Here is a 144179-nt window from a genome sequence, read left to right as displayed (position 1 = left end):
TCACAAGAATTTTGAGGACAAAAATTGAGAAATCTCAAAAGACTACAAAGTGCAGTAAATAATAAAAGAGATAATAGGTTTTCGATTTAGGTTGAAGTAATGATATACATAGATAGTTCTTAATAAATGGAAACCTAATTAAATCAATTATAAACTTTTAACCTAAAAATAAATATTGAAGACTATCATTTTTGGAAGCATATTTCACAGACTTTGTTATACCCTTTGAAATAGTTGTAACTTTACTAAAGCATTAGTTTTTATTATACCCTACACCACTTTAGTGGGGAGGGTATATTGGGTTTGTGCTGATGTTTGTAATGCACAATAATATTGGTGCTATACCCACCTTAAAGTATCGGCTTAGAATCATTTTCTGAGTCGATTTAACTATGTCCGTCTGTCCGTCCATGTAAATCTTGTAATCAAACTACAGGTCGCAATTTTGAAGATAATTCAATGAAATTTGGAACATGATCTTCTATTATCCCAGGGACGAAACCTATTGAAAATGGTTAAGATCGGTTCATTATTTCGCCTAGCCTCCATACAACTGAGTCCCTGAATAGGGCTTTTAAAACTTGTAATCAAATTTCAGGTCGCAATTTTGATGATAATTCAATGAAATTTCGCACATAATCTTCTATGGTACCGGAGACGAAGCCTGTTGAAAATGGTTAAGATCGGTCCATTATTTCACCTAGCCCCCATACAACTGAACCCCTGAATAGGCCTTGTAAACCTTGTAATCCAACTACAGGTCGCAATTTGAAAAAAACTTCAATGAAATTTGGCACATGATCTTCTATGTTACCGGAGACGAAGCCTATTTAAAATGGTTAATATCGGTCCATTATTTCACCTAGCGCCCATACAACTGAACCCGACGAATAGGGATTTCAAGCTCATAATTATGTTTAATATAATCGTATCTCGACAAAAAGCTGCAAAACCAAGTTCTATACTAGCCTTGATGACTCTCATGAATTTTATTATTATAGGGTCTCATTTGACCAAATCCGTTATACAAAGCCCACTTCAAAATTTGACTTAAATGTCCACAATTTTATTCAACAATAAATGGCTAAGTATATCTGAGACAAGGTACAATTCAACTGGTGTAGGGTATTATCGCCCTGGTGTAGGGTATTATCGCCCGACTATAATTTCTTACTTGTTATATATAACAACGTTGTTACTTTTAAAGTGCCATTTTATCATGCTGAAGGGTACCAATATAAACATAAAGTTCGCTCATAAATCTTTAAGAAAAAATACGCGAAATGAAAATACACTAAAATGTTGGAAGTGGAAATAGAACTAAAATTAGAAAAATTGTATATGTATTTTTTTATGTAATTTTATAGCATAAGTAAACATAAACATTTTGCACTACACAAAACAACTTTCAACAAAAACTCAAAAATACTAGTTAAAATATATTTTACATATAAATGGTTGCACAAAAGGAAAAGCGACATTACAAACCTTTTGCCGCACCAACATACATATACAACTAGGTATACTATACTTACATTTTGGTATCCTACATTATTTGGAGCAATGTCACTTCACATCTTTACCAACAGTTTTATACAAAGTCAATGTATCCAGCCAGTAATTCCACTAAATACTTATTCGTCTCGAATCTGTAAGTGTTTTGGATCATTTGGCAATCTTCAAATGCAGAAAGAAGTGATTGATATTCCCAAATATTTCACTACTTGGTTGGACAAATGTTTTTCTATGTTGCACTTTAGATAGTTAATTATTTTACTTACCAGAAAAAAAGCATATTTTTTGTTGTAGTGAAGTGTTGTTGTAGGGACTACAATTAATTGACATTCTTGTTTAACGAATAATGGTAATGGTTATAAAAATTATTAATTCAGGACTATCTCTCCAAACTGCTGGGTAATGTAAATATTTTGGCATGTGTGTGTACATATAGTATTTATAAATATTCAAGCATTGCATATATACCAAAACTATACGACTGCATAAATTTGTACTATTTTAAGCGCATTATAGGGAAATTTCAATGAAACCATAACTGTCAAATGCAATTTGTTTAATAGGTTCTGTTGATTTTTTAAGTTGTTCCATAAATTTTTTAAAATCTTTTAGTTTATTTTTTTATACCCACCATCAAAAAAGCTGGAGGTATGCTGTTTTTGTCACTCCGTTTGTAACACATCGAAATATTAGTCGTAGATACATAAAAATATTCTGGGTCCTTATTAAATTCCAAGACGATCTAGCCATGTCCATCCTTATGGCTGTTGTAGACACGATAGGGCCTAAACGAGAAAATATAGAGAGCTGAATATATTCTTAATTAACTGTTTGGAATTGTAAATTGGAACGTTCTCGCATAGCCCCCATATAATTGGGTCCCCAGAATACAACTTAAATAATCATAAATATGCTGCAATTGTAATGCAATTTTGCTAAAGCTAGTTTTATGTACCGACAAATCATTTTGAAAAGTTTGGCGGATATATTTCATATTTGGTCCTACCGCCTCATTTCTGACTTAAAAATACTATGATATAAAACAAAATTCGACCTAAACAAGTGCTATGATAACAGAAATCATTTTATATAATTTGATGAGGGTCGATCCATAATTAAACCTATTTCCCATATAAAGCCCCTTAGGAAAATTACATAAACGTTCACTACTGACTTAAAAATAAGAGTACAAAGACAAAATTCGACAGAAATAAATTTCATATGCAGCGAAATCTCTTTACAACATTTTACGATGATCGGTCCATAATTGACCCTAGCCCCCATTTAAAGTCCCCTTCAGAAAACGACTTTGTCACTCACTAATGGCATACATATATTAGTACAGCGACGAAATTCAACATGAACTAGTTTTATAAGAACATAAATGTCTTATCGAATTTCTTGAGGATCGGTCTATAACTGATCTTACCCCAATATAATGTTCCCTTAAAAAAATTACTCTCACCTTCATAACTGAGTTAAAGTAAGCTCTGAAATATGACATAATCGAGTTTTATATCAACCAAAATAACTCTACTAAATTTAGGTCCTCTTCAGAAGATGAAGGTTTATATTAACCGAAATCTCTCTACTAAGTTCTATAAGGAACGGCCCATAATTGACGATAACCCAGATATAAGATCACCTTGAGAAAATATTTTAACGCTTTTTACTGATTTAATAATACAGGTATAGCAAAATAGTTCTTTAATAACGGAAACCTATATTTGGGAAACCTAATTTTATGAGGATGGGTTTCTTATATAAAAGTCTCTTACAGAAAATCGGTTTATCAATTTATAGCTAAAAAATCATTCCCAAAGTTTAACATTATGATAGAAATTTGGTAGAATTCAAAAATAATAATTACATCTTAAAATTCGGGGGAACTTGGTCCATACTTGAACCAATACTTCTCATTGAAGGTCCTAATCCGACAATCACACTGATATTTGTATTTATCAAATGATCAAATCGATGTATATTGCCAACTTCCGAAATTAAATTTATGTGAACATATAGAAAAAATATATAAGAAAGTAGTCAACAGACTATATATGACCCTACAGTAACAAATAAATACCATCAATTACAGCCTAACTCGACTTACGTTCGAGAAATAGTTGTTTTATTAGAACAGAGTTGTTTATATTTAAACTTATATGTATATCTGGGGTCAGAAGCAAAATTGGTCTAACTCGAAATATTTTTTAAGAAAACGCCAGGAAACTAAAAACTGGATCCTTGTAAAATTCTAAGAAGATCGGGTATGTTCGATGTTAGATGTGTTTAGTACTGAAAACCAATAAATGCAGAAAATTACCAACAGTCTGACTTTCATTTGTCTAACTTTTATACGTTATCCAAAAAATATATTTGTAAAATTGTTTAGCATCTGGTTTGGTCTATTTATGACCCTTATAATGCACGAAAAGTTGTTTTATTGACCAGAAATACTCTAATGTAAATTTTAATTATTTTTCACGCGATAAGCTCAAAATTACGGAATTTTTAAGATCCGTTTCGAAAAGATTGCAAAATTTTTTTAACATATTGAGATCAAGATTTTGAACCGCTGCAGCGCACTGCCTTTAAAAAGGCATATATTCTTATTGTTCCTGTTATTATTACAATAAAACGCATCGTTTATTTGTATTCCTACAAAAAAATGGTCCACGGGACACCCTAATGTATGTACATACATATGTAAATATGAATTATGATATAGTGAGTTTTTATAAAAAATAATTGACATAAATCGAGCCATATGCGACTATACCTTCTCAATTGTTTAGAATGTTATAGTAACTTGTATATTTAAATATTAAACTGATTATAGATTTTTTATCAGATTTAATATTTAAATCTTCATAAAAAATACTTTAAACTTAAAAATTTATGAAAAATCGAATATTTAATAAATCATTTTATATTCTATACACACAAATTATTCGGCTAAATCTATTGTAAGTTACATACAGAATGATTAATTCAATATACCCTCCAACCACCAATGTTGCATCCAAATAATTCTGCTGTTCATAATAATAATGATGATGATAATAATATTCCAAGCGGTATTAGTTTGAAATGATGCAGAAAATACGATTTAGTTCTGTTAATTCGATTAGTTGTGCCAAGATGAGGAAAATTTCAAATTCATTTTTTCTACTACTCTTCATAATAATATTGGCCTTGTAAAATTGTTTCTATTGTTGTTGTAGTTGCTGGAGCTATTGTCATTGTTGGTACGTACATATGTATATATCTATGATTGTACTTACTATAATCATAATGTGGTGACAATGTCACGTAATTGTTAAAAGTAAAAGAAATGACAAAGTTATTTAACTAAAAAGTAAAAGATGTTGAAGAAGAACAACAAAAAAATCACAAACTAATAGAGGCTGCAAAAAAAAAATGAAGAAGAAAAAGTAGAAATTTAGAACATAATTTATGGCTTGAAGTTTTATACTTGGTATTCGTTTAAGATGACATTTGCATACTTTAATAGGAAAATCGTAAGTACTTCATGTATTTGTGGCTTAACTGTAAGTCTCCAACTATTATTATTTTTTTATTTTTTCCCTACTTTCTTTAGAATTTATATGAAAAACTTTATAATCTTTTTCTTTGCACATTTGTGTTTACAGTGTGCCAGTATATAAATAAGAATTTTATGTTGGTTTTAATACAAGATAGAGACCATGTTGTATAAATAGTAGGAAGTTAGAAAATATATTAAATATGTATATAAATATTTATAAAGATGTTATTTTCTAAGGTTAATGACAGTTTTATTAGGAAAAAGGTTTAATATTTTATTTTAATCATTTTGAGGAAATGTATGATAAACTATAACTATCTACATAGTTATAACATAAATGTATGTACATATGTTATAAGCAGGAAAACCAAAATTTGCAAATACATGTTTTTTATTGTGAGTCGTATGGATGCATGGACAAGATTTTTATACGTATAACAACAATTCTGTTAAAATCATGATAGGATCCCAACCGCAGCAACTTAGAAAACTAAATACTTATATTCTAATTTCTATTTTAAATAAAATGGCCACCCGGACTATGGTTATTTGACATATGTTACATTGTCTGACTACTTCAGTAAGAGGCTATGAACTTAAAATCACCAACAACAACATTAACAACTTGCATAAATTCATTAAAACAATTATAATTCAAAAAAAAATACTTTATAATATTTTATAAAAATCAAATTATTTCTCAATTTATAGTTTTGCCATTTGCCTACACAACAATGTGAGAGTATGCCCTACTTATCAATTTTTGTAATAGAAACTTATTTCTAAATTATTTCTACTTACAACTTATGTTTAATAAAAAAACTACCTTTACAACTAAATACTACTATTACTATTTCATCTTACTTTAGGGATAATAAATGTAACTCATTAAACAGTTGAAATTGTTTTGAAAAACATAAATTTAAGTTTTATTGTAAATGTTCTTTTTATACTTAGAAACACATAATTATCTGTAGTTACAATCAATAACCAACTAAGTCAAGTTAACTTCCACTTTTTCTAACCAGGCAGGGGGGGTAATGATTACACAAAGTAATTCACTACTTGGTCAATTACAATTACTTGTAATGTGTAATTGAGAAATAACCAATTACAATTATTTGTAATTGTAATTGAAGTTTTTTCAATTACAATTACATGTAATGTGTAATTTACTAATAACCAATTACAATTTCTTGTAATTGTAATTGCAGTTTTGCCAATTACAATTTCTTGTACAATTACTTGTACTTGTACAATTACTTGTTTTCAATTAAAATTACTTGTAATTTAGGTATTACTAATTACAAAATAACATATAATTATAAGGAACAAAATTTTCAATTACAATTAATTGTAACTGGAAATTCTTCAATTATAATTAGAAGTAATTTTAATTGGCAAAACTTCAATTACAATTACAAGTAATTGTAATTGGCGAAACCTCAATTACAATTAAAAGTAATTGTAATTGGATAAACTTCAGTTACAATTACAAGTAATTGTAATTGGCAAAACTTCAATTACAATTACTTCAAATGTAATTGTAATTGAAAATGTAATCATTATCCCCCATGCCTGTTTCTAACAAAGTTTTCCAAAAATAAACTTGCTTGAGGGTAATGATTACATTTTCAAATACAATTCAATTTTAAGTAATTGTAGTTGAAGCTTTACTAATGTATGATTGAGCAATAAACAATTAAAATTACGTGTAATTGTAATTGAAGAATCTCCAGTTGTGAGTTTTTTCCTTTATAATTACATATAATAGTAAAAGGTAATATATAAATTACCAGTTAATGTAATTAGTAAACTTCAATTACCATTTCAAGAAATTGTAATTCGCAGTAAACTATTATAAATAATCACAATCAATTTTAATTGGAATTTAATCAATCAAACATTACCAGTAATTGATCATATAATGAATTTCTTTATGGAATCATTACATCCCAAACCAGATAAAAACATATTAACTTAAACATAAACATTATCATTTCAACAAAAGTTTAACTCGAAATTATATTTTGCTCACTTAGACTGTTATTACTTGTAACCAGAGTTATATTGTATATTTAAGTCGTTTTCTTTTGCACATGTATTTTAAGTTTGTTTTTGTTTTTTGTTCTCATTTTTATAGCAAAAATGAAAAAGAGCATCATCTGCTTCATCACGCACAAGAACAACATCATCATGTAATTTCTAATACTTATATTGTCTTTAACAATATTTGCGCACAATTAGTGAAAAGAAAACTTTTATTTCTTTCCATAGATTATTTCCTTCAAACAAAAAAAAATGAACACCAACTTACAATCATACCCGATGTACAGCTACGCATATACATATGGCAGCAGTATAAATGCGGATAAAAGGGGCCTTTTGAAAGGCCTTATTTTACTCTAGGACTTGGGTTACTTTTTTTGATTGAGCCTCAACAAAATTCAAATTAAAAAGATTATACAGGCACTAAAATTTCTCTGTAATGTTTTATCAGCCAATAATTGACCATATCCCCATATAGATTTATAGTGATGAAATTTGACATAAACAAGTTTTGTGGACGCCAAAATATTTTGGTAAAAGTTTATGAAGATCAGTGCAGCATTGACCCTTTAAGACTCATAACCGGATTCAAAATATCAGTATACCTTTAAAGAGTTTGCATGCACCATCTATTTTTGCAAAATCTAAAACAAACAAGGACTAAAAAGTATGAGCCTTTCATTACCTACCACTCGGATGTTACTCATATGTATGGGAATGTACGTGTAATTCTAAGAACATAGACAATCTCATAAATACTTTTTTACAAGCATACTCACTAATTATGGGTTTCCGTTCAGAAAAGTTAAAGCAAAACGGAAATCCACGTACAAAAAACACACATACTTATACATACTAGATATACCCATACTTTTTCATTGTACAAATGTTTTAACTAAGTACTTTAGGTAGAAAATAAATCTGTAAAGTCTTTTAAATCTATTATTTTGTAAATGTTCCAAATATCGTTAAATTAATTAATGAAAGAATTATATATAAATTATTATTTTGTTTTAATTAATTTAAAAATATATACATATATAAAGTCATAATACATAGTTAGTTCAAATATATGAAAAATTCAGATTTGAAAATCCTAAATCCAAATAAAACTTCTGAAAATAATATTTTTTAAAGAATTTGTAACCTACCTTCGTATATATGGCCAATGTAAGTGTATATAAGTCGGTTTTATGCCATAACTGCAAATCACTTGAGCATGTGTTAGAAAATATAGTTTAAAGTTAATTCTGCTATGTATATGTAGGTTTTTTATTTAAGTATATATGTTCATATTCATATGTGCGTAAGCTCATATTTGTTTTAACAAAGTATAAAAAAAGTTTTGCGGTTCTTTAGCAGCTTTCATAACGGATGTACAGAAATAAATGTAAGCTTCGTGTTCGTTAGATACAATGAAAAACAATAAAAACAAAAATAAATAAGTAATGCTAAGAAACACCTACATACATTATACACAAACATCTAGATTTACTTATAAATTCAACCAAAAATAGAAACTTTTCTTTGTTTTTTTTTTTCTTCTTCAACTTTCATTGCGTATCTTTTTCTTCTTAAACTTTAGTCTCGGTTTAGAATCAAAACTCATATGTACTTATTTTATGTAGCTTTTTTCGAATCATTGTCGCTGTTGGGAGTTTAGTGTTTGTATTACGAAAAACTTTTACTTTATGTTAAAATTTGAAAGTTTTCTTTGGAGCATGTACCCGCATGCATACTCTTACATACGTGTGAGATTGTTTGCTTTTGGTTATTCTAATAAACTACACAGTTTGAAATTTATGTGAATAAATAAATATACAATTGACTTTTTAGACAAAATAACAAAATGTAAAACAGAATAAAATATTGTTTAATTTAGTATACCATAAATTTAGAAAAATTAAAAGAAATAATAAACTTTACATTCTCTTAGTAATGTTAAATTTTCATAGATATACACTTGAAAAGTGTATTTCGGATGGAAGAAATGTATTGCAATATCATGTCAAATGATCCAAATTTTAAAACTAATGGCTACCGATCGGGATGAAGTTGAAAATTAAATATTAGTCCTATTGGATAGTAGTTTAAAGGATATTTAGTTAAGTTAAAGGAGGCCCAATTTCTGTAGGTATTACTGTAAATTTAATAAATTTATGAGCCAGTTGTATGGGGGCTAGGTGAAATAACTAAGCGATTTTTTTTTTAATCGAATGGCTTTATCCCCAATAAATATGTGTTCAAGATTTCAGCGAATTATCATTCAAACTACAACCTGTAGTTTGATTACAGAAGGATGGACTAAAGAATTTTTACACTTTTGCTAACCTTAGGACTTTTTTCAAAAGAATTAACAATATTTAATAAAAAAAATATAATTTAAAATTTCGCTGAAGAAAGTTTATTCGTTTTCACACAGATGAAATATAAATTATAGATGTTTATTGTTTTTTTATATTATTTTTTAATAGTTATTTTATTATGCTAGTAGATTTCATAAGAATTCAACACAAAAATATAATAGTAATTTAATAAATAAATATTAACAATTATAAAATGAAAATCATAAAATTAATTAAACTTTTTTAGTAAAAAGCAAGTTATTCTTAATAACACTGATCTACAAAAAAAAATTTTTTACGCTCCTTTAAATTTTAATAGCTGATTGGAATAGATTTATTGCTCCTGAATTCAGGTGTGGTAACAAAATTTTATCACGTCTACTTTTTTCGCAAAAGTGTTTTTAAAAGTGTTTTTTTTTATTGAAATTTAAAGTAAAATTTTAAAATGTGGATAAAATTGACAAAAAAAAGCAACAACTAAAAATTTACTATAAGGATGTCTGGATGCATATAAGTTATTACTTTGTATTTCTTTTTCTATTCATTGATGTTTCACTGCAAATAGACCAACAGAAATCCGCAAGCGTGCCTGACCATTCTCCGTTGTATCATCTGATACTTTTCAGCTTTTTTTTGTCATAAAATATGACATGCTCATCTTCTACTTCATTAAGCTTTATTCTTAATACTTCACCTCCAAAAGTTCCTGCAGTTGTGGCCCTACCTTTGTAGGGCCTCCTTGTTAAGACTCCTTGCTAATTTTTTTACTTCTAGTAAAGATTTCCTTGATGATATATATCAAACGATATTTACGAGGCTTATTAAATCGTAAGTGTATCCAAACCTCATTGACAATATTGGAAAAATGGTCAATTATTAACCCTATCTCTTATATAAGGTCCTCTTTAGTTAATTTGATGAGTAATAACACCCTGATGATTATAGGGAAGCATTCCTTTTAAGACATTCGGTTTGATGGTGAGTATATGGGATTCGGCACAGCCGAATATAACACTCTCACTTGTTAAAATTTTTGTTTTCATATGTCATTTTTCTACGGTCAAAAGTATTGTATACTTAATATGATAACTAAAATTTGTTACTCATATGCACAGTGAGTGTATTTTAAATTGCATAAAAAAGTGAACAGTAACTCCTCTTAAACCCACTAAAAATAATTTTGTAGACCAAAACCACTGTAATAAAAATTTTAAATATTTTGCCCATAATCAGCACAAAATAACGGAATTTTTGAGATCCGTTAATATGGAAATTAAAAATTTAGTCTATGATTATTGTAAAATTTATAATGAATAGTTTCATAATAAAAGAATTGCTTAAAAAAGGTAATTATAATAATTTTACATGATTTGGTACTTGCTACTACTGATCACAACTTTTCTTAAGATACACCAAATCATCATTACCTTTAAATTATATCAATTTATCTGTTTGTGACAACTTAAATAATTAAAACTCTGTCATTGAAATCTTTGAAAAAATTTTGTTAGCTACATAAGCTCTTGAAAAGCACTTGTCTGCCTTGTAACAAAAATAAAATTGTTTTTTTAAAAAATAAGAAATTTCTGAGCAGAAAAGTACCACCTATAGGTTTCAAAGAAATCAATTAAATAATCTATCATAAATATAGTCAATATTTTTATTAAATCTTCAACTAAAGCATCAAAACACTAACCTCTATGTTTACCTACATATACATATAATAACACTTTAAATAGAACACAATAGAAATGGTTGTACATTACTGATATATAAACTTCAAACTCGAAAAAAAAACTATATTTCAATAGAAACTACGTGTATGTCAAACACTTGGTTACATCGTTCTTAGTTTAAGTGGTTGCAAGGAATTTTTTTTTAAGTACAATACGAACATGAAGTAACAACAAAATCTTGTCTTCCATTGTTTGCTAAAGTTAAAGTGGTTGGTTAAAGTTGTTAGCTTATACATCCAATTTCAATAGAAAATCATTGTATTTTTGTTTATTTTTTACTCATTTAAAGTAAAAAAATGTGGAAAATATATACAGAAAAAGTAGATTGAGAAACCCTTAACTAAAGTTGCCACAAGCAATTTGTGGATGACACTCTGTCACTGTCTGAAGATTTTATTCTTTACAAATTTTGGCCGCAAGCTTTAAGTTAGTATAGAGTCTTCCATATTAGTTACTTGATAATATATGTACATAATATATGCATGTATGTATATCTAAATGATCGCTAGAAAAAAAAATGTTTATTTATAAGAAAATTTATTGTAAAAGCTAAATTTTAAATTTTTGAAAATATGGTGTCTAGTTTTTAGTTTAGTATATAGTCTAGTCTATAGTCTAGTATAGTTAGTCTATAGTCTAGTCTATAGTCTAGTCTCTAGTCTAGTCCTATAGTCTAGTCTATTAGTCTATAGTCTAGTCTATAGTCTAGTCTATAGTCTAGTCTATAGTCTAGTCTATAGTCTAGTCTATGTCTAGTCCTAGTCTAGTCTATAGTCTAGTCTTAGTCTAGTCTATAGTCTAGTCTATAGTCTAGTCTAGTCTATAGTCTAGTCTATAGTCTAGTCTATAGTCTAGTCTATAGTCTAGTCTATAGTCTAGTCTGTAGTCTAGTCTATAGTCTAGTCTATAGTCTAGTCTATAGTCTAGTCTATAGTCTAGTCTATAGTCTAGTCTGTAGTCTAGTCTATAGTCTAGTCTATAGTCTAGTCTATAGTCTAGTCTATAGTCTAGTCTATAGTCTAGTCTATAGTCAAGTCTATAGTCTAGTCTATAGTCTAGTCTATAGTCTAGTCTATAGTCTAGTCTATAGTCTAGTCTATAGTCAAGTCTATAGTCTAGTCTATAGTCTAGTCTATAGTCTAGTCTATAGTCTAGTCTATAGTCTAGTCTATAGTCTAGTCTATAGTCTAGTCTATAGTCTAGTCTATAGTCTAGTCTATAGTCTAGTCTATAGTCTAGTCTATAGTCTAGTCTATAGTCTAGTCTATAGTCTAGTCTATAGTCTAGTCTATAGTCTAGTCTATGTCTAGTCTATAGTCTAGTCTATAGTCTAGTCTATAGTCTAGTCTATAGTCTAGTCTATAGTCTAGTCTATAGTCTAGTCTATAGTCTAGTCTATAGTCTAGTCTATAGTCTAGTCTATAGTCTAGTCTATAGTCTAGTCTATAATCTAGTCTATAGTCTAGTCTATAGTCTAGTCTATAGTCTAGTCTATAGTCTAGTCTATAGTCTAGTCTATAGTCTAGTCTATAGTCTAGTCTATAGTCTAGTCTATAGCCTAGTCTATAGGCTAGTCTATAGTCTAGTCTATAGTCTAGTCTATAGTCTAGTCTATAGTCTAGTCTATAGTCTAGTCTATAGTCTAGTCTATAGTCTAGTCTATAGTCTAGTCTATAGTCTAGTCTATAGTCTAGTCTATAGTCTAGTCTATAGTCTAGTCTATAGTCTTGTCTATAGTCTAGTCTATAGTCTAGTCTATAGTCTATAGTCTAGTCTATAGTCTAGTCTATAGTCTAGTCTCTAGTCTAGTCTAGTCTAGTCGATAGTCTAGTCTATAGTCTAGTCTATAGTCTAGTCTAGTCTAGTCTAGTCTATAGTCTAGTCTATAGTCTAGTCTATAGTCTAGTCTATAGTCTAGTCTATAGTCTAGTCTATAGTCCTAGTCTATAGTCTAGTCTATAGTCTAGTCTATAGTCTAGTCTATAGTCTAGTCTATAGTCTAGTCTATAGTCTAGTCTATAGTCTAGTCTATAGTCTAGTCTATAGTCTAGTCTATAGTCTAGTCTATAGTCTAGTCTATAGTCTAGTCTATAGTCTAGTCTATAGTCTAGTCTATAGTCTAGTCTATAGTCTAGTCTATAGTCTAGTCTATAGTCTAGTCTATAGTCTAGTCTATAGTCTAGTCTATAGTCTAGTCTATAGTCTAGTCTATAGTCTAGTCTATAGTCTAGTCTATAGTCTAGTCTATAGTCTAGTCTATAGTCTAGTCTATAGTCTAGTCTATAGTCTAGTCTATAGTCTAGTCTATAGTCTAGTCTATAGTCTAGTCTATAGTCTAGTCTATAGTCTAGTCTATAGTCTAGTCTATAGTCTAGTCTATAGTCTAGTCTATAGTCTAGTCTATAGTCTAGTCTATAGTCTAGTCTATAGTCTAGTCTATAGTCTAGTCTATAGTCTAGTCTATAGTCTAGTCTATAGTCTAGTCTATAGTCTAGTCTATAGTCTAGTCTATAGTCTAGTCTATAGTCTAGTCTATAGTCTAGTCTATAGTCTAGTCTATAGTCTAGTCTATAGTCTAGTCTATAGTCTAGTCTATAGTCTAGTCTATAGTCTAGTCTATAGTCTAGTCTATAGTCTAGTCTATAGTCTAGTCTATAGTCTAGTCTATAGTCTAGTCTATAGTCTAGTCATAGTCTAGTCTATAGTCTAGTCTATAGTCTAGTCTATAGTCTAGTCTATAGTCTAGTCTATAGTCTAGTCTATAGTCTAGTCTATAGTCTAGTCTATAGTCTAGTCTATAGTCTAGTCTATAGTCTAGTCTATAGTCTAGTCTATAGTCTAGTCTATAGTCTAGTCTATAGTCTAGTCTATAGTCTAGTCTATAGTCTAGTCTATAGTCTAGTCTATAGTCTAGTCTATAGTCTAGTCTATAGTCTAGTCTATAGTCTAGTCTATAGTCTAGTCTATAGTCTAGTCTATAGTCTAGTCTATAGTCTAGTCTAGTCTAGTCTATAGTCTAGTCTATAGTCTAGTCTATAGTCTAGTCTATAGTCTAGTCTATAGTCTAGTCTATAGTCTAGTCTATAGTCTAGTCTATAGTCTAGTCTATAGTCTAGTCTATAGTCTAGTCTATAGTCTAGTCTATAGTCTAGTCTATAGTCTAGTCTATAGTCTAGTCTATAGTCTAGTCTATAGTCTAGTCTATAGTCTAGTCTATAGTCTAGTCTATAGTCTAGTCTATAGTCTAGTCTATAGTCTAGTCTATAGTTTAGTCTATAGTCTAGTCTATAGTCTAGTCTATAGTCTAGCCTATAGTCTAGTCTATATTCTAGTCTATAGTCTAGTCTATAGTCTAGTCTATAGTGTAGTCTATAGTCTAGCCTATATTCTAGTCTATAGTCTAGTCTATAGTCTAGTAGTCTATAGTCTAGCCTATAGTCTAGTCTATAGTCTAGTCTATAGTGTAGTCTATAGTGTAGTCTATAGTGTAGTCTATAGTCTAGTCTATAGTCTAGTCTATAGTGTAGTCTATAGTCTAGTCTATAGTCTAGTCTATAGTGTAGTCTATAGTCTAGTCTATAGTCTAGTCTATAGTCTAGTCTATAGTCTAGTCTATAGTCTAGTCTATAGTCTAGTCTATAGTCTAGTCTATAGTCTAGTCTATAGTCTAGTCTATAGTCTAGTCTATAGTCTAGTCTATAGTCTAGTCTATGGTCTAATCTTTCTGTTGCTGCAACTAACACTATTTTCTTTTCTCTTTATATTATTTGAATGTATATCATACAAATTTAAATAAAAAAGTTTATATTAAATAAATATGTAAATGCAAATGTTAGTACAATTTTTTTTTTAATTTTACTTATTTGTATAAATTTTTTATTATATTTGTATATGTATATACATAGATAAATGTATGATTATTCCATATATAAAATTTACCAGAGGATATTCATTTCTATATATACTTTTCTTTTTATAAAATATAAGATAATACATAGAAATATATGTACATATTCTTATTCTTATGATAAGAAATATAGACGATTTACTACTCTCCATATACATATACTCACCTCCACTCCACATTACTCCAATGTAATAAGGACAAGTATAATTTATAAAAAACAAACTCCTAGAGAAATTTACTACAAAGCACAAAAATATTTTTCACACAAAAATTCCAAAGAACACATTCCAGTTCAGGTTTGTATACCAGCAAACACAAAGACTTACATTTCAAAATAAAAAACAGAAATCTTTAAGAAAGTTGGAGAAGAATATCTTATAATTTTAGAGTAAACTAATTGTTCTAATATCAACAAAGTAGTCTTAAATATTTACTTACATATATACATACATATGTACGAGTAAACTTTACGTTCGCTGGGTTGATTCATTGTACTTGAGTGGGTGTGCATTTTGTGCAAGTACATATGTACATTTGTATGTGTGTATTTGGTTGCGTATGAACGCTTTAACTAAGGGACATTCTTGGTTTGAAATTATGAGTGGACACAAAAGACATTTTTTATTGTCACCAAAAAGAAAAACATATACAGAACAAAGAATATGAATGAACCTACACAATACCACTATTTTTTCATATTTTGGAATTTTTTTCAATGAGGAAAAAAAAACATCTAAGCAGACATGAATGGTTATTTAAGATAGAAATAGATAAATTGAGAAATTAATAATGATTCAATGATTTTAAAATAGTAACCGAAGAAAATAAAACTAGAATATTACTTAAATTCCTAACTCTTTGCTGTAAAAGTCTTAAAGGATTTTTTCTTTGGGAAAGTATTAGAAATAAATTAAATTCTGAAATTCTTTTGTAAAGTTGTGTATATATATGTATGACATATTTTTACATCATCCATTTTAAGTATACCGAGATATACTTAACATAATGATATTCAGCAAGTGTCCTCCACTGTAGGGCCTATTAGATATTATTAACTATAGTAATTATAGTAACTCAACTAACTATAGTAACTCAATTCTGACTTATGTACAACTTATCAGAGTATACTCTATTATATAAATTGTATTTAGTTGGGTTTCCTTACCTAGCTCCTTATTTCATCAAAATTTTATATTTATTACTATTTTGGTATTTTTCTTGCTTTATATTTTATGCTGCAATTCTTTAGATTGTATATCTTGTTCTTTATAACTTTTCCCATGCGGCAATTTGTTAAAATCAATAAAAATTCATTAGTTTTATTGTTAAATTACTGCAATTACTCACATTCAAATCCACCCAAAATAAATAAAACTAAACCATATACTACATACATACATTTTAGCAAACTCAACTCGACCAACATCCAAATCCAAATGGCTGAATTACACAAGAATAAGACGAAATTCTATTTGCAGCTTAAGTAAGAATAAAACAACAGCTACACTAGAGAAAGAAATGATTAATTTTCTGATTCCATGTCAGAAAGACCATCGTCACACTCACTCAATCAAAGTGATTAAAGCTTAAGTTTCGCTTTCTCCCTTTGCATTCTTGTTGTAGTAGTTGCTATTTCCGTTTAAGTGTATGAGTTATTGTTTGAGAAATGTAGAGGTGTGAGTTAGTTAGTATGGCCAAGTATTTATGTGCCAGTATATATTTTACTTTGTTTTACCAATGGCTATATAGCAGCTTCGTATGTTTTTGAGTGCAAAGGTCAGCGACGAAAAATTACAGGTCAAGTTTAGATGTAAATATTGGTTGTATTTTTTTTTTTTCGTATATTTATGGTATTTTTATGACCACCATCCACGTGGATGTTTGGTATACTAACAGTACTTATGTATACAGGTATTTGTTAATTATATTACATTCAAGGAAAATTATAAGCCGTTCTAAACGAATATTAAATGCGCTTTGTTAACAAATTAAATTTTGACATAACTGTATTCCTGCTTACAGTTTTGACTATAGTTTTAACTACAGTCTGAGTCCAACCTATATAGTGCAATCTAGACACTGTCTATAATCTTAGCAACAGCTTATATATACATACAAAATAAATATAAAAAGTCGCATATCTCAAAAAATGCAACAGGTACACTGTGAACATATCTGAGAAAATATAGCACCTTGTGTCCTCAATTTTTTTCGGAGGGCTTTTAGTATCAAATGAATATTTTACACAACAAATGGGCGGACTAACAATAGGAAGCGTGCACCTGAATTAAATACAAATATTCATATATCTGGGAAACTATGTATTAGAGCTAGAATCCTCAAATATTGTAGACTAGCAATAGGGGGACAATTTCCACATGTATATGAACAAAAAGGAGGCGTGACTTCAGAGTCCTTAAATTTTGTAGGACCCGCTTTAGTATCAATTTGAATATTTAAGATAAAATTGGGCAGACAAGCAATAGGGGGTGTTCGTATATCTAAGAAACTATGCTCAAATTTTGCACGAACAACTTGGAAGTCCATATGAAGTTTTAAAAGTTATCGGATGAATTGGCAATAGGAGGCGTGGCACTTCTTATATAAATTATATAAAAATTCGTATATCTGGGAAACCGATAGAGCTGGATTCCTCAATTTTTGCACAAGCAACATTAAAAATCATATAAACAATTGGAAGAAATGGGTTAACTTACAATAGCGGCCATTGCTCCTCTCATACGTATTTATAATAAAGTGAATATAAAATTGTAGTGTTTTTATACTCTACACCACTTTAGTCGGGAGGGTACATTGGATTTGTGCTGATGTTTGTAACGCACAATAATATTGGTCCTATACTAAAGTATACAAATCAGCTTTGAATCTTTTTTGAGGCGATTTAGCTATGTCCGTCCGTCTGTCCATCTGCCCATCTGTCTGTTTGTCTGTCCGTCCATGTAAACTTTGTAATCAAGGTACAGGTCGAAATTTTGTAAATAATTCATTGAAATTTGGCACATGATCTTCTATAGTACAAAGCCTATTGAAAATGGTTAACATTGGTCCATTATTTCACCTAGCCCCCATACAAACGGAACCCGCCGAATAGGGCTTTTAAGTCCATAATTATGTTTAATATACTAGGATAAAAAGTTCTACACTAGCCTTGATGACCCTCATGAATTTTATAACTATAGGGCCTCATTTGACTCTAGCCCCTATACAAAGCCCCCTTCAAAATTTGTTTTAAATGTCCACAATTTTATTCAACAATAAATGGCTTAACTATATCTGAGGCAAGGTACAATTCAACTTTAATGCTTTATTATGAAAACTTAATCACATTTTATTTTTGTAACAGGTGTAGAGTATTATATGGTCGGCCACGGCCAACTATAATATCTTACTTGTTTTTAATTATGTTGTTTTAAGTGTAGCGAAACTCATTGGGTATAGCTAGTGTTACATATCGCACACCCAGTACAAAAGTGACACAACTCAAAAAATTTTTTTAAAGAAAAGGAAACAAATTTTTTACAAATTCTGAAAGATAAAGAAAGACACAACGTTTTTTCTTGAACAGTTAACAACAACAAAATACACTAATATTTTTGTATAGTTAAACAAGTATCTTGTGTATAGTTTAAGGCTTAAACTTAAGGCTTAAAGAATATAAAAACGCAAAAATAAAATTTTGAGTTGTGTCACTTTTGTACTAGGTGTGCGATATATTCTAGTTGTTGCATATAGTCTTGACTATGATTTAATTTGCTGTTTATACTCTACGCCCTTTAAAACATATTGTAGTTTTGACTTTACGTATTATATAGTCTCGGTAGTACATAAACACTTGACTTTAGTCCATAGTCAAAAAATTTTTTCTTAACTGGACTATATATAATCGACTGTGTCTTTGCAGGACTTTGATTTACTTGCGATACAAAGAATATAATAAACAAATAATACTCATTTATTTTAATATATTATAGGTTATAATTATGCTGAAATTTACCCCAGGGCAAATTAAGAAAGACAAACAATGTAATACAAAAAAAAAAAGATGAATAATGAAGATTGCGTTATAGCTAAAATATATACTTTCCCTAATTGTTTTTAGAGTAGATTATTATTTCGTTTATTTTAGGTTTTCCTTTAAGGTTTTTATGTAGAAAAACATAAAATAACAAACTTTAATTGCGAGGATATAATGTGTAACAAGTGTGTTACAAATATAAATTTGGAATATTAAGAAAAACTAAAACAGTACAAAGAAAATTAAGCAATACATAAAATGAAACGAAAATTATGTTTTTAAAAAGGGAAAATTTAATTTAATTTAATTTTGTTATTATAACAGTTTTTTTATTTCTTAAGAACTACAGATATAATTACTGAAAATTAAAAAAAGAAGTAAATATTCTTGTTATAATATTTAAAATTAAAAAATTTAATTTTGGCAATTACAAACTTATAAATTTAATAATTAAAAGGTTTTATAAGTCCATTAAACAATTACAATTATAATCCTGCTGTCCCTATTTATTAAATGTCAAAACACAAAAATATTCAATAATATTAAAAACATGAAACCTATAACATTCTTATTATTATCATATTTTAATAATTTTATGGAAATAAAATCAAGATTTTCCCTACAATAAACATCCTTTTTCCTCACATAATTGTCAATTATTTTCCTACTGCTTCTTTTTCATTTTATAAAAAAATAAAATTCCAATAAAAGAAAGGGACAAATGAAAAAGATTTTCTTTCAACTTGTTGCTGAAAATAAATAATTACTTACAACTCATTTATAAAAACAACTTCAGCAATGATGATGTTTCAAGATAATGACAATCAATATAAATGATTTATAATTGCAGATGAAATAGTAGAAAAATACAACTAAGTTTATTTTCTTTTTCGTAAAATGAATGAAAAACATGAGAATATTATGATCTAAGGATACTTTTATGAATGAAATGCTCTTAATTAACACGAACATAAAATAGAACAATAATTTAATTGTTCGTAAAATAAAATGAAACTATGAAGGGTATGTTATTATGTAAATAGTATAATGGCAAATTTTGTAATATTTAAAAAAATAAAATAGGGTTAAATGTGTAATTAAATTGTGTAAATAATTTGTAACAAAAAATATAGTACATTTTTGACCCAAAATGTGGGCGTATAGTCTAGACTATAATAATCAAAATAGCATTTTTAAATTTGTTTGATGACTTTAAGTTGATAAGGAATTAAAAAGCCAAAGAAAGTCAAAAGAAAAAGCGTGAATAGCTTCCTTAGCTTTACAATGAATATAGGTACGTATCTAAGTAAAAGTATTTTTATTCAATATTATTACAATAATACCATTACCCCTAAAATAAAGTTATTGCTAAATATGACATTTTCATGTCAGCCGTATCAGTAAATAAATAATTTCATATTTATTTAAAAAAATGTGCTGTTAAGCCTACCTTAACTATCTTAACATTTCATCGTTTAGAAAGCAAATTTTGCTTTTAAGTAATAAGGAGGATTAGACTGACCATGATATATGAAATATCTTTATTTTATATAAGAATAGAAGATTTCTTGAATTCAGTGTCGAAAAGCAAAAAACAGAAAATATGTACATTAGACCAACTCACAAAAAATGATGCTTTAGTTACCCCCTTCAAAATATTCGCTCTTATGTAATATGATGTTACCCAAAATACTTTGGGTTAACTGTTGTCCGTTCGTGAGCTGGGCAGTTTTCAATAAAATATCCTATGGAGTACACGATTTTTATACCCTACACCACTATAATGGGAAGGGTATTATGCGTTTCTGCTGATGTTTGTAACGCATTAAAAGATTAGTACTATACCCACCTTAAAGTATACCGATCGACTCAGAATCACTTTCTGTGTCGTCCGTCCGTGTGTCCATGTAAACGTTGTTATCAAAGTACAGGTCGCAATTTTCAAGATAATTTGATGAAATTTGGACGAAGCCTATTAAAAATGGTTAAAATCGGTCCATTATTTCACCTAGCCCCCATACAACTGAACCCCCCGAAAAGGGCTTTTGAGCTCATTATTATGTATAATATAAATGTATCTCGATGAAAGTTCGCACAACTAAGTTTTATACAAGCCTTGATGACATTGTCGAATGAAATGATCGGACTTCATTTGACCCTAGCCCCCATACAAAGCCTCCTTAAGAAATTGACTTCGATATCTGCAATTCTTTATTAGCACTGTTATTGCAATGAAATTTAGCACAGACAAATATTATATAAATACAAATCTATCCAGTCCATTTTATTTGCTCCAATTCCCCATATAAAGCCTCTTTTAGAAAATAAGTTTTTGTCAATAAATTGCTCAAACAAATCGGAATCAAGGTAATATTTAAGATAAATGCTTTATTATGAAAAATAAATCACATTTAATATTCATAACTGGTGTAGGGTATCATATGACCGGTCATGCCCGACTATACTTTCTTACTTATTCATGTTCAATTCAATATTTTAAACACCTTTGTTTTATGGTGGTTCCCAAAATATTTTAGTCTATCGATGGCCATTCGTGATCTGAACCGGTTACAGAAAAGTCCCTTTTTAGTTATTTTAAATTTTATAGTTTTTTCTTAAACAAAATATACAGTATGTGGTATACTTTGAAAGGTTTTTGAAGCCACGTCAAGTGGTATGCAAAATTTGTTAAAATTGTGCATACATTTTATTTATATTAATGAAAAATCTAACAATTTGAAATTTTTTGAAATATGACAATTATGAGCAGACGGTTATTTGTGATGCGGCTTTAAAACCCCTTTCAAATGATACCCCATATTAGATATATTGTTTCAAAATAATAATTTAAAAGAATTACTTAAAAAATACGTTTTTTAATTTGGTCCGAATGGTTATCGCTAGACTTAGAATATATTGGGAATCATCATAAAACAAAAACACGTTTTTATATTTAAATGGCGCTTGGGGTTTTCTTCTTTTCTTCATCTCTGATCAAAAATATAAAGGCTATCAACAATTTATGATTAATCTTGTAATTCTCAAAAAAGAAAATTGTTTTGAATGATCTAAATTTTGGGACATTTTGAAATTTTGGGGTATTTAGTTCACTTTTGGTTATCCAAAAAATGTTTGGATAAAATTGGCTTTGAATGTTTTTTATACCCACCATCAAAAAAGATGGGAGTGTATATTGATTTTTGTCATTCCGTTTGTAATACAACGAAATATCGCTCGTAGAACCCATAAAGTATACATATTCTGGTTTCTTATAAAATTTTAAGACGATGTAGACATGTCCGCACGTCTGTCCGACTGTCTGTCTGTCCGTCCATCTGACCGTCCGTCTGTGTGTCTGTTGAAGGCACGATAGAGACCAGAGAAATGGACGTAGGAAAATAAAATTTTCCCTACATATTCCACATTGAAATATTCGGCATTGAAAATGGGCAATATCGGACCACGTTTTCCTATAGCCCCCATACAATTGGGCCAACGGAATATGGTTTTTATCGTCATAAAAATGTCAATTAAGCAGTAAATGTGATGAAATTTTACAAAAAATAGTTTTAAGTACCCAGAAACTATTCTGTGAAGTATGGCTGCACTAACCTATAATTGACCCTACACGCCCTGAACATTACAGTTTTTTCGTTTAACCATAAATCTAGGCACGAAATATTTAATTCGGCATTTGTATATCTAGAACCAAAAATAAATCAACAAGAATACCAAATTTCTAAGACTAGATAGATCGTCATATCAAACATCCTTCCCACTGTCCATATAAGATCAAACGGTTTGAAATTTCCTCAAACCATAATTTTTTACTATTTAAAATGTGAGAAATTCATCGGACAGAAAAAGAAACCAAACAAAACGAGAAAGTTGTATTACACTAGTAGTAGTTTTTAGGTATAGTATAAAAAATTAAAAGTAGTTTTTATAATATAATCTTTCAGCTCTTATTAGTTTTTATTTAGAAAAATAAAATTTTATTTTTTTTTGTGGAAAACAAAATACATGGTATACAATTTTCCTGAAACGTTATAATTTTCATATTTTTTTCATTTATTGTTTCTCCCATTTGCAAAGGAAATCTCTTTCTTGCTTTTAGCTTCCTTTAACGTTTTATTTTTTCCAGTTTCTTTCTGTCCATTTTCCTATTTTCTGCTAAATTTTTCTCTAGTTATATGACGATGATGATGATTATTATTATTTTTTGTCATTATAATTCATTGTTGTCTATTGTCCTTTTTCCATTTGTTGATATCTGTGTGTGTGTGTGTGTGTGTGTTCATATAAAATTGTTAGTGTTCGTTTATGTGTTTGTATGAAAATTCTTCTTGATCCTGACATAGACTTATTTGTCTTCAGGAAACTCGAGTAAAATTGCTTTTTCCTTACAACAACTTTCATACACATACATACCAATACAATACATACATACATTATTACACAGTATTTATGTACATAGTGTTAGTACATACCTACATATGTATGTACGTAGTACTTGTATAAAAAGTAGAAATGAAAAAATAAACGATATTTAAGAGCAAAAATATTTTTTTCAAATTTTATTTCCTTGCACAGAAAAAAAACGCAAGCTCGTTGCCTTAACAGGATTTACAGGATTTAGATTCTCAAAGTGTTTTTATTTTCGTTCATATTCCCATTTTGTTTTAAGGTTTGGTTTTGTTGTTTTAGTTGTTAAATAAAAATTTGTTGTTTTCTTATACTTTATTAGAGTCCGGGCGTTATTTTTATTTTATTTATTTCAATTCTTCCCTCACTTGAAGTTTTTCCAGTATTTCGGAGTTACAGTAGGCATTTGCAGTAAGAAAAACTTAAATAGTTTCTGATAAAATGGAAGACCATTAATGACCAGTACATACTGCATGCATTACTTTTAAATATAATCTACATATAATCATATATGTATGTAATTACTTATTTTGAGTTTGGACTATAATTTTTTAACTTTAACTATGATTGTGATAACAAGTTTTCAAACATATTTTTTAATCTTTAATATTGAATCTTACAATTTCATTTACTTTAAAAATATTGAAATTTGATTAATTGTGCGGTAAGTACCAAGATTTTTCTATTTCACTGTATACCAACTGTGCAACGACCATCATAGGTAGCCAGCCATTATATATAAGAAGAAAAAGAAACTCGTTCTAATAAAAATTCTATAATATTTTTTAACCATAAGGCAAGGTCGTGTTAATAACAATATTCTGTTGTTTTTTTCGTCGAGCAAGTGCTTCCTTTGTAGTTGTGTTGCTTTTTTTCTTACTGTAGCCGTTTGTGTCCTTGTTCTTAGACATTTACTTCATTTTCCTGTGATTAATGTTGTCATTAACTGCAATTATCTATTTATTATTATTTCTTTTTCTAGTTCTCTCTGACACTTCTTAGCAAGAACTTTTTTTTCGGTGCTGTGTAAAGGACTTAAAGATTTACTTCATTTTTGACTTGGTTCATTATATTTTGATTTGTGCTTTATAATGTCTTCGTTTACTTTTGTTGGTAGTTTTCAGAAAGAAAGCACAATCGAATAAACAAGGACACTTTTGAAATGATAAAAGCGGTTAACCATGGTCAAGTGGTTTAAGACAAAGGAGACATTTATATGTAGATATATTTTGTGAAATATAATAAAGAGTACAGTTTTGAAGATTTTATTATATATTTTTTTTGTTTTTATTTTAATAAATAAAACACAAAAGTTTTAATGCTTGATATTTTTGTATGTGTTGTGCACATTTGTGATTTTATGTTTGTGAAAAGTTTTCTCAAGAATTTTATTTTGCTTTGGGTACTTTTGAAAAGTAAATCAAAAGTACAATGTCATCAATCTGCTTTAATTGTTAAACTTCTTAATATTTGTTGTTACTTAAGTGGACTTGAGTGTATGAATTATAATTTGACTTGAATTTATGGCGTAGACATTGCAGTTAATAGTTTACATATGTGACGTATGATTATTTTTTGTATTTTTTACATTAGATGGTAATCATACGTATAGGTGGCAGCTAGAAAAAAGGTATTTGTAATTATTTCTCATTTTTTACCATTCTATAAACTAGATCGAAATTTAATTTAAGACTAAAAGTTTTGTTTCAATTTAGTTTTGCAATATATTTACTTAAATTTTACTTTATGTTACCTAAGTACTTATGTATGTAAAAAAACCTATATATTTATATTGTAAAAATAATATATTGAATACAAAATGTATGACCATGTATTTATTTATATATATATTGTATAAGTAATACAAGCGAAAAAAAAAACTAACAAACATAAAAACTTTTGTTATATTGTAGATTTTAATGGAACTTAAAGTGACTAACGCACGTAAAGTAAACTTTGTTTTATTTTCAACACAAAAATACAACAACAAAAAACTGTTGGCTTTTTACGTGAATTGTGTTAAGTGCGTACATATACATAAACTAACATATGCATACATATACACATAAATAAATGAAATATATAACAATGGGATGTTAACTTTAGTTTTAGGCTTAAATATATTTTTTTTCATATATTTTTCTAGTGTTACATTTCTCTAATAAAATAGACATAAAAACGACAACAATACCAACTGCAATTCAAGAAAATAATACTAAAACAACAACAATATTAAATGCAAAACAATTGTTTATGTTCATTTTTATTTTGAATACGTAAATACATATACATATGTGTATATTAGGGTGGCCCATTTGTATGGAGGAAAATAAGGTACTAATAATGTTCCCACTGTAAGATAGCATTTCTCAAAAGTATTCTACTGGGGTCAATATTTGGTTAGCTGTGCCAATTGATAAAGAAGTTTAAATTTTTTCATATTTCAGGCAAAGAAAGGATGTTATTGTGTAAAAGTTATTTGAGAAATGTTTATGCTAGTTCAAAAATATTGAACATTTTTTAACTTTTCTGAAAAATAATTTTTTTTTTTTAATTTTACATAGATTTGTTTAAACTGAGCTTTTTTTTCTAATTTTCTTTGTAAAAAATGGAAAAAATCATAAAATCTTCAAAAAGGACCTCTTTTTGTCTCTTGAATCAGTTCAACAATTACTGTCTGGACAAAAATACAATGCGAATTTAATTTTTCGGCGGAACATCAGGAACTTTCATTTTGGAACCACCTAAATGCACATACATACACAAGTTGTAAAATATTAAACAAAAATAAGTAGTAACGAATTGTCGGACATGATCGTTTATATGATAATCTACATCAACTATTAGAATATTTCAGGTAATTCTACAAAGGTATAACAACTCGGTTACACTAATTTTATAAAAATTTATAAAATTTAAGACTATAATTTACTCAAAAAATTTATCTAAGTCGATGAGTATTCTTTCAATTGTAGTATTATTTAATACACACTTTTGGGCGTTACAAACCAAATGCATAATAGTCACGCCACTTTAGTATTGTAGGGTAAAACTAAGTTTTAGCTTTTAGTATCTTTTTTATTATGGACCCATCTGACCAACATGATACTTGTAAAACAACAAATATAAAAGAAACAAAATTAAGTTGCATGAGAATGTATGTGTGTGGTTTCTTTGTCTATTGTCTGTTTATATTTCTGCTCATTTAGGCTCTAGAAAGTTTTATTTTATTAAGGTAATTTAGCGAACATGTAATGAAAGAAATTTAGCAACTAAAACTATTTCGTTGAGAAATAGCAAGAAGTATACATAAGGATATATGTATGTAAGTATATACATTAGGGTTGTTACATTTTGATTTTTGTCACAAAAATGCCATAGAAAAATATTAAGGAACGATTTGAATAAGTTGAAACTTATTTTCTGAACGAGATGTTATATAAGGGATATGGTTCTAAATATTTCAGTTCAATTTGCAATATTTTGGGAAAATTTCATCTTCCTAGGTCTATTCCTCTGATCTCTATCGTGCTTTCAACACACACACGGATAGACATGTCCAGATCATTTTAGGATTTTACAAGGACCCAGAATACAGCAACAATCTCTGAGTGGAGTAGTTTAAATTGAGAAACACACATTTTTCTATTGATATTATAAACCATTAATCTAATATCGAAATATTGTTCGTAGGCCCCATAAAGTATATGGGCAATTTCGTGTCAAGTGACCCAAAATTCCTTTGAAAACTTTGTGGTCACTTAGTGGGATGCAAGGGGTATATCTAAAAATTTGTGTCTGGCCTATTATCCGTGTTCCAAATTTCAGCCAAATCGATTATATAGGAATCGTTCGATACCACATACATATATATCTCTCTTACAGAAAATCAGTTTATTAACAATAAATCATTCCAATATTATTGTATTGTGATAAAATTTAATAAAATATAATTTATTATTTTTTAGGTATTACTTGACCCATAATTGAACTAATCCCTCATTAGCATAATGAGTAAACTATGGTCCATATTTGTGAACATATAATAGATCTTCAATACAGAACTTTTTATAAATTACAGTTTATTTTTCTTGTTAACTCTGAGTCAATTGTTATAATGAACGTTCTTAAATAATCTTAAGAAATTTTGACTAACGATATTGAAATTAATATTATAAAATTAAGGGTATAGATATCTAGTTATGCGAAAACAATTTTCTCTTGAAAATTACTCAAAATTTCATGACCTTACCTCGTATGTTAACAAATTTACACAATCTTAAGATTGCTGGAAAAAGCAACAACTATTCCATATAACATTTAATAACTATATCATGCATTTTCATGTGTGTTCGACAATCTTGAATGAGTATTGCAGTGGTCGAGCGAATATGTATAGTTGAGTGTAAAATTTCTATATACTAACATACAAGTGAATAGCCATCGCCATTGACGTTACTGTTGTCTTTTCTTTTAATATAAAACGGAAGAGGATCATAAAATAACCAGAAGTTTAACATCTTTCTTTTTCCTGTTTACAACTTTCTATTGTTTTCTTTTCGACCGTTTTCACTTCAGTTTTCTACACGTTCATTTTGTTGTTCAACATGTTTTTATTTATTTGCTGAAGGTAGTTTTTTTCCTTTCTCTTGATTTAAAGCCACTTTACAAAAATGAAAAGAAAAAGAATGATTTTCTTTATTTTTCATTTCTTTTTTTAGACTTTACTTTTCTAAATCAAAGAAGAAAAACCTTTAAATGGCTTTTCTTTTGGGCTTATTGTATTAATGTCTGTGACTGTGTGTGTATGTGTTCAGTTGTTTGTATTGCTTTATCCTTAGACTATTTGAAAGCAGAACTGCAAAAGAAAAGAATAAGAATTGTGAAAGCAACAGGATGTAGTGTGTTTAACAACATTTTGAGGTAATTTTTAAATGGCAAAACATATATTTGTTCAGGTGCAATTTTCCTGCTTAATATGTTTATAATGGATTTTAGATGATGGTTTATGTTAAATAGTAGAAAAAAACTTCTTGAAATGAAAAAAACACACTTTTTTATTTTTTATATTGTGTATAGTTATTGGTATTTTAAAATCCACACATATTGTCTCTAAGCTAAACTAAATTTTAAAGGATGAAAGCATGTTTTTTTAATAGTAGTTTTTCTTTTAAGTAATATTTTTAAAATGTATGTGTTAATCGCATCAATAAAGTATTTTAAAGCGGTATTTTTAAATGTTCTGTAAATGGTTGAATATCTTTCTGAATCTAAAATAAAATTTTCGCGAAAAATATGCATTAGCAAATACAAAAGAATGCCGTTTTAGTGAACAACTCACCAAAATTTGGCCTTAATCATTCTTGATTTTGGTTCATACAAAACTTGTATTTCAAGCCAGTAATTAGAATTAAAGTAATTTTCTAAAGGATACCTTATATGGAAGGTAGGATAAGTTACCTTACCTATAAAAAATGTTTTTTCTGTCGGACTCTATTGTGCTTCCAACAGACAGACGAACATGGCTAGATCGTCTTAGAATTTAATAAGGACACAAAATATATATACTTTTTTAGGTCTACGACCACTATTTCTATGAGTTGCAAACATACTGATTATACAGGCCAACGAAATGAAGGATTGGAAAAACTTTGACATGATTTTATGTATTTTTTGGTGCTGAAACCGAATCAGATATCGGTTTAGCTTTATCACAACCACAATCGTATGTACCGCTAATCTGAGAGATATTGACCTATTTATACCCTACACCACTATAATGAGGAGGGTATTATGCGTATATTCTGATGTTTGTAACACTAAGTGAAGTGTACCAATAGAATAACTTTCTGAATCCATTTAGCTATGTTCGTCCGTCTGTCAGTCTGTCTGTCTGTATGTCTGTCCGTCTGAATGTCCATGTAAACCTTGTGCGTACGCTACAGGTCGCAATTTTTAATATAATTTGATGAAATTTGGCACATACTCTTCTTTTGATCCAAGGACTATTGAAAATAATTAAAATCGGTCCACTATTTTTCCTAGCACTCATACGACCGTATCCACCGATGTAGGGTATGGTTGGTCATACCTGATTATACTGTCTTACTTGTTATAACTTAAAATATAAGTCTAGAAATTACTGAATTGGATATTTGGGATACAAGTATACAGTTACGAGAACTAAAGATCGAAATGTGAAAAATTGGTGGGTGATACGAAATCAGCACACCAAATAATACCAGGATTTGTGAAAATATTTCAAAGAACTTTTTCGTCGTTGGCCTGTTAATACACATTAATCAACCTTGAATATACATTAATCCCAAACCTTTCTAACTATTTATGGTAACTCAATAAGAAAAGGTAAAGTCACTATAGTATGACATTTTATTAAATTAACTCTTTTGTAATTTTTCCTTACTTTACTAAGTTAAGCCTTTAGGGAAAAAAAGAAAAACTTTAAATAAATTAATTCATATACGAAAATACTCATATAAAAATGACATTTTTTATTTAAAAGAAATCGAGACCTTTTTAAAGATTTTCTTTCGTTAAACAAATTTTTTATTGACATGTTTGTTATTTGTTTCTAAGTTTTTACTTTTTTTGTTTCCTTTCATGTTTATTTTTTATTAGAAGATTTTGTTGGCCCCTTTTTATAAGTCACGTAGTTACTTGGACAACAAAAAAATACACTCCAAACTCAACATTTTCATAGAAAGATGTCCATATAAAGAGATATATTAGTTTGTTACTGTTTAAACAGGAATGATGAAATAAAAAAAAAAGTTTTTAATATTGATGCTAATGTCTATAAGAAAAATAAACGAACTAAACTAAAACAGGCTGTCAACATTTATGACTAGTTTTTATTTCAGTCTAAGTTTTCTTTTTTTATGCAACTTTTGTATTTGCTATCGAACGTTACTTTCAGTAAATGTAGACATTTAGTCAAAGGCACACTTTGTCACATATTAAAAACTTGTTAGTATATCTAAAGAAACAATCATTTGTACGTCATGTTTCCGCTCGCAATTTTTGAGAATCATTTCGAAAAGAGTGTTCAATTTTGCTGAACATATTGCTCTGAGATCAAGATTTTCAATCACTAATAGAGCGATCGTTTGAGATGTTTTCTTGAAAGAAAGTGGTTCAAGGGACACCCTAATGTAAATAGGTAAATGTTTTTGATGAAATACAGCCATTAAATGTCGTATTGACTAATACAAAATAATATTTTCTAATTTCTTTGCAGGATTTTGTATTTTTTATTTGATTTTCTTTTCACATTCTGCAAAATCATCAAGTCTCAACTTCTATGATCTGTGGGGAATTTTAGTTATTTTATAAAATTTTCGTTGCTGTACAATACGACCAGTGAATTTTACAATAAATTCATGCTTCGTGTTATAGCTACGGTAGTGGTAATAGCAACAACAGCTACTATTAACTACATACTAGTAGCATTATTTTTTATGACTTTTACGCATAATGACTCTGTTTCAACTTTGACATTTGACGCATTGTCAAAAATATAATAATATAAAAGAACTAACCAAAACAGATGAGTTTGTACTATAACTATTTATCTACATGTTACTCATACATGTAGAAGACATCTTTTACATTTTTTTTTTTTTTTTTTTTTTTTTGGTTTGACATGGAAGAAAAAAAGTCTTCTTTTTTTATTATTGTGGTCGACAGAAACAAATTTTATTTAAATAATAGGAAAAATGTCATAAATGAAATTAAAATAAAATAAAGTTTACGCAATATGTGTCATAACCCGAAAATTACACAAAACAAAAATTGTGATGACACTTTTATGGAAAAAAAAAGTATTTTTAACCACATCTTTAAGAACATCTTTTAAATTTCAAAATTCAAGCGAGATTTTTTTTATTATTTGAAAATTTTCCAGAATGTTATATTCTATAAAAATGTCTGCTTTAGACACCTTTTAAGAAATTATTTATTTTTTTACAAGATAAGTATTTTCTTTAAAAAAATGTTTTTTTTAAACATATTTCTACAGAAAATTACAATTACAAAAATTTATTAATTAAAGACATATAAGCATATAGAGTATTTTCATTTTAAATTTAAAATACTTTCCCCATAGCTTACAATGTTTTGTAAGCTCACAGAGAAAGGTCCATGAGCATAAGGAATGTTATATTTACATATTAGCGTTTAAATTTTGAAAACTGTGGCAACCATATATCTTATATAGGGCTGAAAAGGCCTATTCGGGAGTTATGGTTGTATGGGGCTAAGCAAAATAACAGATCGAATTTAAATATTTTCAATAGGCTTCGTCCTTGAGTACCAAATTTCATCAAATTATCTTGAATTACGACCTGCGGCGTGCGCACAAGGTTTACATGGACACACAGACGGAAAGGCAGACGGCCAGGCAGACAGACAGAGAGATAGTCAGACAGACAGACGGACGGATGGACGGATGGAAGAACAGACATATGTAGCTTAATCGACTCAGATTGGTATAATATAAGGTGAGTGTAGGATCAATATTTTTGGGTGTCGACGACCACTGTTTTCCCGTACTCAGCTCAAATTGAGGTAATTTTTGAGACCCATTTCAAAAAAATGGAATTATTTTTTTTACAAATTATACGGAAGTCTGGATTTTAAATGGCTAGCAACGAACTGAGATTTTGAAAAAAAATATTAAAAAAAAAAAATAAAAAAAAAAATTTTTAAAAATTTAAAAAAAAAAAATTGGAAAGAACGAAGAAATAGCTATCTGAAGTCCTTTGAACAATTTTTTCTAGGACCAATAGGTGAAAAGTTAAACTCATTGGAATAAAACCCTGTAACCCAACTTTGTCTGACCTATTATATAATAGTACTAACCTTAGTTGGTTCACTTGACATGAAATTCCCCATATGTAAATACTTAAAATTCCAATGTCTGTTTTTCAAAAATATTTCCATATAATAGACAGAGTTAAGTTATTTAATAATTTTAAATTATTATTTTATTTAATTTAAAAAGAAAAATACATTCGTTTACTACATGGACATACTTTACAAAAAAAATATAACACAAACCACAGAATATTTTCGTTCATACACATCTTTAGATATATTAGTTTAAAGTTCAGCAAACATTCATAAAAAACAAACGCATTAACTAATACACATACTTTTACATATTATCCTGCAGTTCGGAGCGATTATCACAAACTAGCGATTTTAAAAATTATATGTTTTAATCAAAAAAACTACTTTCATATGTTATATTAAAAATTTGCACATACATATTACCTTCTTGTAAAATTCTTGGACTAGAACAGTGAAAACACTAATGTTCAAGTATCTACTCTCTAGTTTATTTTGAGACAGCAAAATGAAGATTTCTTCCTTTACGTATTCATTGACTCTTAGGCGAACTTCTGGGATATTTCTTTGTTTCTTTGCGTATGTGTAAACAAGCACACATAATAATATGTGAGTACGTATTTGTATAGTTTTAGGCTAAAAGGCAGAAATAAAAATATGGTGCTCTTAAAAGGTTATAAAAAGCTTTTAAGCCTTTTTTAATACCACAAGTGTCAACAAATATAAGAAATACTTAGTGAGAGAAGGAGAAGCCTAAGAACAAGTGGCAGAATTAGTAAGTAGTCTTGGGTGTCACACATACAACTAGGCAAAAAAGGAACTTTCACATATAGGAATTAAAGACGTACACATGTATAAATAAATAGAAACATACAAACATAACCGCAAGACACCATCATCACTTTTATTACAACACGCTCCCATTCGTACCTTGCTTCCTCACACACTGCACTCTTTTGCCTACCTTTATGGTCTTAAAGTTTTCTTGTTGTACTTCTTCTTGGTATTTCTTATTTTTTTAAGAGCTCTTCTTTTGTGTCGTTAGTGTTTGCCCAAGAGATTAACTGTAAATATTATAATTCCTCTATTTCTTAAGTTTAAGTCAACTACTATTGCTTGTTTTTATACATGTTTGTGTGTGAGTTTTTGTTTGTTTGCACATACATACATATGTATATAATAAATAGTTTTTTTATTCTCCATATTTTTGTAGTTTTGTGTTTGTTGTACTTCTTTTATACATTTTGTTTGTTTTGGTTCTTTGTTTGCTGGGTATGTGCCTGTGTTTGTTGTTTTACTTTATTTATTTGTATATGTAGTGTGGATTTATAATTTTATTTTGTTTTTCTGCAAATGTATGTATGAAAATATTTGTGTACCTCTATACTGCAGCAACAACAACAATGACTACTTAACTAAGCTCAGGGATGTGTAAGTGTTTAAATCCACCTTATTGCCTTTTTCACTTATGTATTTCACTTTTGTATTGTAAGTTTGTTTGCATGTGTGGTTTATTAATGTTGTGGTAAGGGTTGTCTTGGCCTTAGGGGCGACACGTCCTTTACTTATATAAACAAATATTCATTTTATTATGTATACTTATATATCACACGCACACACACATACATACATATATAGGTACGCATATTTATACATATGATGACATTTATTTAAAATTACAGATTTGCTCCCAATCCTATATATACATAGTTGTGATAGTGTTGTTAGCCTTGTTGTGCATAACTGTTTTATGTGATTAAAATAGACAAATTTAATTAAGTGGAACGGTAAGCCTGTTAGCATTTTTCAATTAACGCATATTTTTCTTTACAATTCTCACTTACTACACCATACAACAAAATGAGAAGAATGCTGCACACCACATAGGTTGGAAAAATATAATATACAGTGAAAAAACGCATTCTAACACATTAATAATAAATGCTTATTGAGGATATTAAAAATAATTATTTTAATTTACAAAATATTTTAACCATTAAAAATGTATACGCCCGTAATTTCGATTAAGTTGATCCCCAGTGTATTCCGCAGAAAATAGATATGACTTAATTTTTATTTTTAATTTTTCCAAAAACTTAATATTGTGGAGAAACTGGCATTCCGTTTCAACTTCATACTTTTATTCGAATTATTTTAGCGAAAAAATTTGAGATTGATTGAGATTATTTAAAACTTAGTAAAAATATTAAGCAAAAGAAAATATGAAATTTTATAGTGTAGTAATCCATTATATGATCTTTATTATGAATAAGTACTTTTATTTGAACAATTTGCAAATTACAATTTATAAGAATATTATTATTATTATATTTTAATTCTTAGAAATAAAACGAAAAATTAAATAGAAGTACTAAAATTGTCCTTTCGTTTGATACACATATTGTCATATGAGGAAGACACAAAATTTAAATTTTTTTTTTTTTAATTGTACGTACATCAAATCAAAGCAGGAAACTAAAAGCTGAGTATGCCGTTATACTACTCTGTGTGCAAATTTTATAAGTCATGGAAATAAAACGGACACCCCTACGTGTTTTGACCAAAGCCATGCACTTTTTTAATGGGACCTGGGTGTAACTTTTGCAAAAAGTAATCTGGTTCTCAGGTTCATATCTTGCAAACCGTTCGGAATTTAGATGTACTCCCTGAGGTAAACTTGTAGCTTTTGTCATAAAGAACAATAATTGTAAGCATGTGAATCAAAATCATCTTCATTTCAAGTGGAAAGTTTTACATTGTGAAATTGCACTGCTGTTATTAACGACACCTATACGTATACGTGTTAATGATTTATTGATATTATAAATAGTAAGTATACGCCTAATTTAAAGAAGTACTTGAGATATTTTTGAGCGCGTAAAAAATAGAATTTTTTACAATTTTTAAAATTTTGATCTTGAAGTTGAAGAATACTAACTAACTAACTAACTAACTAACTAACTAACTAACTAACTAACTAACTAACTAACTAACTAACTAACTAACTAACTAACTAACTAACTACTAACTAACTAACTAACTAACTAACTAACTAACTAACTAACTAACTAACTAACTAACTAACTAACTAACTAACTAACTAACTAACTACTAACTAACTAACTAACTAACTAACTAACTAACTAACTAACTAACTAACTAACTAACTAACTAACTAACTAACTAACTAACTAACTAACTAACTAACTAACTAACTAACTAACTAACTAACTAACTAACTAACTAACTAACTAACTAACTAACTAACTAACTAACTAACTACTAACTAACTAACTAACTAACTAACTAACTAACTAACTAACTAACTAACTACTAACTAACTAACTAACTAACTAACTAACTAACTAACTAACTAACTAACTAACTAACTAACTAACTACTAACTAACTAACTAACTAACTAACTAACTAACTAACTAACTAACTAACTAACTAACTAACTAACTACTAACTAACTAACTAACTAACTAACTAACTAACTAACTAACTAACTAACTACTAACTAACTAACTAACTAACTACTAACTAACTAACTAACTAACTAACTAACTAACTAACTAACTAACTAACTAACTAACTAACTAACTAACTAACTAACTAACTAACTAACTAACTAACTAACTAACTAACTACTACTAACTAACTAACTAACTAACTAACTAACTAACTAACTAACTAACTAACTAACTAACTAATAACTAACTAACTAACTAACTAACTAACTAACTAACTAACTAACTAACTACCTAACTAAATGCCAAAAACCCTCAATAAAATAAGGAAACATATCAATATGTATACATGAACGCACATATCGCTCCGACCATCTCAGTCCTGTGAAAATTTTCTATAAATTTTTATTTATTTGTGTGTAATATATTTATTCATATAGTACAAGTTTTACGAATCAATTATTTGTAATATAAAATGCTAAATGAAAAATATTTTGCTCCAAAATTCTTGAAGCAAAAATTGTTATATACAGCTTTAATTAAATATTTAATTATAGCCTAGATCATTTCAAAATACATACTACATATATGTATTAACGATACTCAAGCAGACAATTTAATTCGCGAAATAAAAAATCAAAACAGTTTTATTGCTCTTCTCAAAAACTTACAAAAAAAACGTAACTTTTTTTTCAAAACAACGACGATATATGAATAAGTTTTAACAGTATCACATACATAAATGCCGAATGTTCGTATTCTTGGAGGTATTACAAATGGAACCACAAACTGTATAAACCATTCTTTACATGGTATAAAAGGAATTTATGTACAGAGCTCGACATAGTGCAACATTCGTAAAAATTGTCTGTATACCCACAGTCGAATAAGAACAAATAAGTAAGTATAGTCGGACTTGGCTGATCTTATGATACACTACATCAGCTATGAGTATATTAATAATGTAATTTATTTAATTTTTAGTTAAATCACATACATATATGTATGTAAAAAAACTTTATATGAACACCAGAGTTACATTAATTTATGTTTATATAAACGTTATTTATGACGAATTTCCTGATGATACTATACCGGTACTTTGTTTGAACGATTGGGTCAAATGAGGCCCTAGCCTGCATATAAAACTCATTTGTTACGATTTTTTTATATTTAACATAATTTTTATATAATAAACTCTTCACTATACTAGTGTAGTAAACTCCCAACTCTACTGGTGTAGTGTATAAAAAGCTAGCAAAAAAACATTCCCATGATAGTGAAAACAACAAAATTTTCTTTGTTTTACAAAAGACACACGTAAAAATACGCTTTGTCGGGGAAAACGTAAAAAATTCAAAAAATAAATGTTTCACCAAAATGAACCACAAAACGTTCACACAAAAGTCTTTTTTTAGTCCCGTTTTTTGTATGTCGTTATTGTGATATATTGTTGTATTCTATATGTAAATTTATATAAAAATTGCAATATTTTTAACGTTGTTGTTTTTATGTACAAAAAAAATCAACTTGCTATATGAAAATACATATGTACATGTATGTTTGTATAAGTTTTTATATATTTGAGAATATAAATATTTTGTTTGTGTGTTTTACTTGAGTGCATATGGTTGCCTTATATACATGCACATATACAATAAGAAGGCACCAAAATGGATGTTACCCTGAGCGGATGATCCCGGCGATTTTTGTTGAAAGAGTCTTTCAAAATTGTATACCATTCCTTTGAGTGAAATATGTAATAAAATAGAAAATATTTGTCCCATCTTACAAAATATAGACTTCAGGAAGCTGAGTCTCATAACTAAACTTTAATTTGCGATAGAAACACCAGTACCTCATTTGTTATCCATACAAACGGGACCACTCTAATGTATGTATGTTTTTTTTATAAATATACTAACACTTACGTACATATTTTTCATGCACAGCTGCATTTACAAAATGATTTTTTTATACATTACCAAATTTTACACAAACACACTTGTATATGCATATGCTCTCGCACATACATATCGACATACATATATGATGAAAGGTTAACACCATGTAGCTAATATTTTTACACATATGAAATGCTAATGCAAATTCAGTTCTTTATACTCCTAAATATGTTTAACATTATTAAATCCTTTTTAACAAAATTATATATTAGTTATATAATGTCTAACTTTCATCATCGATGTTTTCGTATGTATGTAGATATATTTTGACTTTTTTGTTTTCTCTCCACTTGTGGTGCATCTGTCTATATGTGTTTCTTTGTTGTCTTTGTTAGTGTTGACACTACAGTGCGTATGAGTAATTGTCATGTGTGTATATATGTTTGTAGAGTTGTTTTGTGTATATTTTTCCCACGTTATCTTATTTTTTAATTTTAATAAAATTAATTTAAAACAAACTATTGTTGAGATCTTTTTTTGTATATGAACTAATATTTTTGTAAAAACTAAAATTAAAAAAAAATACATATTTTTATTTATTACATTAATTACACAGTGATACAACAAAATAGTGCAGGGGTTCTCATATACAAATTCTAGTCGAGTAAGGCCCGATCATAACAAAATTCTGCAGTAGGAGTTATAATGAACCGATTTTGATCATTTTCAATAGGTATTGTCCCTGGGATAATATAAGATCATATACCAAATTTTACTAAAAATTGCGACCTGTAGTATGATTACAAATTATACGAGCCCTGTTCTGAGGTTCTGTTGTATAGGGACTAGATACAATAATGGACCGATCTTAACCATTTTCGATAGGTTTTGTTCATTTTTATACCAAATTATCTTAAAAATTGCAAGTTGTAGTTGGATTACAAGGTTTACATGGACGGATGGACAGACATAGCTAAATCGACCTAGAAAATCATACAAAGTCAATTAGTATATTTAGGACCAATATTATTGTACATTACAAACATCAGCACAAACCTAATATCCCTCCTCACTTAATGTCTTATGGCCATTGTAGAGAGCATGATGGAAATGAGAAATTTTTAATAATTGTGAGTTTTTTACTTAAATAACAGTTTTTAAAAGTATTTTAATAAAATTTCTATTTTGTTAAAAAAGCAAAATATTGCCTTATGAGAACCCCTGGAAAATAATTTTATTCACTTTTATATCATAGTTTTATTAAAAAATATACAGAAAAAGTAAAAAACTAATTTCAGTCATCTAAAAAATTGTTCACCTATTATGAACATAATTGATAATATCAATTAACAAAATTATAAACCAAAAATAAAACAAGTTAGAGTGCTATATTCGGCTATGCCGAATCTTTACTTTTTATTAAAACTCATTTAAATATCTAATTTTCAGATAACTTGGCAAAATGTTTGTTTCCGTATTGAGGGTACTAACATTAATGCATATGTCTAATTCAAATTCCGTAGAAAGATTTATATATACAAAATACACATTTATGTCGAATTTTATCCCGATAACTTTGATTGTCAATGTGCATTTGAGTAATTTTCGGAAATGGTCCTTATACATATTTTTGTCGAATTTTATCAAGATATCTTTATTTGATAATGAAATATGTGCGCTTAAGTGATTTTTTTGAAGTGGACCTTACCATATATGGACCAATCCGGAAAATTTTGGAAGTGATTCATATAAAGATAAAACATATTTGTACCGAATTTTATCTAGATAACTTTATTTAACAATTAAATATGTGCGTTTAAGTGATTTTCGGAAGTGGGACTTATATGGGAGCTATGACCAATAATGGACCAATCCGGGAAAAAAGTGGTAGAATGATTTATATGCACACAAAATATATTCAAGTCGAATTTTATCCTTATATTTTTAGAATTTAATAAAATATATTCGTTTAAGTGATTTTCGGAAGTGGACTTTATATGGGAGTTATGATCAATTATGAGCCTATCCGGAAAAAAAATTCGTAGAGTGACTCATATAAAGACAAAACATATTTGTGTCGAATTTTATCAAGATAGCTTTATTTGACAATGTGCTTTTAAGTGATTTTCGGAAGTGGGCTTTATATGGGAGCTATGACCAATATTGGACCTATCCGTAAAAAATTTTGTGGACTGATTTGAATGTACACAAAACATATTTTTGTCGAATTTTACCACGATAGCTTTAGTTGACAATGAAATATGTGTTTTTAAGTGATTTTCGGAAGTGGGCCTTATATGGGAGCTATAACGAATAATGGACCGATCCGTAAAAAAATTTGTAGAATGATTTGTATGTATACAACACATACTTGTGTCGAATTGTATCCCGATAGCTTTATTATTCAATGAAATATATGCATTTAAGTGATTTTCGGAAGTGGGCCTTATATGGGAACTATGACCAATAATGGACCGATCCGTAAAAAAAATTGTAGAATGATTCATATTTAGACAAAACATATTTGTGTCGAATTTTATCCCGATGGCTTCATAATTCAATGAAATATATTAGTTTAAGTGATTTTCGGAAGTGGACTTTATATGGGAGCTATGACCAATTATGGGCCTATCCGGAAAAAATTTTGTAGAGTGATTCATATTTAGACTAATCATATTTGTGTCGAATTTTTCAAGATAGCTTTATTTGACAATGAAATATGAGCTTTTAAATGATTTTCGGAAGTGGGCCTTATATGGGAGCTATGACCAATAATGGACCGATCTGTAAAAAATTTGGTAGATTGATTTGTATGTACACAAAACATATTTAACTCGAATTTTATCACAATAGATATATTCATCAATGAAATATGTACGTTTAGATGATTTTCGGAAGTGGACTTTATATGGGAGCTATGACCAATTGTAGACCGACTGAGATCTACGTTGACTGTATGATTTCTATTCATATTATATTTGCATGTACAAAATTTTGTGTTGATACCGATATATTTGAGGGAGTTATTAACGATAAACTAATTTCCGGGAATATATACCTTTGTATGGGGGCTATGGGAAATATTCGATCGATTGTAAAGATCTTGAACATAATTGATCACAGTCATAAAAAAATAATGTGTGACAAAATTCATCGAAATATCTTTGGTAGTTTCTAAAAAAACTTCAAAAGAATGTTGAAAAAAACGTAATTTTTTTCGAGGTAGTCTGAAATTTTAACTCATAACTTTTTACGTTGTGAACAGATTTTGCTGATTTTCAATACCAAACTGCTTAGGATAATAGTAAATATTTTGGGTGAATTTGGTTGATTTCCTTTGCTTAGTTTTAATGTGAGCGTGTTTTACACAGACAGATAGACAGACAGACGGACATAGCTAAATCGACTCAGAATTTGATAAGGACCCAGCATATATATACTTTGTTGGGTCTTAGATGAATATTTCTTGGTGTTACACACGGAACGACAAACTTATATGTATATACCCTCTATCACCACTGATGGTGGTGGAGGGTATAAAAATAATTTTTTTTTTTTAAATTTCATCTCCAGAATAAAGTTAAAACAGTAAAACAGTAAACCTCAGAACATAACAATAAAGTTAAAAGTCTGTTTAAAATAACAGTAGCAGTGGATCTAAAAATAAACTAAGTTAATATTTTATTAAAAATCAAAAAGCAATACGTAACTTTTTTTTAAATTGGAACACATTTGAATTTTCAACAACTCTGTAAACATGCGTTCAAGCGAAAATTAGACATACATAGTTCTGTGATCACTGGCCACAAATTTAGCCATAAAATATTTATATGTATACCACATTAATTTTGATGTAGGGTATAAATACTCCTAAAAGGGATGTTACGACAAAACTAGAATAAATTATGTAGGTTAAATTAGTTTTAGCAAATGCATAAAAATTCTTTTTCTTTCAAAAATGTACTATTTCTTTGGCAATAATTCCACGGAATAATAACTCTCGGATTAAACCATTTATAAATTTATCTTAAATAATTATATACATATTTAAGCCTTTTCGTTCATTTATTCAGCACTCTTAACTCTTAGGAATTTTAAGTCATAAAGTGTTTATTGAGGAATTTCAACAATGCGGTTGTTTTATGGTGTATTTGTGTGTGTTTCTTACTTCCTTTCCATTTTAAACTTAACATTTCCGTTTATTTCGTGGTTGCCTGCATCTAACATCAGACTCTTTTTAATACGTGTATATACGTTTGCTTGTGAATTAAAAGGAGGAGAACATATGTCAGTGTGTGTGTATGAGTGCTTGAAATAAATGACAACAAAGCAAAACACTTTGCATAAACAGGGCAAAGACAATATCCTTAAGACACCATCACTACTGCTACTTCTACTGCTGGTACCTAACAAACAAATACTAGCGCGCATTAAAAACATTCACATAAATATCTATACACTCCTTTTTTATATACGTTTACACGCATTCAATATTAAAACAGCATGAAGAAAATGGAGTTATAGCAACAAATATAAACTTAAAACATTCATTCGAATTCTCTCCCTCTCCATCATTTAGCCACTCTACTCTAACTCTCAGTTCAAAACAAAAAGTGCAATTTCTACAAACCACAAAAACAACTAAAAAGACAACCAACCGACCAGCAAAAACAACAATAACATAACCAAATGTTGAACAGTGGGTCTAAAGGATTTTAGTTTATGAAACGAACTATGGAAGGCGGACTTTCCGAGTTCTCGAGTTTTTCAAACAGTTCGTCTTCCACAGGCCCACATGCAAAAACCCGTTATACCCTATACCATTACGTTAGTGTTGAAGATTGTAATACACAATTATTTCAGCGGAACATCCAATTTTTTGTTTAAAACCAGTTTTTTTAATACTCTTTTAAGTCCTCCTTTGAAAATTAAATCATTAATGATTAAATCATAAATAAAAACGTTTTTTAAGAACCAAATTTTTTTCAAATTTCATGTGGATCAGTCCATTATATGATCCGCTATTAGTGAAAAACACTAGAATATCAAACCACTGTACAGCGGTCATAATAACAAACGCTGACGATGGCGTTGTTGAGAATATTGTCCTTGTTGGTTCTGGATGTTGACGACGATGATGGTGGCAACTCGTAAGTTTAACCACAAACATTGACGCCTCAAAAAAGTGTTTGTTAAAATGGAAATTACAATGGGAAAATTCACGCACACAAACATAAATATAACCCAAAACGCACACATACTTACATATACTGAAACAAACAGAAGAATGTTCCAACACAAAATGACACGCATAAATGATGAGAAAATGAATGTTGGGAAACCCCTTCAGGGGTTTCCTTAGCTTAACAACTGGGTTGAACATAATGTGGTACACATGTTCTGATGGATCTCAAAAGATGCAAAAAGGCTTTTTTGTTTGTTTCGTTTTTTTTTTTTGTTTTTTTGTAATGTGGAAATCTTTTGGGGAAAAATAATATTTGTGTAGCTGTAACGGTTAAGAAAATAAAAACGAAGTGGAAAATACTATTTGCAGTACTTGTACTTGTGAGAAATTAAATTCAAATACCTAACTAATATTAAAAACTATTAAAATAGGTCTTATAATATTTAAGATTTAATTATAAATAACATTTTAACAAACAAACGTATTTCTTAAATTAACATAATCTTTATATTAGTTTATGTAGTATTTAATTTGGAGGTAATAATATTCCCAAACTAGTGCTAAAATCCTGTTTATTTAAATCCAATTATGAAATTATTTTCAATGGAATTTTAGTTCCTTTGGGGTTTATTACTTAAATGTTGCACATTTCTGTTGCAGTTTTTTATTTTTTCATTATTTTATTTTAAAAAGAAAATTCACTTTACTGGTTGTTTTCTTTTACTTTTTCATAATATTTTATTTAGTTTGTTTTTAGTTTTATTTAGTTTTTTTCTTAACAACTGCTTGTTCAACAGAATATTGTAACATTAAATTCCACCATTTTTAATATAAAGTACCAAACTGAACAGAGAGAGGGATACGAGTAAAAAAAATAGAAATATTCAACAATGACATTTATGGTTTGTTCACACATATTTTCGGTTCACTGATACCAAGGATGTGGTTGTATGTGTAAACATTTGAAGTGTATACTATGTATGTTAGTATAGTTACAACAATTACAACACTAAAACTATAAAGAATTATAAAAATTTTATTTAAAATAATAATAAGCGATCGGTTGAAATTGCGTCTAATTTCCAATGGAAAATTTTAAAAAAAATATTTTGGAAAATCGCAAAAATTTTAAACATTTTTATATAATTATTTTTTAATAGTAATATTTTTTAAAATATTTAAAAAAATCAAAAAAAAAAGGAGTTTAAAAAAAAATAAAAAATAATAAAAAAAATTGTTGGGAAAAACAAAGAACAATTTGTTCTGGGACCAATAATGAAAAGTTGCACACATTTGAATAAAATCCTGTATGACCAAAATGTCCCACCTTGACCCCCTCTAAGTCCGGCAGTTCTTGACCAATAGAGCTGGAAATTTGTGTCTGGCCTACTATTCAGATTCGCCAAAAAAATTTTATATTTATTGAAAATGTTGTTGTCCAACTTGTTAAGTAATACAATGGAAGACGAAAAAATATAACCAAAAACATGTCTCCCAGTTTTGCCCAAAGTCTCCCTAAAGATTTGGGCCTCGGTGTAATTTTGGCAAAAAAGTGATCAATTTCTCAGACTTTTGATTTACTCTCTGAGGCAAAGATGTAGCTCTTGTCATAAAGAACAAAAATTGTAAACATATCAAATCAAAAAAAAAATCATCTTAAGTTTTTCATTTCAAGTGGAAGGTTTTACATTGTGAAATTGTTTGTTACTTATTAACGACACCTATACGTATACGTGTTAATTATACATTGATATTACAAATATTAAGTATACGTATATTAGGATAAAAGGTAAAAAATATCGTATTTTTTTTAAGTTTTTTGCGATTTTGATATTGAAGATGAAGTTTTTTTTAAGACACGGGTCTGTTTTATTACACTAAGTGTAATATTGCTTAAAAATCATATCGGTCGTGGACCTAATTTTTATCTACAATGACTTTGACTATTATTTAAATTTATATAATAGAAACTCTTTAACGAATAATAGGCTTAAAATCCCACTAAACTTTTATTGTACTCAAACACTTAGATTGAGTTCAAAAAAAATAATACTTATTTGCCAAGTAATTAGTCACTAAAACTACCACACGCAATATGTATGTTTGACCACACATTATACTTAACATTAATTTCAGTTACTTTTAAATTATACTCGTAAAATTTATTTTAAAAAGTACCCACTCATAGACTTCGTATTGTATTCGTAAGTTTCTTTTTAATATTTGATGATTTATTTTGTAAAACACACTTGAGTGTCAAGTTGAATTTCCTCTTTTCACATATTCAAGTCTTAGAACAAGTACTTCCGGTAACCAAAACAGAGAATAATTTAAAAAATATATATGTATATATAAGTAGGTACACTACTTACAAACTTACAACTTATATGTACTATGTATAAAAGAAACAACTTGTTAAAAATTTGAATGGGAGAAGGAAACTTGTTACAGTGAAAAATTGTTGTATGTATGTATGTATGTAACTATATTGTCATGTTTATATTTTTACGCTGCAAAAGATAGCGGGAAAATGAGGACTGACTATTGGTCTAAGTGAAAATATTTCAATTTACTACGAACGGTTTTTTTCTTAAAAAATAATAGTTACATATTTATAGATATTCTTTGGAAAATATATTAAAAAGTTGTTAGTAGATGTTGATTTCAATTAAAAAAGTTTTGTTGGTTAAACTTATAACAATTTTTGAAAACTTATTAAAAACTAATTTTCTAACAAATTGAACACAATCGAACCATCATATAAGAATTTTTAAGTGCATTGTTTTTTTTTTCTGTATAAGTTAGAATATTTTCTATTCATATTTTTAAATTAATACAAAAGTTTGTAGAATAATGAAAATAATTATGAATAATTTAAATCAAAGTTGCCAGCATATAAACAAATATTAAACTAATATTAATGCAGGAGAGTAGTGAAAGATTTTGGTAAAGGGGGAGCTATTTTTGCTGGATACAAATTCCAGCTAAAGAATACTTTTTTTATTTTCCACATTTATTAACATCCAGTTCTTACCAGTTAATTCTTGGCCACAGTGGAACAAAAAATTCTAATTATTCACCAAAAAAAAAAAAGTTTGTTTATACTTAGTTCCAATATTACTTGCCTGCTTACCAGATAGATGTGTTATTTGCCGGAAATGTTTAAAACATATTACATATTTGGTGTGAAAATATTAAACGTATGATTTTTTTTCAATTGCAATATATAATAAATATTACTCATACGTCACATATGTCTGCAAATATCACACAATTTCTTATGTCTAAATAAAAAGTAAAAACATACATATGTATGTAGATTAGGGATATAACTAATTTGGCGAAATTTTTGGCATACCACCACGAGATGGCCAAAGTTGTATAATTATTGAAATAATTTTAGGTCATTTGAAATCAAAAACATCACGCACCAACCCCAATTTCTAATATAAACCAATTTTTTTAATTTTTTTATTTTTTTAATTTTAAGAATAAAATATTTATATATGGGCATTTTTACCTAGAAGTATATTTTTGTCACATCGCGACTCATCATTGCCTATATCTCCGAACTTTTTGATTTTTCGCAAATATACTATTTTACATCCCTAAATCAAAAAGTCCATAAAAAATTATTTGTTGATCATATTTGTTTTGACCATATCTCCGATTCTTATGGACCGATTTTACGGGTTTTAAACAACTAAACACTTAAAAGCATATTTATATTAATTATCTAAGATTTGGATTCCAAAGACATATGGAGCCTTCAAAAAACTGATTTTAAACAGATGGACAGACATTTGGTGCGTGAACTTTTTAACCAACCGCGAAAAAATAATAATGTAGTTTCTCATAGTTTTTAATACTCTATTCGACTATGATATGCCAACTTGCTTATTTGTAAAGAATGTCAATAGTTATATCCCTAATGTAGATATAAGCAAAAAAATGTTTGTAATCTTTTCGAAATGGCTCTCAAAAATTCCGTAAATTTGTGCTTATCGCAAGAAAAATAAATAAAAATTTGTAAGAGTCCGAAAAAAACTTTTAGTCCATTATAAGGTTTATATAATTCCAAAATAATGTAAAAAATTCTCAAATGATCCAAATCAAATGTCAACAAAATTTTGATACCTATGTATTTCGAAAAAAGGCCAAAATAATATAGTTCTTAAACCCACTAAAAATCATAGCTAAGCGTTGATCTACTCGACTGTAAGAACACCGATCCTTAAGACATTTCGTAGACAGAGTTGATCTCTCCACTTCTTTGGCCTAATAGTACTTCATTTCATATAAGTATATAAACAAAACTGTTTGTTACTCTTTCGCTTTGATTGCTCTATCTAAGTTCCTTAAATATTGATCCAACTGAGACCAGATCCAGATCTGAGATCCAAAACAAACATTTGTGAAGTTAAAATGGGCTTTAGATCCATACATAACAATGCGTTTAACTTCTAAAAAAACAGCGAAAATCTGTTCTTCCAAAAATCGATTTTTATGGAAAAATATATAAAATCTATAATTACTCTGTCTTTAGGTCCTTAACTAACACTCCAAATAATAATTTAGAGAAGATATGTCACTCATATTAACTATGACAAATCGAATTCACCACTAAACTATTCCCATATCATCCACGTTTCTGATCATAAGAAAAGATTCAACGTCAACCACGTTTTCCAAATAAAAAATTCTTACATATTTATATACAAAGAAACAGGTACGTAGTACTACTATATATAGAATTCAAAGTAACACACAAATAATGTATGTGATGAGATCGTGCAGATGTTGCTTCATTTCCTTGGTTTTTTTAACTTTCTTTGTGCTTTGAAAGTAAGACGCACATTATTTCGTGAATTTCAAAATAATTGAAATATAAAGTATCCACAATCTGATTAAAATGATATTCTATATAAAGTACAAAACAACAACATAAACAACAAATATGTACAAGGGAAACTTATGCTATAATAGAAAAGAACCAACAAAAAACAAGCTATTCATAGAAAGTCTCTAAAAATGTATTGCAGACAAGTTGATGGGTAGCACAGTGGTTTAGAAAATGTAATATTTTCTAAAAAATCCTAATTATTCAAAAAATTTACTATAAATGCAAGAAAAACAACCATTTTTAAACCTACATATGTATGTATGTGTAGTACATACTGTACTGTACACACATTTTGTAAACACAATATTTTCTTCCTACTTCATGTTAATAATATTCAGTTAAGGGAAGTAAAGGTGGGGAAAACCACTTAAGTCAATAATGTTTGTATAGAAATTTTGTGTAAAAATTAAAAAAAAAAAATAACCAAACCACGTATAAATTGATTGCTGAATAAATGACCTGTAGTTTTTTTTTCCTCTTTCATACTCATTACTTATTTTTATTTTTAATAAAAAAAGGCCAACATCTGTTACAAGCTACCATATCACCAGGAATAATAATGACAACAGTAACAAGCAAACAAAAACAAACATCAAATATATTTCACGTCTTGTATTCATCTTAGTTTTCCACTTAATTTTGTATTTACCCCACTACCTCCGTACCACACACATCCCCAAAAAAGAACTTTGTAATTTTCTAATTAAATTCAGCAATTCGGTGAAAAGAGAAAGTTGTAAAACGTTCAAACTTTTGGTTGAAAAACTGCGATTGGTTTTCGAAACATCAATGAACTAAAATTGTTTAACCGCATTGAAAATGTAAAATAATGCAAAAGAAAATATGTACATATAAGCAATAATATTAAGGATATTCACAGTTTGGTCATACTTGACAGTGCGGTATTGTAGTAAGTAACACAGCTTTTGAAACCGATGTCTTCCGATTGTAATGAAATTTGCACAAATGTTAGTCCTATTGAAGAGTAAAAAATTTTACATCGGAGTAGATAAGGAGTATTTCAGTTGAAATTTTGTAAATTTTTTAAACGAGTGTTTTCCATACGATTCTGAAAAAAATTAGTTTTGCAAAAAAAAAAACCAACGATGTATGTATGTAGATGTTTTGAAAAAATGTCAAACTTTGACCCACTATAACTCTGGTTCTTCACCGATCCTGTTAAAAAATTGTGCATAAACTACTATCCAATAGGACTAACAATGGTGCAAATTTCATCCCAATCGGAAGACAGCGGTTTCAAAATATGGGTCACTGAACATAAAATCCCCCCCTATATGTATGTATAACCGTCTGTGAGTATCCCAAATTTTCTATAACAACTGTTCGCATGTAATCCAAGTATTCGAACAAAAACTAACACAGACGGAAACCATATGCTTTATATATAAGTTGATTGGTTCTGTTTGGTCTTACGACCGTCCAAATGCTTTCCTTTTAATAAAGGAAAAAGTTTATTTTTAAACTTTATTTCGTTGGTTTTTTTTTAATAAGCAAAAAATTATTCATTAAATTGTATTTTAGCTGGATTAAAAAAGTGCCAGTCGTCAATTTAACAAGAATTTATAGCAAAACATTTAGGACTTAAATAAAAAGGAAAGAAAAAACATTTTTAACAAAAAAGTGTGCAATTGTTTTTTAAATTAAACGTTTTTTTAAGTCTGGAAAGTTTTCTTTTAAAGAAATATGCACTAATCTAACTGTGTGACACCAAAAATTCCAAAAACACATTTAATTGAAATTTAATTTTCGCTGATAATATCAGAGAACAAATTTAAGGATTTTAAAAATTATACAACTCTTTGTCAAAAGTCATAGAAACTTTTTAGTTAAAAATATACACAATGCTAAGATTTCATTATTTTCCAACAACAAATATCCTTGACAATGCCCTTTAAAATCATAGTCGTGTTCAAACATTAATATGGCTGTTAACCAATAACAATAGATCTTTTTTAAGAGACAGTTATAAATGTCAACAATAACCAAGTTAAAATAGAAAAACCGCGTCATAAGGCAAACAACATATTCCTAATTTTCCGCAAACCACAAAAAGAGGCAAGTCGAAAAGAAGCTAAACAAACATGGAACAATAACAATAGATTATAATAACAATAATATGAAGCAACAATAAAACGAAGAGATGAATGGGTGGATGGACGATAGAATGAGTGAATAAACCAGTGAATGGTAGAAGTGCTTATAGTAAATGGTAAAAAAATAAACGATATTAAACAAATGCTGCAAAAAACTCATTCTTTTGTATATTAGGGTGTATTAAAGGTTAAAAAGGTCCTTTTTTGAGGTTTTCATGATTTTTTTCTTCATATTTCATGCAAAGAAAATATACTAAAATTTTGGTCTTAAAAAATTGTATACCTTAAGTTTCTAACATCAACCGAAATATCACGTTTATTGAAAACAAAATAAAACTGCTGGCCATTTTTTAGTTTTTAAAAATTAATATAAATTAACAATGCATTATATAATTTTAAACATTTTTTAATGTTTATTAATTGTTTTATTCATTTATGGTTTATCTAATTCATTTTAAAGATCTCTTTTTGAAATTCGTAAAAATTACGAAGGCAACTAAAAACTACTATAAAAAATAAATGTCAATTGTAAATGGAGTTTTAAAGAAGAATGTAACTAAGAATACAAAAGAAAAATTATAATTAATTAACTAAAAAAATTCAAATAAAAAATTAAATAATTATGTATACATATTTCTAAATTGTTTGTTATCATTAAGGTAATTTGTTTTAAGTTTGTTCGCAAAAATAAGAAAAGCAATGCGTTGCATTGATAAGGTTTTGATTTGATAGATTTGGTAACTTTAATAAAGATGTGAATAATACAACAACAAAATACATACTTGAGAAAAAATCTCAACTTATTTTGTTGCGTAAATAAAATTTTACTAATTGTATGCAGACTTCAGCATCTTCGGCACTGTCATGACCGGCTTCTAAAAATGTATATAGAAAGTAAATATATTAGATTTTATTCAAACTTATTGAATGTTAAAAACATTTACCATTTTCTTGTATAATTCTTTTTAGATTTTCTATGCATAAAGTTTTAAGTGCCCGCTTTTTGGGTGGACCCATTTTATGTGGAAACAGTACAGAGGTATCAACTACTACATCATGTATTAATTTTAATGCTTTCAAATCACTTTCCAAACTATGACCGACCAATATAGTTTTAGAGTGAAACATAGACATTAATATTGCTTGAACATCGCGTAATGTACGAGTTTCTTTCGATAGCATTTGTTCCGTAATGCCAGAGTAACTGAAATATAAATATTACGAAAATTGATGTAATAAATAAAAGAACAATAATATTTTAAAATTATAACAACATATTTAAACGACAATTTTTAAATATAATATTTATGTATACTTACACAGTATTATAATCAATAATTTTGTTATCTGGCTTAACTAAAGCATCATAGACCGTTCGTGAATTAATATCAACAACAGTGACACGTGTCAATTCTATACCATGGGTGGTATAACACATTTCACAATCTAAAGCATAAATATCCTTTTTTGTTGGTACATACTCTGTCCCATCTGGCAATTCGCCCTTATCAATGGTGGTCACATAACCGGTAAGATTATCCATATCAACAAAGTCAGTGACATGATAATTGGCATAACTGCAACCGGCTGTACCAGCTGGTTGTTGACAGCAACGATGATGATTGTCAGCAAAACCTAGAAGATGAAAAATAAAATAAAATGTAAGAATATCGCTTCATTCAATAATATATGTATATAATAATCGTTGCCTTTTTTATACAAACCTCTTCTGTAACCTGTACCCTTGGGATGATAATTACACTCATCCACACACACCTCATCGTACATTTGTAGATTGAAAACTTTGCCACAACGACTGCAATAGCGTTCGGTATCATTTGGTCTACGCATGGGTTTCGTACATTGTATTTTTGCTGTTCCTGGCTTCATACCTGACCTGGGGTAACCATTTGCTACTAATTGCTCTTCGGTTAAACGCAAATCATAAACCATTTCGTATGCTTTATCGCTTGGCAATTTATCAAATGGTTCACCACCTGCTGAGGCATCATTTTTGCTATAAAATAAAATACAATAGTTAAAATAAATATAAATAGAATCCCAGTTAAAATGACAAAAAGATGTAGAAGTATATCGAGGGACTATATTCAATAGTCTCTATCTAAAATAACACAAGTTTTCAGGAGAGCAAAAAAACTGTTTATTTAGCTAGTTCGTGAAGATTTTTGATTTTTTTCTTCTACAATATATTTTTAAGACCATATTGTAAATTGTTATATAAAAAGAATTTAAAATTTTCCATTATTTGCAGAATTATTCACAACTTTATATCAGATAGAGCTTTTTTTCTACGAAATTTTTTTTACAACCTTCAGATAGACAGTTTCTCATAGAAATATAAATTTTTTTATTTGATTTAATATCAATTAATATTATATTTTATGCAATTTAATGAAGTAATATAAACCAAATTGTTGAAAAAGCAGCAGATTATAAGGTTTTGGTCCTAAATCAATGTTATATGGTTAAACACGGAATAAAATTGATCAAATTAGTATTATAATGTGCGATATCTCGAAAACTATTAAACCGATTTCAAATATTTTTGCGGATTTGTGTCCAGCATTTCCAAATTAGTAAAAGCACTTGTTTTGCAATAGAAAATTATCCAAAATAATAGAGTTTGAAGCAATTTTTGGATAAGATAGAGAGTTTTGCATTCAGAATTTTTCTTTTTATAAGATGGAGAAATTTAAAAATTGCTATAAAATTGCCAAAAAATATTTTTTTTTTTGAAATTTATGCCACTGATGCGGGATAGTTTGCTGGATATTTTGCCATCAAAATCTTATTTTCATAAAAATGACAGATAGAGACATTGAATATAGTCCCTCGATATAACAAACAATATTCCATGCAATATACCGGTTGTATCTCAAATTTTCATATTACCAGTTATTATGAACTATAGGGTTATGTAAACTGTTGTAAACATTCTGACCTTTCCATCAAGTGTAAGAAAAGTCTTTCTTTTAATTAAATTGCAAACCTCAAGCTTGTAGCTTGTACTAAAGAAAATAGTTGTGCATTTATAGAAAATTTCAATTTTGAAGATATTAATTTATAAAGGCTTTAAAAAATTCGTCAAAAATTAGTGCAATATCGGATTTTTACTGCTTTTAACAATAAGATTAGTTCTAGGTAAAAGGCGTCAAAAATAAACAACAACTCTTCAATGATTTACAACTCAAAATTTTACCACTTTTTTCTCACTTTTTTCCTGGGTGGTTAATTATATAACTATATAAGAGCCGGAAAAATTTATTTAAAAAAGTTTTAATAACTTACATTTTCTTTTGTACACTCCAAGATGTATTATTTGCTAATTTACCCGCTAATACCACTTCATGTGATATTAATTTATTAGCATTTGATGGTTTATTGCCAGAATCTAAAAAAAACAACAATTTTAATAAAAAATCAGAAACATTTTAATAATTGCCTATTAGTGCAAGGATCTGAAAAATGTAAAATTTACTTTTTACGATCTACAAATTCTAAAATAAAAGCAAAAAGTCGTCAGTTATCGTCAGAATTAGATAATTTCTTTAATTTTTAGTTAAGTCATTCTTGCACTACAATTTGTTTATAAGAAAATTACCTGTTGCTTCTTTTCTTAATTTATTTATAGCTAACATAGCACTACTTTTATAAATAACTGGTGTATTGCATTTTTTAAAAACAGCCAATTCTTCTGTCTGTGCCTGTATATAATGGAAGGAATTAAAATTGTAACATATAGTAAACAAAACAAAATTTTTCTTAATTACCCTTTCCCAAGCATCTGCTGTATTTGGATACATAGCGAGGCAATGTTTAACCATCATGTCATAATACTGCATACGTATGTTAAATGAAATTTTGGTAGAATTTGCTTCCAGCACGGGTGGTTTAGGTTGTTTAGTTGCCTCAGTTGCTGTGGCTTTTTCTGTGATTTTGTGAGCTACTCTTGATCCAGCCTTACTGGTTTGTGCTGGGGTAAATGCTGGTCTTTTTTCTGCTCTTAATTCTTCGACCTTCTTTTTAGCCCGTTCCAACGCAATAATATTTGCCACTGGGGCTATCATTGAGCGGCCTGTAAATGAAATTCTTAATTTGTTAAAAAAAAATAATATTTTTTTTACTAACCTATGGGTTTTGATGGTGGCGTTAAATAAGATTTTGGTACGAGTGGGGTAAGCGTCTTTTCTTTAACTTTGCGTAGGGCTTCATTTGCTTCACGAACTTTTTCCTCGGCCTCCCTTAATGCAGCAGCTGCTGCTGCAGCCTCCTCTTCATGCTTGCGTTTAATGGCATCTTGACGGTCAAAAATTGCCTAAGAGGATAACATATATTATAAAAAATTATACTTCTTTCAAATAAAACCTAAATTATTATTTAATGCCGAAATTAAAAAAAGTTCTACCTGCATAGCATTCTTTCGATGATCCGGTTTATGTACAACAACCGGCATATGAGATTTATTTTTATCAGCATTTTCGTATGCAACCCGTTTTTTGCTAGGGGCATTTAATGCATCCTCTTCATCTAAAGCTTTACGTTTTAATGACTCCTTTTCCTTTTCTGCTTCTACTTTGGAATTTTCATTAGCTGCATTGGTCTGATGAAGTGATGCAAATTCTTGTTCCAATTGATCATAAATCATTTCACATTCTTTCATAATATCCTCTTCTGTAGTAGCAAATATTGCGGAAGTATCCTCCATTATTAAATCAGAATTTTCAGTCTTTAAATTTGAAGATGATGATTCTTTTGAAGATATCTTATCGCTACTAGAATGTTTACTTGAAGACGAAGAAGACGTTTTAGAAGAGGATGAAGATTTAGCTTTCGAGGAAGAGTTAGATGAAGAAGAATTGTATTTTTTATCAGTAGATGAAGATGAAGAGGATACCTTCGATTTTGATTCTTTACTATCTTTATCCCTTGTTGATGATTTACGGGATGATGATGATGATGATGATGAAGATTTATGTTTTGAGGAGGAGGAAGATGATGATTTATGATCTTTATCGCGTTGTTTAGAATCTCTCTCCTTACGTTTATCATCTTCTTTTTTGGTTTTTGACGAGTCCGTCGTTTCTTTTGACCTAGAAGAGGATTTGTGATGTTTGTGTCTGCTACTAGAATGAGATGATGTTGAAGAATCCCTTCGTTTGTGCTTATCTTTGTCGGAACTTTCACTGCCGCTGCTAGGTTTCTTTAGTTGTTCTTCTTTATTTTTGTGAGAGTCATCTTTTTCGATTTCTTTACTATTACAGTCCAATGATTCATCTTCGTCGGAGAATTTTGCCAACTCCGAGTTATCATTTTCAATAATTCCTGTTAGTTCGTTCAACTCATCATTGCAATCATCTAAATCCAAATTGACACTTTCTTGACTGTTCTCATCAAGTTGCTGTGTAGTCGGTGCTGGAATATACACTGGCGCAGAATCTAGTGATTTACGTTTTATTGAAGGAGAAGCGTTAATTGCAGGCTTTTCTGGTTGATATTCCAATTTTGTTTTCTTTTTCAACACCGATGGTAGGGATAATTCTGGCAGAGGCAAAGCCAAGAGTTTTGGTGTAGCCTTATATTCTGGTGCTGACTGCACTGCTGCCGTTGGTGCAATTACCTTCTTTTCTATAACTTCTGCAAAAAGAAATCATTTTTTACAATTTAATGTTATGGAAAATGCCTAAGTTCATGTGTACCTTTCCGGACATGCCTGAAATGACAGTAGGGTCGATGACATGTAGCTGCCGCAGTGACCCCAGTTTCAATGTCATTACGTGTACTAGTGGCGGCCGTCCCATCGTAATAAGGACATACATAACTTTTAAATAAACCAGTCGAGGGTAACATGACCCCCGTTTAAAATAACAAAAATTAATTTATTTAATTGAAAAATATTAAATGTCTTCTTTAAGAATATTACATTAAAAAAACAAAGAATTTGCACAAGCATTGGATTGTGAAAATATAGTGTAACTTCCCACAGTTGCTTTAATTAAGTACTACGATTGCTTTTTGTAAACTCTTTCGAAGTTGAATTTGTTTAAAATTTTGATTTTATTATTCAAAATTTGAAAATATTATATTATAAAATTATATAATCATATATATAAATATATTTTTAATTAAAATTTTGTTTTAATTTGTCAATTTTTCATGATATAAGATACTTTTGTTTACAGTACTATTATGATCAACTATGGATACACAGCTGCTTATAAATTTTGTGAAATTATTGAACAGTGCTGCCAAGTTAACAACTACCGGCGTAAGACAGAGACGTAACAATATTGAACTGCCGGTGTTTACTTTATACATAAATGTTAACAGTATTTTATTAACATTTCTTAAGCGCCTTAACAAATTTTTATTATCATAATAAAAAATTAGCAGGTGCAGACGGCATTTATTAGCGTTATAAGGTCGTTATGACAGTGTTGTCTAAACAATTGTTTACAATAAAATGACGTTGTCTTGATAACGTCATTTTATTGTAAAATTAGTTTAGAATTTTGTTTTTGTGCAATTAAAATAGATTTTTAACATTAGTTTTAGTGAAATTAGTGTTTATTTACAAAATTTGCATTTAATTTTAATTGTTTTTATAAAATATAGCATTATTTCAATAAAATTATCTGTGAGTGATAGAATCAACGTTTTGTTACCCCTGTGTATTAACATAAACAAAAAACTGACAATTTTTCTGCCCACGTTTTGTCAACAAAATCAAATATCTATTAACTGTAATAATATTTAAATTTGTCTGTCGTTATGGTAGGTAGTTATTTTTACTGATCTAATTAATTTGCTATAACAACACACCGAAATAATGTTGACAGTTACCGTTTTACTAAACGGAAGGAAAGAAAGATTATATAAATAAATTTTAAATAAATTATTAATACTCACATAAATATGATACCAAATTTATGTATAGGTAGTAAAAATTAAATAAAATATTAATTTTAAACCAAATTTCAAATGTAATTGCATATACTGCTAAAAATTACTTTCCCAATTAAATATTTTAAATTTCCCATGCCTGGTATATTTTTGTAATTTTACTTTTTCAATGAAAGAACAGGAATTAAAATTAATTTTAATTAAAGTATAAATTACTTTTCGATATTATAAGTATTCTGGCGAATATCTTCAAAAAGCTTCAGGTAAAAAGTATTTAAAATTTAAACAAAATGTAAACAATTTATGCAAATTTTACAATAACAATGTCAACGTAAACGAAAGAAATAAAAACATAAAATCTAAAATATGTATGAATGTATATATATATGTACATATGTATGTCAGTACAAAGTCCATTAAAACAATAACATCAAATAGTAAATTGCACTCTTTGTGTTTATTTTAAATTTGTTTTATCAGATTAATACACCAATCCACATTACTAAATAATAATCTAGTCTAACTAATTAGACATTCAACTTAAATTATATTTGTTTACTTTTGTATAATTGTGTGTATGTAGTATATTATTGTATTTCTTTAATTTGTTATTTGTTGTTCTACATGTATTGTTTGCTATGCAATTTCTTCTTACATTTTATAAATGTAAAAAAATTACTAATTTTTTTTCTTGCTCATATTTTTATATTCTTTCGCATTCGTTTATTGTTTTGTTGATATCACTTTGTCCAATTTGTAGGCTTTTACCGGCTATAAGTTAATTCAGTCTTGTTTATATTTTTAAAACGTTCGGTTGTGTTTTTTGTCTGTTGAAAGCCAGACAAACCAGCGTAAGATTTTCAGTATATTTTGCAATCTATTGAAGTGTTCAAAGGTCAGTTTATGAAGTATTAGGCATTTTTGTTGTTAAAAAAATTATAACAAAAATAGATGGAACAGGTATATTTATCACTTTAATTGAATTTAATAAAAAAATTACATACACATACATATATGATATCACACGCATCTTCCTTTAATAAAAGGGTAAAATCACCTAAGAGGGATTTAAATTGAACTTTGATCGACTGTAATGGTTGGTATGCATGTACATTAGATGTATCCAAAAATACCTATGATTTTTGCTCAGATGGGTGTTATTTTGATTATTAGGTTCTAAAACTTTCTTGTGTAAAATTTTAGTAAAATCGCAGTAAAGTCTAATATCGATTAAAAATTATTAAATTGGCTAAATAATAGGTTTTTTTGATTTCTTAAAAAATATCAACCTATAGGTATAAAGTCATATAATATAAAGCATATAAAATAGTTATATTCTTTACCGCTATGTGAAGTAATGGAGGGTATAATGTGTGCTCCTTCAACCATCTTTAAGTATTCTAATCAAGGTTTCGAATTGATGTAGTTATCCTCTTCCATTACTATAATCAAAATATATGTATGTAGGTTTCCAAATTAACTCAAATTATCCAAGTTCAATTGGTTTAAAACTGAATTTAACTATTTTATCTAGATCCCATAGAAATGTTATCCAAATATGTTATCCAAACCGAAACATGTATGTATGTAGTTAGAAATAAATCATCTACGACCCATATTTTGAAGAATTACAAACTAAATGATAAAATCAATTCATTTTTTTAGTGGTGACTATAAAATTAATAAGTTCATAGATGTGGTCAATTTTTATACGATATTTGCTGTGTACACATCGGACAATAAATTTTTATGATTAAATTGATAAAATCTTTAATTAAAATATTTATAATTACGTACATACATATGTATGTATACAGAAAATAAACAAAAATGTAAAATATAATTGTTTTGTTAATTTACCTATTGATTTAAGTTGATACCAAAAGCAGACGGTTCTTATCAAGGGAATATGCATAAATACGTACATTCATACGTGTGTATGTACATATGTTTATCTGGTATTTAATTATAATTAATTAAACACAGGTTTGTGATTAATAAATATAGACCAACAAGCAAAGTACAAATATAACAATATTATTGTTCTCTTATCAATACTGTCTATGGCATACGTCCATTGAGAACACCACGAACGCAACGACCGATTATTTATTAATTTTAATAGTTTTCAGAGCCATTTTTTCAATTTATAACCCATTATGGATCGGGCGTCTATTTACTTCATGGACGAAAGTCAACAAAATACTTACGATTTTGATGAAGAATTACCACCGCTTCCCCTGCCAGATTTACACGATACTATGCAAAGATATTACGAAAGTGTTAAACCTTTTGGAACTGCAGAAGAGTTGGCTGTTACACGTAAAGCTATAGAGGATTTTGAAAATGGTATTGGGTCTGAATTACATGGTAAACTAAAAGAACGGGCAGGCAAATTAAAAAATTGGCTAGGTGAATGGTGGGATGCCTATGCTTATCACATGCTAAGATTACCACTAAATCCCTATATTGTAATGGCTATGCCCGTCAAATTGGAAGTTATTGGTCTTACTGAAACTCCAGAAATGGCCTTAAAGGTAGAGTATTATTTATTATAACTATAAAATATTTAATTCTTATAAAATTTAAAATCAATTTCTATTAACAGAATTTAGCACGTTTTGCTTATCACACTATTGAATTTTGGGATTTACTGCATAAGGCCACGATTAAACCGTTATCTTCAAATGGTGGTAAAATTAAGTATTCCTCTGCTTTGTATAAACGTTTCTATTCCACCAGCCGTATTCCAGGTTTAGAAATTGATCACATAGAATCGCATTTCAAGACTGGTAAGTGAAGAAATAATTTGTAATAATTATAGGGAAATAACTTCATTTTATAATATATAATTTTAGTTAAAGATGGTAAAACACCCTCCCACTGCTTGGTTTCGGGTAAAGGTCGTATTTTCATGTTTGATTGCTTACATCCCAGCGATGGTACCTTAATTACTCCTCTAGAAATTTTAGTGGTACTTCAAAGAATACGCAGTATTTTAGATTACGAACCAATGGGTGATTGTGTACCAGTTTTAACACATGATGATCGTACTAGTTGGGCAGAGGTAAGCAAATTGACTAATTCTGATAGTATTTAATTTTTTTTTCACGTCACAACATAATTGAATTAAAGAATTTTATTTATACCTCTAATTAGTTTGATAACAAACATACATACTTTTATTTAGTGTAAGATAGTCTTAACTAAAAAATACAGTTTCAAACAAAACATGACACTATTATCGGTCAAATATGGCTAATTATAACATAAACCGTTAATTTTGAAAGTGGTATGAGTCCACTTTTCAAAAAAAAAAATTAGTTGAAAAAAGAGTTACATACATATAAGCTATTAAATGGGATCTTTTTGTATCCAAAAAAAAAAAAAATAAATCAAAAATTCTCAAAAAAAATGAGATTTTTCGAGCATCTGTGCAAATAGTTAAAAACACCGAAAATCTAGCAAACTCCTAATACAATGCAATATTTCTATATAATAAAATAATAAATTTAAATTTAATAATAATAATGTTTCTTATAAAATTGGTATTAGTGCATTTATGCATGATAAATAATAAATTTGAAAACAATATTTTAAAATTATTGCTTTTGAAAATGGTATGAGTCCATTAAAAATTGAAAAATAAAGTATTTTTGCAATATATGTATATTTAAAGTTTTATATCGAGGGACTATATTCAATAGTCTCTATCTAAAATAATACAAGTTTTCAGGAGAGCAAAAAAACTGTTTATTTCGCTAGTTCGTGAAGATTTTTTAATTTTTTCTTTTACAATATATTTTTACGACCATATTCTAAACCATTATATAAAAAGAATTTTAATTTTTGCATTATTTACAAAATTATTCACAAATTTATATCAGATAGAGCTTATTTTTCTACGAAAATGTTCATTCAACCAACAGATAGAGTTTTTCATGGAAACATAAAATTTTTATTTGAATTAAAATCAATAAATATTATATTTTATACAATTTAATGGAGGAAAAGAAACCAAATTGTTTAAAAAGCAACAGATTATAATGTTTTGGTCCAAAATCAATGTTATATGGTTAAACACGACAATAAAATTGATTTAATTAGTATCATAATGAGCGATATCTCAAAAACTATTAGACCGATTTTAAATATTTTGACGGATTTGTGTTCAGTATGTCCAAATTATTAAGAAGACTTGTTTTGCAACAGAAAATTATCCAAAGGGATCGAGTTTGAAGCAATTTTTGGATAAGATAGAGAGGTTTGCATTCAGAATTTTTCTTTTTTTAAGATAGAGAAATTTAAAAAATGCTATAAAATTGCCAAAAAATATTTTTTTTCTTTGAAATTTATATCACTGATGCGCGATAGTTTGCTGAATATTTTGCCATCAAAATCTCATTTTCATAAAAATGTCAGATAGCGACTATTGAATATAGTCCCTCGATATATTATGAACATTTTGAATCCATTTCAGAAATATGTACATGTAAATTACCTTTACGTCAAGCACACATATTTTTAAAAATATTTAAATGCAAAATGTAGACATTTATATAGCTAAAATGGGCCTTCTATATATTCGACAGCATATTATTGGTTAATGAAGTGAGTTAAAACTCTAATTAGCTAATGATATAAAAATCATTTGTATTGAATGTTAATTATTCCAAAATCACTAAAAGATTTTTACGAATAGCAATTCTATATAAGACAATTGGTATGCTTTAAGATCAATGTAATTAACATAATTTTATTTCCTTTACAGAATCGCACACGTTTATTAGAGCTGTCGCCCAATAATAAAGACACTTTGAAATTGATAGAAAGTTCTTGTGTAGTTTTAGTGCTCGATGAAAATGAGCCGCGGGACTATGCCGAAATTTCACAAGCAGCCGTATATGGTGATTATCATTCAAAGTGGGGTGATCGTAGCAGTACCTTAATCAGTTACAAAAATGGAAAATTCGCTTGTGTGGGAGAGGTAATAATTATTCATATATATCTACTTAAATATACCTAACTAAAGTAACAATTAATTTAATACTGATTTAGCATTCCTGTTATGATGGCACTGTTAGTGTTAGCTACATTTTGTTTATACAACTAAGTTTAATTGAAGAACCTGAACCCAATTGGGATGAATGCAATTTGATGCCTTTGGTACCAATAAGAGAAATAAAATTTGTATTAAATGACAAATTGAGATCGGAAATAGAACGCGTTAAACAGGCTTGTGATGAAAGAGTATGTTAAAAATAACAACAGTATTAAGGAAATTTTTGATGTATGTAATATATTTTCTTACTATTTTAGGGTCATGATGTTTTAATCACTCATGAATTATTTGAAGATTATGGTAAAGAATATATTAAGACATGTAAATTACATCCAGATTCTTTTGTACAAGTCATTATGCAATTAGCATACACAGAAATGCACGAAGAGTAAGTCAAATACAAATTTTCGTGGTTATGACAATTAAATATTTGTTGATTTTAGGATTGCTTCCACTTATGAAACTGCTTTGATGCGTCATTATTACAATGGACGCACAGAAACCCTTAGATCTTGCACTAATGAAGTATACAATTTTATACAAATTGCACGTAATACAAATTCGTCAAAAGCAGAAATTGTTAATGCTTTTCGCAAAGCCGTCAATCATCATAACCATATGATGAATGAAGCCCGCAAAGGGCATGGAATTGACCGTCATTTGTTCGGTTTATGGTGTACAGCTTACGAAAATAAAATTGATATACCAGATTTCTATTCAGATCCACTATATTTGAAATCAGGGGGTGGTGGTAATTTTGTCTTATCTACCAGTACTTTGGGTTATTCAGTAAATGTGGGCTTCGTTGCACCTATGGTGTTGGATGGATATGGCGTCTTTTATACCATAACAGGAGAACAGTAAGTAGAAAGTTTGTTTTGTTAAATATGTGTTTTATATTAATAATGTTTTTTGTTTTTAGCATTTTTATACAAACTTCTGCTTTTCGTGATAGTCAGAAAACTAGTGCCCACAAATTTAATCAACACTTTATAAATGCATTCCGTAAAATGAAGTCATTACTAGAAGAAGTGTCACAGTCAAAACTATAATCCAGTGTGTAAAGTTAACCATATTAATATACATATGTAGTTGTAAGTAGTTTAAGTTATATGTATAATTGGTGCCGTGCAATAATTACAAATCTGAGTGTATAATATTTTAATATTTTTTGAATTTTGAAAATACCAATAATTGTCTACTTTTATAATTTAAGATAAATTTTAATATATTCATAGGCATATCCAGTTTAATCGAGTGTGTATTTTTTATATTATCTGTATTTATCTACATGAAATAGCATTTAAATAAATTTGTATAAAAATATTATGTTATAACTATTTTTTATAACTCTTTATTTAACTGGCTCTGTTATATTCTAAGTAAGGTTAAACATTTTGAACCATTTCGAAAGTTCGAAGTTCAGTTTAAATTTGTAAGTTCTGAAAATAATCTCTAGATTAGAAAGATTTTTAATGTTTGAAAATTTAAATCATCTCTAAAACATGTTAAAATAATCTCTTAATTTTGAGGATTCATAAAAGTTTTAAAAACAAATTCGAAATATTTATGAATTTCTTTTAAACAGTTTTTTTAAAGCATAAAAATATTGTTAAAATGTAAAAAAATTTTTATCTTATTTATTATTTTCAAACAATTTTATTTTAAACGAAAACCATTTTATGTCTTTATCGCAAAGTCTATATTCGACTTTTAACCTTCTCAAAAATTCGAATTAAAAAAAATCAACTCTCCACAAAAAAATAACGCATTCAATAGACTTCACGCAATAAAATATGCTTTTTGGAACAAATTAGTATAAAAATATAAATAAACCTTTGAAAAAAGTATACTTTACTAAAGTATTGAACAGCGCTAAGTTCGAAACTGGAATCAGGATTTATCCGTTTTAAATTAAAAATTTACTCGAATTCAGTTTACAGACAAAAACAAAAAACTCTTTATAAAGACCGTTTATTAAAATCGTTCATTTTATTTAATTTTCAATTATTTAAAACATTCATTTATAATTAAATTTCAATATTATTTAATTCAAAATTCATTTTAATTTATATTAATAACTTCATTTTTTTTTGCTTCAAAATACAGTATGTATATAGAAAGGGTATTTAATTATACATATAGACGTAATGCTTAATTTTTCTTCTTAATTTTTTACTTCGAAATCGTGCTAACAATTATATTTTTCTTTATCTGGTTTGTAAGTGATAGCACAGTGTTATTAATAAAAAGTACATAAATTTTAAATTATGTATAGAAAATTATTTAAATGAAAATTAAACAAAGAAAAAACTATAAATTAAAATATGAAAAAGCATAGAAATGATTTTTTAGAAGATACAATTAGATTTAAATAGTTAAATATAAAAAATAATAAAAAAAAGAATGGTTAGTTCAATACAATATAAAATAATAAAAAATAACAAAAAATTTTAACTAAAAAAGGAAGTTCACATAATTTCTTTTTTCAAAAAAGGATACAATTTACAATTGAAAAGCAGCAGACTTTTGTTTTAGACACAGGAATTATTTTCAAAAAATCTTTGTTTGAAATGATATTTAAAATTAGATAAGAAATCAAACATGAAAGTTTATATTTTAAAAAATTAAATGGATATTAGACATTTTTAAAGTAAAAAAATCCCCAATATTCAATCTTCTCATAAATTTATTCAAAATAAAAAATTAAAACATATAAAACTAACTGCCTCATAGTACTTAGTAGCAAGATGAGTAATTAAAATATTATGATCTGAATTTAAACAGCAACGATTGCATGTCATTCTTAAAATGAGTGATTGAGTGAATTTCGTAGATATTAAATTATACACAAATACATTTATACTTATCTAGTGCATGACCAAAGGTCATTTCTAAAATACAAATTTTAAAAACAAAAGTTTTGATAATTTTTAGCAAGAAACATTATTTGGACAATTTAATATAAAAAATATTATTTTCAGATTTCTTAAAAAATATCATTTCAATGTTAAAATTTCTTGAAAATAAATCTAGTTTGTGTTGAGGGAGATGGATTATTATTAGTAGTTTAATGATTTTGTTAGATTTTTTTTAATGTTTTTGCAAAAACATTTTTGGTTTTTTTGGGTTTTCTTCAATAAAATTTACGTTTGTTAATTAATAAATTTATATTATTATTATTATTATTGTTGTTATTATGATGATTATTATGTTGTAGTTGTTGCTGTTGGGTTAGAAAGTTATGATGAGAATGTGGATGATGTTGTTGTTGATGCTGATATTGTGTATTATAATAATAACTTTTCTTTTGTTCTCATTCTTGTGCTGATATTTGATTATTATTGCTGCTTTCAGTGGTGGTGGTAGTAGTTGTTGTAGTATTAGTTGTGGACGATGATGCAGCAGTGGGAACATTTGATGTATCATTAGGGGCTTTATTGATATTTTCTGTTGTTACTAGCGCATTGTTATCCTGGGATGAAGTGTTGGCGGTATTTGAATTTTCAGCTGCTGTGGCATCTGTAGTTGATGCGGGAGTTTTTGATGATGTATTGTTTGTAGTTGTTGTTGTCGTTGTTGTAGCCGGAGGGGGCTGGAAAGCTGGCCTCTGAACAAACATGTTGTCTATAATATGATCGATATTTTCGGCTGAACCAATGGGGGGTTGATTTGAGCTCGACTGTTGATTCGTTGACGATTTGGAATCGTTGTCGGTTTTGGAGTCTTGTGATTTCTGTTGCTTGTTCTTTTCGGAAGGTGGCAGTATGGGAATAGCATTGGTAGGTCTTCTTTGGGGTAGAGAGACGGGACGTGAGGATGTTTGTGTAGGAGGTGGTACAAAGTAAGTAGTTCCTCCTACGGTATTGTAGTTTTGGTAGCCAGCTGTCGTTGCTGCGCCAGCTTGAGGCTGTGTTACCACACCCACTGGAGCCGATGGGCCATAAGCTGTAGCAGCAGCTACTGACTGTTGTGGAGCATTGTTAGGATTGTTATAAACTAAACTGGCCGCTGCTGCAGCTGCTGCAGCAGCAGTTTGTTGTTGAGCCAAATAATTGGGATTTGCTTGCTGTGCGGCATATGTGGCAGCAGCTTGCGTGGCTTGCGCTGTAACAGCTGCAGTAGCTGCTGCCGTGTAAGCATCTGGAGTTGCTACATAATAAGCAGCCGGCGAAGCTGTTGCTCCTGGGTATGGCTGTTGGGGCTGAGCTTGAGGTCCTTGAGCCGCATAGTTGGGTTGTTTAACTACTGCAGGTTGTTGAGTAACTTGTAAGGCTTGCATTTGAGCCTGTAGGTTTTCTTGATGATACATTTGCATGAGATTCGCTTGTAACATGGCTTGATCTGCTGGCATCATCATAGATGAGTTTTGTTGCTGCTGTTGTTGAATATGCATTTGTTGCTGCAATTGCTGTTGTTGGTGATCGGCTATATGCTGAGCATCATGCTGAGAACGTCTCAGACTGGAATATCTCTTAGGTGGTCCCCTTTGCTCCATTGGTTGTTGACTGATATTCTGATTTTGTGGCTGTTGTTGTTGATTTGTTTGTGTTCCAGCCATTATTATATTTGCCGCCTGCTGCTGCATTAATTGATGTTGTTGTTGCTGCTGGTTTTGGGTAGCCATAGCGTGCATTTGTACACTGCCTACATGACTGGGATCATTGCGATTTTGGACCTGCTGCAAACGTTGCGATAAATTTGATGTTGGTTGTTGTGGTGCCTTGTTTTGTATTTGAGGATTTTGTCTGTTAATTCCATGATTAGGCATAGGCGACTGTTGGGACTGCTGCTGTTGATGATGAATTTGTTGTGGCGCTATATTTGAATGTTGTTGTGCAGCTTGTATAGGTTGATAACCTTGTTCCAAATGTTTCTTTTTATTGTTATTATACCCATCGTATTGCTGAGCCTGCTGAACGTTTTGGTGACCCATAGACTGATTGTGATCCTTGGTACCAGCACTACCATTAGTAGACTTTCTGACCACATTTTGAGTCTGCTGTTGATTTTGCTGGGGTTGCCTTTGGGCCTCCAAGCGACTGGATAAATTACTGGAATTCATATTGGACGATCCAGTTGAAGAATTTTGATAGTTTTGTCTATTTTTCTGCTTAAATTCCATGGCAGCTTGGCGTCCTACAGAAGCTTGATTTTGTCCTTGACCGCGATTGTTATATGACTTTTGACGGTTTTGTTGCTTATAACCAGCTTCGTTATTCCTATCAGCTCTTTCTCTTCTGTCAGGTTCTCCTCTATGATCGTGGTCATCGTTATGATGACTACGTGATGATGGTCCCATTTTCTCAGACCTTTCCGTTCTTCCCTCGCCGGTTTTGCCTTCGCGTTTTCTCCTTTCCATGCGATTTTCTTTCTCCTCTCTGGTACGCCTAGTGCGCCTGGGCTTAGAATTTTCATTTAATGCTGGGAAATCTGACGGTTTTGGTGGTTTACGCTCCTTATTATTGGTCTTCAAGTAGGCACTTTCGTCTTCCCAATTACGATTGTATTTACTGGGCCCACGACCGTAACGACGTCTTCTGCGTGCCTTAGGAGGGGCATCTTCAGTACGAATATCGTAGCCATAGGCATTTACCAGTTCAGTTCTAGACTTAGGAGCCTGCTCCGAAGGATCAAAACGATCGTGTGACCAACGATCTACAGCCGAAGCTGGTTGCCATTTTTTCATGGTTTTAGAAGCAGTTGAAATTGTAGGCGTTGTAGATGTTTTCGAACCTGATACACTACCAGTCCCACCAGTAATAATTACTGGACTTTCACCAACCTCTTGACCTTCTCCAACAACTCCCTCGCCCTCCACTTCAGCCGTACGGTCATCGTGTTCATAGAACGTACCTCTTTTGGGAATATACTGGGGATTACTACGATCTTCATCAACTTTCTTTTGAGCCTCAGCATCAATTTTTTCTTGACCCTGCAAATCGATATCGACACCTTCGTCATCTTCCTCTTCATCATCGTCCGTTTCGGTCTCATCTTCACTATCTTCTTCGTCATCATCATCTTCCGTTAAACTATCATCCATATCATCGTCATCATCATCGTACTCCTCATTACCCTCCAAATCACTGGCCGTATCGTACTCTGAATCGTGAGGATGTGAATTGCTCGATTTCTCTTGTGTGGGGGATGTCCCCAATTCATTCAGAGTCTGGTTACCTTCTGCGGTAACCTCACTTACCGTACCACCTCCTCCTGCACCAATTGACTTTCCAAAAGTTCCCTGCGTTGTAGGTATATCAGTTGGTGTTACCGCTACTGTGCTCGCTGTTGTTGTTGTTGCTGCAACAGACACTCCTGAGACATTTTCTACATCGGCCATTATTTTTTATTTCTGATATATTGCTATATTTCTTTAGGCTGCTCTTGTTTCGATTTTTCTACTATGAATGTCCGTCGTAGTGCTTCTTCTTTTTACTAAAGAATTTTCATTATATTTTTTATTACAAATTTTCAAACTTTTTATATAACCCCTAATAATTCCAATATCAAATTAATAATTACCTTTATTTAAGTTTCTTAGACAAATTAATGTTTTCTCTCAATGATTAATCTATTTAAATTGCTTTTTTCTATGGTTTTTTCGGTGAAAATTTTTAGGTGTTTTCTTCCAACAACGCAATCACCAAAATCGCAGAAAAATAGAAAGTAAGAAAGTTAAAAAGTGGCAGAATGATGATCAACGTGAATAAAACAATCGATTAAAGAAAAACAACGACAAAACATAATAACAGCTGTTGTGTGTGTGGTGAGTTTTTATTGTTGTACAAAAACCATATAGTGAAATTGCAAGATTTTTTATGTTAAAACGTGAATGATACAGTGGTATAAATGTATGTATGCATAAATAAACTTTGGGAGAAACTATAAAAATAAAACAAGAAAATTATATTTTTGTGTGCATCTATGTTACAGTACACAGTGGGGCAAAATCAAAATTTTTTGACATTTGGCATTTTTAAACGGCCGGACCGATTGGATAAAATTTCGTATCCAAGGAGTAAAATGCACCGGGGTGGCGCTATGTTGGTTCAAAATAAGATAACTTCTACATTTAACATTGCTAAACGCGGGCCATTTTTTTATATTCCATCCGATTTAAAAGATATTTATATATTTGGAAAGCATTTGTCTGCGCTAATTATGTCTTAAAATTTCCGATTTATAGGCATTTGTAAATAAAAGATTTAAATTTTTTGTATCATTTCTTTTTTAAATTTATGACGTAAAATTGGACCGAATTAATAATAATATACAAAACATTTATGGATCAAAAAATGATAGATTTTTGCTGTCTTTTGGGTGAAAAGGTTTCAATTCTCCACTATTACCGCTAGTTAGAGTTTTTATACAGATATTGATTGCATACATAACCCTACAATAAATGAATAACCGAAACTAACTTTTCCAAATTTTAATATAAATTAATTTATATTAAAATTTGAAAAAGATAGAAACACAAGACTATACATTTATGTATACACATATTATATTATATTTCCATTATATGGCATCATTGTATTAATTTTTCAATCTTTGTTTTGTTATTCATATTGGGTTTAACATTCTACAGTGAATGACGTGAGCATTTTCGTTTTGTCACACACCACGCGATAATTTTAATAAAAAATTAAATTTATTTGTAATTTTGTTCACAAATATTGTTAATAATGTCAAAAACTAAAGTTAAAAATCAAAATAAACAAAAAAGTCAAGGCAATCAGCATCAGGAGCAACAAAAACAATCTGATACAGAATTTTCCACCGATTGGGATGTGGAGAAGTATCGCCGGGAATATGAAAGTGAAGAACATTGGCAGTTGAGAAAGCGTTTTATGGACATGCACAAAGATAAATTTCCGGAAGATAAATTGGTGTGTTTAGCTCAAGTATTTACAAATATGGAATTTATGGGCTGCAAATATCCCTCCGAAACTATGCAAATGGTTGGTGAACTGTCAAGAGAAGTGGCTAAAGAATTTAGGGCCGAAAGAGCAAATCGTTTGAAGAGAACGTTCGTAACAGCTTCTGATGCCGCTGAGGCCAGGGCTAAAGGTAGAAGAAATTAATCATGCAATATACTTCTTTTTTTAACATTTAATTTTAAGTACAAATATGTGAGTAATGGATGGTTCCAAAGGACAGGTGGCTTATTGAATGATGGATTTTTTTTTAATTTTTTTAAAGGACGTAAATCGACGCAGCAAACAAATAATGTACAGTCTTCCAGTTCATATCAAGCTAATAATAAGAGAAAAGGCTTTGGAAATGAGGGACTGGGTAGTGATGAACCCTTAACTAAAAGGATTCCATCAGCAACACTAGACCTATTTTCTGGGTTAAAGTATGGTAAATTTGTGGTATATTTACATGGAGACCGTAACTGTTTAAGACTATCAGCACAACGCGGTAATATACAATATGTAGAAAAAGAAGTTGTAATGGAAAATGGTCGGAAGCAGGTTGAAATACGTCTAAATGAACAAACAGTGGCCACTGCTTGCGAAGAAAATTTGAAGGCCTCCAAAGCAGAAGCGTTTCGCAAAGCATTAGCAACACTACAAGAGCACTGTTACACAATTAAAGTGAGTTGGCTACTATTTTTAATATTTTGTAAAATACAATTACTTTATTTTTTAGCAAAATCCATCAAGAGATACCATTAAAATTGAGAAAACCAATAATAAAGTAGTATGTGGTGTCATCAAAACTCAGCAAGAGGAACAAAAAATCGACGCTAGCAACAAGGGTTACAAAATGATGAAAATGATGGGCTGGTCAGGCGGTGGTCTAGGCTCTCAGAAGCAAGGACGTGAAGATCCTGTTGGATATCTGCTTAAAAATAATCGTGCTGGTTTGGGGAATAATGCGTGCAAGCTAGATCGCAAATATTTTATGCAAATGTTGAAAAATTATGTGGAATCAGATGATATACGTGAATTACAATTTGAACCCACATTTACCAAAGATGAAAGAGCTATGCTTCATGAGTATGTAATTATTTTTATACTTATGAAGGTAAACTAACATAAATTTACTTTACAGAATTGCCAATAAATTCAATTTAAAATCAACTAGTCATGGTCAAGATGAACAACGTCGCCTAATAATTAATAAGAAAACTATAAGCGATGTTCAAATATTGCAGGAAATACTAATAAACAAAAATCCTCGTTTTATGGATCGTTATTTTGTGCAAGTGCCACAGTCAAAAGTCAATTATTTCCTGATTATACTGCAGTACTAACGCTATAATTTGAATGATTGTAATTTAAGTCTACTTAATATGTATGTATACCACACGAGTTTCCCATGCTGACCACGTATTTAGAATAATTTGACTAATACATATATTTTAGTTTTAATTGCTGTACATTTAGTTTTTTGTCCACTGCGTTAATTTGAAGTTGTACAAAAAATATTAATGATTTTTTATATAAAATATCTAGTATGTAAAAATTAATAATAAAATAATTCCCTGCATTTTTTGAAATGTTGTATTGAAATAATTTTGTTTTTTGCTTCAGATTCATATTAATACATTTGTTTTAGAATTAAACATTTATTTTATTGTTATCGTTCTAAGCATTCCTAAATGATGCCATTGTACTACAAAACCTTTATTTTTATCAATTTAATGCATTCTTAACTAGTATGAGGTTTAAAAAATGTTTGGAAATGTAATCTAAACGTTGATTACATTTAATTATTTTTTCACTGCTCCCAAACGGCTAGGATCCTGGCTGGGATAGTGCATTTGGCCACTGCCGCCGGCATTTGGAGGCGGTGGAATAGAATCTAAAGAATTACCACTAGCAGCGGCTGCAGCAGCTTGAGCTGAAGTGGAAGCCACCGGCATGGAATACGGTGCTGCATAGGCTTGCGAATACATTTGATACGATGAGGCGGGAATAAGACTCGGCGGTATTTGATGTAGTTTCATTCCAGGTGGCAAAACTGTTACTTGCTCTTGTTGTAAATTAAAGAAATCATTTGGATTTTGTGTAGCTGCAGGCGGTATGGCATTGACATCAAAACGTCTATCAGTTTTGGCAGCACCCTGCTTGGCTTGGGAATGAGCCCATTTTATAGTTGATTTTTTACCTTGCAACACCAATTTATTGAAACTTTTTTCTGCAGCTAATTCAGCGGCAGCAACGTTTAGTATATTGTATAAAAGCACACTGTTGGCGTGGGCACCAATGCTATAGAGCGTATTTCACCAAATTGATAGAAGTGATCTCTGAGTCAGGTTCCGTAATTTCCTCGGGCAAATTACCTACATAGAGGGTAGTAATATTGCGATCTTCCGGTGGATCTAGGTAGGTAGAGAGGCTGCGCGTTTCATAATCTTTTCAGCCACAGGATCATTGCGACCGTAGTAACGATCTTTGATATTTTGTTCACATAGAGGATCATCAGGTTCGTTAGGTTTGTCATGGCGATAGGGACACTCTTCGCCTCTTTTACATTCACCTTTTACCCAGAAAGAACATATATGTGGTCTGTTACGTTTATAATAGGGAGCGGTACGTGCCATTTCGAGAGCATTTCACTGCGGCCAAAGATTTTCCCACGGCTCCTGCTGCTTCAGTGCCATCTCCATCTTGCAATTCTCTATCAACATTTTGTATGTAATATTCTTTGTTAACATCACTTTGAGGCAGATTATCGGCAATTTTCAAAGCTGCATCTCTCACTTGTATGGGTAGACCATATTCCAAATCTAGCAAACAGGTTTGACACACATTCTTTAAACGCGCACAGGTTTGACAGATTTCAGTCTTCTTAAAGCGCATTCTAGCACCGGGACACCAACGAAAGATCGTAAATGGTCTGGTGCATATTTTACATTCTTTACCAAATCTCTCCTTTATCATACGCACGTAAGGGTTGTCTCCCAAACATGTTTGACAAAGTATGGGAAACTCAGCATCCTCCCAATTTTGCCGATTGTAAGTATTGGTCGTCTTTGACATAGACATTTTGTTAAGAGAATAATAAAAAAATGTTATTATTTAAAATATTTTCTTTTTTTCCCGATAATTTCACAAAATGCCAACAAAGTGTACAAGAAAAAGAAAAGCGTGATAAAGAAATGTTAAAGTGAACAAAGTCATTTTTGACACATCGTAATAATCAAGAGATGCCACATGAAAAATTATGTATGTACATAATATGTATAATATAAGATTAATATAATATAATATAATATAATATAATATAATATAATATAATATACTATGGCAACTCTGCCTGAGTAGACGTATTTTTTGACAGCTAGTCTTTTTTATTTTCTTAAAATACAATTTAATTGTGCTTTTTGCTTTAATAAATTTTAAATTACGCTTGGTTTAACTGTATTAAAGTTTAAATACATTAAATAATAAAAATCTAAATATATAATAATAAAGATATCCGTAAAACATCTTTAAAGTTGCTGCTGCTGCTGTGTTGTTGTGTTGCTTTTATTATTTTTTCATTTGTACACAACATATGTATGTATGTACGTACATTGTACATGAACATTGCAAACACAACATAATTTTGCTGCCATTTTATGTACACAAATATTTTTTGTTTTCAACAAGATGCCTTCAACCAGAACCTATAAATGTGGTACTTGTTCACTTATCATTAATAAAACACAAACAAGTGTCCTTTGCAAGTCCTGCAATGTATGGTACCATGCCAAGTGTGTCAATATAAGTGAAGACACACTTAAAAGGCTTATGGAGGTAAAGTCCATTGTTTATCTTTGCGACAACTGTAGCTCCAATAATACATCTGGTTTGCAAGAAATGGAAAAGAGATTGCGTGATGAAATTGTTGGTATCGATAAGAAAATTGACAGCTACATGCAACGTAAAGAAGATGACTTGAACAGCCTTAAAAGAGCTTTTACTGAGGCCATAAATGAGTTCAAATCTGAGATGTCCTCTTATCGAAAGGAACTGCAGTCAGACATTATAAACTGTAGTAAGCTTATTAAACAAGTGGATGCATCCACAAGCTCCAAAATTTCTGCTCTTGAAGAAGAGAATAATGTGCTGCATAAACGTTTAAATCGCGCTGATGTTGTTGTTGTTGGGTTGCCTGGTGGTCTGGATGATTTGGTTGCTACTGCCATCAAAATTTGTTCCCATTATAATATTAACGTTACCCGTGGTGATATAAATTACGTTTGTTATATGCATAATCGTAAAGCGTTGTTAGTGAAGTTTAATAGCGTGCATTTGAGGGATTGTGTGATGAAGGAATACTACAAAACGCGTACGCTGAAAGTGTGTGATGTAATGGGTGGTGAGATTGATCGTCGGGTGTATCTCAATGACCATCATTCTCCTGCTGCTGCCAAACTTAATATGATATGTCGTCGACTGCTTCGCCTTAAAGTTATTACTAAATATAAAATTCTAAATGCTGATAAAGTTAAGGCAAAATTAACACTTTCTGATAATGATGAGGTAATTTATAATATTAAAGAATGTGCTGAGCTGCTAAATTCCAATGTGGATCATTAATTTATACATTAATTTATTTCTTTCACTGATGCTTATAAGCATACATATTTTTTTTTTTTTTTTTTTTTTTTTTTTTTTTTTTTTTTTTTCATTTTTACACTTTGTTATTATTATAATTGTTATTATTGTCTTCTTGAAGTAATAATTTTGAAACTTTTGTATAAAATACCAATATTTTAAACATCTCTTTAGTGCTATTTTTTTTTTTAATTTATCAAGTAAATTTCATTTTTGTAAAACGCTTTCTCCAGTGTTATACAACGGTATTTTTCCATGCTACATGAAAACAAAAATGTCAAAAGATTTCTTCCATAATTATATACGCCATCTTTTTTTTATTATTTTCTCTTCTTTGCGAAGGAAAATTTAAATATTATTAAATGAAAGGATTATGTTCGTATTCTGCAATTGGAATAATGATAATTATAACAATTAATTACTTATAATTGAAATTAATATGAATTGCCAGTTTTAATTATTTGGAAAACCTAATTGTTAAAGTTAATTTGCATAATTGTTACATTTGTTATATAATATTTTTTTGATCTCATACCTATTTACTTTAGACTAGCTGTCAGCCAATGTAAATGTAAATATATTTGAATAATGTTTAGTATTTTAATATTGTTAAATTTTTATCACTTTTTACTTAATTTTATTTGTTTTCCCCACGTAATGTTTGCTTCTTATTTTGATGTTTTCTGATGATAATATTGGTCCATTGATTAATAGTGGTACTCACCTGAAGAATATCTTACAACCTCATTTAAATCAATTTAAAGTTGCACATTTGAACTGCCAAAGCATTAGACCCTCAACTTATACATCAAAATTTGATGAATTTAAATATCTTTTGAATGGATCATTTTTAGATGTGTTTGCAATTTCAGAAACTTGGCTTAAACCGCAGATTTCAACACGCTCAGTCAATGTACAGGGCTATAACTTTTGCCGAAATGATCGTCATGGTTCAAGAGGTGGTGGTGTTGGCATTTATGTGTCTAAATCATTGAAATTTAAGATTGTATTTAAAACAACTCTACCTGGAGTTTGTGAGTCATTGTTTTTAGAAATTTATTTTAACAACTTGAAGATTCTGTTTGGTGTGGTTTATCTGCCTTACGGTGACATTGATACCTTCGAATCTGAACATTTTCAGCTTCTTTCCACTTACTCCAACGTGATTATTGTTGGTGATTTTAATTATAATTTATTTGACACCTCGAAGTCAGTAATTTTTCGTTCCCTATGTTCAGGTTTGGGGCTCAGTATAATACATAATTGCAAACCAACCCACTTTGATATCTCTCATCGCTCTACATCTCTAATTGATTATATGTTGATTACTGATAGTTTGGAATTGCGATATTCGGATCAATATCAATACCCTGCATTATCCCATCATGCTGTAATATGTGCCTGTTTTGGTTTTAATATAAGTCATGTAAATGAATATATTGAATACCTTAATTATAATGGAATTGATTGGGATGGTGTTATAAGGTTTTTGTCTGATTTTGATACATCTGTAATTTATGCTTCCAGTGATGTGGACTTAATATGCTCTAGTTTATGCTCTCTTTTTCAATCATTATTGCTTTTTGTGCCTGTAGTTAAAAAAAAAAAAAATCAAATTTGATAATGATGTTTGGATGACGTCCAATAAAGTTGTTTTAGCAAAATCTTTAAGAGACTTGGCTTTTCTAGCATACAGGAAAAATAAAACTGCTCTGAATTGGAAGATATTTTGCAAACATCGCAATAAAGCAAAAAGAGTTATTCGTGTTGAAAAAAGGCGATATTTTTCGAAATTATTTAGTAATCTTGATGGACCGGGTATATGGAGAGTGCTTAGGAATGTTGGGTGTCTTGGTGATGATGATCAGTCTTCTAATTTGGATGTTAATGTTATTAATGATTATTTTGTAAACTATGGAGTAGATGATACAAGTTTTTCTATAGAGAATATTCAATTTCCGGATAGTGGGGTGTCATTTCGATGTGTTGATGAATCTGAAGTTTTAATTGCTTTAAATAAAGTGCGATCAAATTCTACTGGGACTGATGGCGTTTCTATTCGGTTCATTAAATTAATATTTCCTTATGTATCTGATTTATTGATTCACTTATTCAACTCCATTTTGTTGACTTCTAAGTTCCCAGCTGGTTGGAAGACGGCTCGTGTCGTTCCGATTCCCAAATCGAAAGTTATCACTGGACCTGAAGATCTTAGACCTATTTCTATACTTCCTGCACTTTCAAAAGTAATGGAACATCTTATTAAGGAACAAATTTTGAGTTTTACAACAATAGAATTCTATCACTCCCAATATGCTTTTCGTCAGGGTTACAATACCACTTCTCTCCTTCTTGATCTAACTGATTCTATCAGAGAAAATATTAATAATGACCATTTTAGCGTACTTGTTTCATTAGACTTGTCGAAGGCTTTTAATTCTATTAATTTTCGGAGGATGATTGACAAACTTAGACTTGAATTTGGATTTTCTATGACGGCTTGTAAACTTATTTTATCCTATCTTCAAGGTAGATCCCAGTATGTAAGACTTAATGGTGTTGATTCGGGTTTAGTTCGAGTTAAATCAGGTGTTCCTCAAGGTTCGGTCCTGGGACCTGTATTGTTTAATATGTACATTAATGATCTGCCTAGCCTCATTAATACGACTATATGCAAAACGTTTTTATATGCAGATGATGTTGCTTTACTGTTTAGCTGCAGTCGTGATTTTAGTGATGTTTTGTGTACTAATATAGATTATTGCCTTCGTTCTATCTCTAGCTGGTCTGTAAGAAACTATTTGTCTATTAACGCTTTGAAGACTAAGGCTATTGTCTTTAATCCAATGGATAGATTTAATGTTAACTTCGATGTTTTTATTGATGGTGTTAAAATTGAGTTTGTGGATCAACTTAAATTCCTAGGATTTATTTTGGATAGTAAACTTAATTTCAGTTCGCATATAGGTTATACTGTTTCAAAGGTTTTGCACACTTTACGGAAAATTTTTTCTATAAATATTCATTATCCTCTTCATATCAGATATAAACTGGCTTATTCTCTTCTTATGTCACAAGTCTTATATGGACTTGAAGTTGTGGCAGGAGCTAATGGCACTGGCTTATCTAGGATAAACCGCATTGTTAATACGATAGTTCGTTTTGTCTACAATGTTGAGCGGAGACATCATATTTCACAATATGTTGAACAATTTTTAAAATGCAGCTTTGAGAATTTTGTAAAACTTCGGTGTATTACTTTTTTTCATACTGTTATTAAAAATGGAAGACCGTTACCCTTGTTTAAAAGATTTACCTTTAGTAGATCAATTAGAAGACCGCAGATTTTAATACCTAGAATTACAAATTCATTTTACGAAAGATCATTTTTGATACGAACTGCTCGGTGTTGGAATTTTTTACCGGCTGAATTGCGTATTTTTTCACACTCTAATAATGTTTTCCGTCTTAAACTGTTAAATTTTTTCACAAATGTTGGATATGTATAATGCTTGTTATATCTTCTGCAAACTTATTAAATTATTATTGGTAAGTAAGATTAACTGTTATTTGTTTCTTGGAAATGTAACTATAATTTTCTTTAACCTTAACTTAACTTTCTGCTTTTTTTTTAACCTCAAATAATGCTTTTTTAACCTTAAAATAATACAAGCAAAAGAAGGTTTTTGTCGCTATTAATTTGGGCCATTATTCTTTTTCTTAAAATTATGCTTTATATGACTTCCTTGGCGGGGGGACAGACGGGGGGGGAACCAGGAAAAGGGGAGAGAAGGGAGGAAAAGGGAGGAGGGGGAGGGGAGAGAGAGAGAGAGAGAGAGAGAGAGAGGGACAGAGAGAGAAGGGGGGGGAGGGGAAGGAGGGAGGCGGAGGGGAGAAGGACGAAGGAAGGAAGAGGGGAGGGGCCGGAAAGGCGGGGGGAGGACGGGAAGGAAGAAGAAAGAAAGAAAAAAGAAAAAAGAGAAGAGAAGAGAAGAGAAGAGAAGAGAAGGAAGAGAAGAGAGAGAGAAGAGAAGAGAAGAGAAGAGAAGAGAAGAGAAGAGAAGAGAAGAGAAGAGAAGAGAAGAGAAGAGAAGAGAAGAGAAGAGAAGAGAAGAGAAGAGAAGAGAAGAGAAGAGAGAGAAGAGAAGAGAAGAGAAGAGAAGAGAAGGAGAAGAGAAGAGAAGAGAAGAGAAGAGAAGAGAAGAGAAGAGAAGAGAAGAGAAGAGAAGAGAAGAGAAGAGAAGAGAAGAGAGAGAGAAGAGAAGAGAAGAGAAGAGAAGAGAAGAGAAGAGAAGAGAAGAGAAGAGAAGAGAAGAGAAGAGAAGAGAAGAGAAGAGAAGAGAAGAGAAGAGAAGAGAAGAGAAGAGAAGAGAAGAGAAAGAAGAGAAGAGAAGAGAAGAGAGAGAGAAAGAAGAGAAGAGAAGAGAAAGAAGAGAAGAGAAGAGAAGAGAAGAGAAGAGAAGGAAAGAAGAGAAGAGAAGAGAAGAGAAGAGAAGAGAAGAGAAGAGAAGAGAAGAGAAGAGAAGAGAATAGAAGAGAAGAGAAGAGAGAAGGAAGAGAAGAGAAGAGAAGAGAAGATAAGAGAAGAGAAGAGAAGAGGAAGAAAGAGAAGAGAAGAGAAGAGAAGATAAGAGAAGAGAAGAGAAGAGAAGAGAAAGAGAGAGAAGAGAAGAGAAGAGAAGAGAAGAGAAGAGAATATAAGAGAAGAGAAGAGAATAGAAGAGAAGATAAGAGAATAGAAGAGAAGATAATATAAGATAATATAATATAATATAATATAATATAATGATAATATAATATAATATAATATAATATAATATAATATAATATAATATAATATAATATAATATAATATAATATAATATAATATAATATAATATAATATAATATAATATAATATAATAATATACAAACTATTGTGGCAATATATAATCAATTTATCCATTTTGTATAAATCAAATATTTTCATAAAATATAAATTTAATTTTGCTTTAATTTTTGATAAAGAAAGATAGTTTTAATAATAAAATATACCTCTATACTATATATGTATATATAGACTTAAATCCAAGTAGACTTTTGATTGTCACAGACGTTATTATTTATGTTTTTAAAAAATTCGAAAATAGACTTAAATATCAAAGAATTATTTAGTTTGAGTAAATCGGTTATATTCAATGAAGTGACTTTATTTTTCATGAGATCGTTAATAAAGTTTAATCGAAAGGACCGGTCGATGTCCGAACAGTCAAATAAAAAGATGACCAGGAGACTGAACCTCACCACACGAGCAGATATTGCTTTGCCTCTCGTGTGGTTGAACTTCAGGCGGTTCACCATACATATAACCTCCCTTGGAAGAGTAGAATCACTAACGCGATTGCCAATTAGCAATCGCAATAGAGCGATCTAATGCCCTGACATCAGATATATAGACGCCAGTTTGAATACCAGTTCCATCGCCACTAGACGCTACACAATCAGCATAATCATTACCCTCAATTCCCATGTGACTGGGTACCCATAAAAACCTTACGTCGAAACCAAAATTCCCTAAATCAAATAGCTTTTCTCTAATCTTATATATCAGAGGACTAGTCCTACTGTCAGGGAACGATTGTATAGACCGTAAAACCGACATGCTGTCGGATATAACGACAAACCTCCCAGACCCTTGCAGCTCTACTAGGCAAATGCCACAGCTTCCGCTATAAACACCGATTGGATTGGGTTAGAAACAAAACATGCCTCAATGCTCGGATCTGGGAACCATGCACCGCTTCCCACAAATCCGGGAGCCTTTGATCCGTCATTATATATCCTACGATATGAAGCAAGTTTAACCAATGCGTAGTGTTCGAACAGTAATTTCACCGCCATATGTGTTGATTTGGCCTTTCCAATTGGAAGATATTCCACAGTGGGCCTTAGCCAAAGTGATTTGAGGGGCACAGAATACATTGAGTGAACACTAGTGTCAAACATATCATGAGATCAATACTTGTCAAGAAATTTTGTGACGTATGAGGACCTGGTGTTGTTATTCGACAGTTGAATGATAAATTGGCGAGCAGGGTGGAGCCTATTCGATACGATCTTGTTGATCGTGCCGTCAGCCATAAATGCCATAAAGTCGCTGAGGTAGCGACATTACATTGGCCATCTGCTCCAGAGCCAGGGTATAGTTTGCGCAATACAGGCGCCAGAGCAATCGAACGATACGAACTCGCCTCATTGCGATTGCCTCCCTTCTTCACAAACGTGCTGTTAAATTTAAGAGAAAAATTGTCAAAAAATTCCCCAGCAATAGAGTCAGAACGACAGTCGGCATCCATGATCCTAGCTAATTTCCTGTTAAGATAACGTTCGTCAATAAATCATGGTGTTCGTCAGCTCATAACACAGACGGATGTATAGATGGATATGTATGATACAGTGTAAACTGCCAAGGGTTTCCCTTTGAGTCATCCAATCACAATTCAACGCCAGGTCCGATGAACATATGGACAAGTCTATACAAGAGGTCGATCTACCGAAAAATGTTGGGTCCCCATTATTCAGCAGAACCAGATCCTGATCCTCTATGAAATTCAAAACAATATCGCCCCCCATATTACTCTCACGACTACCCCAACACACATTGTGTGAGTTAAAGTCGCCGCAGATAAGCAACGAGCCGCCCGACACTGTAGTCAACATAGAGCAGAGATCGCGCTGAGAGAATCTACAATATGGAGGTATATATAAACTTATCACAATGATAGGACCGTTAACTGTGGATATTCTACATGCACAAACTTCTATCAAGCTGTTAGTGGATGAGATATTCAAACTGACGCAATAAATACCGTTGCGAACAATGATAGCGACCCCGCCAGCATGAACCGTACTATCACGTCTATCCCTCCTGATGACCTTAAAATTTCTAAGTTTGAAAGCATCGTTCTGCATCAAAAAGGTTTCCGAAAGACAGGCTACTGTAATGTCATTATTATGTAAATATTGTTCATGTCATTATTATGTAAATATTGTTGGTGTTTCTTATTACGAACGCTAGTGCAATTAAGTTGAATGATTTTCACGATTCTTATCGAAGGTACCTAAAATTCCCCCAAATAATGTGCACAGCCTGTCATGTGCACCATTGGGAGTCTCCATCAAACCCCTAGCAATGGCACTAAATAATGGCCTAAAGTGGTCCATAGACTCGGAATCCGAGTCACGAAAATGTCAGAGATTACGTTCCTAAGTCTACAATCTCTCCTCAATCACGTCACCACTCTGCGTTCCGGCTCTGCAGCCCGGATCCTCTTCATAGGTACACTAGTTGGGCGTGGTGTCAATACAGGGAAGTTCGTCAAATTAAATGAGGGTGCTGTTCTAGGGTATGTTGGTAAAGAGATAGTTGGTAACTTTGGTCTTAATAAATTGGCCTTGTCAGTCTTAGATTTAATCTGATTCCTGTAAATAGGACATTCCCTTGTGTAGGACTCATGTGGGCCGCCACAATTCACACATTTCAAGGCATAACCCCTAAAGAAGTACGCAAATGTACTTCTTTTTAGTATTTGTACTTCTTTTTTGAATTTTACCATAATTTTATAGATGTAATCATGACCATATACAAATATTCTATAGAATCGCTATTTAAGGACTTCAGAGATACATAGTTTGAAAGTGGATTTTAGTAAGCTCAGAAAGGCAAATTCAACTATAAGAGGTTTCGATGCATTTGTTATGCATGAAGTAGTGCGTTTATTCAAAATGCTTTAAAGTTGTTAAATTTTGATTAAGATATCACTGTAATGAAAGTTTTTAATGAATTTTCGGCATAAAAAAGACTGCAAATGTGAAGGACATGTTTGAATGTTAAAATGTAATGCATAATGCTCCGTCGTGTAGGTACCTATTCGATAGCTTTATCCAGTCCCGCTGTGTAACGATTTTTAAAAAACTATACTGCCATTCTTATTTTTCGTAGCAGGGTGGCTAATTTTTCGAAAATTTGGTATCTGAGGATGTTTGAAGAATGACAAATTTGAATAACAGAGTAAAAGTTGTAACGTTTTTGTAACAGTTAGAGATAGAGAATTTTTATATTTTACTGGACATTTTTTCTCCATAAAAAGATATCAAACATATGTTCACAACAAATGGTTGATATTTGAAAACGTAAACAAACGAAACTAAAATTTAGGGAATTTTACACTTTTTAAAGAAAATATATAAATTAATAGCACATTAATATTAAAAAAAATGATTTGTAATTGGATTAATTTTATTGTCATAAATTAGTTTTATATAAGTTTTTTTGTGAAAAATCGTAACAACCAATGTAAATATAGCGTTTTTAGAACAATTTAATTTATTTTTTTTTGCCCAATAAGCTATTGTACTTTTTTTTATTCAATTGTACTGCTTTTTTAACTACGATGTACGTTTTTTGTTGATTTCAAATCTGGCAAGCCTATCCGTTATCCTACAATAGTCAGGTAAGGAGCCGAATCTGGAAATATTCTTGGGCCAAGCACCCTCGAATATTTCCTTTTCCAAGTAATCCACGGGAATAGGGCACACACCCTTTTCCTCACACATGTCCGATGGAATGTAAACAGTAAAGGATTTGAGCAGTTCCCCATCCTGTACAATACGGTTAATCACGTTCAAATCAAGAGATGTTATTCTGATCTTCTTCCTAGTCACATAAAATATCTCCACATTCTCATACTTATCATAAATCTTTCTTCCCAATTTCACCATGGGAAGGGCGTCATTCCCGCGAGAACCAATAAACGCTGTAAAAATACCTGTACCATGCACATAGTGTCTAGAGCGAAGAACCTTCACATCCACCGGTCCTTTGTCAGTTTCCTTTACAAGTATTACATATTGCATTTAGACGATCCCATCCGTTCTCTTCTACACAAAATTTTTACAGATCTTATTACTTGTGTGCTCGTTGAAGGGGGCTTTAATCGTTTTCAAAATTTGGCTACAACAACGGTATACTTAACAAGGTACCACGGTATATGAAGTTTGACAAGTCTATTTATAAAAAATTGTAAACAATGACCAGCTGGACTAGTGTTGTCACCTTGTATTCAGTACACCCTGGCTACAACTTAAAAAAGTTTCCAACACATTCAATCCTTTACGACGAGCTGCGACTGACAGCTCGTGTCCACTATATGTAATTAAATGAGAGCGGACACATCAATACGTCAAACTTGTGCTCGAAGTAATCAAAGTAAATTAATAAAGTAGCATCACTTGAACAGCTGACTATTTTTTTTAAACTAGATAAATGAAGCAAATTGTCAAAGTTTGTTTTGAAAATTGTTAACATTGTTTACGTCGCCATTTTTAAATTGTGTTTTGCTATTTGTTAAAATTTGTGAAAAGTTAAAAAAGTGAATTAAAAGTGGTTTTAAAGTAGTTTAAAAGTGTATAAATGTATATATATAATAATATAATTAAATCTTTAATATTTTTAACTTAAAAGTAATATTTTTTATTTATGTTTTGTTCACATTGTTGTTCTAGGAAATTTTATTTTGACACAATCTTAAATTATTCCAAAAACAAAATACATGTGGTTGTTATAGATGTTGTTGTACAACAAGAGATGTCGCTACTTTATTAATATACTTTGATACTAACCTTGGTGCAAATTTCATCCAAATCGGAAGACATCGATTTTAACCCCATGTCTACATAAGACAAATATTTATCATAGCACTTGACAAAACGTCCGCAGAAAAATTTTCAGTTTTTTTGTTTATGTTAATGCACAAAATGCTGATTTTATCACGACAACTCATAGATAATTTTACTGAAATTATGCTATATTTTATAAAAACAAATAAATTTAAATGCAAATTTTGTAAATAAACACAGATTTCACTAAAACGTATGTTAAAAATCAAATTTAATTGCGCAAAAACAAAATTCTATACATATTTTTCAATACAATGATGTTTGTTATCAAGACAACGTTGTCTACACAATTGTTTAGGGGAGTTTCTTTTTTTACGGTGTATATCAAGATATATTAATTATAAGTTAGTTTTTTATATATGGAGTTTGACAGTATGCCTACACTTCAAAGTGCCAGCACACTGTCAAACTACATATAAAAAAAATAAAAAGTATTAGCAAAAAACAATCACCTGCTCTGTTAACACTACCCTATAATTACTATACCTTGATATACACCGTAAAAAAAGAAAACTCTTCTCTTGAATCTTTGTTGCGAATGAATAATTCTACTCCGGCGGAGTAATTTTCAATATTTGGCCATAATGTAGCAGACGCCGGCCGGGTAAATACCTCATATGGGTTTTGTTATATAAAGCGTTCCGGAAGAGACTTTTTTTAGTTAATCACTTTATCTACATAGTGCATATATAAAACAATATTGTTTAATTTGTTAACATTTAATAGATTTCAAAATTAAGCCATATGTAAAAGTAAGCTGCCGTTGTTCGGCTAAATTCTTCATATGTGTTTCTTTATATAAAGTGTTCCGGAAGAGAATTTTTTTAGTTAATCACGTTATCTACACAATGTTAATATAAAAGATAAAACAATATTGTTTAATATGTTAACATTTAATAGAAAAAATATTTTTCCTAAATAACATATTTGTATACATACCAATTATGCCATTATTTAAATAAAATGATATTTGTTTACGAAATGCTTGGTATTTTTAGATTTTTTACATAAATAATTCAAAATATTAACGAAGTTTTTCTCCGTTTAACGGAAATTTTTAAATATAAAAATGTAAACAATAACAAACTTTGACAGCTACGTAAACCAGGCGAATTAAGAAAAAAATTATCAGCTGATTGAATAACACCACCTTATCTGAATTCGCCTTGATTCGTAATACATATAATATTTTCATGAATATGTACTTTTTTATGATTATTTTTCACAAAAAATTAAGTTGTACTTAACTTCAAAGTGCCAGCACACTGTCAAACTACATATAAAAAAATCAAAAGTGTATTAGCAAAAAACAATCAGCTGCTCTGTAAACACTACCTCACTACCTTATAATTAATATACCTTGATCATGGTTTTACCGGTTGCTGTCGCACTGCCACCACCTAGTTAAGTTCACCCTCCAATGTACAGAAAGTATTTTTATTGTTTGGTAGTGGATGCAAATTAAAAATTTAGGGATTTTTTAAAATATTTTTTTCTTGTTCCTACAATGCTTGGCTAGTTTCATTTTAGAAGGTATATAAAATTTGTGAAAAAACGGGAATAAATTCTTATTTTTATAACTATTAAAATTCAGCATAAAATTTTTTCGAATTAAAGAGAACTGAAACAAACACTTGGATGTTGTGTGAGATTTAATTAAATATAAACTCATATTAAAGAACAAATAAAATAAAAAAATACATAACTTAATAATTATGAAACTAAACTAAACTCTATACTTGAAAACTATCAATATTAATTTAAATATAAATAAAAGAACGTTCATCGCTATGTCGGAGACTGGTTGTAAACATTTTCAACAATTTGTCAAGGAGCACAATTTAGATACATATAGAATAATAGATGCTTACTTTTCGGCGTGTATAAATAGAGATGCAAGGGAAAAAAAGGTGAGATATGGTATGAACCAGTGTACACTAAATATTAATCTACCTTGGTATGAACTTAAACGATTCGAAGTTTGATAAATTTTTATGTGTTTTAGGCTTTAACTTGTTGCTGCTTCGAATGTGGCAGTTTTGGTATTCAGATAATGGCGTGCCTTCATTGCATATATTTTGCTTGCCGTGGCTCACATATCAATTCTCATCTTCGTGCGAAGAAACATTCCATAGCTTTGGAGCTTTCTCACGGCACATTATTTTGTTGTTCATGTCGGGATTTTATATATGACGCAAGATGTCGAGAGATTGCTTCCGTTAACCGAAAATTAGAGACAAAGGATTTGCAAAAGAGTCTCAGCTGGACACCATGGATACCAACACCAAAAGAAACTAATCTGATGTTGGCCAATCCAAGGCGTAGACATGTCAGAGCAAATGAAACTATAGGCTTAAGGGGACTTATTAACCTGGGATCTACTTGCTTTATGAATTGCATTGTTCAGGTATCAGACTTAGTTTTAACGTTATACTTTGGTTTTAACATTCTACATATATATTTTCATACTTATTTTAAAGTGCAAAGGCAATTTGAAAATTTCAGAAAACCCGATTATAAATAATTTTAAATTAAATAATGCTACTATGTTATTGCTGCATTCATAAGGCATTTGTATTTTTTATTAAGAAACTATGTAATATAAAACTAGTGAGAGTGAATTTTAAATACCATTCACCTATTATTTAGTTTTATATTAAGACGTCATCAACATAGTTACAGAAATATTTACTTTACAAACTTATATGCACATAGATCTCGTTTTATAGTATGCGGATTAAAATTTATGCGGTTTTCAAATTAACGATTTTTTTTAATTTTAACAGATTTTGAAATTTTAGATGTTTTTTTAGCTTTTTTACCGTTGATGATATTGATGATATCCTCAGCACAATTATTACTATACAAAATAAAATTCTTAATGTGGATCCAGATATTGAAAGAGCATTAAATATTCAACGCGGTCTGACTGATCTGTTTTCCGGATATCAAGAGTTGCATAAGCAACATAAAAATTCAAAATCTCAAACTTTGATGACAAACTATTTTGTAAGAAAAGAAACAATTGAAACCTCTAAAAATTCTTTGATCTCGTCCCCTATTCACGAGATAAATTCTAGTGATAAAAATTATATTTTAACATGTGATGACAATATTATTATATCATATAGCGATGAAAATGACGTTGAACCAATTCTAAAACGATGCAGACAATTATTCAGTGATTCAGATTAATCATACATATTAACAGAATTTTCTTAAAAAAACGTTTCATCTTTTTTTAATAATTTTCTGTTTTTTCAGTAATTAATGAATTATAATACATAGATTATAATCTATAAAAAACGCAAATAAAAATTTCTTATCGAATCACTTATAATGAGTAATTATACACATTTAATATTTTTTCCACCTCCTATATATCCTTAGTAAGGATTCCTTATCAATATACATATGTACCCAGCAAAAAAAGTGTGGAAAAAGATGTAGAATTTTCATCACAACTAGTAACCCGAAGTGCTTCAAATTCGGGTGTAAAACCTATGAATTTTACATTAGCGTGTCATTGGAGGGATGTTGTTCATTTTTGGCAGCTTTGAACTACATCTGATCTTATTTTTAGAAGCAGTAAAAATCCGATATTTGGATGTCAAAAATAAAACACATTCTCTTAATGACACGCTTATGTAAATTTCACTACTCTTTCACCAAATCATGATGTACTTCAAATATGTTATTTGTAATGACTTTTCCACATGCTCAACACTCGCAAGGCAACGTCTCGATTCAAAAGTTAATCATAATGTAAGTAATCTACCTCAAAATGAAATATTTTTTCAAGACAACACCATCAACAATCAAATTGGTCAACGAAATAATGAATTGAAAATGAATTTAGCTAAATGGGCAATATTCTTTAATATATCGAATATTGCAGTAAATAACCTCTTATATATTTTAAAAGATCATGTTGATGGCTTAACATCCGACTCACGTTCTTTAAAATATACACCAAAGGCCTCAGTGGTCGAAAAAGTTGGTACTAGGGAATTAATGTTTTACGGTGTAAGAGATACTCTGTTTAATTTTTTACTTAAAAACAAGCCAGCCCCCAAAAATCTTGAATTAAATTTCAATATTGACGGATTACCCCTTTCAAAAAGCTCCATCAGCCAAATTTGTCAATTTTGGTAAATATTCATGGCTATAAGGACGTATATGCTGTAGCAGCCTTTTGTGGATATCGAAAAACTCCAACATCTGATATGTTAATGCAAAAATTTGCTAACAAAAATTAAAGAAATTGAGCTAAATGGAGTGATATTTCAGGGCATTACATACCAAGTAAAATGTAGAGCTTTTATTTGTGATGCTCCTGCCCGTGCATTCCTGATTGGAATAAAAGGACATATGGTATATTACAGCTGCTCAAAATGTACTCAAAAGGGTTCCACAAAATGATTTATAAGCTGGAAGATCAAAGTCTACGTAGAATTTCAGGTTAAGAGGATCCAAACCACCACAATTGCATGGAAAATTTGGAAATAGGAAAATTGGACATAGATATGGTAAAAAACTTTCCAAATGACTACCCGCTAAACAATTTTTGCCGAATTGGTACCGACAGTCTGCACTAGTTACCGATTTCGTATCCGAATTCCGTCCGAATTCGTTTCGAAAATCGTATGAAAGGTTGCTCAGAATTCGAAAGTCTTTGTCTAAGGAAATTTTTTGTTATTAAGTTTATCTATAAGGATTTTATTGGACAAAGAACTTTGCTTACGAAACAGAAACTGTGCTTATAACATGCTGAAGAATCAAATTCCAACATTTTTCCACTGTTTACTGAATTTATGTGATGATGTAGAAAATTATGTAAAACAATTTAAACACAATACGTTTTTCAAAAACAACATTTTGCCTAAAACTCCATATGCAATAAAAGAAGATGTTATTAAGTATGAGACAAAAATTCAAGATTCGGAAGAAAATTGAGAAACTAGTATACCCGAATCAGTAGGATATAACTTAAAAATTTTTTAATTATAATCATTTACAGGTGACTTAGTTAAAAGAAAAAACTAGTGGAAATTCCGTGAAATTTATTAAAAATTGTTGGCGGTTACTAATTAAAGATGATGTTGCCTAAACAGTTTTGTTGGCAAGGTTCCAAAGATAAAGCCGATATAAAAAAATTTTCAACAATGTTAGCAGTTAAAGGTATTTATTTAAATTTAGAAATATTTCAGTTGCGTACCGCCAAAAATTTGCGATCACAGCGAATCAGAATTTGAAAAAGTAGTTATAATGTTTTTCCAGCATGCAAACCTTAACTTTGAGCTACAATAACTAAAAAACTGCACATAATTTTTAAATAATATTTTACATATAAACTAATATCTAATAGGAGGAACGTTTTCTATACAAAAAGTTAAAAAAATAATAAAATTCCTACATCGACTTTAACCATTTTTGGCCCACTCGTGACAGTGCATTGTTGTCGCTAGTCCAATACATACAATACTTTGCGACGAACTACGACTGAAAGCTACGCAACGTAAAAGAAGAGATGCCCAATCGTTGCGTTGATAAAGTATGAAAAAATAATTAAATATGTTTTAATAATACAAAAATTCAATATTTAATATAAACAAATATTTAATTTAACAATTAAACAGAACAAAAAGGACAAACAATAATTTTGACAGTTTTGTTATACCCTACACCACTTTAGTGGGGAGGGTATATTGGGTTTGTGCTGATGTTTGTAACACCTTAAAGTATACCAATCGGCTTAGAATCGTTTTCTGAGTCGATTTAGCTATGTCCGTCCTTCTGGCCGGCTGGCTGTCCATGTAAACCTTGTGCGCAAGGTACAGGTCGCAATTTTCAAGACAATTGGATGAAATTTGGCACACACGCTTTTTTGACCCAAGGACGAATCCTATTGAAAATGAATAAAATCGGTCCATTATTTCACCTAGCCCCCATACAACAGAACCCCCCGAAAGGGTCTTCTGAGCTCATAATTATGTTAAATATACCTGTATATCGATAAAAAGCGGCACAACTAAATTTTATACAACCCTTGATAACCTTGCCAAATTTCATAAAGATCGGGCCTCATTTGACCCTAGCTCCCATACAAAGTCCCCTTCAGAAAATTACTTGAATATCCAAAATTAACTTATAAACACAAATATCGCGATGAAATTCAGCACAAATAAATATTATATAAATATAAATATATTCACAAAACTTTATCGAGCTTGGTTCATATTTGCCCCAAGCCTCCATATAAAGCCTCTTTCACAAAATTAGTTTTTCATCCATAAATTGCTTAAATGTATCGGAACAATGAATTATTATGAAAAATAAATCACATATAATATTCATAACTGGTGTAGGGTATCATATGGTCGGTCACGCCCGTCTATACTTTCTTACTTGTTTTTGTTTTCATTTTATCTTTCTCTTCTGTTTCGTACGCCAAAGTTGAATATTTTTCAACTTTTTTATTACTTCGTCCACAAGTTTGACATTTTGATTGTGACCGCTCTCATTTAAACACATACAGTAAACATGAGCTGTCATTCGTAAAACAACGTTTAGCTTGTTTTTGTTGTTTTTCTTGTTTATCACAGTCAGTGGCGTGTATGAAATATGGTGTGCTTATGGCGCACACGATATTTTTTTTAACAAATTGTCGCATTATTGTTGTCTTGTGCAGGCCTATGTTAAAAAAAATAAAAAAACTACTGTTATTGCATTCTTACTCAAGGTAGCCAAAATACCGGTAACGTTAAAATACCAATACCGATAGGTTAAATTGACAGTTTTCATACTAAACATATTTTAACCGGCAGAATATTTATAGGTTAAACGATAACCGGCGTTTAAGTTTCTTACTAGCCTTTTATTAAAATCGTCTCATAATTGAAATTCGATTATGAGAATCTGCATATGATTGACCCTACCCCCATATAAGGTCCCCTTCGGAAAATGACTTTAATGCTCATTACTGGCTTAAAAATACGAGTAAAGCGATTAAATTCGGCACACATACGTTTCAAACGAGCCAAAATCTCTCTACCAAATTTAGTGAGAATCGGTTAATAAAAAAATTACTTAAACATTCATTGCTGGATTAAAAATACGAGTTATGAAAGAAACTTTTATACGAACGTTAATCAAGCACATTCTTCATGCGGAATATGTTGGTAAATCACCCTACCCCCCATATAAGCCCCCTTCAGAAAATTACTTTAACGCTAATAGATGGAATAAAAATGCGAGTATATTCAATGTAAACAATTTGATGAGGAAAATTACGAGTACCTATAGATATGAAAATCGACATAAAAAGTTTATACAAAACAGAATCTATGTACACAATTTATGAGTACCGGTTCATAATTACCCCTAAAATATCATTTTTGTACACGCTAAAATGCCAATACCGAAATAAGTCAAAAAAACGCTAAAATGCCAATACCGAAATAAGCCAAAATACCGATAACGTTAAAATACCAATACCGAAATAAGTCAAAATACCTATACCGCTAACTTATCATCGTTTCGAAACGGTTGCCAACCTTGTTCTTGTTCGTTCTACAATTAGTATTTTTTATTTTTTGTAATATAATTCATACTGAATGTTTTTTTTCAAGATATTTCAAAGCTTTTTCAAACGAATAGGGAAAATATTGAATATATGGTATACGCACAATTGGGACGAACGACCAATTTCGTCCAACACTACGAATTGCTTGACAATGGTTCGTTGCGTATATTCGTCGACTGAAACACAATAAATCAATCCGTATTGCGAATTGCTTTAAAATGTCTTCTTTTTTCGGAATTTTCGCGGCACTTCCCGTAATATAAAATTACAACAAATAATATTTTCAAGACATTTTAAAATAAACTACACGAAATTAATAAAAATTTATGAATTTTCAAATGAATTTTTGTTTACATACTGATTGGTGTGACCATATATCTAAAACAAAAAATATTTTATTTGAAAATTTTTTAAATATTTTTTTATTTTCATATTGAATGAAAATTATATCAATAAAAAATCGCGTTAACTTAGTTTATATACCATAAACCTAAAAGAAAGCACAACTTAAAACAAAAAATAACTTAATTTACTAAAAAATCTAAAACCAAAATGTAAGAGGGTCACTCTACTCCAATTTATTCGTCCTTCGTCTGCGTATGAAATAGAAATAAACCTATCGCACCGTTCGTTACGTATGACGAATTTCGTCATAGAAACCCAGTAGGATTTTGAATTAACTTTAAACTAACCTATGGTTATGAGTCAGAGGTGCCTTAAAAGCTAACCATTGAGTCAGAGGTGTCTTAAAAGCTAACCATTTTGCTTAAAAAATACTATTCAGTTTTTCAATGTGATGTCATAGGAACGAGTCAGTACTCACTCACTATACATCAGTTTCAGTTAACCAGAAGTTACCTCATGATGAGTTAAATAAAAGATTAGCTGTGACCTATCTGCAATTTTCTTATATTTTTACCAAAGTGTTACTGATTATAAATGCAATAAATATGCAGCCACATTTCCTTTCTATATACACCATATCTATGTCCTATATTCCTGAAAAAGTTTATTTAGTAATAAATTCATATTTCATTGCTGAAACAAATTTTCATTTTCATAATTTAATTTTTTCAATGTCCTCCGGTAGGTTAGTGGTTAGTTTTCTAGTCTGGTAGGCCGGAGGTGGTGGGTTCCATTCCCACCTGAGGCACTGGTTAAGGAGCGCACAACAGGCCCAATAGAGGCCTAGGTGTATTTCTTCGGATTTGATGTATATCCCAGCAAAAAAAGTGTGGAAAAAGATGTAGAATTTTCATCACAACCCAGCAAAAAAAGTGTGGAAAAAGATGTAGAATTTTCATCACAACTAGTAACCCGAAGTGCTTCAAATTCGGGTGTAAAACCTATGAATTTTACTTTAGCGTGTCATTGGAGGGATGTTGTTCATTTTTGGCAGCTTTGAACTACATCTGATCTTATTTTTAGAAGCAGTAAAAATCTGATATTTGGATGTCAAAAATAAAACACATTCTCTTAATGACACGCTTATGTAAATTTCACTACTCTTTCACCAAATCTTGATGTACTTCAAATATGTTATTTGTAATGACTTTTCCACATCTCTTTCCTCACTTTTAACTGGGGTTTCATTTGTAAGGAAATATTTGGTTTATAAAAGTGAAAAATATGTAATCGCATTTTAAGATGTGATTAAGATGTAGTTTGTAAAGTATGACATCAATTATTTTTTGCTGGGAACTAGTAACCCGAAGTGCTTCAAATTCGGGTGTAAAACCTATGAATTTTACATTAGCGTGTCATTGGAGGGATGTTGTTCATTTTTGGCAGCTTTGAACTACATCTGATCTTATTTTTAGAAGCAGTAAAAATCCGATATTTGGATGTCAAAAATAAAACACATTCTCTTAATGACACGCTTATGTAAATTTCACTACTCTTTCACCAAATCTTGATGTACTTCAAATATGTTATTTGTAATGACTTTTCCACATCTCTTTCCTCACTTTTAACTGGGGTTTCATTTGTAAGGAAATATTTGGTTTATAAAAGTGAAAAATATGAAATCGCATTTTAAGATGTGATTAAGATGCTGGGATACTACCCAGCAAAAAATAATTGATGTCATACTTTACAAACTACATCTTAATCACATCTAAAAATGCGATTGCATACTTTTCGCTTTTATAAACCAAACATATCCCTACAAATGAAAACGCAGTTAAAACTGGGGAATTAGATGTAGAAAAGTCACTACAAACAACATATTCGAAGTACTTAAAATTTTGATTAAAAACCAATGAAATTTACATAAGCGTTTCATTGAAAGAATGTGGTTTATTCTTGACATACAAATATCGGATTTCTACAGCTTCTAAATTTAAGATTAGATGTAGTTCAAAGTAGTCAAAAATGAACAACATCCCTCCAATGACACGCCAATGTAAAATTCATAGGGTTTTCACCTGAATTTGAAGCACTTCGGGTTACTAGTTGTGATGAAAATTCTACATCTTTTTCCACACTTTTTTTGCTGGGTATGTACATCCTCCTTTCAAACTAACTAGTTTTTTCAATACCAATAGTTTGACAAATTTGTTACAATAAGTTAGAAAAAGTTAACAGGGAATTTGTTTAAATAAACTTCAACAGTTATACTTTGCTTCAATATAAATTTATTAAAAGATAAATTGGCGGACTACCCATGAGGGGAACGGCACCTCCCATATTAATTAAATGCAAAAATTCGTTTATCTGGGAAACTAATAGAACTAAATTCTTCAACTTTTGCACTAAGAACTTAAATATTCGTCTGAACATTTTGGATGGAAAAGATCGGACTTCCATCTGGGGGGGCTTGGAGCCCCCATATGAATTAAATAGAAAAATTCGTGAGAAACTATTAGAGCCAGAATCTTCAAGTTTTACTTGAGGAACTTTGACATTCATCTGAACAATTAGAGTATAACGGGCGGACTTTCAATGGGGGACTTGGTACCTCCCATATTGATTAAATACAAAATTTCGTTTATCTGGGTAACTAATAGAACTGGATTCTTCAAATTTTGCACAAATTACTTTAATATTCATCTAAATATTTTGGAGAAAAAAGGGCGGGCTTTTATCTTGGGGGCTTGAAACCCCCACATGAATTTAATTGAAAAATTCTTATATCTGAGAAACGGGGGGAAAACGTGCGGACTTTCATATGGGGGGCGTGGAACCTAGAATCTTCAAATTTTACTTGAAAAACTTTGACATTCATCTGAACAATTAGAGTATAACGGGCGGACTTTCAATGGGGAACTTGACAACTCCCATATGACTTAAATATAAAATTTCGTTTATCTGGGAAACTAATAGAACTAGATTCTTCAAATTTTGCAGAAATTACTTCAATAATCATCTGCATATTTTGGAGGAAAAAGATCTGGGGAGCTTGAAGCCCCCACATGAATGAAATAGAAAAATTGTATATCTGGAAACTACTAGAGCTTGAATCTTAAAATTTTACATAAAAAACTCTGACATTCATGTGAACATTTAGAGAATAATATTACATGAAGTACTTTGACATTAATGTGAACATTTAGGGAATAATTGGCGGACTTTAAATGGGGGACTTGGCACTTCCCATATTAATTAAATACAAAAATTCATTTATCTGGTAAACTAATAGAACTAGATTCTTAAAATTTGGCATAAATTACTTTAATATTCAACTGAACATTTTGGGGGAAAACGTGCGGACTTTCATATGGGGGGCGTGGAGCCTAGAATCTTCAAATTTTACTTGAAAAACTTTGACATTCATCTGAACAATTAGAGTATAACGGGCGGACTTTCAATGGGGAACTTGACAACTCCCATATGACTTAAATATAAAATTTCGTTTATCTGGGAAACTAATAGAACTAGATTCTTCAAATTTTTCAGAAATTACTTCAATAATCATCTGCATATTTTGGAGGAAAAAGATCGGACTTTCATCTGGGGAGCTTGAAGCCCCCACATGAATGAAATAGAAAAATTGTATATCTGGAAACTACTAGAGCTTGAATCTTAAAATTTTACATAAAAAACTCTGACATTCATGTGAACATTTAGAGAATAACGGGCGAGCTTTCAATTGGGGGCTTGGCACTACATAAATGAATTAAATACAAAATTTCGTATATCTTGGAAACTATTATATTATTCAATTTTTTCATAGATAGATAGAAATTGGCGAACTTTCAGTAATTTGCTTGGCATCTCTAATATGTAACATATTGTAAGTCTAGAGAACTATTGCAGTTAGAATCTTCAAAATCGTTAAGTGGGTTTTTTATTTATACTGCTTTTAGGGTAGCAAAGCACCCTAGAGTATTATATATTTGACTCACTTAGAGAAAAAATCGGAAAAGAAATTAAATTTAAAAAGGTCTCATTTTCGAAACAACATTTTTTAACTGCTTTTTTGTGATAAATTTTCTTTAAGCTTCCGTTTCTTTTTAATCCTGATGAATTCAAATAAATCATATTATTATCATATTATTAATCATATTATCAAGCAGAGGTTCTCAGCTTCATTTGCTATTAATATTAAAACCAACTTTTTTATATTAATTTGGAATTCCATCTTTCGAAATCGTATGTCCTTCAAACTTTAAATTCCTTTTACAGGAGCATAAGAGCTGATTATGAAAGACTGAGTACACAGAGTTAATACTAATGGTCCACAGTTTCCTGTACACATAGATTTTTATGTGTGAAAATTACTGTTGCACGGTGTATTTAATGCTCTAACAATTCATAAAACCGCCATAATATTATTTTATTTACAGTAGTTAATATAATACCGTAAAAAATGGATCATCTTCTGCCTTTTGGTGCACTCATCAACTTAAAATCACTTTATGGGTAGATTCAATCTCGTCCGTCATTCCGTTAATACTTTTATGTAACTTTTTATTTAAAGTACTTGCGACTAGTCAACGTATTTCGTAGATTAAGTCCATTAAATAAAATTGCAAATTAAAAGTTTAATTGCAACTTCTAACATATTTGAAATTTTGCATAGACAGATGATCTGCAAATAAGTCGAAATTCTATGATAAATGATTTAATAAGAATTAAATAAGTATTTTCTGATAATTTATGCAAGAATAGTAAAAGAAAATGAAAAGAAATTAATTCAAAAACAAGTAAGAAATTATAGTCGGGCGAGGCCGACCATATAATACCCTACACCTGTTACAAAAATAAAATGTGATTTAGTTTTCATAATAAAGCATTTAAGTTGACTTGTGTCAGATACATATACTTAAGCCATTTATTGTTGAATAAAATTGTTGACATTTAAGTCAAATTTTGAAGGGGGATTTGTATAGGGGCTATGGTCAAATGAGACCCTATAATTATAAAATTCATGCGAGTCATCAAGGCTAGTATAGAACTTGGTTTTGCAGCTTTTTGTCGAGATACGAGTATATTAAACATAATTATAAACTTAAAATCCCTATTCGTCGTTTTCAGTTGTATGGGGGCTAGATGAGAAAATGGACCGATGTTAACCATTTTCAATAGGCTTCGTCTCTGGGACAATAGAAGATCATGTGCCAAATTTCATTGAATTATCTTCAAAATTGAGACCTGTAGTTTGATTACAAGGTTTACAAGCCCTATTCGGGGGCTCAGTTGTATGGGGGCTAGGTGAAATAATGGACCAATATTAACCATTTTCAATAGGCTTCGTCCCTGGGCCAATAGAAGATCATGTGCCAAATTTCATTGAATTATCTTCAAAATTGCGACCTGTAGTTTGATTACAAGGTTTACATGGACGGACAGACGGACGGACATAGCTAAATCGACTCAGAAAATGATTCTAAGCCGATTGGTATACTTTAAGGTGGGTATAGGGCCAATATTATTGTGCGTTACAAACATCAGCACAAATCCAATATACCCTCCCACTAAAGTGGTGTAGGGTATAACAACTAATGAGCCGCGATAATAATATTTATCATAATATCGGAAATTGTATTCTTTACAAAAGTTGTTATAACATCAAAAGTTGTACGACGAACAATTTATTTTAGATTGTTTAGATGATGCTGTATACCTGTTTTAATATTACTGTCTTAAATTCTTCATTTTGGTCAATTTTGTCCGCTAATTTAGATAGAATACGTTTGCAAAGGTAAATATTGCTGATGTTATGAATGAAATGCTAACATCCGCTGCATGGTCATTATAATTGGTCAAATAAACGCCTTAAAGTCTCTAAACCCAAATTTCGAACGAAATCTTAAAATCTATACATAAAATGGGAAGAATATTTCAATATAAAAATTGTCTTCCAAAAAGTCCTATGAGGAATTTCTTTGAATTGCGCTAAAACGCGTTAAAAATTCAAAATACATATTTATTAGTTAACGAATCCGAAAATATACATATTTTTCTTAAGCAACGCGATACAACAAAAATACAGCTAATTTAACCTGTTTTTTTGCTTTTCTGAAAACTTTGGTAAAACCCACATAGTACTAATATTCAAAACAGGGACGATATGTTGTTTTTCTGATTACTTCCGAATATAAACTGACGAGTTCGGAACAGAGATATTAATTGCTGATTTAAATTACATTAGAGTAAGAATACGCATTGTATTTTAAAACATGTTAAGTTGATTTTGTAACCTTGGCATTCAATTATTTATGATTTTTTATGATGTCTCTTAATACAGTATAATAACGTTAAGGAGAAGCTATGTCAGTCTTGTAGTAACTATTTGAGATGTGTTTCTATTTTATTAAGTTTCTTTAAAAATTTAAAAATTTTTAGGCTCTAATACACACTCCCCTGCTAAGTGATTACTTTTTATCAGACCGCCACGAGTGTAATGCGAAATCATCCCTGAAATGTCTAGTTTGTGAAGTTTCAAGACTTTTCCAGGTATTAAAATAAGTTTTAATTTATCAATATGCTTATTTATATAATCATTTTTATTTCAAGGAATTTTACTCTGGGTCTCGATCGCCTTTATCGCTACATCGATTACTGCATTTAATATGGAATCACGCAAAACATTTGGCGGGATACGAACAACAAGATGCTCATGAATTTTTTATTGCAACATTGGACGTTTTGCATAGACATTGTTTGAAAGCAAAAGCTGAGTCTGAGAGTACAACTAAATCAAGCTCATCCTCAACGCATACAAATTGCCTAACCCAATGTAATTGCATTATAGATCAAATTTTTACTGGCATGTTACAAAGCGATGTAGTATGTCAATCTTGTAAAGGAGTATCGACAACGATTGACCCTTTTTGGGATATTTCATTAGATTTGGGTGAAACGGCACATGGCGGTGCCACACCAAAGTCATTGATAGATTGTTTAGAACGTTATACGCGTGCGGAACATTTAGGGTCAAGTGCTAAGATTAAATGTTCAACATGTAAATCTTATCAAGAATCTACTAAACAGTTTAGCTTACGCACTTTACCCAGCGTGGCTAGTTTCCATTTAAAACGTTTCGAACATTCATCACTCATAGATAAAAAAATTTCAACCTTCATATCATTTCCTGTGGAGTTTGATATGACTCCATTTATGTCTGATAAAAATAACGCCTATGGAGATTTTCGTTATTCGTTGTACGCAGTTGTAAATCATGTTGGAACTATAGATGCTGGTCATTATACGGCTTATGTCCGACATCACAAGGATACATGGGTAAAATGCGACGACCATATAATAACTACAGCAACTTTAAAGCAGGTCTTAGATAGTGAAGGGTAATTTATAAATTTGAACAAGTCGATTTTAGTATCATAACAAAACATAATAATTATTTTCTAGTCGGGAGAGCTTCAAACTCCACAACATTTTTTATATAAGAAGTATTTTTTAGGGTTATAACTATTTTTGGCCTGTACTACCTTATCGCCCTGATAATAAAAACATATTTTTAAATTCAATTTGATGGAAAAACTTCCCGCACCGAAAGATATTTCTAAAATGCTTTTATTCGTTATTTTTACTAAAATTATTTAATTTTATTATTTAAAATATGCAATATTATGGCGATATACTGAAAATTTCATATCATTGTTTTAAAGAACAATACTCTCTATAAGATAATGTAAAAAACTTGCAAAATTGTTACGCAAAATATTAATTTTGTTCTTCTAGGAAAAAATATATTTATGGGCAATTTCATGTCAAGTGATCCAGCTCAAAAAATCGATTTCGTTGAAATTTGCACCAAAGTTAGTACTATTGGATAGTAAGCCAGCTTCAGCTCTATCTGTCAAGAACCACCGGAGTTAGAGGGGGTCAAAGTTGGACATTTTGGTCATACAGGCTTTTATTCAAATGAGGCTAACTTTTCACCTATTGGTTCCAAGCAAAAATTGTCCAGAGGAGTTCAGATAGCTATTTCTTCATTGTTTCCAAACATTTTTTAATTTAATTTTTTTTCAAAAGCTCCCTTTTTTACTCAGAATAAAGCTTAGACAATTTCCTTTTAAGGGCTTTATAGTTCCATAATGGGATGCGAGTGGGATATCTATCAAATGAGTGTAACTTTTCACCTATTGGTCCTAGCAAAAATTGTCCAAAGGCGTTCCCCTATTTTCAATTTCAATTTCAAATTCTTTATTTCAATAACCTAGCCTATATAGGCCATAATCGGTTATAAATTTCTACTTATGAATAGTTTACATAAAAATGATTTTTTTCATACTTAAAATTATGATTTAAATAAAAGTAATAAATTAAATTAAAAAAAAAAATTAAAAATTGATATACTACAATATTAAAATACCTCATAGCCAAAACGTAAATACATTCAATTCCACTTTTAGTTTTCAATGAAGTGAATTTCTATAGGCTTATAGTTTAGCGCAAAAAACCTAGTAAAAAAAACTATCTCCACCAGTTCCAGAAATATTTAGTGATGTGTGTGTGTAAAGAAATAACTAACCAAGTATAAAAGAAAGTAGCGTACTCCTCACAAGCCAAAAATACTAAGAACAAAAACCTTTGTATAAAATAGGTCATGCACGTCTATTAAAGTTATACACGAAAAGGTGAAATATCCACACCAGGTCTAACACTCAACACTGATATTAAAAGTGGGTCCAACATTAATCACAAAAAAAAACAATAAATCGTCGAGAGAAAAAATCATTGACAGGAAAAAACCAACCTCAAACCCCAATTCAATGCCAACACACTATTCACAAATTAAACTCCAAATTAGATAATATTGAATGTCTAACCCATATGCCGAAGTGCAACACTCCAATCAGTCTTTTATATGTCATTAAAAACTCTACAACAGTTTACCAAACAACTCATATACTCACTCCTATAATACAGTCAAGAAAGCTTCAAAGTAGCCACACTGAAAGAATAGCAATCAACTGACATGTCAAAAACTAACAATGCAGAAAACATATGACTAAAAGAGATATAACAGCAACTACATAAAATTACACCTCATAAAAAACGATTAGTAGTAATCAACAATAAGAGGGTCAATGCTACTAAAACAAAATATTCCTGCAATTCAGAATCAAACGTACAGAACAATTAACAAATAGAATCAAAAATAACCAAAAAAACATCCTGAGAGAAAAGACGCCAGATGAAAGGTCGATTTTGTTGTATTTTTTTCGCTCAAAAGAAAGCTTAGATCATTTTCTTTAAGAGCTTTGTGGTCACTTAGTGGTATGCAAGAGGCATATGTAAAAAATAATATTTAAACACAAAAACTTTGCTTTTTGAGTTAAAATATTATTTTATAGATATCCCACCGCATCCCACTTAGTAACAAGAAAGCTCTAAAGGAATTGGTCTGAACTTTCTTTTGAGCAAAAAAAAAAAAAGAATACAACAAAAACGTCAATTTTAAAAAATTAAGTACCAAATATTTTTATAGGTATCCCACTAAGTAACCAGAAAGCTCTTATGGGAATTGGTCTTAGCTTTCTTTTGAGCAAAAAAAATCCTGTGAGACCAAAATGTCCAACTTTGACCCCCTGACCTACTTGACCGATAGAGCTGGCCTATTGGAACTCAATAAATTATAAACAACTATTTTCAGTTTCAAAAGTAGAATGAAAATTTTAATTATAAAACGTAAAAACAAACGTAAATTAACAAAGTTGGTTTGTTGATAAGCAAACAATTTGATCTAACATCCCCTCTCAACAAAATATATTTTTAATTAACATTTGAAATTTTGGCAGTGGTAAAGCTTTCGTCAGAAAATCTGCTAACTGTTGATCTGTAGGACAATATAGTACTTGAATAACTCCAGTTTCATTAAGGTTTTTGATGTGATGATATTTTACGTCAATGTGTTTTGTTCTAGAACTAAATTTTGCAGATTCAATTATTTTGATACAGCTCTGGTTATCTTCGTACATAGGAATGGGTGTAGAAACGGAAATTGACATATCTTCAAGCAATTGTTTGATCCATAGTAATTCTTGAGATGCAAACGAAGCTGCTATAAATTCTGCTTCAGTAGACGACAATGCAACTGTTGACTGCTTTTTAGATGACCAAGAAATAGCATTTAAGCCCAATAAAAATATAAAGCCACTAGTTGATTTTCTATCACCATGATCTCCTGCCCAAGTAGCATTTTAATTTTAGATCTGAATTTGCTTTAATAATTAACCGTTTATGAATTGAGGCTTTTAGATATCTCACAATTTTCTTCAATGCTTCGCAATCACACTTTCGGGGAGTTTCAACTCTTCTACACAATATAGAAACAGCTGAAGCTATATCTGGCCTTGAAGTTATAGAAAGATGAAGTAATATACCAATAATTGATCTATAATTTTCGTCATTTGGTAGTATATTTTCATTATGGGTTATTTTAATAAACTCTGGATCCATGGGAATTGAACTCAGCTTTCCATCTTCTAGTTTAATTTCTTCTATTAATTTGTTTATCTTGTCTTCTTGATGAAGGAGAAAATCTCCATTAGAATTTTGATTTATTTGGATGCCTAAATATGATGATACATTTCCAAGATCTTTGCATTAAAAATATTCATTTAATTGATTATTGATATCATTTATATAATTCATTTTTGGCACAAATTAGTATATTATCCACATATATGAGTAGATATACAATTTCATTGTCAATTTGTTTTTATATAAACAAGTATCTGCTTTTCCAGCTGTAAAGCCAATTTTCAATAAAATTTGATTTATCTTATCATACCAAGCCTTTGCTACCTGTTTTAATCCATAAAGAGACTTTTGTAATTTACAAACGAGATGTTCATTGCCTTCTTTTATATAACCTTCAGGTTGTTCCATGTATATTTCTTCTTGAATATCACCATTCAAAAAAGCTGACCTTACATCTAAGTGTTTAACGGCAAACTTTTTAACTGCACTTACCGCCAAAAGAGTTCTTAACGTAACAAATTTTCCTACTGGAGCAAATGTTTCATCAAAGTCTTCACCAAAAGTTTGTGCATAACCTTTAGCAACTAATCTTGCTTTGTATTTTGGTTTATTGACAATATCACCTTTCTTTTAAAACACCCACTTACATCCAATAATTTTCTTTCCTTTGGGAGGTTGAACCAATTTCCATGTATCTTTATTTTTCAAACAATGAATTTCTTCATTAGCTGCTGCTATCCACAAGTCCTTGTCCGTCTTAGGTAAATTCAACATTTCATTCCAGGAATTAGGAATGACATCATGATTCGTTACTGCACTTTTCGCTATTTCTTTATAACTCTTCTTTGGTTTATTTTTAAGTCGTTCAGATCGTCGAGGATTGGTTTGAGTTACTGACAATTCTTCCAGATCATCTGAAGGAATTTCTTCATAAGTATCTTCAAAAACTTCAACTTCTTCATCGTCAGATTCGAAGTCAGTTTCTTCGTTTTCAATTTCAGTCACATTTTTATTATTTATAATATCTACTAAAACCGTTTTTTCATTTTGTTTATTTTCTTTATCAGATAAATTGAAATTTTCTACAAATTTTACACCTTTGCTTATTATAATTTTATTACTTCCATTCATCAGAATTCTATATCCTTTACAATTTTCTGCATAACCATCAAATACCTTCAATAGATACGTTATCAAGTTTGCGTCGTCTGCACTTTGGTGCTTGAGCATAGGCTTTACTTCCATACACTTTTATGTTGCTTATATCAGGTTTTCTTTTGAACGAGATTTCATAAGAAGTTTTGCTAATAGACTTTGAAGGCAACCGGTTTTGAATATAGTTTGCAGCAATTACACATTCAGCCCACACCTTCTTCGGTAAATTTGCATCGTTAAGCATGGCTCTAATCATTTCAACTAATGTACGGTTTTTACGCTCCGCAACACCATTTTGTTCAGGACAATAGGGTACTGTAGTTTGTAATATAATACCATTAATTTTTAAAATTTTCTTCATTTCGGAGTTTATAAATTCACCTCCATTATCGCATCGAAGGACTTTTAATTTCTTGCCAGTAAAATTCTGAACTTCTGCTAAAAATTCTTTAAATTTATTGATAACTTCATTTTTCTTTGCCATGACGTAGACTTTTGTATAACGCGAGAAATCGTCGATAAATGTTAAAAAGTATCGCTTACCTGTATGCGAACTTACTTGGAATGGTCCACATACGTCTGAGTGCACAAGATCAAGCACTTCATTTGACTGGTAGTTGCTTTCTTTAGGAAATGGCATTCTTGTTAACTTAGATTTTGCACATACATCACAAACTTTTTCTTCTTGGCAATTTTGTATCTCAATACCATTTGCAAATTTCGCTACCTTATTAATGTCTTTGAAATTACGATGTCCTAATCTTCTATGACATAAATGAATGCACTCTAATGAATACTGGACATTATACGCTTTATTAATTTCATTCAAAACATACACATTATCTTTAAAAATGCCATCTGCAATTACTTGGTCTCCTTTCATAATTTTGCATATATTTTCTTCAAAAATTATTTTGCAACCTTTCGCAGTCATAGCTTTGACTGACATTAAGCTTCCATTAAGACCCGGAACGTATAACACATTTTGAAGTGAAATTTGATTAATGTTACCTTGTATTATTCCTTCTCTTATACCAATGGAATCGAGAGCCTTACCATCAGCAATATGGACTTTGCTATTATACTTCTTCATGTTCTTAAACAAATTTAGATCATTTGTCATGTGGATAGAAGCTCCAGAATCAATAACCCAGCCTTTCTTTATTTCACATACATTTAAACAGATCTGTGTTGATGCTACGTGACTGGAATCAGTTTTCTCTTTCTTCAATTTGAAGCAGTCTTTCTTCATATGTCCAAGTTTGTTGCAATGATAACATTTAATTTGTTTTCTGTTCTTGAATTTTGCATGTTGACTCTTCAATGCTTCATTTTCAGCATTATTCACTTGATTATCAGACTCACCTCTTCTTTCAGCTTCATCCAACAATTTTTCTTGCACATATTCTAATTTAATTGAATCTTCAGGTTGACCTTCTATCGATGTAACCAATGCTCCAAAAGATTTCGGTAAACTATTCAACATAATAGCTACCATAGAGTTGTCTCTTATATCCTCACCTCTGTCCAGCAATTGAGCTCTCAAAAGATTTAAATTATTTATGTGTTCTTGCATACTATCACCTTCTACCATTCTTTTATCATAAAGTTTGCGCAAAAGATGTAGTTTGGACGTCATTGTTTTCCTCTCGTAAGTTGTTTTTATCTTAATCCACATAGATTTTGCTGATGTTGCCATTCTTATAAGATGGACCTGAGAATTGTCCACACACATTGCGATAGCTGCTCTTGCTTTTTGATCAGGCTTGATAAATGCTGGGGTAATTGGATCTGGATGGGCCTTTTCAACAACATCCCATAGGTCTAAATGAATTAAATGCATCTGCATTTTAAATTTCCACGTAAAATAGTTTGTGGAGTTCAATAACGGAAACATACATTTTTGTTCCATTGCGCACAATATTTGCCAACTCTACGATTATAAATTATTCGCGACCTGGGCCCATAACCTATTGGAACTCAATAAATTATAAACAACTATTTTCAGTTTCAAAAGTAGAATGAAAATTTTAATTATAAAACGTAAAAACATTTATTTACAATTCAAATGTTACTAAAAGTAAATTAACAAAGTTGTTTTGTTGATAATCAAACAATTTGATCTAACATGGCCTACTATCCAATAATATTTAAAACTTAAAAAATAAAATTGTAATACGATCAATATCAAAAACAAATTTTCTTTTGTTTTTAAAGAATGAACGTGCAACTGCATTACATAGGACGATCAATTTGTTTTTGGGTCATTCCACATACACTTCGATTGAGTTTAAACGTAGAGCATGTATTCTACTCTTAAATGCGGTTTATATGACGTCTAATTTGTATCCATAATATATTACGTTCATATTGTATGGGTCTCTAAAGATAGGTTTAGGTAAGAAGGGCAGCCATTCAATTAAGGATGAGTGGCTCACATGGGTCCACCTAATTGCGGTCCCGTTGTGTTACCCTAGTGGTCGTAGGGGTACGCTTGACTATTACTCTCTACTTCCAGATTTAAACCAACCGGTTTGATTCACAAAGTTTATGATATTCTTCAGGCATATCCCAGATAGCTCATCCAGACAAGATAAAGCAGCAAGGCCAAAACATTGTTCTCTGCTTTCATTGAAAGATGGGCAATAGCAGAGAAGGTGAGGTATTGTTTCCTCTTCTTCCTCATTATTACAACTCCTACAGTAGTCGTTATATTCGAGACCCATTCTTCTGGCATGATTACCAATAGTACAGTGTCCCGTTATGACTGATATCAGCATTCTAACCTGTTCCCTGCGAAAGCTTAATAGCAAGCTTGACCTGGGAGCGTCATATAGAGGCCAAATTGACCTCGAATTGAGACAGGTGGTTTCACTGAACCATCTGATTTGAGCCATTTCATATAGTTCGTTCTGAACCAGTAACTTACAGTTAGTAAGAGAGATACCAGTAAATGCGTCGATTTCATCTTCCCCTCTCATCGCACCATTTCTGGCAAGTTCGTCAGCTATAGAGTTTCCCTGACAATTACTATGTCCAGGGACCGATATTAGCGTTATCCTAGAATGTCTCGCTATCTCGTTCAAAGATACCCGGCATTCTTCGGTTAACCTAGATGTCGTAAAGACACCCGCTAGATTTTTAATCGCAGCTTTGCTGTCCGTATATATACATATATCACCCGATATTTGATAATACCTCAGCCAGTTTGCGACTCGCTTTATAGCAGAAATCTCTGCCTGTAAAATACTGCAATAATTAGGTAGCCTAAAAGAGGATTTGATTCCAAATCTTTCAATGTAAAAGCCACCACCCACTCTTCCACTCCTCTTGGAGCCGTCAGTGAAAACATTCGTTACACCATCCGTTGAGTGTGACTCGTGTGCTGAATTCCTATTTGGAATTCGGATGTGAAAGCGTCTGTCGAAGTCTCTAAAGATAAACATGTCGGAAATTTTTGTGAAAAATTCGTAATGTTGACGACTGAATAACTTTGGAACCCGTTATCCATTTCAACAAATGAGGTTTCGTTCAATAGGAATCGATTACTCGTCAGGGACGTAATGGTTATAGGAAAAATGACGAAAAGGTCTCATTTAACAAATAAACAGTGATGGATTTAGAATAAGATTTAACCATTATAATAAGATTTAATTTTTGGTCATCGTAACCAATACCAGAGAGAAATATATTTTTTTGGTCATAATACAAAATGTTGAAAGATGAAGTCTGATTTTAATAAAATTTGGTGGGAATATTGCTCTAATTATGAACGATCTGAAAACATTGCACTATAGGTCATAGAATGATTCTGAGTCAAAATATAAAATAATGTAAAACATGTTATGAACAAAGCAAAAATTATGGCAATGTTGTTTAAGATTTAAATGTATTAAGATTTAAAAATATCAGTGGAAAAATAGTCCACTATAACTCGAAAACAACTAACTAATCTACAGAATTGTAGAAGCATCTGAAGTCATAGGAATTACAATAAACGAGATATTTGTAAAAACTGATTTTTGTAACCTTTCACCCAGAGTATGAAAACAAACTAAACATTTCGCAAACGTTTCCATAATGTACAAAACTTTTCAAACATTTTAAATCGTTCTGTACATGAGCAAAACTAAAATAAATACTTTTTAAGTGAGAAAGAGCGAAAACAAAACAATTGACTTTTCGCTCATCTACTTGGTTTTTTGCCTTTACAATCGTACATTTGAGAACAAAACAAATGCAGAAACGTATTTTATGACAGAATCATTTAGAGCGTGTTTGATTTCATCTCATTTTTTATGTTTTCTTTTTTGTTTTTGTTTTTATTACAGCTGTATTTCACATAGGCATCTACAAAAACTAAAAACTTTACAAGTCTTCTTTTAATACTACTCAAAAATGTTTTTGTAATGAGCAAAACAATCAGGAAACGTTTGCGAAAATGTTTTACTCGAAACTTTTCAGTTTTGCTCCCATTTTTTTCTTTTCTAGCTGCGTACATTTGAGTTAATGTACATGATGTGCTCAAAAGCAAAAACAATACAAAACCAAATGAAAAAATCGTTTTTGTTGTTTTGGTTTTGTTTCTGTTTTACTCACTGCAAAGATCAAAACAAAACAATTACAAACGTTTCGATTAGTTTATTTTAATACTTTGCTTTCACATCCAATATATCGATTATTAATGGTGACCTTAACCCCTTCAATTTTCGACTAATAAATTTACAAAATTATTATTTATTTTATTTATTTATTTATTTATTTATTATTAGTAATATAAAGCCATACTGGCCAAAATAACAATATTACACAGTAAAAAAATATACCTGATTAATATGCAAAATATAAAAATTATTAATTAATTACAAAATTATTTTCAACATTATTTTTCAACACGGCTCCCCAGCCAAACAAAATATGAAAAATAAAAGTTACAAAAAGGCCCCCATATTATCATTGCAATGTAAAAATTTAAAAATGTGTTTGGAAATTATGGGAGTTTTTATTTAGCTAGATTTATAGTCGCTACAAGCCAAACCCGGACACTTCACTAAAAAAATTAATAGCAAATCGTGTGAAGTGGGAATTATAAATTTTTATTAATTATTTAATTTTTATTAGTATCCCAGCAAAAAAAGACGTGCAAAAAAAGTAGTAAATGCATGGGTTGAACTGATAATGAACTGGTTCATATTTAGGGGAAACATGCGTGATTTTAACATTAGCGTGTCATTGGCATGCATGTGTTCGTATTTGGAAAAATAGTTCGCCATTTAAATGAGTTCTTATAACCAATGAATATTCGATGATTCTCAAGCGAATTTTCATTGGTGCACTATATTTATTTAAAAATGCATTAATAATGGTATTTCGATTTAATTATCAATATTTAAATAATTTTTTTGTGTGATATTGATAAAAATAAAATAAGATAAAACATAACTAACTGATTTTTATTGGATTTAAATTTATGCAGAGGAAAAATTCCCATTGTGTTTTAAAATCCATTAAACAGTCTTGGTTTTTTCCTTCTCTTATTAATGTTAAAATTGACTTAATATTACTAGGTAGGTAGGTACCTACAAAAACAAAAATCTAATAAAAAAATGTATGTAATTTTTAATATTTATTGTATGAAATGCACGTTTTCGTTAAATCTCCTAAGAGAATACCAAATTATAGTAAAATATTACAATTCCTATAGTGGAGTTACATGAGTGAATTTGGGTGCATTTTTCATGCCTTCACTGATGACAAATTTATTAGAATTTAGGCATGTATTTAAAACGCATTAAATAGAATACGTACAAAAGAAATCATGAAAATATCCCTTCTTCTTTAACAACTTCAAATTTTTTTTGCTGGGATGTGTATTAAGCTACTACCTATACCCAGTGTACTTTGCTACCCTAAACACGATATAAATTAAAATTCCACTTTACGATTTTTGAGAATTCTTACTCTAAAAGTTTTCCAGATATACGATTTTTGTATTTGATTCATATGGGGATACCAAACAACAATTGCAATTTTACCAATTTTTTCCAAACGTTAGTATGGATTTTAATGCTACCCATGCAAAATTTAAAGATTCTAGCTCTAATAGTTTCTCTGATATAAAAATTTTTGTATTTAATTTTCCAAACATGTATATGTTTGACGATTCTACTTCTAATAGTATTCCAGATGTACGATTTTTTATTTAATGTAAATAGCTTGTCGTCCAAATTATATCCCAAATGTAAACATGGATGTCAAAGTCTTTCCTGCAAAATTTGAGGATTTAAGTTCTAATAGTTTCTCAGATATAAGAACTTTTGTATATAATTTATATGGACGGTTCTAAGCCTCCCACCCATTTTCGGCTAACTCTTATATTTTCTCAGATATAATAATTTAAAATTTTCTTTATATTCTAGTACTATTCGCCTATTTCTAGTACATCCATTTTTCCCCAAAATGTTCATATGCATTTCAAAGCTGTTAGTGCAAAATTTGAAGATTCTACCTCTAATAGTTTCCCAGATAAATGAATGTTTTTATACAATTTATATAATGGGTGCGATGTCCCCTATTGATAGTCTGCCCATTTTTTGCCTTAAATAGTCATATTGGCACTAAAGTGGTTCCGACAAAATTTGAGAACTTTAACTCTTTTTTTCAGATATTCTAATTTAAGATTTTCTTTATGTGGGAGGTGCCACGCCATCTATAGCTAATCCACCCATTTTGTCCCTATATGTTCATATGGATGTCTGAGTTATCCGTACATATTTTCTCAGATATGCAACTTTTAATTCATATTTTGGATGTGGGTGTAGCACCTCGCTCCCTTAAAATTTTGAAATAAAAAGTAGCCTATACTTTCTTCTAGACATACATACTGTGAAAAATTCATAAAAATCGGTCCAGCGGTCTATAGACTTCAAACAAATAAACACATATTTTAATATAGATAGATAGATAGATAGATAGATAGATAGATAGATAGATAGATAGATAGATAGATAGATAGATAGATAGATAGATAGATAGATAGATAGATAGATAGATAGATAGATAGAAAGATAGATAGATAGATAGATAGATAGATAGATAGATAGATAGATAGATAGATAGATAGATAGATAGATAGATAGATAGATAGATAGATAGATAGATAGATAGATAGATAGATAGATACATGGTAAAAATATCAAGGTAGTGTCATTCTCTCTTTTTGTCGCCATATTAACCATCTGACATTTGCTGGTATTTTAATAAATGGAGTTACCACATTTACTTTGAAAATCCCATTTTTTGTTTGTTTATTTTTTAATCAAAATCAAAAATAAAATTCAATTTAAACTAAACTAAAAACCAAAATGTACAAATGTAATAAAAAAAATCAATAAAAATTTAAATAAATGTACAAAAAATTCAATTAAAACTATAAACTTCCTGTTAAGTCCTATATCAAATTGAATGTCTCTTGCTGTCCGTATCAAGCAATTGCAATTAGTGCTCCATCCGGTCCAAGAATACACGGTTTTCTTCAAGTGAAAAAATTTAACATTCACGAAATCTTTAAGTACTTTGCTTCCAGTTTATTGTCTAATATGGACACGATTATTACATGTTAATATTCGAGGGAATGAGTGACATCATTAAGCAGTCCTGGAATAGTAGATTGGATTGCAAAATATAAAAGGCCTTAGGGACAGAACTTGATGTGAAGGCTACCAAGATACTTATAGGACTGGGTAAACGCATTCCAACGGGTAGGAATTAGAGTCATCGAGCATATAATTTGCCACTATCCTAGGACACAGAATATTAGGTTGAAATGGCTGGGGAATAGGTTCCATAACAAACATGAAGAAATTGCGGGATTTAACCCCCGCAGTCTACTGCTTTTATCATTCGATTGGAGATTATCTCACGTTTCTTCAATTAGGGAATTGACTCGGTAAATCTTCTGGGTTGAAACGCCATGAGAATGGACATAAACCTTCTTAACCTAAACCTAAGGACACAATTATACATTGCTTCAAAACCCTTTCAAATGATAATCTACATTGTATACAATTACTATTCCCTTTCATATGTGGCAACGATGTTCTATTTATTTACAAAATACGAATTTCAAAAAATACCAGCAAACTTCAAAAAGTTTTTTTGAGAGAGAGGAATGACACTACCTTCATATTTTTATCATGGATAGATAGATAGATAGATAGATAGATAGATAGATAGATAGATAGATAGATAGATAGATAGATAGATAGATAGATAGATAGATAGATAGATAGATAGATAGATAGATAGATAGATAGATAGATAGATAGATAGATAGATAGATAGATAGATAGATAGATAGATAGATAGATAGATAGATAGATAGATAGATAGATAGATAGATAGATAGAATAGATAGATAGATAGATAGATAGATAGATAGATAGATAGATAGATAGATAGATAGATAGATAGATAGATAGATAGATAGATAGATAGATAGATAGATAGATAGATAAAAAAATAAATCCCAGGAATGATTTTAGAACTTGTTCTAAAGACTACTAGTTCTGGTGCGAGTGCAAACAGAACCACCTTGGAACTAGTGGTATCGCCATTACGTCTGGAACCCGTTCCTCGAAATATTGTTGTGGTTCTTAAAAACATCTAGTTCTGAAACAACTTCTTGGAATTAGTTGAAAAAAAAGTCAAAAAATGTATAAACATACATATTTTTATCGAAATAGAAAACGCATTCAACTGAAATATAAAATATTAAAGAAATCCCTAATTGAATGGTACCAGGAGAAAGGAAAGTTAGCTGCTTGTAACGTACATATGTATGTATGTATATCCTTACAAAAAGATTAGAAGTGCGAAAGAATAATCTTAAATTTTACGTAAGATACATAGTATGTATTTATATTACAGTATTACTTTTTGCAATTTTTGCACCAAAGGCGATGAAGTTCTGTATAAATATTATTTTTTCTAACATTTTTGCATTTTTATTACATTGTAAAGAGAATATTGTTATTTAAAACCATGTAATGTAATTTCCAATAAATCGCGATAATATTCCATATTATAGATAATATGTAGTATACATTTATGAAAATTACATACATACATACATATATATATGAAAATTATTAAAATAATTTTAGAAAAAATAATAAATTGACAAATTCAAAAAAATCATTGATTAAAGAACTAGTTCTAGAAGCGTTCCAAAGAACGAGTGTCGACTCCATAACGTTTTCCTTTAAAGGCTTTATAGTCGCTTAATGGGATGCGAGTGGGATATCTATTAAAAAAATATTTTTTAACTCAAGAATAACATTTTTCAATATATGGCGCAGTCGAAAACATTTAAAATGATAAAAATGTCAGAATAACTAATTTTTATTTAGGCAATAGGCGTTACTTATAGCTTTTAATTAGTCCTATAATTGGTGCTGTTTTATTTTACGCAATTTTTCATTTCAAAGATAATTGCAATAAACCAGGGTGTTCGATTTCAGCGAAACCTGAGGTCGTATTTCAATGAGACTCATTTTTAAATATTCTTAAGTGATGTCTCCTTAAAATTTTCATAATTTTACCCAATAATTATGTATACATTTTTTAATTTAATTTTAGTCATGTTCGAACGCGACATGTTCAACACTATATTGTTTTCCTTCATGATATTTATGTATGTACATATGTTGTTCTCATACAAATACAAAAGATGTTAGAAAATACAGTCGGGCATGGTCGACCGATTAACATACTTAAGCAATTTATCCATAAAAATAAAAAAGTGGTGTTATATGTGAATGAGTATTAAATAGAGACTTAGAATTAAAAATGTGAAAAATTGTACATAATTATTGTCAAAAATTATTTATGTATCTCCATCCCATACAGACTCTTTTATTCGTTTGAAATAATATTAAATATTTTTTAGTTGAAAACATTCAATTTGTTTTCTGTTTCTAATAGCTTAATATATCGTCACATGAAACGCAAACGGCCCTAACTAACAAAAATTCAAAATCGATTTTATTGGTGATTCTAATGTATTGCATCAAAACAAATGTCCACAACAAAAATTTGTTGACAGATTTTGTTGACAGGAAACAAAAGGCCCTATCTACAAAAACATTTATGTAAATATTAAAGATAAAAAGTCCAATTTATCCATTTTTATATACATACGCCATTGTAAACTATCATAACAAATGAAAGGTTTGACTATTAAACAATTTGTTTATTTACTACAAATAAATCGCGTTTTTAGAAACAAACTTTTCAATTTAAATAAATAGTTTTTTGCTTCTTCTGTAAAAACTAAATAAACTAAATTTTACCACGAGTAAACTAAAAATTAACACAAGACATCAGCTTGATGTTATAAATGTGATAGAAAAGAATTACACTCTAAAGTTGGACAATTGTTGACGATAGTGTTGAAAATCGTATTTTCAACACAAAAATATGTTGATGGATGTATTCGACAGAAATTTGTAACATTTGGAAAAAAACTACTAAAATTGACTTGTTTTAAAATTTCATGTTTTTTTGTCTTCTTTCATATACATAACTTACATATCGTACATTTATGATGTCTTCCGATTTTGATTTTGCCTCAAGGTAATACTATTGAATAGTAGGCCAGACACGAATTTTCAGCGCTATCGGTCCAGAACTGTCGGACTTAGAGGGGGTCAAAGTTGGACATTTTGGTCATACAGGGTTTCTGGACGGATAGCGCTGAAAATGTGTGTCTGGCCTACTATCCAGAAGTACTAATCTTGGTGCAAATTTCGTCAAAATCGATATTTTGAGTTGATATGAAATTGCCCATTAATTAATTTGTTTTCTTTTTTAGATATTTGCTGTTTTACCACAAAAATATATTGGAGTATGAATAGATCGGCAATTCAAAATCAACAAAGAAATTTCAAATCGGAAAAAGAACATAGATAGGTACACATAATTTGTATATTTTAACATTGCTCTTTATTTATTATAACTTGCTACAAAAATAAAAAAAGATAAACGACCGTTTTTAAAAGTTTTATTATTATGTTATTGTAGTAAAAAGTCTAAAAAAGTTTCGATAGCTTTAAAAAACTGTCAAGCACAAAACATTTACGAATTTGGGCTCGTCCGGGAATTGAACCCGGGACCTCTCGCACCCGAAGCGAGAATCATACCCCTAGACCAACGAGCCATACGTACGGTGTGCAGTTAAATATGTATAAAAATATCCCGTATTGATGTGGTGAAATTTTGTATAACTTCACCAAACATGTTGAATACATTTGCACAGAGTTGAATTCAATATGCATTAGCCAACATGTACAAAGTTGTATTTAAAGGAACAATGTTATAAGAAAAATGTCGAATTTCCAAATAAAAGTCGAAAAATCGAACTAAAAAGAAATTCGAGGTATTGTTTGAAAACACGAATATGACATAAAAACATTTTATACACAGACCAAGGCGAATTCACATAAGGTGGTGGCAGTTCGGTAACAACATTTACATGTTGCCACCATGTATTTTTTAATTTACTTTGCAAAAAGAAAATCCCACATGTCCAAAAAATTTCATCATTTAAAATAAATATATATCTTCACCTGAAATGCAAAAGTGCGAAACAACACTTTTAAAAATTTTACTTAAAAAAAAAAAACTAAATAAAATGATTACTATTGTTGTTATAAAAAGGATATTTATGATCCAACATACATAAACACCTTTGAATATGACTATACCGCCAGACATTTTCTATTATGTTGATTTTTAGGATTTTCTGACTTGTGGAAATCACTAATATGTTGTTACGCCCTTTTGAATTTCATGTCTATAAAATCGGACTTTTTGACAATAGAGTTTTAAAAGTTTGCGACAACATGTATTTTGATGCCGTAAACCATTTTCAATCAAAAAGTTGATTTAAAATTTTTTTGATCATTTTTGCATTTCAGGTGACGATATATAAGAGGCAATTCATTCAAAATTATATATGGATTGAAAATAAAAATAAAATAATTTAATTATAAATTAAAATAACAAAAAATACGTATTAGATTACAGAATTTGTACTAATAAAACATACAAATTATATTCATATTGTTTTTATACATCAATATTGGGAACTATGTAGTAATACTATGTAGGGCTCCAAGTGTATAAGAAATATTTAATGATCTTTATAGAAATGTGACCAAATCATCAAAATACCACAGCACCACTTTATAGCGAATACTGTTCTAATAATTAAAAACTATCTTTAAAGTCAATTTGATGGAAAAAACTTCCCGCACAGAACGCAATTTCTAAAATACATTTCGCATAAATTTAGTACGCATAAGAATTAATATGCATATGCATCCACTAATGTAATTTAATGTAATTATTACTTTTTTCTTAAAGATTGCAATGAATTTTTAAAATTATACAGCGCTAATAGATATTATCATATATGAAGTTATTTACACATACATATGTGCTTAGAGTGCTCCAAAAAAACGAAGTTGCCTTCTCTAGAATTGTTCTTTGGGTTGTAAGCTATGTCACACAAAAAATTAGGCGGATAGGATAACGTTAACAGGTGCCGCAACGGCTCTGAAGTTTTCAAGTGCATTTACAAGGGGAAAATATCGATTTTTGCAGGTTTTGCTCAACTTAGGCCATTTAGTAATACATTTTGAACTTTATTGTAAAGGATTCGTAATGTGCACAGAATAAGCATTTCGGAAGGATATAAAAAACAAAAATTGCTTGAAAACTTTAAAAGTTATTGCAAATTACCCAGGCCATTAACGTGTCCCACGGCAAATGAATTCGAAATGTGACAAAAATTTTTCTTTTTTGGGATACATTCTAAAAAAACATTTTGTTACTTAAAATATATCTATAACTACACGAATATTAGTTTTTGCCCTTATAAGATAACGCAAACTTCTTCTCAGCTATAGTCATTATTCAAGAGCATTATTCAAGTAGATAGTGTTTTTTCGAATTTTTTAGCTTTGGTGTTAAATTATTCTCAAGTACCTTAATCTACCTTTCTTTCACTCTATTTTAAATATCGGACTATATACGATAAATTCCAGTCATTTTTGGTAAAGATGGCCGACAAATAAATATTATTTCGATATGGTACACTAAGAATTTCCAAATATTGCAAAATTTGACCTTTGAACTCCACAGTTTATGGGTTAAGAATGTCCGATTTTAATAAAACTTCGGATATATATTTTGTATTATCTAGACTATAATACTCTGATAATAATTTATTTAAAATGTGCAACAGTAAAGAATTAATACGTATTCTCTAAAATATTACAAAAAAATGCGATTTTCCTGAAATCCGCCGAGTTCAAATCGCAGGTATAGCTAAACTGTAAGAAATATTGATCAAATTTTTTTACCGTTTAATAGCTTCATCTATTGGCCAAAAATCCCCATGAGATCTCCTAACATTTTTGAAATTTGTTTAACAAAGATTCAAAAAAGATGAAATTGGAGATTTGAAACGGCCGTTGAAAAAATCAAACTTTTTTGACCATAGCTGAGAAGAAGTTTGCGTTATCTTTTAAGGGCAAAAACTGATATTCGAGTAATTATAGATATATATTAAGTAACAAAATGATTTTTTAGAATATATCAAAAAAAAAGTAAATTTTTTGTCACATTTCGAATTTATGTGATGTGAGACACGTTAATGGCCTGGGGAATTTGCAATAACTTTTAAAATTTTCAAGTTATTTTTGTGTTTTATATCTTTCCGAAATGCCTACTCTGCCAAATTTGAGCAAAACTGGAAAAAATCAATATTTTCCCCTAGTAAATGCACTTGGAAACTTCAGAGCCGTTGCGGCACCTGTTAACGTTATCCCATCAGCCTAATTTTTTGTATGACATAGTTTTACAACCCATAGAACAATTCTAAAGGTGGAAACGGCCTGTCAGACAAAAATGTTTTGTCCTTCGTACAAGCTTGAATCACTCTAATGTACATATACAGTGAATCAATTAAGTAATTTGCCTATGTAAAAAAACTTTGTCTGAACAATTATTTTTTTCAAAGTTAAGCAATTTGTTTGTTGTGTTTTTTAAAGAATATCTTTTATTTTAATTTTCTACCAAAAAAGTAAAATCTTGATATTAACTAACGAGATTTTTTATAAAATGTGAACGTATTGTTAATTTTTTAGGTCAATAAAGTATTTTGCTTTTTAGGTTTTTTGTTTATTTTTTTAATATTGCTGTATATTTTTATACAATTTTACATTTTTATTACTCCTGTATATTAAAATATTTTTTTTAGATATTTAAGTAGTGGTACGTGTGTCTAATTGTATCTTATTCATGTTTGTAGTCAGCATCTTATGTATTAATGAAATTATCTGTAAAATTGATTTAAGTTGCCTATTTTAACATATATATTTGCTAGTCTACCAACTATATATGGCCCTATGGGTTCGGTTTGTTTTTCCTAAATAAATAATATAAATTTTAATAAAAAATTAATTTTTATTTATTAATTTTAAATAAAAATAGGCCCTAATAAAATAATTAATCCCCAGATGGATGCATATATGTTTTCGTATTATGGCAACTCTGAATGGTGTACTTTGACAGTAGTGTAAGGCCTTCAGCAAGGCGAATTCAGATAAGGTGGTGTTCTTCAATCAGCTGATAATTTTTTTCTTAATTCGCCTGGTTTACGTAGCTGTCAAAGTTTGTTATTGTTTACATTTTTATATTTAAAAATGTCCGTTAAACGGAGAAAAACTTCGTTAATATTTTTAATTATTTATGTAAAAAATCTAAAAATACCAAGCATCTCGTAAACAAATATCATTTTATTTAAATAATGGCATAATTGGTATGTATACAAATATGTTATTTAAGAAAAATATTTTTTCTATTAAATGTTAACATATTACACAATATTGTTTTATATTTTATATTAAAATTGTGTAGATAACGTGATTAACTAAAAAAATCTCTTCCGGAACACTTAATATTAAGAAACGCATATGAAGTATTTACCCGGCTGGCGGCAGCTGACTTCTACGTTATGGCTTAATTTTGAAATCTATTAAATGTTAACAAATTAAACAATATTGTTTTATATATACAGTATGTAGATAAAGAGATTAACTAAAAAAAGTCTGTTCCGGAACGCTTTATATAACAAAACCCATATGAGGTATTTACCCGTCCGGCGTCTGCTACATTATGGCCAAATATTGAAAATTACTCCGCCGGAGTAGAATTATCTATTCGCAACAAATATTCATTCATTCGTAATATAATATTTTCATGAATATGTACTTTTTTATGTTTATTTTTCACAAAAAATTAAGTTTTACTTAACTTCAAGCATTCACTTAAAATTTGCAAATTAATCTGCCGGAATAGAATTTATCGTTTGAAACAAACATTATTCAATTCAGAATATATTTTCCTCACAAATTTTAATATCTTTATCTTTATTTTTTAATAAAATATAAACTTTTTACAAAAATTTTTCATCAAATGAATTCGCCGTACTTATGGTCTTTGACATCTACGTAAACCAAATGCAAAAACAAAATACATGTAAAATGTTGTTGTTGCAGAACTGCCACCACCTTATCTGAATTCGCCTTGAAAATCCGAAAAAATATGTACATCTATCTAGGGATTCATTATATTTTTAGGACAACAAATTAATAAATAAATTTTATATTCATTTTAATCCGTAGTAAATTTATGCGAAATACTCAAAAATTGCACAAACTATTTGTTTTAAATATGCATCTATTTTATCAATTATAGGGAACTTTTTACTAATCAATTGAGAGTACAAACATCCCACAATTGTAAGTAAAATTATTAAATTTGATTTTATCATAGATATATTAATTTTTAACAACTTTCCATGGTAGTGGTTTGGTCACATTTCTATAAAGATCATTATATAGTTCTTATACGACAATAGTAGAGACCTACACGGTATTATAAGTTCCCAATATTGACTGATAAAAAAATAGTATGTATATAATTTGTATTTATGCTACTTCATACTTACAATTTTGTAATCTAATATTAATTTTTTGTTATTTTAATTGATAATTTATTTACTTTTTTAATAAGTAAATAATAAATAATATTCTAACCCCTTATTCACAAACAATATTTTTATTTTATTAAAGGTTTATAAAACAAAATTTCCATACAAAATACCGTTTATAAAATAAAAATTTTGTTTGTGAATAAGGGTTCTTACCCTTATTTTTCAATTCATGTATAATTTTTAATAAATTTTATCTTATAATACATATTTACTTACGTGAAGAGATTTTTGGGCATGTGGGATTGTCTTTTTGTAAGGTAAATTAAAAAAACACGGTGGCAACATGTAAATTTTTTGACAGAAGTATCTACTTTTGTTGTTTTTGTAGAATTGACTTCACCTTATAAGTGCACCCTGGCCACCACCTTATCTGAATTCGCCTTGCTGAAAACTGTGCATGTTTAAGCCGCCGGCGGAATTTTGAATGTCAGGCACCGACGTTAATGTGTGTCGGCATAGGTATTTATAGCAAAATAAATATTAAATAATAACAAGATTATTAAAATAGCCGAATTATAAATATAACTCATTAATAAACTCAAGAACTTACAACATTTTTGGTAAATTTAAATTAATCCAATGATATGTGTTATAAAATTATACCAAAAAAGAACAATACAACACAATAAAAAAATATAGCAAAATTTCGTCAAAAGCATGTGATTTCCAATATAATATTACATCAGATCTTTTGTTGTTCTGATATATCAAATAAAAATTATTTCGTATTTTCATGTGCGGCAAACACAACATACACTGGATATGATATATTTCAGTAATAACGCTTCAAATATAAAAAGTATTTGCTCTTATATTAATGTTTCCAAACATCAAAACCTGCAGAAACGAAAATAATTGCCGCAAATAAGCGGGAGTAGTTTTTGCTATAAACATAAGTTTTGTGTGCCCAAAATCAACTAACATGGACGAAGTATTCTCATTGCATACTGAGAAATTCGACTTATATGATGGTATGTTTTATTTGTTTTTATTAATGCAAACAAAGATTTATAAATCTATGTATGTGTATCAAAATAGCCGTAATATTTAAGATAGTTTTATAATATTATTTTGAGATGTAAATTTCCCATATTTATTGCAACCTATTTTTGTACTTAACTAATTTTGGTATATGCAGTGGGTTACAAAACAATGGAAACTTTTTCTAAATTTTCATAAACGGACATTATTAAACATTTTTATTTTCTTAGTATTTTGTATGTACCTATATATCCTTATTTACTTAAATTAATAAAAATCTATGAAAATATTTAATTAAATATTGAAAAAATAACACAAGATTAAAGTATTTCTTTTTCTGTTACTGACAAAATAATGGAAACTTTGGCGTTATCGTAACAAAAACGGTAACAAAAACGAACATGTCAGTAACTCAGAATATAGTTCGTCTTTCAAATGACACCAATTTCTACACAAACATCTTCGAACTACTATTTCCCATAGATTTTCTGTGGATCTTTATCTTATACCACACATAGTATCTTTTTATACCCTCCACCACCACGAGTGGTAATAGAGTGTAACACCAAGAAATATTCATCTGAGATATTCTTGGTCCTTTTGAAATTCTAAGTTGTTCTATGTCTGTCTGCCCGTCTGTCTGTGTAAAACACGCTCACGTAAAAAGGAAGTGAAATAAATTATTAAAATTTGGTCAGAATATACCCTATTATAATATGCAGTTTGGTACTGAACCCCACAGAAAATTTTCAGAGTACTCGGAATTGTAACCAATGTTGTGTGCTTTACTTTGTGTTACTTATAATTTGATTTACTTGTATATAAAATCTGGATATGAAGTTTTGGTTTTTAATAAATTTTTTTGCATTACATCTTAATATACTTGAGATTAACATTGTATATGAGAACAGAAAATTAAAATATAAAACAAGTAAGAGTGTTATATTCGGCTATGCCGAATCTTATATACCCACCATCAAACCTCGCTTGACTAGAATGAAACTTACTTATGTCGAATTTCATCTATATACTCGTATTTTTTAGGCGTTAAAGTAATTTTCTGAAGGGGACCTTATATAGGGGGTAGTGTCAATTATGGGTCGATCCTAATATAATTTGGTAGACAGAATTTGTTTCGTATTAAATTTATTTGTGTCGAATTTCATCGCTACACTCGTATTTTTAAGCCATTAATGAGCGTTGCAGTCATTTTCTAAAGAGGACCTTATATGGGGGGTAGGGTCAATCATGGATCGATCCTCATAAAATTTTTTAGATAGATTTGGACTCGTATGAAACTTACTTATGTCGAATTTAATCTATATACTAGTATTTTTAAGCCAGTAATGAGCGTTAAAGTCATTTTCTAAAGGGGACCTTATATGGGGGGTAGGGTCAATTGTGGACCGATCCTCATAAAATTTTGCATAATGATTTTGGATCATAAGAAACTTACTTATGTCGAATTTTATCGCTATATTCATATTTTTAAACAAGTTATGGCTGTTAAAGCTGCTTTTCGAGGGGCCACTTGTATGGGGGCTATAAGAAAATGTGGACCGATATTGCCCATTTTCAATACCAAACAAACCTTACCTGTAAAAAATATTTATGTGAAATTTCAACCCTCTAGCTCTTTCCATTGGGACTCTATCGTGCAGACAGACAGACAGACGGACGGACAGACGGACAGACATGGCTAGATCGACTTAGAATTTAATGAGGACCCGGAATATATATACTTTTGTGGGTCTATGACCAATATTTCGATGTGTTACAAACGGAATGACAAAATCAATATACCCCCATCTTTTTTGATGGTGGGTATAAAAATCAAGTGTGCTGTAATTTAATCAACAAAAAATTTTTCATTTATCGAAAAATATTTTTTGGATCAACATTTTTTCAATGTTTAGATGAATTTTAAGCAAAATTTGTTGCTTAAAATTAGGATCATGATCTAGTGATGATTGGAATGGCCTTATACTTATGAATGAATTTGTAGATACATGTATTTGGGTAGCATTTTTTAAAAAAACATACATATTTAGATACTTCTTAATACACATGTATTTTAACTAGAAAGTTGTTGTAGATACTTTTTGAAACACTTGTGTTCCAGCTAGGAAGGTGCTGTAGAAACAATTTTACTTACTAGGTATATCGGTAAGAATGTAGGAATAGCTACTTTTCCACACACAAGTATATTATAAAGAAAGTATAATCTACACACAATATAGCAAACCAAGTATATCAGTTAGTGTGTCATTTTCAAGCGGCCATACCCTATGTAAAGTAAGCCAGAGTGTGTGTAAGTTTGTAAGCACATTCGAATACAAAATAAGCAACACAATATCAATGTAGTAAGCTATAAATTTTCTGTTGGGAAAATGAGCAAAAAAATTTCAAAATTTTTTCATGATCGGTTCATATTTGGTCAAAGCTCCCATACAAGGTTCCCTTCCGAAAATCACTTTAACGGACATAACTCATTACTAAATATTGATATCGATACATTTAGCACAAATACTGCTCTTATATACATATTTGGTCATAGCTCCCAAACAATGTCACCTCCAGAAAATCACTTGAATGCACAATATTCATTACCAAATAATGAGATAGATACAGAATTTAGCCAAAATTTTGTCTTTATATACATTAATGTTACTGTGGAATTTTTTACGATCGGACCATAATTGGTCATTGCTCCCATACAAGGTCCTCTTACGAAAATCTCTTCAAAGCACATTACTCATTGCCAAATAAAGCTATTGATCCAAAATTTTGCACAAATATTCACGATCGGTTCATAATATGGCTGCGATCGGTCCCATACAAGGTTCCGTTTCAAAATTCACTTAAACACACATTACTTATTACTAAATTACGCTATATAGATATAAAATTTGACAGAAATATAGCTTTTATATACAGAAATGGTACTTAAAGATTTTTTTTACGATCGGTCCATAATCTTGCAATTGTAACAGATTTAAGCTGTTTAAATCTTGAGTTTTTTCTATTTAAGATATGAGAAAACATATTTCTACAAATATTTGATCAATTAAAAAAGTATTAATATAAAAGTTGCTGGTGGAGGGTATTTAATATAGCACTCTAACTTGTTAAAATTGAATTCGACCAATACTTTGCCCTGATACCATAATTTTGCCACCGCTGAACTTAATATTTTTCGGGTCCAGTATGAAATTTTTTAATATTTTTGAAAGTGTTGATTTATTCATTAAATATGTATCGCAGATCAGCAAATATTAGGTAAAGCATTAAAAGAAGTATTAAAATTGTTAATTATTTTGGTTTTTAAATCTTAAATCTAGCCATTTTAATTGATGATATAAAAAATTAATTTTGCTAAAAAATTAATATGATGTTCTATTTTAAAAAATCTACTTTTACCTTACGAATTATAATATTACACCCAGTAACAATTTAAAAAAATCTTTTACCCGTCAAAAGTTGATATGCATATGAAACTAGAGTCCATTTAGAGAAATTCTGCGTACTCCAATTTTTGTAATCAGCTCTTATGTCCTTATAAACGGACTTCAAAGTTGAAAGAACTTACAATGGAAGCTTAAAGAAAATTTGCTACAAAGCTTCCATTTCTTTTTTAATCCTGATGAAATGAAATAAATAATATTATTTTGAAGCAGAGATTCTCAGCTTCTTTTGATGTTAACACCAAATATTTTATATAAATTTGGAATTCCATGTTTTGAAATCGTATGTCCTTTAAACATTAAGGTCCTTTTACAGAAGTATAGAGCTGATTATGAAAAACTGCGTACTCAGAGTTAATACTAATGGTCCACAGTTTCCTGTACACATAGTTTTTTCATGTGTGAAAATGACTATTGCACGGTGTTATATATCGTCGAGAACTAATTTACGAGTTTTTAAGACAAAGTAATGGCAACAAGTGTCAAAATCCACAGTTAACTTGAAAGGAAAATTAAATATATAAATTTTTTTTATTTTTAAAAACGTTAAAGGTAAGAAAATAACACAAATGTCCAAAAGTGCGCATAATTATTATATATCCGTTAAAATAGGGGATGTCTAGAATTATATTCTTTTTTACATTTTGCGGATTTTTGCGCTTTTTGATTTTTTATTTATATAAACATAGATTTTTTTCAACCTGATTTATTTAATTGAAAGGATTTAAATCTTGATTGTACTACTCTCAATAATTTTTTTTGAAATTATTTTACAATTCTTTTTACAATTAATTAATTTTTTAAATATTTGCTATATAAATATATTTTTTATGTATACCTATCTTTTAAGCAGAAATAACCGATTATGGCCAATAGGCTGGGTTTAATCAAATTAAAGTAAATAATTTATTTCTATAAGGTCATTTTTTTTTTAATTGCTAAAAAGTATAAATTAATTAATACTGAATTTTAAAATATTTTTTAGAGATGTCATCTTTTTTGTACTTTATTTAGTATAAAATAACTTCTTTGAGTAAAATTTCGGTTAAAGCTCTGATACACGGTTGTCAGATCTTACAACGTTGTCAGTAAAATGTGCAGAAAATGTCCAACAATCAAGTGAACTTGCAATTTTTCTTTTGCAACGTTGTCAGAAAAAGCATTACTGAAAATATTGCAAGATAAAATTTGTAAATTGACACCGTTGTTAGACATTTTCTGCACATTTTACTGCCAACGTTGTAAGATCTAACGACCGTGTATACATAGCTTTACAATCATTGTTTTATATGGTTTTTGAAATATATGTATTATGATGTCTAAGCTCTAAAATAGAAAATTTAAGTACACATACATAAGTATTACCCAGCAAACATTCGATTTAAGTTTCAGTCAGAATATTAAAACTAATGAACATACAACTGCGAATTATATAAAAAGAATTTAAAATTTTGCATTATTTGCAAAATTATTCACAAATTTATATCAGATAGAGCTTTTTTTACGAAAATGTTCATACAACCAACAGATAGAGAGTTTTTCATAGAATTATAATATTTTTATTTGATTTAATATCAATCCAATATTCTATTTTATGCAATTTAATGGAGTAAAAGAAACCAAATTGTTAAAAAAGCACCAGATTATAATGTTTTGGTCCAAAATCAACGATATATGGTTAAACACGACAGTAAAATCAAACTAATTAGTGTCATAATGAGCGATATCTCGAAAACTATTAGACCGAAATATGTTTACTTATTTGTTTTCAGCATGTCCAAAGAAAACTTGTTTTGCAACAGAAAATTGACCAAAGGTTAGAGTTTAAAGCAATTTTTGAGAGAGTGTTGCATTCAGAATTTTTTTAATTTTTTTAGAAAAAAAAATTTTCAAAATGATATAAAATTGCCAAAAATATGTTTTTGTCTTTGTAATTGATATCACTGATACGGGATTGTTTGCTGGATATTTTGCCATTAAAATCTCATTTTCGTGCAAATTACAGATACCGACTATTGACTATATCGATATACATATTCCATACTAGTCAAAATCAGTCTGTTCTATTAGGAACAACAACGGTAAATATAATTCATAATAACAATAAGGCCCGCGCGTTAATCGATTCGGGTTCGGAATGCTCTTACATTTCTGAACGATTACGAAAAAGGTTAAAACTCCCCAAGAATTTATAGGCCCGCGCGTTAAATCGGGAAATTTGCCTTCAACTTCCAATATTAAAAAATTGCCAAATCTTCGTTTGGCAGATTCTAATTTATTTGACAACTGGACTGTAGATATACTTATTAGTTCAGATTTATATCCTCGGATTACTTTACCGGAAACACAGCAAAATATATTATCATTATTGGGATAGAAACGTGTATTTGGATGGATTCTGACAGGACCAGCTAATCCTAGGGATTTTGAATCCATATTGCAAATTTACTATACCCCAAAAAATAATTGATGTCATACTTTACAAACGACAACTTAATCACATCTAAAAATGCGATTGCATACTTTTCGAAAAGTATGCAATCGCATTTATAAAAAAAGCGATCGCTTTTATAAACCAAACATATCCTCACAAATGAAAACACAGTTAAAAATGAGAATAGAGATGTAGAAAAGTCACTACAAACAACATATTCGAAGTACTTCAAATTTTGATGAACAACCAATGAAATTTACATAAGCGTTTCATTGAAAGAATGTGGTTTAAAAAATACCTTTGTAATATAAGTTTTATTGGCCTTAATGAGGCTTTTTTTATATTACTTTAATAAATATATATATATATATATATATATATATATATATATATATATATATATATATATATATATATATATATTGGCCTTAATGAGGCTTTTTTTATATTACTTTAATAAATATATATATATATATATATATATATATATATATATATATATATATATATATTATGTGAATATTATGGTGTGTAGTAGGGTATTCAAACGATTAATCGTCGATCGGTTAATCGATAAATTTTTAACGATTAATCGAATAATTTATATCAAGTAACCGATTAAAAAACTTTTTATTTAACAGCAAAATAACTGTATATTTTATACAAAATTCAATATTTTTATAATAAATGTTCTTCCTTTATTAATTCCTTAATTATGTTTCTATAATGAAGAATATTTTTTGATGATTTTTATAACAATACTTCAGAAATATTGTGAGAATTTGTTCTGATTTACCTACTTCTAGAATCGGTTCATACAGAAACCCAGAAACTTTCAGATTCCTGAAAAGGAATCTTGGAAATAATGATATTGTCTTTACTTCTACATTCAGTTTTGAGGAACAATGTTCTGTTTCTTAAGTATTAAAAATAAGTTCTTCAGCAATAATTATACACTAGTTCGTTGGAACGTATGAATTCTGGAACTCGTTGAAAGATCTCAAAAACATAAAATTAATTAACTTAATTTCTTTAATAGAAAAGGATTTCACATCGAAAGAAATAATTTCTAATATTTGAGAAAGAACTTAATAAAAAAATTACATATTCAATTTAAAGAAGTGGAAAATTATAATTTTGTTTGTTATAGGAAGAATAATATTGTAAAAAGGAAATAATATTAATAAAAAACTTCCAGTTTCCTTTTATTCGATTAACCGAATAATTTTGAATTATCCGATTATTAACCGGCTAACAAAACCCGAATAATTGAATATTTATGAAGATCATTATAAACCTAAATTCGTACAGACCTCCTTCAGAAAATCGGTGGCCGTCTATAAATTTTATAAATATTTATGAATTAATTAAAGATAAATTAAATTCATATTTATTTTTCATCCGACTAATAAGAAATGACTAATAAAAAATTTAGTTTACATTTACTTTAAAAATATAAAGACCTCATATTAAAAAATGCATTTTTGCAATAAACCGAATTTGACACCAGCAAACCGGTTTTTTTAGCATTCGAAATAAAGCTCTGTAGCAAAAAACCGGTCGAAGAAAACCGAGTATTTCTCCTTAGTGAGACGTATTCTATGCGTTTTAAACACCATAGATGGACACCCTGTTTCTAAATTTCTTTAATATGAATTAAAAAAATAATAAAAATAAAATAATATTTTAAAGAAGTTTTAAAAAGTCTATTATTTTGAACAATAGAAACATTATTTTTTGCAGATTTTTACGTTCAATAAAGTTTTAGAAAAAACATGAACTATTGTATGTACATATATGTATTTAATACATACATATAATATTTCATATGTATTGAATACATACATACAGTGCTGTGCAAAATAATAGACTTATTTTTGTTTAAAATATTTCGTAATAAATGTTATTTGGACTTGTGCAGGTCTTTAGTATATATGCACTTCTTTCCTCCTGTACCTGTATAAGTCTTTTTAGAAATACAAATAAACTACAGTCTATTTTATTTAAAAGGCTTTACTTTATGTTTACAAACAAAAATAAACTAATATTCATTTAATTAAAATTTAATATTATTATTTTTATTATTAATTATAATTCTATATTCCTAAAAATTGCAACTAACACACAAATGTGAAGTATACTCCCATATGCTATAAATATAAAAAAAACATACAAAATATTGTATGTTTATGTGTTATTTCCCACATTCTTAACGTATGTATATGTTCCCAAAAAATGTTCTTTACGAAGTTACCTTACAAACATTCTCTACATGCTCCGAATAAAGTTCATTACGAAGATACGCTAAAACATTCCGTACATGTACGGAATAATGTAAGCTAAAAGTACTCTAAAATCTACGCTAATCTACGCACATTCCCAAAAACATTCGCTAAATTCTGCAAACAAGTACACTGAAAAAAATCCATGCCGAAATTCTTTCGTAATATACACTATCGGACAAAATAAAGTGCAAAAGTGCTCATGCTATATTCTTTCAGCGAAAAATCGGTTAAATGATTCGTGAATATGGAAATTTTTTTCAAAATCATTTAGTTAATATACAATGCTACAAATATAACAATAAAACTAAATTATTGTACTTAAAATTTTTCTGTGTAACATCAAAAATTAAAGTAAATTCACTTTTTTGTTGGACAAAATAAAGTGTAAATTTTAAATATCATTATTTAAATTTCTTGTATATCAAAATTTTTTATCTATTTTGGTTCTGATTTGAATATCTGGATCTACTTGAGCTATTTTGGTAATTTTTTCCCCATTGTTTTTCGCCTTCCCCTTGCTTGTCCCATATGATTATTTTCAAAAGAAATTCGTTTTTGATCACCGGAATTTTTTGATCGATTGTGGTCCAAAATTAATCTATTGGATTTAGGGCGGTGCTCTGAGCAACTTTTTCCAATTTTTCAGTGTTCTTTCCTACAGTAATGTTATTATTTAAGATTTGACTGTAATATGCTCACATAGTGTTCACTGGAGCTTTTTGAATAAATTTCCCTTAGGTTCCCCACACCTAACGTTAAAAATTGGACACATACGAAGAGTCAACTGAATGAGTCAACTGGATGTTATACAGAAAAATTTAAGGTGGAATAATTTTGTTTTATTGTTATTTTTGTAACATTGTATATAAACTAAATGAATTTAAAAAAAAATCCATATTCAATAATCATTTAACAGAATTTTCGCTGAAAGAATATAGCATGAGCACTATGGACAAAAAAGAAGTTGTGTCAGTCACCCCCTAGGATTAAAGATATGTTAATAACATTTCCAAAAATATAAAAAATATTTTTTTGCCACGCCTAGAAATACCGCCCTTTTTGTTTTTTTATATATTACGCCGTCATTTTAAGTCCGATCGTAACATGTCATATATCAATATTTATAGCTTGACTGTAGCTATATTTCACTCTTAGAACATTTTTTAATTCGACGTCATATTCTATGCGTGAATTCTGATATCTCGGATCCTTCCCCAAAATCTAAAATTATGGCTATGCTGGAATAAAGTACATTGAATTATAGGAACCATTAGCTTTTAAAATGCTCACTTTTATGCGTAAACATCTATTTTATAGATGTTTAAAAATGTTCAAGTATTTATCAACCGTCCTCACAACAAACAATTAATTTGCCAGGAAAAACAGTCGAAAACATTTGTTTAATGAACTATATAAATAAATCCTTTTTATTTTTTCAGTTACAAACCATTTCAGATCCTACTTCCTTTCAAAATAGAAGAAAGTTAAATACATATATCCTTCAGCAATATAGTGGTTTAGCTATGTCCGTCCGACTGTCCATCCAGTAAACCTTGTAATCAAACTACAAGTCGCAATTTTCCAGATAATTTGATGAAAATAGGCTCAAATATTTCATTTTACCAAAGGACGAAGTTGTTTGAAAATGGATTAAATCGGAGCTCTTAATTGTGGCTTGCCGTTCCCTCTTAAACACTACCATTATGATGAAATTCTGCATATCTAACTCCTATATGAACATAAATCCCTCCACATAATTTTGATAGGATCGGTCTATAATTGATCCTAGCTCCCATATATAGGCTCTTTCAGAAAATCAGTTTTTCATCAATAAATTGCTTAAAAAGTAATGGACAAATTTCAATATAAATGCTTTATTAAAAAGGAAATCACATTTTAGATATACTCATAACTGATATCATATGGTCGGCCATTCCCGACTAATATTTTTTTATTAGTTTTTATTTCAAGAACTTTTATAAAAATTAGTATAAACATTTTTGAAAATTAAAAAAAAAAAAACAAGAAACATGCAAGTAATTGTATGGTAAAAACATGAAATATTTTTATAAACTCTTTAATTTTTCATCGATTTTTATAAAATAAAATGTTTAGTTTTTATGTACCTACGTGATTTTGTTATTAATTAATAAAATTAATTGCTGAATAAAATTATCTTCCTTGTGTTAAGATAGGGGGCAGAATGAAATTTTTGTATTGTAAATTAATTTGAAAAAATAGTTTTCGACCATATCCCTAGCAAATTAATTGTTTGTAGTTAGAACTATACATGTATTTTTAAATACCTGTAAAATAGCTGTTTATGCACAAAAGTGAGCATTTTAGAAGCTAATAGCTCATATAATTAAATATACTTTATTCCAGTATAGCCACAATTTTTGATTTTGGGGAAGGATCCGTGATATCAGAAGTCACACATAGAATATGACGTGAAGAGTGAAATATAGCTACAGTCAAGCCATAAATATTGATATATTATATGTTACGATCGGACTTAAAATGGCCACGTTATATATAAAAAACAAAAAGGGCGGTATTTCTAGGCGTGGCAAAAAATATTTTTTATATTTTTGGAAATGTTATTAACATATCTTTAATCGTAGGGGGTGACTGACTCAACTTTTTTTTCAACCCACCCTAATTAGCACTTTAGCACTTTATTTTGTCCGATAGTGTATACGAAATTGTACGAAATATTTTAGTATAATGCAAAATACAGTGGACGTCCACTAGTACGAATTATATAGTGTCAGGCCCTTTCGTAATACCGAAAAATTCGTATTATTGAACAACACATTTTGTATGTTTAAATTCAAATAATGCAAATAAAATATTGGATTTTATTTATTTTTGTTTTATTTTTCATGAAAAATTACATAACGGAACAAAATATAATAAATGTGTATTATTTTAAATAAATTTCTTGTACATAAACAGGCATAAAAGGGACATATTTACGTATATGAATTGTTAATTTTGAAAGTATCGTGAGTCCAATGGTTGAAATGAGATATATGTAGAAGGTTTTAAATTTTAATGTTTTTAAAAAGATGTGTGCCAAAGACAATTTGCAATTTACATATGTGTTCTAAAATGTATTAAAATGTTCAGATTACATAAAACTTTTATTAGAAACTTGAATGGAATATACCATAATTCTCTAATTTATAATTTTCTCTTAAAAATTAGAATAGTTATCGTTAAACCCATTGTTTGGAATGTGGAGTCACACTACTTTCAAAATTAACAGTTCATACATACATATGTATATAAATATCATTTTACTTATTAAAAAATCCATCATTTAACATCGATGTTTATTACATTGTAAAATGATTCTTACGGCTTTTTCAATAACAGCGCTTTTGAGGCTTCAATATTGTTCTCAGCAGAGTTATTGTCGGGAACTAATAAAATACTTTCCTCATTGGCGTTATCATCCAATTTAATTTATTCTCTTGGGTCATCAAAATTCCAATAAAATAAATTAATAACACTAAATAATTGTTGATTTGTAAATATACATGCAGTAAATTGTGTGTATAGGATTTTTAAAAATACAAAACACTTGTAATAAATACAAAAAAAACTTCAAAATTACTGAGCTTAAGGTAAATAAAACCAAAATTCCCATAAAAAATGCGTTATTCGTACTATCGAACAGAAAAATTGTGACATTATTCGTACTATAGAGTAGACAATGCAACAATTTTGCCATTCGTATTATTGGATATTCGTAATAAAGAGTATACGTACTATTGGACGTCCACTGTAATCTTGGAAAAATTAATTTACATAAATTGAAAAAAGTGAATTTTGAATAAATATGGTAAAATTTACGAAATATTAATTTATGCAAACATTTCTGTTCATTTTAAAATAATTTTTCGAATTTTAGTTCAAAATTATTCTCCACTCGAATGTTTAATTTTTTTTTTATGAAAATAATTCGTGAATAATATAATTTTTCTTATATTTTATAAAAATGTAGTTTTATTTAATGATAATATAATTAATATGTTGTTGTTGTAACAGCTAAAACTATACAATAATCTAGTTGGGGGGTTCTACATCAATGTCCAGGCCTAAAAATTGGGCTACTTCAACTGGATGCGTCCATAAATCCATTGGACAGAGTGAAGTAGGGTTGGCTGAGCAGTTGAATATGTGGTGGGTATCATGAGGACCCTGACCACATGCAGGACATTCGTTGAGGACGGCACGGTCTATACGTGACCAGTAGGCATTGAGCCTGTTGCTCCATCCCGATCTTAGTTGTGCCAGAACTACTCTTGTTTTCCGCGGCAGGTTTTCTTCCGTGTCTGCTATGGGCGGTGGTCGACCTCCAAGTACGACATTCATGCTGTATACTGTGACCGCGGAATTTATGGCGTCTCTATGAATGTCGTTCAAAGCTGCCGAATACGAGGACTGATGCTGTGGATCCCGCACATATCTGCATATGTTTTCCTCGTATATACGAAGATCCTTCCTGACATGCCTCGGGGGAGCATCCAATTGTGTGATGTTAAAATTGGGATGACTACGTTCCCCGACAGCCGGTTCTACGTACCGTAATGACCCGAATTATTCGGCCAAGGAAAGCATAGCGAACATTTTCTATATATCTATCTATCTAACCCAAGCACATAGGTCTGGCTTATCATTATCTTATCTTAATTCAAGATCCTATAGAAATTCGAACCAACAAAATAATATTATTGAAAAAAAAAAATTTAAGAGAAAATTATGTTTAAAAAATTCATATTTTAATAAAACGGGCAAGTTATGGCAAAATAAATTGATTGTAAATATTTCCCAATATTATGGTCCAATTTCTGGTTTTTATATTTTTCTCAACACTTTAAACCAATTTATTTTATTCGTAATTGAAGTTTCTAAAAAAATCAGATAATATTTTTTTAAAATGTATATTTTTAACTAAATGGGCAAATTATGTTAAAACTAATTCATGGCAAATGTTTCCCAACAGATTGGTATAATATCGATTTTCTATATTTTTCTCAACACTTTAACCATTTTTGTTTTATTCTTAATTAAAGTCTATAAACCAATTCAGATCAAATTTTTTTAAATAATGTCAATTTTTAAATAAACGGGCAAGAAATATTAAAATTAACTTATGGCAAATATTTCCAAACATATTGGTCTCATTTTGATTTTTTATATTTTTCTCAACAATTTAACCATTTTTGTTTTATTCCTAATTGAGTTCTATAAATAAATTCAGGTCACATTATTTTTAAATAGTGTAAGTTTTTAACTAAACGGGCAAGATATATTAAAATTAATTGATGGCAAATATTTCCCAACATATTGGTCTAATTTTGATTTTTTATATTCTTCTCAACACTTTTAACCGTTTTGTTTTATTCTTAATTTAAGTTTCTATAAAAATTTGAACCAAAAAAAATATTTTTGAAAAAATATTTTTTAAGCGAAAACTATGTTTAAATAATGCGTGTTTTTAATTAAGCGGGCAAGTTATGGCAAAATAAAATGATTGCAAATATCTCCCAATACACTTTTAAACATTTTGTTTTATTCCTTACTGAAATCTATATAAAAATTCGAAACAAATAATTTTTTAATAAATAAAATAAATCACATATATTTTGTACGTCAGCTATATATTTTTATATTTATCGTTTCAGAAGTAAAAATCTATATTATCATCATTAATTTAAATAAGTAGTATGTTTAATGTATTCTTTCTTTAACTAAAAGGTGTTTGAAAGCCCCATATGAATTAAATAGAAAAATTTGTACAGCTGAGAAACTAAGCTAGAATATTTAAATTTTATATGGTGTTCAGTGTTTTATATGAAGAACTTTGACATTCATGTACACATTTAGAAAAAAATGGACGAAATTTCAATGGGGGTTTGGCACCTCCCATATGAATTAAATACAAAATTTCGTATATCTGGGAAACTATGAATCTTAACTCTTGGAGAACTTACCAAACTTGCAGTAATTTGCGTGATATCTCCCATATGTAAAAAATTATATATCCGGAAAATAATTATCGTTAGAATTTTCAAAATCGTTAAGTGGGCTTTTTTATTTATATTGCTTTTAGGGTAGCAAAGCGCACTGGCTATAGCTAGCTTATAGATAAAAAAGGAGTTATATGGCGACTAGGGTTAAATATGGACCGATCCTCATACAATTTTGGGGTGGGATTTTTATTCATATAAAACTTATTTATGCCAACTTTTATTATTTATTTATTTATTTATTTTTATTTGTATATCCTTAATATATGTTTGTATATTATTGATTAAATCTTAATCACATCAAAAAATGCGATTATATATATATATATTTTTTTTGCTTTTATAAACCAAATATTTCCTTACAAATGAATACCCAACTAGCTAATAGTGAGGAAAGAGAGTCACTACAAATAACATATTTGAAGTACATCAAACTTTAGTGAAAAACCAATAAAATTTACAGAAGCAATCACAAAGAATGTGGTTTATTTTTAAAAACCAAACATCGAATTTTTACTGCTTCTAAAATGTTTGCATTTGGAGGGATGGTGTTCATTTTTGACAACTTTGAACTACATCTAAATTTATTTTTAGAAGCTGTAAAAATCCGATATTTGGATGTCAAAAATGAACCATATTCTTTCAATGACACGCTTGCTTGAATTTCACTGGTTTTTCGCCAAAATTTGATGTACTTCGAATATGTTATCTACATTACTTTCCTCACTTTTAACTGAAAGCGAAAAATATTTAATCGCATTTTTAGATGTGATTAAGATGTCGTTTGTAAATTATGACATCAATTATTTTTTGCTGGGTACATAAGTACATATGTATGTGTTAAGTTTAATTTACGTTGGCTATAACATTTTTAATATTAGTTCATTTATTTTAAAGTTTGATAAAAGCCTGAAAAATATTAACTTTAATTAATGTAATTGTTTTTTTCTTCTTATTTACTACATACATCTCTAGTTCTTCTATTGGCTGGTGTTCTTTCAGTTATTATATTGCTTTCCATTTAAGTATGTGCGGAAGGACGAGAATCGTTTTGTTTATATCTTTTGAAGGATAACAACTCTGTTGTGATATTAAAAAACAAATATTTATTATGTGAACAAAAAACGTAATGTATACCTAATGTATATAAAACCATGCTGGATTTTTAAAAATTTCAGACAATAAACTATTAAGTATGTACACTGCAATAAATGTATGTTTTATTAGCGATTAAATAAACTACACATTCGTCAAGCCAAACATGTCAATATTTTAATAAGTTGAAAATAAAAGCGAAAAAGTTCGGAACAAATTTTAATTGAAAATACTCGAGATTATGAAAATCCACAAAATTTTACATTTGAGATATAAAAGGATGTTAAAATCAGTATGTATGTCAATAAACATGTCAATATTTTACCTTTGTGTAGCGTATGAAGGTATAGTAATTAAAATAAGTTGAAAATAAAAGCGAAAAAGTTCGGAACAAATTTTAATTGAAAATACTCGAGATTATGAAAATCCACAAAATTTTACATTTGAGATATAAAAGGATGTTAAAATCAGTATGTATGAATATATGTATATGTATATGAAAGTCGGCTTGTGTTTAGGCACGCTCATAAATTTTACATGCTTGACTGTAATCATTATAAGTTTTATTAAAAAAAATACTCTTTAATTGTTATTTTAAATTTTTATTTTTTGTGCGGACAAAAACTTTTTTTATCGCTGAGAAAAATTTTGAAAGTTAGGTAATATTTAACATGAAATTCACAAATCTATCGAAATAACGGTACTGATAAATATTGAACAAATTTTAGAAAAGATTTCAAGCTTTAATTGATGTGAAGATATATTCTTATATCTTCATAAATGGGGATGATGTACAACAAAAATTAACTAATATCGAATAAAAAACATTAATTTTATATACTTTACCCTTTTAAACTATTTCTCAAATTTTTCACTTCTTTAATTGCATCTCTACCCAGCAAAAAAAGGCGTGCAAAAAAAGTAGTAAATGCATGGGTTCAACTGATAATGAACTGGTTCATATTTAGGTGAAACATGCATGATTTTAACATTAGCGTGTCATTGGCGTGCATGGGTTCGTATTTGGAAAAATAGTTCGGCATTAAAATGAGTGCTTACAACCAATGAACATCCGATGATTCTCAAGCGAATTTTCATTGGTGCACTATATTTATTTTAAAATGCATTATTAAAGGTATTACGAATTAATTATTAATATTTAAATTAATATTTTAGCATGATATTGATAATAATTAAATGTGATAACAAAATAAAACAAATTTTGAATTGCATTAAAATTCATTCGAAGTAAAAATACCCATTATAATTTAAAATCAGTCAGTCAAATGGACTTAATATTACTAATTTAACAAATATTAAATACAAAAATCTAATAAAATTAATGTTATTTTTAAATTTGTTGTATGAAATGCACGTTTCCTTTAAATTCTAAGAGTATACCAAATTATAGTGATATATTACAGCTCCTATAGTAGAGTTACATGAGTGAATTGGGTGCAATTTTTCATGCCTTCACTTATGACAAATTTATTAGAATTTAGGCATGTATTTAGAACGCATTAAATTGAATACGTACTAAAGAAATCATGAAAATATCCCTTCTTCTTGAACAACTTCAAAATTTTTTTGCTGGGTATATAATCAAAAATTTATTCTACATATATTCTTTTAATTTTAGTGGAATATATTTGTACAAACAAATAACAGTATTATAAATTTTTATTTTTCATATTTCAAATATTTAAATGTTTTTTCTCGATATATTTTTGATTTCTTGTCGAAATACAACTACCCAGCAAAAAAGACGTGCAAAAAAAGTAGTAAATGCATGGGTTCAACTGATAATGAACTGGTTCATATTTAGGTGAAACATGCATGATTTCAACATTAGCGTGTCATTGGCGTGCATGGGTTCGTATTTGGAAAAATAGTTCGGCATTAAAATGAGTGCTTACAACCAATGAACATTCGATGATTCTCAAGCGAATTTTCATTGGTGCACTATATTTATTTTAAAATGCATTATTAAAGGTATTACGAATTAATATTTAAATTAATATTTTAGCATGATATTGATAAAAATTAAATATGATAACAAAATAAAACAAATTTTGAATTGCATTAAAATTCATTCGAAGTAAAAATACCCATTATAATTTAAAATAAGTCAGTCAACTTGGTTTTTTCCTTCTCTTATTAAGTAAGATGTTAAAATGGACTTGATATTACTAATTTAACAAATATTAAATACAAAAATCTAATAAAATTAATGTTATTCTTAAATTTATTGTATGAAATGCACGCTTCCTTTAAATTCTAAGAGTATACCAAATTATAGTGAAATATTACAGTTCCTATAGTAGATTTACATGAGTGAATTGGGTGCAATTTTTCATGCCTTCACTTATGACAAATTTATTAGAATTTAGGCATGTATTTAAAACGCATTAAATTGAATACGTACTAAAGAAATCATGAAAATATCCTTTCTTCTTGAACAACTTCAAAATTTTTTTGCTGGGTATGTACTCTTGTCAATTTATTGCAGAAACCCAAACAATAACAATTACAACTATTTTATTATATAAGTAACGGTTGGTTTGTGATGATAATCGTGTATTACATACATACCCAGCAAAAAAAGACGTGCAAAAAAAGTACCCAGCAAAAAAATTTTGCAGTAGTGCGAAGTGAATGCAAGTTTCATGACTTCTTTAATAACAGTGCTAATACAACTCATTCTAAATGCCTTCCAAAATTCAACCTATTCCGCAGTTAAAAAAATTCTTTGAAACTTCAAAAATTAATTCAGATTGTTATTTTAATCAAATGAAATTTATGTGTTATTAGAAATATTTTTGATTATTAATATTATTTTATATATTTTCCCCATAATATAAGAATTAGTAGGTAGAATCAGTAGAAGAGCACGTTCTCAATTTTACATGCCTTGAATTGTCACAAAAGAGAAAATTAAAAAATATAAAACAAAACATCAAATGAAAATTATCGGAAAATTTTTGTGAAAAAAATAAAATTTAATAATTTGAATAAAAAAGAACGCAAAACCATTGGAAATCAAAATACGGACATAAAAGTGTGGAATACTGCTTGCGTGTGCCGTTCAAGAAACATTTCATGGTATTTTTCGTGATTTTTCATTTGAATATTTTGAAGTTTTTCTCTTTTTAGTTCTTCTATATTTGACATAACTAGGCAGAAAATTGATAACTCTCCCTACTGATTCTACCTTTTACTGGTTGTATCACGTATTTTCCCTAATTTATTATAATATTTTCCTTAAAAATATTTAAAATGTCCTCCAAAAATAGATACAAAACAAATAGCTTGAATTAATGAAACATCGTTTTCGAATCATTGAAATTGCATTGGTTCGATTATTCGAAATTCTCGCATAAACACATGATCTCCAATGACACGCTAATGTTAAAATCATGCATGTTTCACCTAAATCGAACCACTTCGTCATCACTTGCACCTCTGATTGAACAACATCTTTGTCATGTAACTTTTTGCAGGGTAGTAAATGCATGGGTTGAACTGATAATGAACTGGTTCATATTTAGGGGAAACATGCATGATTTTAACATTAGCGTGTCATTGGCATGCATGTGTTCGTATTTGGAAAAATAGTTCGTCATTTAAATGAGTTCTTATAACCAATGAATATTCGATGATTCTCAAGCGAATTTTCATTGGTGTACTATATTTATTTAAAAATGCATTAATAATGGTATTTCGATTTAATTATCAATATTTAAATAATTTTTTTGCGTGATATTGATAAAAATAAAATAAGATAAAACATAACTAACTGATTTTTATTGGATTTAAATTCATGCAGAGGAAAAATACCCATTGTGTTTTAAAATCCGTTAAGCAGTCTTGGTTTTTCCTTCTCTTATTAATGTTAAAATGGACTTAATATTACTAGGTAGGTAGGTACCTACAAAATCTAATAAAAAAATTAATGTAATTTTTAATATTTATTGTATGAAATGCACGTTTTCGTTAAATCTCCTAAGAGAATACCAAATTATAGTAAAATATTACAATTCCTATAGTGGAGTTACATGCGTGAATTTGGGTGCATTTTTCATGCCTTCACTGATGACAAATTTATTAGAATTTAGGCATGTATTTAAAACGCATTAAATAGAATATGTACAAAAGAAATCATGAATATATCCCTTCTTCTTTAACAACTTCAATTTTTTTTGCTTTTCTTTTTTTTTCTTTATATTATTATAATAACAACAAAAATTGTAGTATTGCTAAAGGTATTTTCAGACTACAATACTGAGTATTAATACTTGTCAAAAATGTTTGTATCATAATACAATTTACTAGTCTAAATATAATTTGTAATTTGATTTTCAGAAACATTACTGATTTTTTTGGCATACCGACCGTATTCATAAATTTTTTAAAACAATTCAAAAACTTTTTATTTTCAAACGTATTCGGTATGTATTTTATAAATACAATAAAAAACAAACAAAAAGTGTAAAATACATTAAAAATAAGAACGAAAAGTGCATAAATAATTGAAAATTTGATAAAAAAATATTACAAATATTATAGTGTAAACATAAAATGTATTTTTCGGATTGATTTTTTGAAAATGCGAATTATTTTCATAATATTTTTAATTTGAAGTGTGTTAATACTCAGTATTGTAGTCTGAAAATACCTTAATTGGGCCTTTTAAAATTTTTGATAGATATGAGCCTCATATTATGAGGTGAATAAAATTTTACTAGCTCATAGGGCTATATAAATTTTTGACAAATGAAAAGAAAAATTTGAAAATACAAAAAATAAAATATTGTATAATTTTAGTTAAAATACATTTGTGATTGTAGTAATTTATTTCAATAATAAAAAAATCAATAAAAGTATTTCATTTATTAAAATAAATGCAGATTTTCTTGTGAAATTAGTGACAATTGTAAAAATTTAATGTAATCAAAAAAGATATCGTTTGGCACAGCAAAATGTAAAAATGTTCCCACCATAGGAAAATTACAATCCACCATAGAACTTTGCTATAATTTGGCACACGCTCTAAATATAAAAGCTTTAAAGGTCTATAGCTCCAAAACTAAAAAATTGTTCACCAAATTACATATATCACAAATCATAGAATTAAAAGGTCTATAAGTGGTAATTTTTTTTTCAAAATTTCAAAAGTACCTTCTGAAGAACAAAAAAGTACCAAAAAGATCCATTTTATAGGTTCTCATGTATTCTGGGATCTACATGCTTAATAACTTTTGTAAAGGTTCTGTATTATAAAAAATTCCAAAAGTATCTTTTGAAGAACGAAAAAGTACTTAGGATCCTATATGTTGAATTTCATAGTTTTATGTTAAATGTTATATTTCAAAATTTAACTGTTGTATAATGAAAAAGTACCATAAGGAATCATATATCTTGCACTAAATATCTTAGTTTTCTCTTAAAAATTCCAAAAATAATTTTATTTTATAAGCAAAAAAAAACTCAACCAATAATTATTATTTTCTAAGTGAAAAATAAAAATATGAAAACAACTGTTATTTTGTGAACAAAATATAAAAATTACATAATAACTATTATTTTCTGAGCGAAAAATAAAACTCTCACAATAACTGTTATTCTCGGAACAATAAATAAAACTCAGAAAATAATAATTTCTAATAAAAATTAAAAAATAAAAATCATTGCATAAAACGGTAGTTTTCTTAACAAGGTTTACGTACATATCGTAACCTGAAACGCAAACGGCCCTAACTAACCAAAAATTCAAAATCGATTTTATTGTTGATTCTAATGTATTGCATTAAAACCGAGCAAAAGTTATCGATTTTATTGACAAAAAACAAAAGGCCCTATCTACAAAAACATTTAAATATTAAAGGTAAAAAGTCCAATTTATTGATTTTTATATACGCCATTGTCAACTATCATAAAAATGTAAAACCTCAAATTTTGGGCCAAAAATTTAAGTATGAGATGTTCATCTAGCAGTTGTCGTCGTTAAATCTTTTCAAGTGTGTGTTATTCACTATAAATCAAGTATTATAATCCAAAGTATGTATCAAAGTATAACAAGTAGTCCGACTCTCATATATAGGAAATTACTAGGGATGCCAAACGGGACTGGCTTTTACAAATCCCGGGATTCGGGATTTTGAAAATTGCAATCCCGGGATCCCGGGATATTTCGGGATCCCGGGATTTTTCGGGATCCCGGGATTTTTCGGTATTTCGGGATTTTACGGGATTTCGGGATTACATGAATTTAATTATTTTATATATGAAAATCTTTAAATCATCATATTTGTAAAGAAAATTGTTTAATTTTGTGGAAATTTAACAGACAGAAGATATATTTAAATTAAAACAATCCAATTAATTCCAATTTTTAAATAAAAACTTTCAGAATTGCATAATTTCTGAAACTTTTTAAATACATACTTACTTCCTAAATAAAAATAAATATCAAGTTCCGAAATTAGACATAAGCACTTTTTAAAACCTCATACTCTTCCATGTGAACTAATAATTATAACAGATACCAATTCAATTATTCGAACATCAATTTAGAACCTATTCTTTGAAAAATATTTGGAATTTTACTCAAAATACATATTAGTTTTGGAACATATTATTATATTCGTAGTATTAATTTAAAATTTTAGGTGCATTCAGAACAAGGTAATTTACCTTTACCAGTATCATTCAGATTTGTAGAAAGTTAGAAATGTAAAATCCTCTAGTATTGAAAAATAAAGTTTGTATTCGACTGTGCCGAAATTAAATACCCACCATCAAAATATTGTAATGTATTGATATTAATATCAGCATTAATGTGATTTTCAGAGGAGGTCCAATTAGGTTTTCTTGTGTCAATTTTGGTCCAAATTTGCAGCCCAAATAGAATGAGTCTTCTAACTCGTGTTTTCAGCTTACAGACACAGAATGTGTATACTTTTTGGGTCGGTCTACGACCAACATTGCAATGTGCTAACAAGCAAAAAGTTATAGTTGGGCGAAGCCTACCATATAATACCCTACACCAGTTATAAAAATAAAATGTGATTTATTGTTCATAATAAAGCATCTAAGTTGAATTGTACCTTGCCTCAGATATAATTTAGCTATTTTTTGTTGAATAAAATTGTGTACATTTAAGTCATATTTCGAAGGGGGCTTTGCATAGGGGCTAGGGTCAAATGAGGCCGCATCATCAAAAAATACATCATGAAGGCTAGTATAGAACTTGGTTTTGCAGCTTTTTGTCGAGTTACGAGTATATTGAACATAATTATGAACTTAAAAACCCTATTTGGGGGGTTCAGTTGTATGGGGGCTAGGTCAAATATTGGACCGATGTTCTCCATTTTCAATAGGATCCGTCTCTAGTACAATAGAAGATCATGCAAAATTTCATTGAATTATCTTCAAAATTGCTGTAGTTTGATTACAAGGTTTACAGAAAATGATTCTGAGCCGATTGGTATACTTTAAGGTATAGGACCAATATTATTGTGTGTAACAAACATCAGCACAAACCCAATATACCCTCCTCACTAAAGTGGTGTAAGGTATAAAAACGAAGTGAATAAATAAATTTATATGTGCTATGTGTATGGACTCATACCACTTTAAAAATAAAAGGTTCAAATATGTATAAAATTAGCTCTGCGGAATTTTGTTTTGCATGAGTCAAAAATAAAATAAGATCGTAATTTTCAAATTAATGAAAATTATGGCTCAAAAAAGAAAATAAAAACAGTTTTTTGAAACAAATCCTAATCCCGAAAAAATCCCGGGATTTATTTTCCAAATCCCGGGATTCGGGATTTGCCAATCCCGAAAAATCCC

At 29.5% G+C, this 144179-nt stretch overlaps 6 protein-coding genes, 1 long non-coding RNA gene and 1 other non-coding gene across 15 annotated transcripts; 4 read left to right on the top strand and 4 right to left on the bottom strand.

The window, feature by feature from the left end:
• Nucleotides 1-50403: 50403 nt before the first annotated feature.
• LOC119600891 (RNA exonuclease 1 homolog) lies at nt 50404-56125 on the bottom strand. Its single transcript, XM_037951463.1, has 10 exons — nt 55724-56125; nt 54433-55661; nt 54156-54342; nt 53798-54102; nt 53629-53731; nt 53316-53418; nt 51731-52023; nt 51326-51641; nt 50951-51210; nt 50404-50881 (listed from the first exon to the last, which is right to left on the bottom strand). Exons 1-10 carry the CDS (start codon nt 55872-55874, stop codon nt 50802-50804), a joined length of 3027 nt encoding a protein of 1008 aa, XP_037807391.1. The 5' UTR covers nt 55875-56125; the 3' UTR covers nt 50404-50801.
• Nucleotides 56126-57050: 925 nt separating this feature from the next.
• LOC119600897 (peroxisomal carnitine O-octanoyltransferase) lies at nt 57051-64324 on the top strand. Of its 5 annotated transcripts, none has more exons than XM_037951471.1 (9): nt 57051-57190; nt 59053-59464; nt 59536-59719; nt 59786-59994; nt 61699-61914; nt 61986-62177; nt 62247-62377; nt 62433-62849; nt 62912-63326. In XM_037951471.1, the coding sequence occupies exons 2-9, from the start codon at nt 59087-59089 to the stop codon at nt 63039-63041; spliced, it is 1857 nt and encodes a 618-aa protein (XP_037807399.1). In that variant the 5' UTR covers nt 57051-57190; nt 59053-59086; the 3' UTR covers nt 63042-63326. The 5 variants fall into 5 exon arrangements, with proteins under 5 accessions (XP_037807399.1, XP_037807402.1, XP_037807398.1 ...); XM_037951474.1 differs by having other exon boundaries at nt 57077-57190; nt 59060-59464; XM_037951470.1 differs by lacking the exon at nt 57051-57190 and adding an exon at nt 57671-57822 and having other exon boundaries at nt 62912-64324.
• On the bottom strand, nt 63921-68700 carry LOC119600896 (putative uncharacterized protein DDB_G0271606). Its single transcript, XM_037951469.1, has 2 exons — nt 68515-68700; nt 63921-68427 (listed from the first exon to the last, which is right to left on the bottom strand). The coding sequence occupies exon 2, from the start codon at nt 68330-68332 to the stop codon at nt 65306-65308; it is 3027 nt and encodes a 1008-aa protein (XP_037807397.1). The 5' UTR covers nt 68333-68427; nt 68515-68700; the 3' UTR covers nt 63921-65305.
• Nucleotides 68701-69563: 863 nt separating this feature from the next.
• LOC119600898 lies at nt 69564-71341 on the top strand. The gene is given in 5 exon segments (XM_037951476.1): nt 69564-70065; nt 70198-70595; nt 70651-71000; nt 71056-71213; nt 71216-71341. Coding segments are annotated over 5 exon segments (1341 nt in total). The 5' UTR covers nt 69564-69680; the 3' UTR covers nt 71266-71341.
• A 211-nt stretch (nt 71342-71552) lies between these two features.
• Nucleotides 71553-73084, bottom strand: LOC119600899 (pre-mRNA-splicing factor RBM22-like). Its single transcript, XM_037951477.1, is given in 6 exon segments — nt 71553-72166; nt 72168-72206; nt 72208-72260; nt 72263-72331; nt 72334-72560; nt 72562-73084. Coding segments are annotated over 6 exon segments (1272 nt in total). The 5' UTR covers nt 72996-73084; the 3' UTR covers nt 71553-71716.
• Nucleotides 73085-85651: 12567 nt separating this feature from the next.
• Nucleotides 85652-114950, top strand: LOC119600890 (ubiquitin carboxyl-terminal hydrolase nonstop). Of its 4 annotated transcripts, none has more exons than XM_037951461.1 (6): nt 85652-85802; nt 86047-86179; nt 86275-86676; nt 98644-98754; nt 98815-99602; nt 114776-114950. In XM_037951461.1, the coding sequence occupies exons 2-6, from the start codon at nt 86060-86062 to the stop codon at nt 114816-114818; spliced, it is 1464 nt and encodes a 487-aa protein (XP_037807389.1). In that variant the 5' UTR covers nt 85652-85802; nt 86047-86059; the 3' UTR covers nt 114819-114950. The 4 variants fall into 4 exon arrangements, with proteins under 4 accessions (XP_037807389.1, XP_037807390.1, XP_037807387.1 ...); XM_037951460.1 differs by having other exon boundaries at nt 85666-85802; nt 85864-86179; XM_037951459.1 differs by having other exon boundaries at nt 85653-86179.
• A 98-nt stretch (nt 114951-115048) lies between these two features.
• Trnap-cgg lies at nt 115049-115120 on the bottom strand. Its single transcript has one exon. It is a non-coding gene; the product is annotated as a tRNA-Pro (tRNA).
• A 5304-nt stretch (nt 115121-120424) lies between these two features.
• LOC119600904 lies at nt 120425-136490 on the top strand. The gene is made up of 2 exons (XR_005231167.1): nt 120425-120996; nt 136206-136490. It is a non-coding gene; the product is annotated as an uncharacterized LOC119600904 (long non-coding RNA).
• The last annotated feature ends 7689 nt before the right edge of the window (nt 136491-144179 follow it).

This window comes from Lucilia sericata, unplaced genomic scaffold (genome assembly GCF_015586225.1).
Source record: "Lucilia sericata isolate MDLA Ls3-8-SP2 unplaced genomic scaffold, ASM1558622v1 Contig000126F_arrow, whole genome shotgun sequence".
Classification (NCBI taxonomy): Eukaryota; Metazoa; Arthropoda; class Insecta; order Diptera; family Calliphoridae; genus Lucilia; species Lucilia sericata.
The sequence above is the reverse complement of the archived record's forward strand: the minus strand, read 5'-3'. Positions and strand labels throughout refer to the sequence as shown.

What these genes read in the sequence shown, in the direction of transcription:
- LOC119600891 (XM_037951463.1), bottom strand. Translation starts at nt 55,874, where the DNA reads ATGTTACCCTCGACTGGTTTATTTAAAAGTTATGTATGTCCTTATTAC. An exon ending in ATTAAGAAAAGAAGCAACAG is followed by an intron (nt 53,419 to 53,628) that starts GTAATTTTCTTA and finishes TGTTTTTTTTAG; the next exon opens with ATTCTGGCAATAAACCATCA. An exon ending in GGGTACAGGTTACAGAAGAG is followed by an intron (nt 51,642 to 51,730) that starts GTTTGTATAAAA and finishes TTCATCTTCTAG; the next exon opens with GTTTTGCTGACAATCATCAT.
- LOC119600897 (XM_037951470.1), top strand. Translation starts at nt 59,087, where the DNA reads ATGGATCGGGCGTCTATTTACTTCATGGACGAAAGTCAACAAAATACT. An exon ending in AATTCGCTTGTGTGGGAGAG is followed by an intron (nt 61,915 to 61,985) that starts GTAATAATTATT and finishes ATACTGATTTAG; the next exon opens with CATTCCTGTTATGATGGCAC. An exon ending in TACACAGAAATGCACGAAGA is followed by an intron (nt 62,378 to 62,432) that starts GTAAGTCAAATA and finishes TGTTGATTTTAG; the next exon opens with GATTGCTTCCACTTATGAAA.
- LOC119600896 (XM_037951469.1), bottom strand. Translation starts at nt 68,332, where the DNA reads ATGGCCGATGTAGAAAATGTCTCAGGAGTGTCTGTTGCAGCAACAACA.
- LOC119600890 (XM_037951461.1), top strand. Translation starts at nt 86,060, where the DNA reads ATGTCGGAGACTGGTTGTAAACATTTTCAACAATTTGTCAAGGAGCAC. An exon ending in TTATGAATTGCATTGTTCAG is followed by an intron (nt 86,677 to 98,643) that starts GTATCAGACTTA and finishes AAAAATTTTTAG; the next exon opens with GCTCTAATACACACTCCCCT. An exon ending in CAGGTCTTAGATAGTGAAGG is followed by an intron (nt 99,603 to 114,775) that starts GTAATTTATAAA and finishes TTTCTTTTTTAG; the next exon opens with ATATTTGCTGTTTTACCACA.